This window comes from Bidens hawaiensis, unplaced genomic scaffold (genome assembly GCF_021521415.1).
Source record: "Bidens hawaiensis isolate Kalapana, Puna unplaced genomic scaffold, B.hawaiensis_p1.1 tig00015556_1, whole genome shotgun sequence".
Lineage (NCBI taxonomy): Eukaryota > Viridiplantae > Streptophyta > Magnoliopsida > Asterales > Asteraceae > Bidens > Bidens hawaiensis.
In genome coordinates, this window is record NW_027492394.1 from 307,317 (window position 1) to 451,495 (window position 144,179).

Consider the following 144,179-nt stretch of genomic DNA (forward strand, 5'->3'; position numbering starts at 1 on the left):
TGGTTCGGTTTATCCCTAAACAGTATTGGGTTTTCTGTATCAAAAATCAAAATCCGGTTTGGACTGAATAACAAATAAAGATTTCTTAAGTTTGTTATTTAGTTCAATCCAATAACAATTTCAGCATAATTATTATTTAGGCTAACTTAACCCACTAACAAATAAAGAGTATTTTAGTTTATTTGATTGAATCGAACGTAAACTAAACACAAATTCGACTTTTAGTTCCACCAAAAACCTAAACGATTAACACCCCTACTCTGATAATGTATTTTATAGCAAACTAGTTTTTATCCCCCGTATTACGGGGGCTGTTTTACATTATTAGTTTTTAATATTTATATATTTTTTTGGAGTTTAATTTTATTTATTATAAGAAAATTTATAATATAAAAAGTTTAATGATAAAAAGGTTTCACAAATAAATGAGATGTTATAACCCGTTTAAAAGTAATATGGGTTTGAGGAGACTCAATACCCGTTTATTTTTTTACTAAAAAATTGTATCTTAATTATAAATAATATCTTTTTTTATAAATAAATCAAATATTAATTTTTAGTATATCCTATTTTATAGGATTTTCACATCAATAATTTGGTGAGAGTAATTTTTAATTTAATGAGATGTTATAACCCGTTTAAAACATATCTGGGTTTGGTAAGACCCATACCCGTAAATTCGGGTCAAATGCATGAGAAGCCTTCATTTACAAATCAAGCAAATCTGATGACTCCAAAAAAAGGGGGAGCGACCACATCGCGACACATAGGATTTTTATGTCTTCATTTATATATATTATAGATAGATACTTTAGGAAAAGGAGCATTGTCTTTTAACATTTTCTAGAGGGTATATAAATATATAAATAACAACAATAAAAAGCTAAAAATTAACCTTACATATTTTTTTATTATTTCTTCATTGACTTCCATATTATAATTTTAAGAACACATGTTATTTTATTACAGTAAAACTTACATCCAAGCCTATTGAAAGAAAACTCAAAAATGACGGAGAAACGAGGAAGACATCCTCCGTGACACCTCACCTCGAATAATGTGCTGTGTTCTTTAACTCAAATGAACCCCTTTTGTCGGATTTATTTATTACGTTCTCAGTATTTATAGTTATACAGTCTATTTCCAAGTCAATGTTCAATATAATGGCTTTAGTTTTATTTCATTTTGTTTTACATTGAATTACTTAAAATTATGCTTATAAGTTTATTAAGAGTTACTAAAATATCTTTTAAGCATAAAGAATTTTAGTAAAACTGTTTAATTTATCCAAATAAAAAATTATATATTTTGCCGATCGACTTATCGTATCTAAACTTTGTTTAAGACTTTATATTTTATAATAATACTTTTAAAAATATTAATATATGACATTCACATTACCAGTTGACTAGATGATTTTTATACATAAAAGTTAGTTTAATACATGGGTATAAAGTAACTTATAATTGAACTTTTGATTTATGATCTTTTCAAATTTATATATACTTAAAAAAATCATTTTATTAATCGACAATCAAAAATTCAATATTATAAATATTTTTGGGAAACCAAATCTATAATATATATAAATGAAGACATAAAAATCCTACGTGTCGTGATGTGGTCGCTTCCCCTTTTTTTGAAGTCATCAGATTTGCTTGATTTTTAAATTGAGGCTTCTCATGCATTTGACCCGAATTCATAGGTATGGGTCTTACCAAACCCAGATATTCCTTAAACGGGTTATAACATCTCATTAAATTAAAAATTATTCTCACCAAATTATTTATGTAAAAATCATATAAAATAGAATATAATAAAAAATAATATCTTATTTATTTTAAAAAATATATACTCTTTAAATTAAAAAAACCAATTTGATAGTAAAAAAATAAACGGGTCTTAGGTCTCATCAAAACATAAGTATATTATTAACTTTCATAAATATTATTTATAATTAAAAAACCAATTTCATAGTAAAAAAAATAAACGGGTCTTGGGTCTCATCAAAACCATATAGCTTTTAAACCGTGTTATAACATCTCATTTATTTGTGAAACAATTTATCATCAAACCATAAGTATATTAATAAATTTCATACAATAAAAAAATACAAATTAAAAAAATAAATATTAGAACAAACAATATAAAACAACCCCGTAATACGGGAGATAAAAACTAGTTATATAATATTATAGGAAAATTGGATTTTAATAATCCCAACTTTACGCAGTTGGCCGATAGTAATCCCAACTTTGAAAATAGCCGTCACTGGTCCCCAACTTTCATGCTATTTGTTTTCATTGGACCACCTTTAAAAAAAATTTAACGACGTTAAGTTTTTTCCAAGTTTTAAATTGATGTTTTAGGGCTTTTGATCGGAATGAGAATACGAATCGATTTATGTAAAACTTAACTCGAAACAGCGCTTCAAACAGCTTGATTTTTGTTAATTAATAGTTTAAACACCGGAACTGAAGCATCCTCTAGTCGTTTGGACCACTGTTTGGAGGTAAGTTTTACATCAATCGACTCGTATACTAATTCCGATCAAAAGCCCTAAAATATCAGTTTGAAACTTGGAAAAAACTTAACGCTGTTAAGTTTTTTTTAACGGGGGTCCAATGAAAACAAATAGTGTGAAAGTTGAGACCAGTGAAAGCTATATTCAAAGTTGGGATTATTATCGGCCAACTGCGTAAAGTTGGGATTATTAAAATCCAATTTTCCTATATTATATAATTCAACAGGCAAAGGAACCCTCCCAATAACCTTTTGAGATATGTCATGGGGGTCATCTTCTCAATCATTTTATTGTTTTTGGAAAAGTTATTGTTCTCAATCATTTGGAGTTTTATTTTTTTTGTTATTTCTCAGGAAAAAAAAATGTTGGTGGAAAATGTATGACGCCGATATCAAAAAATAATCTTTCCAGAAATAATATATTTCTAACATTATAAGAAAATTCACATATTTTCTTCTGTCTCCAATCTTAAAATTACACTAAAAATCGTTACTTTTTATCTCCTTTCTAATTAAATACTACATGTATATACATTTATCATTACATTTTCTCTTTTTTTTACTCATAATCACATTTCAACATATATTAAAAAATTATCAAAACGTGAAAACTATATTTATAAAGATATAGAAATATCATTACATTTTCTCTTTCATTCAATTACAACACTATACTCCCTACATTATAAAATATCACTCTCAACAATGTAAGAGATTTGATGTGAATGCTCTGAATATAAATATAATGTATTACATAAGGCTGAGGGGTGCGGAGCGCGAGAAAGGGCGCAAGAGGCGAGACGCTCGCGCCCCGGGGCGCGAGGACCACACCACCGAGGAGCGAGAGGGGCGCGAAAGGGGCGCGAGCGCGGAAAAAGAGGCAGGCGCGGGTGGGGTAGCGGCTGGGGGGAGCGTGAAAGAGGTCTGGGAATGCGTGAAAAGAGCCGTTGGGCTCGTTTTTTGTTAAAAAAAAAATTTTTTTTACTCTATATAATACCATACATTGCAACCAATATCAAACCAAAATCAAACCCGATTTTTTCTCTCTATTCAACCTATATCAAACCCAAACCAACACCAATATCACATACCAATATCACATACCACACCCAAAACCCAAAATCACCCCATCTTCCAAACCTTTTTTTAAAAACATGGCTGGAAATTGGTACCCAAACCTAGATTCAGATTACAGTTAGGAGGATTTATGGTCGGCACCGGACCAAGCGATGTTTTATTCGGGGTCGCAACAACCATCCGGCTTTCAACCATCCAACATACAACCGTCTCATAACTTTGTAGTTCCGGAGACACAAGAACCAGAAGGTGAAGCTGCGGGACAAAGAAGACGCGTCCACCGGAAAAAACAAATTGCAACGGACGGGTCGGGTTCGGCTTCGACCGGAAGGACGAAACGGAAAATCACTCCGTGGTCATCGGATGAGAAGGAAGCCCTGTGTCGGGCTTGGATAGTCACTTCTGAGGATCGGCGTTGCGGTAATTGTTTTAACGTTATTAAAAATGATTTTTAATAAAAAAGTTAAATGACTTACAAATTTATTTATGCATTTTGCAGCGGACTACCAAAAGAGCAAGGTCTTTTGGACAAAGGTTAGGGAGACGTTCTATTCGCTCGTTGGGAGTACAGAGCGGAACGCCGATATGATTTCGGGTCGGTGGACCGAAATCAGAAAATTTGTCGGCTTGTTTACTAATCTGTTCAACAGGAACGCCGGTCGTATGAGACCAAGTGGCAGTGACGATTTGGCGGTTTATAATTTCACTGTCGAAGAGTGGAGGCAGGAGTGCCTGCGGAGGTATGGGACGGTGAAGACGTGGGACGATGTAAAGGTGTGGGAGAGGTTGAGAAGGTGTTCTAAGTGGGTTGAGCTGGTGGCGCCGGACGTTGATGCGGAAGTAGGGCCGAAACGGACTAAAACTAGTTCGTCTGGAGCGTACAGCACTTCCGCCGGGTCGGATTGCCGGGTCGGATTCGACCTAAACGTTGCGGGGGAGGAAACGTCTTCACCGCCGAGAAGGCGGCCATTGGGAAGGGACGCCAGGGGCAAAAAACCGGCTGAGGGGGAAGCCGTAAACATCAACGATCTTGTTGAATCCCTCAATAAATTCAACAAACCATGGAGGTGGTCTCTAATGACAAAAAGGAAAAAAAAAGAATGAGAGATTTGGAATTCCTTACAAGAGACTTCAGTAACCTAAATTCTGTCGACCAAATGCTGATGGAAAAACAAAAGGAACGTATCCGGAAGAGGTTGATCGAAGAAGACCAAGCCGAAGAATAAGAATAATGTTTTTTTTTAGTACTTTAATTTTTTTTTAGATATTAATGTGTTTTTTTAATTAATGTGTGTTTTTTTAAATAATTTATGAGTTTTTTTAATAATACGTTTTTTTAATACATTTATAAAAAAAAAAAAAAAAACCACTCGCGCCCCCTCTCGCGCCCCTCCACACCATGCCCCGGGGCGCGAGCACCACTACCAACACCCATCTTATCAAGTTTCTCTCTCTGCCACACGTCACAATATTATTGGCTGGCGCCCCCACTCGCGCCCCCTCTCGCGCCCCCCACACCCCTCAGCCTAACTTTATGTAATAACAGGTTGGATTACACTTTAAACGATAACAATTAATTAACATATTGTATTACACTTTAAAAGATAATGACTTTTTTATCAAAGATACTCAAATAACATACTGTATTGCACTTCTAAAAGATAATTAATCATTAATCAAATCATTAATGGTAAGAAAATGTTCTATTCTACCCAAAAAAAAGCACATAAATAATCATTTATTATTATGATAAATAACGATCACATAATTATTTAATTACGCCAAAAACGTATGCGTTTTTATAACTTTCTTTATTTTATCTAAATCTTTTATTTTTAAACCATTATTATTATTATTATTATTATTATTATTATTATTATTATTAAGCCCATAACGCCGCCCAATAAAACAAACACATTTCTCACACCATTGACACCTTGACATGTCCCCATTTTGGTGGAGGGAAAACCAACCACCACGGCACCAACAGCCACCACTACCAGCTGCCGTAACAGCCGCCGGTAACACAATTACATTCATTCTGATAACAAGTATAAACATAGCCAGAGGTACCTGGATAAGCTGCATCCAGTCGGTTGCCACCGGTATTTGAGATACAAGCGGTCAGGACGGCCATTGTTGACGCAATTGAACTCCTTTTCAAGGAACGGACACGTGGACTCGTTGTAGAGTGGATACGATGGATCCAGAAGCCATTTCCCCTGGAATATGTCACAGTCGGTTGCTGCTGCTGCTGCATTGGCCGTTGTTAATGGCAGTAGAATGGTGATAATTGTGAATAATGAAACGAAATTAGGGTTTATTAACGCCTTCATTTTCGACTTCCCTCCAGAAAATGGTGGAGGGAGAGAAATGGTGAGAAGAAGAATGAAAAACCCCTTTTAATATTATTGTTATTATTAATATTATTAATATTAATATTGTGGCTTATTATTCCGTGAGTGAATGTGGTGGGGAGAGGTATTTATAGGCTGAGGTGTTTATGTGATTATTATAATGGTATTTGCAATATATTGTAATCTCATTGCTAAAGTATAAAATGTACAGTATTTGAAATATTAAATGTAAAATAATAAATGTATATTGGTTGCTCATATTTTTTTTTTGAACGGTGACTTTATAGTTTTTTGCTCATAGTTCTTTTTAAGTTTTAGCCTTTTAAGGATTATTTATTATATATATCATAATATCGACGAGGTTTGAGATTGATTCGTTTTGACTAATGAGAGCTCCTTTCCTAAAGTTTGAGCTCAATCTAAGAGTTGTTTTTTAAGCTTGAGCTTGACTTGGGCTTGATTTTATTAATTAACTTTTATACATTAATTATTGTTTTTATATATTTTGAAAAAAATCTTAAGTGTGTGTCCGTTTCACAGAATTCATGAGAATTCAAATGAATTAGAATTAAAATCTCATGGCATGCCGTATTCGTTTAGTTGGAATTGAAATCTCATTTTGGTGTGTTTGGTTCAAAGAAGTGGAATTGTAATTGGAATTCAAATCCATTAAATTCATTTAATTAAAGGGATTCCAAATATTTCCAATATGTAGAGAAATTCAAGGAAATTCATTAGTATCTTTTTTTAACGAGGACAACGAATAAAATATTTTAGCTTTTTTACTTTTTTTGGTTTTTAATTTATATTATGTGTTATGAATTTTTTAATATTATTTTCGAATATTTTTTGAGGGTTTTTTTATCTTAATAGAAAACCCATAAAAATTCCAAAAAAAAAATAAAAAAATATAACGTAAAAATAAATTAAAAAAAATCTAAAAAAAAAAACTAAAATGTTTCCGCCGTTATCCTCAGTAAAAAAAAACGATTCCAATTCATTTGTAGGTTACAATTCATTTATCAAACAAACACATGAAAAACGAAATTGGATTTCAGTTCCAATTCCTATTGAAATATTCCGATTCCAAATCCAATTCCAAATTCTATGCAAATTTTAATTCCAATTTCATTCCATTTTGTGAAACGAACGCGCTCTAAGATTGCCAAAATAGTCAAATAAAAAATACAAGGTATGTTAAGGTTCAACGAGCCTAAATGTTCTTCTAATACAAAGTTCGAGATTGTGGTCGATAACTAAACTAGTTTTATCAGGCTCGGCTTGTAACACCCCGGCTAAAGCGGAATATGCCCGAATGTGACGTAAAAATTGCTCAAAACACATGTGACACTATTAAGTGACAATATTATCATTAATTAATGTAAACATCAAGTACACAAATTTATAACAAGAACTACAAAGAAAATACAAGAACAATTAACAACTAGTCCATTTATTAATATAACCTAGGTTCTAGTGTCTTCTCCGTTTCATCCTCTAATAATTGTACCTGTAACATATATATATATATATATATATATATATATATATATATATATATATATATATATATATATATATATATATATATAATGTCAACTAAATGAATAGCTGGTGAGTTCACACAAGTTTTGATATAAGTACATAAAAATCTACAATTCCATGGACAAGTGCAAATGAGCAAGTAAAGTCCTTTTCAGTTGGGATTGTGCACTAACGTACTCGGATAATAGCGCAAGTAAGTGTCTTTTTCGTTTGTAACCACCAACGTACTCGGATCGGGGGTCCCTATTCCACTCATAACATCGAGGTCCTGTGTAAGGCCCCGTCACCGGTAACCCTACTTTCGTGTTGGATTTACTCATAAACGCAGTTCTAAATATCAGAGTTAATTAAAACATTCGCGGAATTTAAAAACTTTCATAAAACATTTAATAACAAAACACGTCTTGTCTTAAAACATCATTTTGTCTTTCAAAATAAACGAAACATTAAACTTAAACGTCTTGAGTCTTTCGATGCCAGCCTCTTATTCAGTGCCACGTGTCTCCTCAAGCGAGCTGCCTCATCCTACTCACCTGCGTGCATACTAAAAGTCAGCTACGCTGAGTGAGTTCTAGTTAATCACATAATCATACAATACATTCTTACATTTCATACTTAACCTCTTAACTTTCTTTCGTACACACCTAAGTGCATATACTTTCATTCTTACCTTCGTACTTTCTTTACATACATAATCATACGTTTTAAAGAGCCTTTCGCCCTATAACCTCACAGATATTATAAGGGTCTGGTCCATAACATCACAGATATTATAAGGGTCTGGTCCCTAACATCACAGATATTATAAGGGTCTGGTCCCTAACATCACAGATATTATAAGGGTCTGGTCCCTAACATCACAGATATTATAAGGGTCTGGTCCCTAGTTATCGAATATTAGTAGGGTTCGATTCCCTCTTCGTTACCATACAACCATACATCATACCTCGAGTATTATTAGGGCTCGGTACCCTTTTCGTAACCATACAACCATACAACCGTCTTTTCCTTCTTTTATTAACTTTATTACATTCATACACATAAGCATACATATCATACTTACCTTATACATAGCGTTACAACCTGACGGTACGTGCAATATCCGAAGATCGTTCACGTACCATCAAGCAATCATTCATACATATCACATATATCACATATGGCATACACTTATCACTTAGGATAAATGTATTAACAACACATCGAGTATGCACACAGCCCCGAAAACATAACAAGGAATGGGGCTAGAAACTCACCTGAACACGGTTACGTTCACCGTTAATCGTAATCCCTTTCTTCAGTTGTGCACGGCTGACTGTATAACAAGTATACGTATCAATTAACTATCACTTCTCATATTGCATTTCTATCTTTATATGGCCCACAACGAACGGGGGTCCGGGGGAAGCGCCCCTGGCAGCGGGGTCTAGGGGCGGCAGCCCCTAGCAGGGTCCAAGGGGCAGAGCCCCTGGCTGGGGTCGAGCTGCCAGGTCAGCTTGGAAAAATTTTATTTCCATTAACTGTCTTAACACATTTTTCATTAGGTTTTTAATTTATTTCCTAATCGAACTTGACTTTAAGCGAAGTTAAACCTTAGGTGAACTTAGCTTTAAGCGAAGTTAAACCTAAAGCGAACTTAGCTTTAGGCGAAGTTATCAGTTAGGCGAACTTGGCCGTAAGCGAAGTTATCAATTAGGCGAACTTGGCCTCAGGCGAAGTTACCAGTTAGGCGAACTTGGCCGTAAGCGAAGTTATCAATTAGGCGAACTTGGCCTCAGGCGAAGTTACCAGTTAGGCGAACTTGGCCGTAAGCGAAGTTATCAATTAGGCGAACTTGGCCTCAGGCGAAGTTACCAGTTAGGCGAACTTGGCCGTAAGCGAAGTTATCAATTAGGCGAACTTGGCCTCAGGCGAAGTTATCGCTTTGAAGGCGAAGTTATCGCTTTGAAGGCGAAGTTGCCCAGTTCAGCCGCTGTTTGGTTTCTATCAAGCATTTTTGGCGATTTTAACACTCTTGTTATAGTTCGACATCACCCACTACGCTCCCCAACCGTTTTCGGTCGTATAAACACTATAAAGCTTGGATCTTTAAACTTCAAAGATCAAGAATCATACCTTTTTGTGCTTGTTTGGATCTCGTTTAACTTGTTTAATCACAACTAATCGCTCACGCTCTCTCGGATCACGCTCGTTCCTCTCCCTCGGCCGCCGGCGGTGTGTGTGGTGTGGGTGTGTTTTGGAGTGTTAGAGAATAAGATGGAATGAGTGATGTTTTAGGGTTTAAGGGATATTTATATCTCTTAAGCCCATGGACCTAAGGCCCATTCTCATTTAACCCATCTCAATTAATCTAAGTTCATGATCCGCTCCTTACTCGATATTAAATAATCAATAACACGAAATCACTAAACATAACTTTCTTTATTCAACCTTAAAATTTTAGGATGTTACATCCTGAGTGCATAAGGGGGGGGGGTATGATCATACTTAATGAGGAAACCATGAGCACGTAGTCTATGAACAAGTAAGCAAATAAACACACAAGTCCATGTAACGAATTGTAGTTTCTAAATAATGATTAAACGAAATTGAAATATTGATAGGATATATATGCTACCCCCCCCCCCATAGTAAAAAAGGTAAAAAGGAGGTGTGAGAAACTCACCTTGAAGTTGAAAGACGAACTTGAAATTAAACTGAAAGTGCGTAAATGAAGCCGAAGCAATTTAACGTCACGAAATTAAAAGCACAAAATTAATATTAACTAACGACTTATAAAAGTAGATAAATCGGGTTGTCAGGACTTTTATATATTTTTCATCATTTTATGAAGTTTGATGTTGTAATATTATTTTAACGAATTATTAAATCTAATATTTTTAAATTATGAGGTCAATGCTTAAGTTTGAATATTATAATGTTTACGGAGTTTTGATGTTAACGGTATATTTTATTTTGAACAACGAACATGTTAATGAATTTTAAAGTTTAACGAATGAAAATATGTATACATGTATATATAGATATATAAGTTAAACTAGTTTTAAACGAACTTGACGGGTTTGGGATCTATAACATTTATACATTATGGATCTTCACGAAATTTTAGTTTTGAAAAATAATTATATTTGCGTGATATAAAGTTTAACGAAATAATATTTATTAATTTAATATTATCCGGGTTTCTAACGAAAACTTAACGGAAACGAAAGTCAGGTTTATAGGTAAAAAGATATTATAACTATTTTTATTTAGCTTAACATAATTTTTATTGGTTTAATATAGTTTTTTATAAATTTTATTTAGTTTAATATATAAAAGAAAATGTTTATTAAAAAGAAAGAAAAAAAAGAAACGGGCAGCCCGGGTTCAAACTCAGGTCCTCTTGTCCATACATACATGCACTAACCAACTAATCTAGCTTATTTGTTGTTTAAAATACCAAATATATATATATATATATATATATAAACTATACTACATGTTCATCTTCTCCATTGCAAACCCTAGAAATTAAAAACGGTTAATTAGTTCAATTTTGCTAGATTATTGGTTTAATTGACGTTTGAGACGAGTTTAAGTGATGGTATATAGGCTATTTATAATGATAATTGGATCGTTTATCATTCAATAATCATCATTAGTGTTTTACATAAAATACGGCGAGTTTGCGGTTTAAATTTGATGATTCCAAGCCGTTATTGTAACATTCGTCATTTTCGATCTTTTTTGTATTTGTATTTGTATCAAAACCCGACCCGATTTGCAAACCAAATCTTTCACTAATATAAAATGTTGGATTTTTATGTTTCATAATCATCTCTTACCTTTTGGATTTGTTACTAGATTGTATTATTTAAACCTTTTTTAAAAAAAAAACACATGCAAGTATTGATATAAAACAAGGAAAACAATTTTGACTCCTTCCCTATATAAACAACCCCAACCTCTTCGTTATTCTTTGCTCATTCATCTTCTTTCTCTCCCAAATAAAGTTCATATCTCTAACCTCTAAGGTTCTTAATAATCAAGCAATAACCTTCTTTAATTCTTGTTTGTTACTTATTAATTCATATCTTGTGGCACAACATATATATAATATGCACCCCTTGTTTCCTTCGGCTTTCATCTTCTTCGGGAGGTGATATGCTACAAGGCAAGGCTACATGGAGAACTCTTTGTAGTTCTTGTTTATACTATTTTCCTTAAATGCTTTCCTAGTCTTGTTCATATTGTAAGTAGTTTAGCTGTTAATTAATGTTTAAAGAGTTTCATGGTATTGGTTATGAAGTCACTAGTCTCGGTTTTATCCCGAGATTAGACCCGAATCAAGACCGAACCAAGACCAAACTCTTGTTTACTAGTCTTGTTTATACTATTTCCCTTTAATGCTTTTGTTTATATTGTAAGTAGTTTAGTTTTAATTCATGTTTAAAGAGTTCCATGGTGTTGGGTATGAAGTCACTAGTCTCGGTTTCATCCCGAGATTAGACCCAAATCAAGACCGAACCAAGACCGAACTCTTGTTTACTAGCTTTTGTTTTAAATAGTTTTGTTTACTAGTTTTGTTTAAAATAGTTAAATAAACACGTTTATGAAAGATTTGAATCTTGTAACTTCTAAAACCATTTTGATAGTTCTATGGTATTTGGGTATGTGGCAACCATCCTCGGTATCATTCCGAGTCAAGGACCGAACTAAAACCGAACTAAACCGAGTTCACTTGCCTAAGACACACAAGTGTGTTTTTGGCCATCGAAACTCATATTTTCTTCAAGAATGTATTTTAAACTAATTTTAAGTATTTTATCAACTTACTTGGTGTGTCGGTATCCAACTTGATCTTATAACAAGCTTGGACCGGTGATACCAAATACACACTTAAAGGACGTTAAGGTTCTTCATAATAGAACTATATACTTGGTTAAGTCTTTCGATTTTATTGAGTTATCTCAAAACATTTTGGAAAGTTAAGTTTGAGTTTAGTTAATTATCTAGACCCAAGTTAACAAATCCGAACACCCGATTAAAACCTTGTTTTGGTGTTCATATACCCAAAGGGTCTTGCATTAGTGCATTATAACCCACATAAGTTACTTAACATAGGTTGAGTAATAATTATGAATGAAATACCAAGACCCGGTTTCGAGTAAACTTACTTTTTAGAACATGTCTTTAATTTCCCAAGTATTTACATTTTTAAACCATAAACTTCATTTATTTACTTTACTTGTCATATTTTATTTTAAACCCTTTCAAGACTACCTACTAACTTAAGACCCGTTTAATCTAGGTCTTGCTCGTTAAACCCGATCTCCGATTATTCATGAATCAATCTTTCAAGTTACTTAGTTAACGTGAGTACATTTCATCCCCCGTTTTCACTTTTATCTTTTGGGGGTAACATGCATACTTATTCAAACAAAAATGATTTATATTATACTCATTTCTCAAACCACAAACTTTAGGGTATATGATGCTAGAATACTTGCTCTATTGTGTGTTATATGTCTCATATGCTTTACGTGCGCGAGTGTTTATTTTTATGTTGTTGTTGAGCCTCATTAAGTATGATCATACGCTCCCCTAACTACTTAGCCTTGTGCTAGTAGAATAGGGCCTCATTATCCAAGTATGTCGGTATTCTTACCGATTAGAAAGGATCCTCATTTACATATGTTTTATATACCATGATTGATGCTTTTATTTATAGTATCATATACGTTTGTGGATTTCACTCATATTATATATACTCAAAACTATGAAATTGCTCACCAACATACGTGTTGACAAATGTTATTTTATGCATGTTACAGGTTTGATTATTACTTGAGTTGGAGTTTGAAGACGTCATTCTATTTTGATACCGCGAGGTTATTAGAAGAATGAACAATATCTATTTCTTATGTTTTGATGTTACTTGCATAAACAATATGTGTTATTTTGGTGATTGAATAAAATTAATGAGTTGATTAAATATTGTCACTTTAATAGTGTCTTGTGTATTTGTCCAATCACGTTGCACCTCGGCATGTTCCGCCTTTGGTCGGGGTGTGACAGTTATAACGTATTAATATTATTGATTACTGGTTTACGTTATGGTCTACGGGTTTTAAAAGCATTCAATCGCGTTATTAAACGAGTTCTGACAATAATTGGGGTTCGCCGGAGTTGATTGGGCCGCCGCCGGCGCGGCTGCCGAAAATACGGGAATCAGGGACCGGGGTTGGGTAATATTTATTTAATTAATATATTTTAAATCATATTTCCATTTCTGCCCCCTCAAGTTTCAAGTTCTATTAAATAGAAAATAAAGTATGATTTACAAAATGAACCTTGGACTTTAAAATGTTATATATACTTAATAAAAGTTATATGCTTTGATTTATTTTCATATAATACCCGGATAGTTCGGGACTCGTTTAAGTACGCATGTTTGACCTTGGAGTTTCGTTATTGAACAATACAAAATAGAAAAAAAAAGCGAATAGTGACTATAACACGTCGTAAATATTATTAAATAAATAAACGGTAATTATGTATATATAATAAACGAATGATACGAATGCATCGAAACATAAAAATGAATCGGTTAACGAACATAAAAAAAATACATAAAACGAAACTTGGATTATATTTATATTAATACATATGTTTATAGATAAGAACCGAAAATTTAAAATGGGTCGGATTTTCAGGTTTGAAAAGTAACGAATGTTACACGGCTCAGCTCGGGCGTGATAAGACTTGGCTCGTTTCGACCCTTTTAGTGATCCGATCTCAAGTAGTGAGGGAGCAACTCAACTCGTTTGCACCCTTAACTTGTAGGCTGTCTTTTCAAATGATAAGCGAGCCATCTCAGATTATAATCAAATAATTTGTTATACTCTTTTGGTATGTTATGATATTATTTGGATCTTTTAAATGCTTTACTTTTTGTTAACAGCAAGATAATTTTGACATGTAAGAACAACTAACCTAGTTACCTTCTGTCAACCATTGACCAGAAGGAAGAAAATCCATCGTTATACAATATATATAACAAAATACAGGACATGCATTATCTTAGATAATATTGTTTTTTATTTTTATTTCTTAATGCCTTTAATGCAAAAGTAGTTAACATTCATGTATGATTTTGAATCCATCCTTGGAACGTTTTGGGCTTCAGTTCCAAACACGATTAGAAACACGACATAAAATTATTATTTTTTGGGTCTAGTAAACAGTTTAAGTTGGTCGATTTAACTTGTTTAGTTGAACAGTTCAACTCTTCAAGGCGTCAAACTGTTTGACCCATTTATGACAACTCGTTCACGGTTCATGGTTCACAACTTCATTACAACCTGCTTAGATGTAGAAGAAAAGATTTTGTAAGGTATGTGGGTCTTTATGTTCGGGTTTGAAACACAATGATTTAGCTTGTTATGTATAACTCTTTTAATAAACGGTAGACAATATATTTAACTTATTTAATTTAATTTAATGAATTGTGATCCGTTGACATGTTTAACCTGCTAATTAAGCGCGCTGATAAAATGAAATATATTAAACAGTTATATTATGAGATTTATTGACTAGTAAAATAAATATCTAATAATTGGAATTTATAGTCGATGCCACCAACTAGTCAACTACAATTGCCAATCCTAGTCATCGTCCGCCCTTGGAGAGAGGTGACGAAGGCGTAACGACAAGAGTCAAACATTTGATTTCGTATATTGAAGTCCTTGACAACTTTGAATGAATGATTAATTCGATTATAGGAAGAAATTGAAGTATGTCTATTACAATTTCCTTCATTTCTCAAATCAAATATATTACTCTCTTTTGTTGGTAAAAATTTCTCCTATTGTGTATCGTTTTGGCGGCATGGCCGAGTGGTAAGGCGGGGGACTGCAAATCCTTTTTCCCCAGTTCAAATCCGGGTGCCGCCTCATCAGCAAACGAATCGGAATCTCTTATTCTGTTCTGCTGATATAACTCAACCTAATTTTACCCAGCCAGAACAGAATAAGGGGACTGTTAATACTTGGTTGATTCTAAACATCCGTTCTGGGGATTTTGTAAAAGATTGGAAATCGGAAATCTTTGAATCCAAAATGAAAAGAAAGATTTGACTTTAATGTTTGATTTTAATGGTCGAAGCAAGACTTCCCGATTTCTTTCTACTACTAATGTAATGTCTACGAGTTTCAATTCGAATAAACTTTGAAAATCAATTGAATTTTATTTAATTAGAAATATAATTTAGATTTCAGTTCAAATGAAGTTTAATAAACCAAACGCTATCCAAAAGTATTAAAGTGTTAAAAGGGTGCATGAAAGTTGAAATAATATGATACAAATAAGGGCTTTTTTTTTAAATGACGAAAATGTTACTCCATTCTATATCAATAGATCTAAACTATCTATTACCCAAATTTGAACAAAGGCGTCCCCTAGAAGACACGTGTAACATTATTATATTTTTTATTTATTTGGATGCAATAATATATGTAAGTTCTTAGCAACATGCACACTAAGTAATAGTTATAAAAATGTTGAAATGTTGGTTTTTAATTTATTTCTTTTGAATAATTTGTACGTCCTATTTTTGTTATATTGTTCCCTTATGTTATTAATACGTGTTTGTGTTGTATACTCAACACTAGTTTTTATTTTATTTTCTTTTGGTATTGTCGTTTTCGCCTCTTTAGTTCGTAACCTACTTACCTACTTAAGGATTGACAAAAATCAATTTGGCATCTCCGTTCCTAAACCAAATATTAACTTTCTAGTTTCGAATGATTTATTATCAGAATGAATTGTCCCGAGGGGTTTTTCCTTTTTTTACTAGAACGGCGACCCTTTTTTTTTATGTTTAGATCACTACACTCTCTAATTTTGAGAGTCTCGTTGCCCCATTCTGTTCAGGCTATGTTGTATTAATCGGGCTTACGTTGGCTTCAAAGTTTGACTTGGGTGTTCCCCGGGAAACCATACCGTCGGCTGCCACTTGACAGACGTGTCATCACAAGAGCAGAACTATCTGGTGTAACACACGGTGAGACGAAAAGTAAAGTGGGCTTGGAATCCGAACTGACAACCTCGCTAAGCCTAGCTTAAATCATTCATTGTTAGTATATATCCAAAGTGACACGAGTGAGGATCGAACTTGGGTCTCCACTGAAAAACCCAAACCTTCCTAAGAATTTATCTAAATCATCTTATTAAACAATTTTGTTGGCAAGTTATTACATCCATTCAGCTTGCGGCAGAACCGTTAATTGTGTTTTTATCACGGTCATTATTATTTAGTGTTGATACTGTTTTGAATGTTTACTAATTTTTTTTTTGTGTTTCGTGTCGGTATTGTATATACAACTGTATATGTTTTCATTGACATATTATTTTTTTAAATTTAGTGTCAGGATTGTAACAAACTTAATCCCTTGTCATTGGGGTTGTGGTCCAATGGTAGAGGCAAAACTTCTAATACACTAAGGTTTGGGGAGGTTGTGAGTTCAAAACCCATTTCCAACAAGGGATTAAGAAATTCACCTTTCAAAAAAAAAAACAACCGAACAGTTTAATGCATCGTCCCAACTCACAAGGGTTCGAATGGATAAACAATAACCAGAACGTTAAAGTGGATGTATCAAGTCCAATGGATTAAAACACCAAATATGGTCCAAATTGGGCTGTTGGGTTACTATGCGTCCTGCCACTCCAGGCCTTACCCTGGTGGGCCCTATCCTTTTAAGGTATTTATACTTTTACATAGAGGTGATAAAAACCTCCAACCACATAAAAAAAATCCGGAATTAGGTTTTTTTACCCGGGTTTTTACTATCGAACCCGTACACGACCCTACTTATAGGGTACGGACATGATATGCATTTCAGTATAAAAAAAACGAACCCGGAGTCGGACCCGATGTACTTGGTAATAACATAAAACCGGAACCGGTTCCATACTCGAAACCGGGTGTTTCCAATACCAGAAATCAGGTTTTCCAAATACTCGATCTATATCCGAAATTACTTGAAAAATATCCCAAAAAAGTCAAGCCTCTTAAAAAACCTAATTTATACCCGAAAATTGGGTATTTACATACCCGGTTTAAGATTACCCCATTGTATATACAACCCGAACCCGGTGCCTATGGTATGGTTATTAAAGACAATACCTGGACCAGAACCCAACCCGGGTATGGTAAATACCATATTTTTCAATACCTAGTCATACCATATCTTAAATATATTCAGATTTTTTACGATAGATGGTATCTTTATCTTTTCGGCTTTAAGACAATTAACCAGTCTATCTCTTCTTAGCAAAATCAACTTGTTAATTAATTAAACATATTCACTAGTTTAACGAATTGATCTGCTTAAAGGTTTTCATGTTTGTAAATATGTCTTGACTCTTATGAGACAATCACTGATTTGTCCCATAAGAGTACGCCCGTTAATAAGGGATAGCATATTCACCGTTCTGCTCTGATTGGTTGAACTAATGTTTGATTTGATGAGTTACCTCGGACTTATAGTATGGGATTATCTTTGTATAAATATCTAGGTTGAATGATTTAGCTTTAGCTCTTTAGTCTAATTTATATAGCTGTAAACCTTGATAGATTATTTGCATGAGTAAAATATCTAGACTAGCAGTCTACTGTTTCCTTATCAATTATGTGATACATTTCCTCTTCACGAAGAAAAGTCTATTTATAAATATCCTTATGTTTCTTCTTCAAGAATAAACATCAGTTTAATTATAACATTTGTATGTAAAATTAAACATTTCCTAGTCATAAATAAACGCTTATCTAATGAATTCCTCTTAATGAAAAGTTAAAATGAATATTTAACTTTTCAAGGTTTAGACAATACCCCCGACTAGGGTCTAAGTTATGTATTAAAATAACTTAAGCAGAACCACTACCATAACACGGGTATCTGGAGTATACATCTTAATTTGAGCAACACTTCTACTATAGTCGGGTGTAGGGAACAAACGTCAGAACTTTGGGGCTCGTGGACACGCACTACGAGGCTCGATGATTTGTCGGATTGTCGTAACGGGTTAGGCACGAAAACCAAGGATAAGTGTGTGAGTGTAAAGGTGTTCGGGATGAATGGTCGTCACCCTGACCCCCCCTTTTATAGGTTACCCACTTCGTCGCGTATCACGATGGAGGATAGGGCAAGCTGTCGCGTAGCGCGACACCTTCTTTAGCCGTCTCTGAATATTTTAATATGTAACATAGCGCAACGCCGCCCACTAAGGTTGATGTGTCAGTCCTATTCTTGTCACGTGTCGCCGAGTCATCGACATGTGGCGTGCCAGTTGTCCTGGTTACTTACTGGCTACGTCGCGGAGCGTGCTGGCCAAATGGGTTGGGTCTTTGCCTAGCGCGACGTGGCCCAAACTTTCAGATAATATCTTTGTCCTTCGCATATCGCGATGGACTTGAATAATACATCGGTAGAGCGACGTGCACCCGATTTATGTTTTTCTCGTTTTTTCGTGTTGGTTTTCGTTGTACGTATTTGGGGTCTTGGTTTTTAATTATTTTTTAGAATATTTTGGTCCTTCAAGTTTCAAAGTTTGACCCAAAATTTTTGGGATGTTACACCATTAAGTGCAAAGGCATGAAGGAGCTTGACTGCAAAACCCGCCCGCCAAGCAGAGACGAAAGTTGATGTGCTAAAAGTAGTTATATGAAAACCCGTTAATCTAGACACTAAGTAATAAATTATAGACTCTTAAACTTAACTAAAACTCTTAACCAACAAGTGTATCGGTCGAATCTAATACAATTTAGTAAGTCCGGATATCAAACCCACAGACTCTTTAAATTACGTAAATTAACTAAATTAGACTCAACTACAAACACGAATATATATTTATTATTACTAGAAGGTTTACTAAGAACTAAGATAAACTAAAATAAAAACTAATTAAATAAACCTCAAGACAACTCGACTTAGAACATGTACTTAATTCTGATGATAACAAACAACCACCTAGGCTAGTATCCATAATGCATCAAATAACAAATGGTTGGGAAAATGCTAAGTTATGAAACCGAGATCTTAAAGTATTCACTTAAGAGGAAACCAAACAACCCTTGACCCTTCTCAGGTAGACATCTATGAAATTCTAATAAGTTATTAAAAATATCGGTTTAATTAGACTCGCTTATGGTAGCTAATTTATTATATTATAAGTACCTTTATAAGAAAGCATACCTTACCGTGCAGAAATCAATGGTAGTTTAAAGAATTCACTTGACTAGATAGACAAGGCAACTAAATCAAACATAGACGGACTCCTTACAAAGAACTAAATATAGCAATTCTTAACCAAGACCTATCACATAATCTATCACCTTACATTTATTTAGATTAGCAGCACACTTAAGTCTACTTGATTAATTATGATTGTTTCTATAGTTTTAATGCATATAAACCACAAACTAGTCAAAAACACACAATAGATGACCTAACAGAATTCTATTATATGCCAGACAATCACCAAAGACTCAGTGAAACAATAAAACTCACCAAACAAACCTAAGCACATGTATACATCGAACGTATAACAAGAAACCTTTTACTTAATCATAAACCTTAAACAAAACACATAATCCAAATTAAAATCCAATGTCAACTAAAGTTTATTATAAGCCTAAGCAGTCTAAGGGTTTAGCCAACAATCATACTAAAGAACAAAAGAAAATAAATAAGTTCAAATAATGAATTCATGACGAAAACAATAAATTCGAACCAAATAATAATGTTGTTTGGATGAATATGTGTTAAACCCAGACATTCTCTGCTTAAACTAACTGCTTTTTCTTCAATATAATATTGTTTGATGTTGCTTCAAAAATCCTTTGGCTCTCTAATTAATTTTTGGCCTCCTGCTCTCCCAACCCTTCTGTCTCGTCACATCTATATATAGGTTGTTATCTTCTGTTTCAAGTTAAAACACCCAACCAATTGTTTACAATTCTAGAATAATAATAATTGAGGCCCATCTAATGTATCCTTAAACAAGGAAAGTTCATATTGGCTAAACATGCAAAAGGCCCATGTTCATAAATGTTAAACGAGCCCAACTCCTATTAGTTTTTGCCTTTATTCTAGTGCGCTTATTCAGTTAAATGATTTGTGGTGCAATTTGAGCTCAATCTCATGTGCATTTGTATTGTATAATCTTGCATTATTAAGTCAACTACATCACAAATTCAAACACATGAAATCAACATTTATATTAAAGGATTATATTTAGTGATGCTTTTATTATTACGAAGCATATTCAAAATTCTAATTTGTTAAACAACATTAACTCAAAAGAAAACCGATAGATATATAAAATGTTTAAAGTTTTACATGTTTGTCACAAGTTTAGTAAAAGTACTCTATTTCAATCCATTATCTTTTAGAATCTTAAAAACTCACATATGAACCAATTTAAATAATATTCAATAAAATCTAGCTCAAAAATATTTAAAAGTGTGAGAATATTTATATAATAATATGTATATTTTAGACCATATCAAAAGTCGACCTTAATGATCCGATGGTGCCGAGTGGAAGGACCGTCGCTCAACGAATAAAAGTTAACCCAGGGAAAACATAGTGATCTTCCCATATGCTCACATTGACGGGAGGGTTTAGCGCCTTGATATCGACTCTTCGCCACCTGGGGTTGTAGAATGTTCCAAGGGTTGACTTTTCACCCATTAAAGCGGTTCATGAGCTCGATTTCAAACATCGTAAAGTAGTTTAGTCCATGTCCGGTGTGGGTATTAGAGCATGAGAAGGCTTTTCCCTAGTACGAGAGGTTGGGTAGTATATACCTCCGGTGTACGAGTTATCGTGCCCAATGTAAATGTTGGATAGCCAAGTACAAAGCGAATAACTACTTAAAGTATATAAGTAACAAGCTCACCTCAAGATGATATGATGTTTCACTATGAATGACATAAAAAAAGAACATTATATACAAAATTAACATGAATAAAACACGTTTTTTGTATTATAGTTTCGTAAGAGATGGATGAAAACTCCATGAATCCATTGATGTTAAATGAATATGTGAGAATAAAATTGTTATTCATTGATAAATTCATTTTGTCTTTATCATCTTAGATCTATATATCGTTTATTGAATCTTACCACATTCATATCATATATTCAAAACATGTATATAAATTGATTTAATAAAAAAAGTAGTTATGATTTCATTAAATATATAAATATATATATTTAATTATATTAACATAAATACCTACATATTTTTAATCACTATAATTTAGGTAATTAGTTAATTGATTAAAAAATGATTAAACATGTGTTGACTACACTTACATAAATATTTTTCATTAAAAGTTGAAAAAAAGTTTGTGCGAAAAATTTATTTTATAAATGAACATACAAGAGATACGTGTCCATAATAATAAATTACTATTAGTAATAAGTTTTTAATCGGATAGAAATATTAGTAAAGGTAAAAGTAATTATAATAATCCAAGCATCTATCTATCAATCAATCCCTCTTGTCTTCCCTGTTAATCATCAAACCCTAGCTGGGCAGAGTACGTATCCATCCGGGAATCACCAAAATCTCCGGCCGGCAATTAATAATATTTTGCACTTTTCTCTTCTTTTCTTCACCAACAAACTCCACGCATTTATTCAGCACCCAGAACCCTAAATTGCAGGTTCCTTTCTTTCATTTCATTAACCATTACTTGTATCCACTATTCGATTCTTTAGTTATCTCATAAATTGAACTTTGATCTATCAATTCACATTTTGCTCAATCTGGTAGCTTGTGGTGATTACGGAAATCAGCTTTAATCAATTCATCACAATACAGTAAGCTTGGTAATCAAATTACTTGCTTGATTCATTATTCAACTCATGATTTATTTGTTTTAGTAATGTTTTTTTTTGCCTTTGTTTAGATAGATTAATTAATATTATAAATGCTATTGATTTCTACAGGGCATCCACTTTTATGTGATGAGCAGGTTGTTCCTTCTAACAGACCTTTATTAATCGATTAACATAAGGTACATTCTTTTTATTGCTCGAATTATTATTATGTTCTTTATCTATGTTAAGTGCTTATGTATTAAGCATTAGTCAAATATGTATATAACCTTCATTTTTGTGGCCTGTATAGTTCTCCTGAAATTACAATACAGTCGTTGAAGAATAATCCTTTGCCGTTGGTTTTATTTTACAGATTCGTGTTTGATTATTGCTATTTGTTGTTTTTTACTAGGCCATGCGTATCCTGAAGCTGCAATGTTGATACGATAGCTTACGATAATATGGTAAGACTAAGATACCTGAACCAAACGTCAATTAGGGCTCTTTTATCTCCTCTCAATGGCAGTAATACCCTCTTCAGTTATTCAACAATAACAGCATCTTCAACAGCCAATGGCGTTGTGTTAAACCCAATATTCTCATCATCCAACCCATTACCAGTCAATAAACTACACGCACAAGATGTCGTGGTCACGTTCCAAGAATGGTTCAAATCAAACGGGAACCCGTTCCTCGATCGCATACTCGAAATTCTACGATCTCACACCAACACTAACGAAAATGGAGATTTCGCGTCACAACGTGAAGCAGCTGACGTGGCGTTATCCCAACTCAACCTTTGTTTGACCGAATCACTCGTTCTCGACGTGTTGTATTACGATAAAGATGTGTTATCGTGCTTAAAGTTCTTCGATTGGGCGGGTCGACAACCTGGGTTTCATCACACGCGCGCCACGTTTAGTGCCATTTTCAAGATTCTTTCAAAAGCAAAGTTGATGTCTTTAATGTTGGATTATTTAGATAACTACGCTAAACATCGAGGCTCACATAAAACGAGTTATCACACGATTTTGGTTATGGGTTATGCGGTTGCGGGAAAACCCGAGATGGCACTTCACTTATTTGGGCGTATGCGTTATCAGGGTATTGATTTAGATGATTTTGCGTATCACGTGCTTTTAAACGGTCTAGTGGAAGAGAATTGTTTTGAAGGAGTTGAGTCGGTTGCAAAACAGATAAAGATGCGCGGTTTTGAATCCGAGGTGACTCATTCGATACTGATCAAGGGTTTTTGTAGGAAAAAAGAGTTTGATAAAGCTGAAACGTATCTTCGAACGGTTATGAATAGTGGGGTCAAGTTAAAAACTGGTGGTTACATTGTTGGTTCGCTCGTTGATGGTTTATGTAAAGACGATCAGTTTGATAAAGCCGGGAAATTAGTGGATGAATTTGGAGAGTTTCATGTGTATGATATATGGATTCGCGAGCTCATGCGGGCCCGGAAGCTAGACGGGGCGATGGAGTTTTTGCAAAAGACGAAAAACCCAGAGTTTGTCGTTAAATATGTTCCGGATGTTTTTCGTTACAACACGTTAATATTAAGGCTTTTGAGAGAAAACCGTCTCGAAGAAGTGTGCGATTTAATAATCGAGATGCGGGAAAATAATGTACCACCCGACGAGTTAACGATGAATATTGTTTTATGTTTTTTCTGCAAAGCGGGATTGGTTGATGTTGCTCTTAGGTTATATGATTCGCGAGGCGATATCGGGTTATCGTTAAGTAGTATGACTCTTAATTATTTAATGAACACGCTTTGTGGTGACGGAAGCGTTGTTGACGCGTATCGCGTGTTAAAGAACTCGCTTGAGCAAGGTTATTTCCCTGGGAAAATGACGTTTTCGATCCTTGCAGATGCGTTATGCAAATTGGAAAAACTTGACATGATGAATGAGTTGTTTCTTGTAGCATTAGAGAATAATATTATATTGAGTGATAGAATTCATGAAAGTTACATAAAAGCCCTTTGTAGGACCGGTAGAGTGGAAGACGGTTATTTCATACACGGGGAGCTTAGTCGTCTTAACAAAGTAACAACCATATATGCATACAACAGTTTGATAAACGGGTTTATTAAATCGAATCGTGGCGATATCGCCACGAAACTTTTGATTGAAATGCAAGAAAAGGGCCACGAACCGACGCGTAAGTTATTCACATCGGTTATTAGAAGCGTATGTGAAATGGAGAATCCCGAGAAACAGTTTCAAAAACTGTTGGAGACACAGTTATCGCGTCGCGAACTTGATTGTGAAATTTTTAATATTTTTATCGAAGGAGTCGGTCGCGCTAAGAAAGCTGACCTGGCACGGCAGATATATGAGATGATGAAGAGAAGTGGAATTAACCCTAATATGCGGTCAGACCTTTTATTGTTGAAAAGTTATTTAGCGAGTGAGCGAGTATCCGACGCGTTAAACTTATATTATGACATATTAGAGAAACGAAAAATAAGCCGGAAAGTGTTTAACGCGATGGTTACGGGCCTTTGCAAGTCAAACAAGCCTGGGCTTGCACTAGGAGTCTTTTCAGAAACTCGTGAGAAGGAGAAAAACCTGAGACCGAGTCTCGAATGTTATGAAGAACTTATATATGCTTTATGCAAACATAAAAAGTATGAAAAAATCGTACCTTTAATCAACGATTTACTCGGTGTGGGCCGACCCTTGTCATCATTTATCGGTAACAATTTGCTTTTATGCTCGTTAAAGGATCATGAGTTATATGAAACATGGGTCGACTCGACTCCCCCTACTGAGTCAACTGAGTTGACTCAGTCGTCTCCAGTTTGGAGACTCGGTGAGCTTATCGGTTTGTTTTCTGACCGTTTTAGAGAAGATTTGAATCCTGATGACTTGGAACAAGTGGTTAGAAGCTGTTTTTCACTCGATGTGTATTCGTATAATATGATTCTAAGGAAATTGTGTATTAAACAAGTGGATGATGCTTCTAAATTGTTTCAAAAGATTTGTAAAAACGGGTATGAACCGAATCAGTGGACTTATGAAACTATGGTGCATGGTTTTTATAGAAATGGTAGGAAAACCGATGCTGAAATTTGGGTTGAAGAGATGTTGCGAAGAGGGTATAATCCGAGCGAGTCGACTAAATTGTTGCTTTAAAGATGATTATAGTTGCAGAGATAGATAAAAGGTACAATAGTTTTGATTAATATCTAGAATTTATTCATGTCTTTGTGTACTATTATTTGGGATACAAAGTTAAATTTTTTAAAAGCTGACTTAAACAGAACATATATGAACTTCGGTTACTTTAGTGATTTTTTTTTAAGTTGGCTTATTTTAAACAAATATAAAACATGGTTACAGTTTAGTAAATTTTGTTTTTTCATGAACCTCCAATTTCAGGTTAAACTTCAAAAAATAATCTCTAAGTTGTAGTCAGGTTTCATATATCTTCCATTTAGGTTTATTTTGATTTCTTAACATTTTATAAAAACATCACTACATTGGAATACCAATGAAAGATGAGTGTTTTTTTCCCTACAAAAAAGGTTGGTCGACTTCAGCGAAACACTTGAAAAACTTGGCTACTCTTAGTTGAAATATTTCTTGGTCTTCATTTATAGATTAGTAGTTTTATAAAGTATTGGATATTAAATTAAATCACGTCTGTTTAAATTCGTATTTGTTTACAAAACTTATGAAGTTACTTTTTATTAATTTATTTCTTATTCAATAGAGTATGGAACCAATCTTGTTTTGTGCATATGAAGGGTTGATTCTTGATGTTGAACTCATTCTTGCTAAAGGTTAAGAAGAGTATTCTTATTGGCTATATACATTTAAAGGTATTATTGACATGTGTATGATTCTTATGTGTTAGTATTAGCTTCATAAGATAATCTCTTAATATTTGTTTCTTTTTTATTGCAGTTAACTGGGGGACCAAGAATCGACATCCATACGCATGAATACAAACGAGTACCCAGAACTAGACTAATGCCAATGCGAGAAGAGAATTTGACTAAGAAGTCAATAGTTTGACGAAAGGTCAACTGCCGTCGGTACATGAACATGTAAACCTTAAATTAAACCATAATTTTGTGTTTTCAGCGCCTGTTTGTCGTTCATATGCTCTCTAATTCTAGAGCTTGGAATCACTTTGTTTTATTCACATAAGTTTTGTTCCATTTAAAGTTCAGATTTTCTCTAGTTATCAATCTAATTACGTTATATTCTGCTGATTTCTTACTGCTGCATGCTTAACCATTTTTCTAATCAATTGATTCAAGAACTAGTTATGCTACCACTTGTTAGGATTTAATAATATGATTGTCAAATTGTTCAATGTGTATGGCGAAATCATAACAAGAACAATACATAACTGCAACAAACTTCTTTGTATTTATCAAGTGTTATTATACAAAATTTCAATGCTGTCACGTTTATTTTAACCCTAGAACATCTATTTATACAACGAATTTATTAGAAAATAAATATAAAATATAAACTATAAAAATTTCTACCATGATCTCCAAATGTTGGTATCTTGTGTAAAGAAACTTAATATTAGTTGTAATCAACTTTTGGTTCTACTTTAAGTTCAGTATCAGCTTAAGTTTAGTGCAAATACTTTCCATATACTTTTATATTAACAAAAGGTTTGAGTAACTATATTTAGAGATGCAAATATGAAGAAACAATAGTTTAACCTAGAGGTCAAACCTGAGTCTAGCCTAGAGGTCTAGCTTATGTCTCAACCAGGTTTAGGGTTAAGGGTTAAGTCTGATCTCCACTATTTGTTTCTAGTTAAGCTTGCAAAACATAACACCGTGAGCTCGTTAAGAAGGGGAATAGAGGGGGTCTTCTCGTAACCACCCTCATGTGTGTCAATAAGTACAAGTGCTTAGAGAGTAATTGCAAGAGTGAGAGAGTGAAGATCCTTGAATCGTTTGTTTGAGCGTGGTATTTATAGCCGGTGGAGATAGAGTAGGATTGACCAAGCTGTCACCATCAGTAGAATCTTCTATTCTTGTGGGGGAACGCGTACGATGTTTCTGATTGGACGTGACAGCTGGTTATGGGAGGAGCCGTTGGCGGGAGGTACAGTGTTGTCATTTTGTTATTGATCCATCGTGCAATTGCGGTTGTCCTGTGTCCTTGAGGAATCTTGGACTGTGATTGGCTATTGGACCTATAAGTATGTACTGCTTTTCTCCTCCGCAGGTGGTGCCCGCGAGCTTCTTGTAAGTTGATTAGGACGTATGCATGGGTAGTAAGGGCTATCCCATGGAAGATATCCAATACCATCTTATGGTGTATCTGAATTCGCTGAATTCGCAGGGTGGGCTTAAGACCATATCTCATTCTCTCTTCAAAATACAATTTTTTTTTGAAAGGCATTCAAAATACAAGTTAGTTAACAAGTTTTGGCAATATGGGTTAACAACCGAAACCAGTTTATCACACTTTAAAACTTAACCTAGGAGACCGATTGGGTTAATAACGAACCAATTAACCGAAATAACCAGTTTATAAAAATAAAAATCAAAATCAATTGAATACTAAAGATAACTCAATAAAGTTGTCTTTTCATTTATTTCAAAAATGTATACTTAACAAATAGTAACCTCATTACAAAAATCATACAACATCACGAATACATTAACAGAGCATAATCACAATTATCTTTGTTTAGTGTTTATTCATGAGTTTCGGGGAATTTGGTTGACATGATTGTAAGCCAAGTTAGTTTTCATCGTCTTGCATTGGTTTGCCAAATGGGCTCTCAATGTAGAGTTGGACGTGACTTTGAGAAAAACATGACAATTCTTGCATCAAGTCCTTTCAATACCTTTTGACGTTTGACATGAATTGAATTTTTTTTATAAAAAAAATGGGTTGCATCATTGTTGGTACTATCGTCATCGCGGGTAGTTCACTTCACTTAAGGAAGCACCAACACCATGGGCAGTTACAAACCGGTTTCTCAATTTTCAGCTGTGAATCAGTTTCGGTTACTAACCAGTTTGAATTTAATTAATTCGATTTGCACCTCTAACTATATCGGAAATGAACTTGACAACTAGTTTTGACATACTCTTGAATTTACGTTAAATGAAAATCCCAGGTATCTATTATTATTAAAATTAAAATGATAGTTAATTATTTTTTAGAGTTGGGCGTTTTCTAATTTTATTTATTTTGATGATTATTCACCGGTCGAAACACAAGAATGTTCTAAAGATAATTACAAATCAAGGGTCATGTATTTCATGATTTCTCATTCACTCTCAAATGTATTCATTTACTAAAATGCTGATTTATTAAGTAAAATTTTAAAAGAAAACATAAACGAAAGCCAATATATATAGAGATAGTTTTAAATATATATATATATATATATATATATATATATATATATATAAAGGAAAAAAAAGAGGTTAATTGAGGTCTGTCGTCATTTTTATATATATATATATACAAATATATATATATATTTGCAGCCAAATAACTAATAATTTGTGTATTTATTAGTTATAATTACTTTTATATATTTTAATAATATATAAAAGTAATTCTTTTATTTATCAAGAATGTTCTAAAGATAATTACAAATCAAGGGTCATGTATTTCATGATTTCTCATTCACTCTCAAATGTATTCATTTACTAAAATGCTGATTTATTAAGTAAAATTTTAAAAGAAAACATAAACGAAAGCCAATATATATAGAGATAGTTTTAAATATATATATATATATATATATATAAAGGAAAAAAAAGAGGTTAATTGAGGTCTGTCGTCCTATGACATACGTCACATACTTGATAGTTGATACTTCTCCTGAACCTTTTAATCTTCATAAATATGCACATTAAAGCTAATAACTTAAAATACACAATTCGACTCTAATAACTTAAAAAGTCAATTTTCCAATTTCATCACACTAGATACTTTAATTGTATCTATTTATATCTACTAAATACATTTTTAATGTTATTATATATATTCTTTTGGTAGAAAAGGTAATTCCTTGTTTGATTTTTACAGCACAAAGTAATATCTATTGAATAGCGATGATAATGAAACCGGTCACATGTCGGTCGAGTAATTATCTGATAATTAACCAAGACTATCTCTATAGCTTAAGCCAAGTGAGAGAGATGCATTAGACCTCCAATATAACGGGTGCTATTATTCATTTCCATGGCTTTAGGCTTCCAAACTTTAAAGCATTTTAAAAAAAGCCTCAATTTCAGTATTCGCTTGAAGCCTCAAAAAACGTTAAGCTGACCCGGTAATCAGTCGTTGAGTATAAGGAATATATACTAATGCCATTAGCTTACTATTTAGTTTTCATATAGTTTTAATGAATACATAAGGGAAACATACAAAACCTAAAAAAAATACTGTAGTATGTTAGGAGGTTACTCTATTACCCGCATATATGCTTTGGTTAACTAAACCATGTATCAAATAAGATCATACCCGTTTAGCTTTTTAGAACAAATTTCATACGTGGTTTATATTTGTCTAATACCCATGGTAGACGTTTTGCATTTGTCGCCGGGTTAGGGTTCTTGTCATATGTAATCATGGGTTCCTTTGTTCTTTAGGGGTCCTCCAATTTTCATCATATCTTTTTCTTTCAAAGCATTTAATCGTAGGTTTGATCTTTTTATTTTTTTCTCTCTAATAAAAAAGAGATACTACGTACAATACTTATTTATGAAGTTGAATAATGGGTGTGACAAGTAAGGCCACTCGTGGTGACATTCATATAAGCTAGGTGAGTTATTCTCTTTAAGCTTTAAATCCGTATTATTATCATTTGTACTACAAATACTTCTGTATATGACCTCCAGAAGTCACTCAACACATAACGAGTGCCTTTTGAAAATGGCGAAAGGCACATTTGTTTTGTGTACACTCCTGCTACTTTTTATTCTTGCTATCTCAGGTACATGCTTGCGGTGCGCACATATAATGTATATATGTGTGAACCCTTGGGTGGGCAAAAGTAAAATTGCACTAATTTTGACGTTATTTTACTAATCTCGTGAAAATAACGTTAAAAGTGGCGGAAGGTTAATCAGGCATCATGTGGTGGCGTTGATAGCCGAAAGACAAACGGTACATGCACCAATCAGCCGGTGTCCCGATGATTGTGTCTTATGTGTCTTATGTCCAAGGCTTGATGCAAAACTACTATCGAGCCGGGGGTCTCACCGGAAGCAGCCTCTCTGTCCCTATGGGGTTGAGGTAAGGTTGTCTACATCTTACCCTCCTCAGACCCTACCATAGCTTTGCTATTGGTGGGATATGCTGAGTATGATGATGATGATGATGATGATGATGATGATATCTCAGGTACATGCTTAATCACACTTAATTATACAAGCCCATATCATATGTTTATTATTAGTTATTAAAGAATACTATCTGGTCTTTATAATTTGTTTGGATTAAATTCGCATGCAGAAATCGAGGCTATCAGAGTTCTTGGTGTTCCGCTCCCGCCCCTCAGCCCCTTGCCTGGTGTCCCGCTCCCGCCCCTCAGCCCCTTGCCTGATGTTCCGCTCCCATTCGTGTCAACATTGAGAAACTGTTTAAAGAAAACGCACTTCCGCTGGACACCAGAAGCGGAAGCAGCTTTTCAGGAAATTCGGTCATGCTTGATCGAACTCCCAACGCTCACAGCACCAGAAGCGGGGGAGGAATTAATCCTATACCTTTCCGCCACAGATAGAGCAACCGGGGCCGTCCTGCTAGTAGAGCGAAAAGGCATCCAGATGCCAATCTACTATGTTAGCCGTGTCCTAACAGACGTAGAAACCCGGTACTCTACCCTGGAAAAATTAGTCTTAGCACTTGTACAGGCTTCAAGCAGGCTAAGACGATATTTCCAAGGTCACCCAATCAACATTCTCACCAACTTCAAACTCGCAAACGTTCTAGGCAAACCCGAATTGTCAGGACGCCTAGCCAAATGGGCAATAGAATTGGGAGAATACGCGATAAAGTACAAGCCGAGGCCAGCCATAAAAGGCCAGGTCTTGGCAGACTTTATTGCAGAAGTCCCCGCTTCGCGGGAGAAAGAGTGCCAGGAAGAGGCTCAACCCTCTCCAGCACAGGACATCGATGATGTCTGGCGACTCTACACTGATGGAGCAGTCAGCAACGAGGGCTCAGGCGCAGGGTTGAAGCTAACCAACCCAGCATGCCAAGAATACACTTACGCTATTCGACTGGATTTTCCAAGTACGAATAACGAAGCGGAGTATGAAGCATTCTTGGCCGGGCTGAGAATTGCGCGTAAGATGGGAGTGAAAAACTTGGAAGCCCACGTGGATTCCATGTTAGTAGCCAACCAAATAAACGGGACGTACACGGCCGTGAACGACACAATGGCCCTGTACCTCGCACAAGCAAAAACCCTTATGCGCGATTTTAACGATTGTAAAGTCATACACGTCAAGCGTAGCGAAAACAAATCTGCGGATGCGTTAAGCAAGCTTGAATCATTAGCCTTCACCCACTTGGGAAAGGACATCCGCATTGAACTCCTTGGAGCACCATCAGTCCCGCACAAGGAAATCTGTGTCATCCAAACCGGTACAGAAACGTGGATGACACCAATAATAAATTACCTTGCGGCGGGTATACTACCAGAGTCAAAAACACAGGCAAGAAAAATACGCTGTAAAGCACTGAACTATCAACTCATCGATGACATCCTTTACAGACGTAATTTTCTTGGCCCACTCCTAAGATGCGTGGACAACCAAGATGCTGGCTACCTCCTAAGGGAAGTGCACGAGGGCATCTGTGGAGTACACGCAGGTCCACGCGCTGTTGTAGCTAAGCTAAACAACGCGGGATACTTTTGGCCGGGGATGCATACGGATGCACTGGCATACATTAGAAAGTGTAGGTCTTGCCAACTCTACGCACCCAACACGCATCGCCCGAAGAATGAACTTGTTCCAGTCACCTCTTCATGGCCATTTCAGAGTGGGCCATCGATGTGACAGGCCCATTTCCCACAGCAGCAGGGAACGTTCAGTTTCTAGTGGTCGCCATCGACTACTTCACCAAGTGGATAGAAGCAAAACCCTTAGCCCAAACAACCGCAAAACATATCAAAAAATTTATTTGGGAATTTATTATTTGTCGTTTTGGACTTCCCCAGAATTTGGTGAGCGATAACGGCACCAACTTTGCTGACAAGAAGCTACAAAAGTGGCTGGAAGAACTTCAAATCACCCACACCTTTACCTCAGTGGCGCACCCGCAGGGTAATGGTGAGGTGGAAAGAGCAAATAAGAGCATCGTCGACGGCATAAAGAAAAGACTCTTGGAACACAGATCCGGCTGGGTAGACGAAGTTCCACACGTCCTTTGGGCAAACAGAACGCAGAAAAAGGCCAGTACGGGAGAAACCCCATTCAGCCTCACTTATGGCACTGAAGCCATGGTCCCGGTCGAAATTGGTTTACCCTCACCAAGGGTCTTGATTCAGCCAGAAGACAATAATGCGGAAAGACGGTTAGACCTTATGCTAACCGAGGAACGCAGAGACTTAGCCGCAGCGCGTGAAGAGAACTACAAGCGACAAATGCAAAAGTACTACAACACGCGGGTAAAACTCTGCAACTTCAATGTAGGAGACTACATACTGCGTAACAACGAGGCTTCGAACCAAGAACGCCCAGGAAAGCTGGCCCCGGTCTGGGAAGGGCCATACATTATCAAAGAAGTTTTGGGAAATGGCGCATACCGGCTCGAAAGGCTCGATGGCACCCCCATCCCAAGAACATGGAATGGAGCTCAATTACGCAAATTTTACATGTAGATCAATTCCAAACTTATAAAGAAAAGGCCTAGAGCCACTTCTAATGGAAATGATTCTCCTTTATCACATTGTGTTGATAGCCTTACCTTTATACTTATTCAAAACACTGATATGCCGGTATTCACCGCATAAATAAGTGGGGAAGTAAGTCGTTGCGTGTGGAAGGCGGCAAAACCCGCATAAACACAAAAAACGGTAAAAATCTCTAAGGAAAAGATGAGGAAAACCTTCACGCAGGTCAGTTATAGGTAAAGTTTGGTCATCCCACTAAATGAAAGTGACGGTCCTACCCGCACAATCATGATAGAGGAAACTGAACATCAACCTATTGACAACCGCGCGTCGAAAGGTTAACTTATTTAAAACACTTAGAAAATTTCTAAGGAAAAGATGAGGAAAACCTTCACGCAGGTCAGATATAGGTAAAGTTTAGCCATCCTACTAAGTGAAAGTGACGGTCTTACCTGCACAATCACGAAAGAGAGCAAAACTTTAACCTATCATCTGCCACGTTGAAAGGTTAACTCATCCAAACTACTCAAGAAATTGCTAAGTTAAACTAAAATATGCGTGAAACAAAGATTCAAAATAAGAGGGAATACACCCCCTTACCTTGGTAACCAAGAAACCGTAAGACAAGTGCGGGTACAGTGTCAAGGCGAAACCCTTCACATACTTAGCACCTGCAGGGAATTGAAGCCAAGAATACCTTGGTAACCAAGAAACCGTAAGACAAGTGCGGGTACAGTGTCAAGGCGAAACCCTTTCACATACTTAGCACCTGCAGGGAATTGAAGCCAAGAATACCTTGGAAGTCAAGTAACTATAAGACGAGTGCGGGTACAGTGTCAAGGCGAAACCCTTCACATACTTAGCACTTGCAGGGAATTAAAACCAAGAAGGATCTTCTGGGCCATGCTTGTGGAAAGGGAAATAACATCCCCGCATAGCGGGAACGTTGAGAACTAGATTGTTTGAAGCTCCAAGATGGAATTGGTTGTTTAACATAATTGATCACTATGTCTAAAACTACCAAAACCTCGTGGAGAATCTACACAAGTGAAACTCAACGCTCCTGACTTGCGAGGAGGTTACACACCTACCCGCATCATACCCAAATATCAAGCAGAAAAGTCGGGAATTTCTGCACGTGACATTAGGAAAACCGCGGGAAGAATCCCCACGGAAAACCTTAAAACTACAAACCCTTTTCAAAACCCCTTGCTTAAGTCCAAAAGTTCACCTCACTTATTAACAATTCATGAGAAGAACATTGGACTGGGGGGACTTGAAGAGGTAGGTCCCAGCAGAGCCCAGTTGGACCCGCAAGACTCACCTTGAAGAGGGACGTCTGCGCAAAGACCAACTGGTTCCGCAGGACCCACCATGCTCAGAGAGATGAAGACCTTACGCGCAGTACGCCAGCTGTTCCCACAGGAAAAGCCTCCCAATGGTGAAGTACCCCGCCTGTTCCCGCAGCTGCGGATACAAGCCATCAGGGAAGGCTACCCGCAGTAACAATAAGGCTACACGCACAAGGCACTAACTCTCAATAATTCAGTAATGTCATCTGAAGAAGGAATGAGCAAGGCGGGAATACTCCCGCCCAAATGAGCCAGTCCGTACGCTTCTGGAGGATCTTTTGTACTATACCTGCCAAGGTATGGACAAAATAGACAAGATCTGACCAAAGCAGCCCATCACAGGGTGACAGCTCACTGACAACAGTACGAGGAAGAGCACGCTCTAGCACAAAATGTCACTATCAGCCGCTGCCTACTCACCAACCCTCATCGTGGCACATACATAGCCTGCAGTTGGTGGAAAAGGAATAGTACACAGCCGGCCATGTCACTATCAGCCGCTGCCTATCCACCAACCACCAGCATGGCACGTGCGTAGCCCACAGTTGGTAGAAAAGGAATATTATACAGCTGGCTGTACCTGCTTGGAAACCTACCTTCGGCTATAAATACTCCAACACCTTGGAACGGTATAAACACATCTTATACCATCACATATCTTATATGCTCTAGCTATTTCTCTTAATATACACTTGTATTCAGAGCAATCTAGTCTGATTCTCACGCCGGAGGGTGGTCATAAGGAGGTACCCCCCTTTCTCAGTGACGAACTCACGGTGTCTGTTTTGCAGGTCATCAGAAGAATAACCATCTTTGCCGGACCTAACCCTCGTGGGAAACATCTACTTGACCCTAAGATTATCCGTAATCTGCCGGGGTAACTTTGTGTTTCTTCAGTTGCATGTTACAATAATATAATAAACTTTCTTTTCATACACATGAAATCCTATAACTAACTAGACGTTATGTTGAAAGATGTAAGTTGTTTATGTTGTGAAGTTCACGTACGTTGGTGTTTTCTAGAAATACAGGGGTTATACATGTATGTTTAAGAAGTTCTAAAAAGTTTTTGTCGCAACAATTCAATATAAACCAAATGGTACTTTGCCACTTTGGTCAAGGTTTTAAATAAGATTTTGTCTTTATAAAGAGTGATGGTTCAAATATGGTTCCAAAAAAAAGTTTAATAACTTGGGAGTAAAGTTAGATTTGCCTTAAAAAAAATCAATATGATACTTTTAGTCAACTCTTTTACCATAACACCCATGTTTAGTTGTTTATACCAAGTCTTTGTATTAGTATTTTAATATCATCGCGAAAATCGTTCCCAAAATTTCATTTTTAAAACTTAAAAGTATATACAGAAGCATCATTTTACAAGTTGTAAATGTAAAACTTGGAGCAATCCCAACTTGAATGACCCGAATGGTTAATACGAAAATTACAAGGGTGGTACGGAAGATCTCAAGAGGCGGTCTGGTGGAGATTCAAAGTTCATGGACCAAGTTGAATAGCTTGGTGTCATAGTTATCTTTTATTTATTATTAAATAAATTAGAAGTCTAGTTTAATTATGTTTCCTAGTTTGAGTAGGATTAGAATTGTGGGTGTTATATAAACCCATCAAAGGTTTTATTTATGCAGGGTAGAGAAGAGTAGAGAAAGAGTAGAAAGTATTTGTTCTTATTTCTTATTAATGAAAAGAGTCGCATAAACGTTTTATGCAATATCGTGTTTGGTGTTCTTGATTCACTTGTCTAAGGTTTAACAAGTGGTATCAGAGCCTAACGATCCAGGCTCGTGTTTTAGACCGGTGGCAAGTCTTGATTGAAGTAGTAGTTTCCAATCAAAACATAAGAAGCCAAGATACCGATCGCCGACAAGATACGGTTCAATATCGCTACGAGGAGAAGACTGGAGGCTACTTGAAGGTTAATTGAGAACCTGCATATCCGAAGCAAGAAAATAATTCGGAAGTTTTGAAAAGATCCAGTTTGTTACTTTTGTTGTTTGATTGAAACGTAAGTCGAAGAAAGTTTTGCTGCTATCTATTTGTGTGGTCCCCAGTGAAGAGAAAAAGAAAAGAAGGCAGGGGCAATATATTAATATTGTTTGTGGTTGCTGTCCATCGAATTACAAGAATAAAAAGAAAGGTTTTTTTTGTGGATTTTTATGTTCGTTGCTACCAGGAGGCTGAAAGCAATTTATTATTTGTTAATATAATATATTGGTTTCTTTTGATGAAGTTAATTCACTGACGTGAGCAGTTGCTCCTCAAGAATCAATATTATTACTCGAGAATTGTTTTTGTTCGTGCAAAGAGCACCACCGTCAACTAAGAAAGAAACATAATGATGGCAGAATTACAAGTGGTAGGAAGAATCAAGAAACTGAACCAGAGCAACTACAAACAATGGTTGGCATGTATCAAATCGTATCTTCAAGGTCAAGATCTTTGGCAGGTAACGAACGGTACCGAGACGAGACAACCCACGAACGATATTAACGGTAGTATCGGGAAGTGGCAGGTGAAAGCGGGTCGGGCTATGTTTATCATCAAGACGATGGTTGATGATGATGTTCTTGATCATATTCAAGATCTCGAATACTCAAAGCAAGCGTGGGATACGTTGGAGACCTTATTTACAAAGAAGAACGATGCTCGATTGCAATTAGTCGAAGGTGAGTTGATGATAGTTTCCCAAGGAGATCTTCCGATCGCACAATATTTTCGCAAGGTCAAGAATTTGTGTCGCGAGATTGGAGAACTCGATCCACAGTCTCGGGTTAGCGACGCTCGTATGAAGCGGATACTCATCCACGGTTTAAGGCCGGAGTATCGTAGCTTCGTTACCGCTATTCAAGGGTGGGCGACCCAACCAAGTATAACCGAGTTCGAGAATATTCTTGCAGGACAAGAAGCCTTAGCAAAACAGTTAGCCGGTGTGTCGATTAAAACCAAGAGCGAAGCCTTGTATGTCAGAAGAAAGGAGAAGCATCGGTCTAGTAAAAATCATAACCGTAATTGTGAGAAAGGCAAGGGTAAATATTGGGAGAATGAGAAACGTGACCGACCCAAGAAGAAAGAATGGAACCGGAAAGGCCGGGTTGACAACTATGAAGAAGATTCATCGGACGAAGAGAACCGAGACAAGGAATCAAGGTACCAACCAAAGCAGTTTCCTTTTAGGTGCCATAAATGTGGACAAAAAAGGCATATGGCAAAATACTGTCGAGAACCTAAGGAGGAAGGTAATTCAGCTGTTGTTAAAGAAGAAGAACCGTGGGATGTGGAGGCTAATATGGCCGAGGTTCAAGGAAAATACACAGTTGATACCGAATTCAAACCGAATCTGGTAGATGAATGGTTTGAAGAAGGCTCCTGTTGGTGGATAGATCAGGAAATAGTGCCAAAGTCGCCGTTAAAGGTAACAATAGAATCATCTTTTGTTATTTTGAATCTAGATGATGAGGAAATCATGGTTGAAGAAGAAAATACGGTTGATCAAGACGTAACTATGACTGGAACCGAACAAGACGAGAAAGAAATCGTGTTGAATGAAGTGCACGAGGAGGTAGTTCCGTCTCATGTTACGGGTTGTCATGGTGGAATAGAAAACGTTAAAAATCAACAAACCAACAAAGTTGATGTCGGAGTTTGCATGAGGTTCATGCAAAGTTCGGGTGATCCGAATGAACGAATGAATGAAGAAGTTGAGTTCGAGAAGGAGCATGCATCGAGTGAAGATGGAAGAATTGCTTTGAGTGCCATGATAGTTGGTCATGAAGTTGAGAAAGCAAAAGTTGTTTCCCATCTGAAAACGGGTGATGCAGTTATAAATAGTGGTAATCTCGAAACTAGCTTATTTGTCAACAGGAAAAAGAATACCGCGGGTAGTGTTATAAAGTAGAATCCAAGAATCAAGCTCAAGGAAGTGCGAGCGTTACAATGTGTGAAGGATCTTGGAGGAACAATGAAAGTTGGTATTGAGAGGGAGTGTAAAACTTGGAGCAATCCCAACTTGAATGACCCGAATGGTTAATACGAAAAGTACAAGAGTGGTACGGAAGATCTCAAGGGGCGGTCTGGTGGAGATTCAAAGTTCATGGACCAAGTTGAATAGCTTGGTGTCATAGTTATCTTTTATTTATTATTAAATAAATTAGAAGTCTAATTTAATTATGTTTCCTAGTTTGAGTAGGATTAGAATTGTGGGTGTTATATAAACCCATCAAAGGTTTTATTTATGCAGGGTAGAGAAGAGTAGAGAAAGAGTAGAAAGTATTTGTTCTTATTTCTTATTAATGAAAAGAGTCGCATAAACGTTTTATGCAATATCATGTTTGGTGTTCTTGATTCACTTGTCTAAGGTTTAACAATAAATAATTGCAACACGTAAGTTGGGTAAGTGTTTGGGATTAACACTAAAAGTAACCCGCTAAGGAAAGTGAGTTCGTATTTATACCTAGCACTGGTTTAAACACTAGCTAACGATAAGTGGCACACAATTTAGGGTTAAGTTATTATACAAAGGAGAACAAAAATGAGATTATGAGAAGGGTTTATAGCTACATCAAAAAACTTCTAAAAAAATAAAAAATAAATGAATAAAAAATCATAACTCAAAATTTAATAAAAAAATGAAAAAAGTAAAAACACAAAAACGTTTTCACCGTCTTTCTCGTTCTTATAAAAACACACACACACACACACATTGGTAAGTGAAAAAAAGTCGTTGGGGGGTTTTTGTTTATCGTTGTGTTTTGTGATTATTTTCGTCATTGATTGTGTCTTTTTTCCTTAACATTGTATCTTTTTTTCTTTATATTGTGTTATATTACTCAATATTATGCTATATTTTGTTCGGTATTGTGTCTTTTTTTAGTTATAGTTGTGTCTTTTGTTCATCTCGTCATTGTGTCTTTCATCTCGGCATTGTGTCTTTTCGTCAATTTTTTTTATTTTTTCGTTTTTTTATTGAATGAGGATGATGACAGAAACATTTTTAGTTTATTTATTTTTCTCGTTTTTATTTATATTTTGAGTTATGATTTTTTTATTATTTTTTAAAATTTATTTTTAAGTGGTTTTTTGTATGGTCACAAATCCTTTTCACACTTATCATTTTGTCTCCCTTTGTAATTTATCTTTACCGCACAATTTAAACACCTTATATTGTAATAACCAAAAATTTGTTTAATTTTTTTTTTAAATAAATTAGAAAATTTAAAATAATAATAGGATATTACTACAACATATAATTAAGAATTTTGGTGTCACAAGTGCCCTATTGGCAACATATTCATCTGTGAGTTTTTTTTGTTGTTTTTAGTTCGATTACCATAATGAACGTAAAGAAAACCGACCAAACGCCATTTTTTGTTTTAGTTCCGTTAGCATAACAAACCCCCATGTAAACCAACCAAGTTCACGCAGACTGGCTGTCTCAATGACCGTGATCGACATCGCTCGGGTTTTACCAAAGCGCAAGTTTACTGACCGACCCTCCCCCCCAATGCCATTGGTCCACCTCAATATATACATATACATACTAATTTTTATCCCCCGTATTACGAGGGTTGTTTTATATTATTTGTTTTTAATATTTATTTATTTTTTGAATTTTTATTTTTTTATTGTATGAAAGTTAATAATATACTTATGGTATGATGATAAATTGTTTCAAAAAAATTGAGATGTAATAACCCGGTTTAAAAGCTAAATGAGTTTGATGAGTCCCAAGACCCGTTTATTTTTTTACTATAAAATTAGTTTTTTAATTATAAATAATGTATATCTTTTTTAAATAAATCATATATTAATTTTTAGTATACCCCTACTTTATAGGATTTTTATATCAAATATTTGGTGAGATTAGTTTTTAATTTAATGAGATGTTTTAACCCGTTAAAGAAATATATGGGTCTGATGCGACCCATACCCGTGAATTCGGGTCAAATGCATGAGAAGCCTCCATTTAAAAATCAAGCAAATCTGGTGACTCCAAAAAAATAGGGAGCGACCACATCGCGACACATAAGATTTTTTTGTTTTCGCTTACATATATTATAGATATATTTCCTAAAAAAGTGTAGAAAGTGCGTTTTCACCATTAATATAATAAAACACACCACACTATAAACGCATTTTCCATATCCACCATCATATCAACATATCTAACGCACCATACTACTTCTTAGACACACTTCACCTTTTATTTTAACCCCACCACACACACACACACACATTTTTTAGCTCCGGTACCGTAACACACGTAATCAAAACCGACCAAAATCGTGTTGAGTTACTGTCTCAATGATCGGGAGCAACAACGCTTGGAAACCGTCCGGGTTTGCCGACCAAATAAATATCATTTTAAATATTTTGTTTTTTATACGTTATTTTGACTTTTTTTTTGTTTTAACGCTCAAATTTTACCAATGGTGTATATACAGTAACAAATGTAGCGGATACCGACCAAATTCACATCAACCCACCGTAGTAACACTTGGGTTTTACCGACGCTCGGATTTCAAAGTTGTTGCCGGCGCATTGCGCTGGGTAAAAAGAACTAGTTTGATAATATAAAATACATTATCATACACGTACATATAGAGATAAGTAGCGATTACCTTTTTGTTGCGCAACGTATTCGGTTGATAAATCATGGGTGATGTAGCGGTGACGCCGGTGAGTCAATACAAATACCATTGGTATTGGATACATTCGATATGGTACATAAACTAAACTTAAAAAGAAAATTCGTCAAACTAACATATATAAAATAAGAAAATAGCGGCACTCGTATAACTTGTGATCGGTAAAACCCGAGCGTTGCGGCGACAAGCCGACGCGTATTGATTGATGGTCGCGAACGTTGAGACGGTGATGTTACATGAATTCGGTCGGTTTTCGTTACGTTTATTGCGGTTTGATGGTTGTAGAATGCATAGTCGACCATTTTAATTACTGAGAGCGTAAATGGGTAATTGCACAAGACAATGAAAATTATGAATTGATTTTAAGGACTGGTGGTATATGTAAAAAAATTGTAATACATACATACATACATACTAGTATTGGTTCATTTAAAAATGTAATACATTATTTCATATACTGTTTTGGGAAAATTGATTATCATATGATCAATAATAATCTATACTACACCTTGACGAATGATAATGTTAACTTTTGCTAACAAGATTGTACTTGACAACTAAAATGAAAGTTATGATTATCATTGAAGTATATGCATGAATTATACTATCCTATCACTAATCAATAATAAATAACTTAAATCATTATACTCCGTTATTTTTATTTATTATTATTTCTTTTATATTTAAGTGTTTCAAATTAAGTTCTAAATAATAATATAACAAAACAAATCCTCATTAATCCTTTAATTAAATAATTAAAAACAACAAAAGAACATGTTTCAATATTCGTTTAGACGTATTATGACTTTATACGGCTGAATATCCATTTAGACGTATTATGACTTTATATTTTCCGGAAGTTTATCTTTTAGTCGCCATAACAAGTTCCGATATCATACCGACACCTTAGCATCCAAACAGTAACCAAAAAAATTCGCGAGTCACCGTCATAACGCACGGGTTTCACACTTGAACACTCCACTTAATATTAATAAAATGATTTGGCCTTCTTTATAAACCAACAAGCACACCAAACCAAAACTGGGCCATAAACATGCCACACATGACCTCTTATAACTGGTCTACTCATACAAGACAGATAAGTTTTTAATATATATAATTTTTTAAAATTCACAAATATTTTTTTTCTTCTAAAACTAGAATAAAAATATATTACCATAACCAAAGTTGCATTCTCCTTCTCCCGGTGTTGCATCCGTCACCGGCACCGGCGGTTACCTCCTCCGCCGTGGATCAAATCACCGGCGACGTATTCAATTATGTGGAAACACATATGGATTCACATATTAATATCTCTACAAACTATCTTCACTAAAGCCGAGTCAACGATCTACTTGCCTACTGATTCTGTATCTTCTGCGATGACTTCCACGTGTCCGGCGCCGGACGCTAGCCTCAACTACCGTCCGATTATCGGAATCGTTAGCCATCCCGGCGATGGTGCTTCCGGCAGACTTAGTAATGCTACTAATGCTTCGTATATTGCTGCTTCGTATGTCAAGTTCGTTGAATCGGCCGGTGCTAGGGTTATTCCGCTTATCTACAATGAACCGCTTAGTAATCTACAAGCTGTAATAATTAAATCCTTATATTTTAATCGGTTGATCTGAAATTTAATCGTCAATATTATTTGATTTAATTAGTTTGAGCATATGTTAACCATAAGTCATAACCTAGTTTTGGTCATTTAGGATTACTGAACAGTGATCGAATGGTGTTAACCGTCGGTTTTGGTTAAGTTCGGTTAATTGTCTAATGTATATTTTAATTATTTTTTTCCTTTGTTCCGTTGGAAATATGTCGGTTCCAAGCTTGGTTACACATTGTTGCAGCATAAATTTAAATGTTTGAATCTATAAAATAGAGGTATAAAATATGGAAAGTGGGGTATAAAATTTGGAAAAACACAAACATACAAGGTTCGGTTTGGTTTTGGTTAATGTCGGTTAACAAAGATACATTAACTATAACCATAACCGAATGGTTGATTTGTTTCATTAATTTAACCATAACCGATAGGTTTTGTCGGCTATGGTTAGTTTTTTCGGTTAACAGTTCAGTTCTTGCTCACCCCTATCTGTTAGTGTAATCTATGGATAGTATATGGATGCACGGCTTTTATGGTTACGGCTACCTTACAAAATCATCTGAAGTTGTCAATTTTGAATGTTACCACAAATATTGGTGGTTCTGATTAAAGATCATTACTAGAAGTATATGCTCATTCAATTGAATCAAATAATAAGTGTGATTCATTTTTGCACAAATTCTATTCCATTTGTACACTTTAATCTTGCTTTGAATGTGTTCGAGTTAATTAACTTCTACAATTGCATTGCAGAAGCTCAATTTGGTCAATGGAGTGCTTTTTACAGGTGGATGGTCTAAAACTGGCCTCTACTTTGATGTTATTGAGGGAATTTTTAAGGTATATACAATTTCATTCCCAAATACATTTAACATATTCATGCACGTTTAACATTATTGTCTTCTTTTATACTCCACTTTTTGCAGCAAGTCTTGAAGAAGAATGATGCAGGTGAACATTTCCCATTGCTTGCAATATGCTTAGGATTTGAACTCTTAACGATGATTATTAGCAAAGTAAGCAGCTGTCCACCATTATTACTTATTTTAAAGGAATATAAGCACTAGTCTTTAGTAATCCTTATCGTTTTGGACATAGTTTATTCACATGCAATTATCATTTCTTTTTCATATGTAGTGTTTGATGTCTATACTTGTTTGATACGAAAGTATTATTCACCATCTAATAATAAATTTGATTTAAACTAATAATATCCTTTTTCTGTTCATTCTGTGTTTCCTTGTTTTGAGTATAACTTTTTATTTTGTTCTTTTATGTCACTAGAACAATAACATCCTTGAAGCCTTTAGTGCATCAGATCAAGCTTCTACACTTCAATTCATGAACAACATTAATATTGAAGAAACATTGTTTCAAAGGTATTAATAAAGCTATAAGTTAACAAACAAAACTTATCGGGCTACCAAAAAGAATATAATAAAGCTATAAGTTAATGTTTGTTTTTCTTCAGATTTCCTCCTCAGTTGATTTCAAAGTTGAGTACAGAATGCCTTGTGATGCAAAACCATAAAGTGAGTACAAACATTATGTTTCATATTATGTTAAACATATACTAAAATGAGCTTAATCCCAATTAACATATTTGCATACGGGCTAATGAACCTATGGATTTGTAACTGTAACAGTATGGCATATCACCAGAAACATTTCAAGGTAACACAGAACTGTGCAACTTCTTCAAGATCTTAACTACTAGTACCGACCAAGACAACAAGGTGCATATCTTTCTCACCGATTACTATTTTCTTAAGTCTCAAAGATTTGGATTTTAAAAAGGAAAATGAATTGGTCAGGTATATGTATCAACAGTTCAATCAGAAAGCTATCCTGTGACTGCTCTCCAGTGGCACCCAGAGGTATTAAGTAATATAATAATGATATCTATTATTAATTATGCACCACAATTAGCGGGTCGGTTTTAATAAAAATGCGACAATGCAGAAAAATGCTTTTGAGTGGGGCTCTTCGATGATTCCACATTCAGATGATGCAATCCAAGTGACTCAACATGTTGCCAACTTTTTCGTAAGGTATATTCTGGATAATTCAAATGTTCTATTGTGTTTTGGAATATATTATATATGTAATGAGAGATTGTTTCTATATTTACAGTGAGGCTAGAAAATCATTGAACAGACCACCTACTGAAGAAGTGCTTGCTAACCTTATTTACAATTATAGCCCCACTTATTGTGGGACTGCTGGGTAAGTTTTCTGTTTTGCTCAAAATATGCATAATGTGTAATGGGTTGTTGTGTACAACCCGACAATATATGTAAGCAAAATGTGGGATATATATGAAATTGGACATGATATCCGAAATTTTTTTATCTTTTTTTTTATGGGTGTAGGAAAGGATATGATGAGGTTTACATCTTCTCAGAGAGTGAAAAAGTCGCAAGACTTTGATTTGTTGCGATATTGTGCTACAGGGATTGTAATTGGTTATTTCAAGATTGTAATTTGTATTTGGTATTGATGTGTCGAGTAAATCATGCATATGTTTGCACTCGATCATTGTAAAGAAATGTTAGTACCTTTATACCTGTGTTAAAATTAAAAACAATGTATATATGTTATTATCGTTAGTAGTGTTTCTTTTACCAGTTGATGTGCATCAACATATTTTGTATATCTTATCAAAGTATGAAATTGTCTACATTGATTGTAAATATTTTGTTTTAGAAGGTTATAAGAAATGAGGAATATGTTGCATTAAATAACTATAAGGTGCATAAAACTTAAAAGTGATTGGTATGAATCCACAAGTTTAGATGTGTTACGCTATAATCTTATTTGTTTTGATTAATTTAACAAGCACTATTGAAGAATGAAATTAAATGCTAACATTAAAGTCAGCTCGTTCTTGTGGCTTAAACAACGGGCCAAGTTGGAAATGTTTGAGTGGTCTAGTTAGTGTCTGACTGTCTGTTCAATTGTTCCTGGTCTAGATGATTGTTATGTATTATTTTATGTATTGTCGGATGAGTTTAGTGTTGTTTGCTGTTTGTCATGTACTTTTAGTTTGGGTCTAGCCACTTGCTAGAGCCCAATTAATAATATTGTTGTTCAAAAAAAAAATCTTGATCCTTATGATTATGGATCTAGATAGGCTATGATTAACAAGTAATGTAAGTGATATTTGAGAGGTATAAGAGTTTATAGAAAACACATAGTTAAAGGTGAAATGATATCTTTGATATTCATATATTCTGAGCATTGTTACATATATTTAGAATATATATACAAGACAATATCACATCTACAATTGTACTATTATTTCTTGTGGTCATGCACGATAGCACGTTTCTAATGGCTTAGCATGATGGACCTGTCATTTTCCAGCTGTCATCTGTTGTACGCTCATTTTTGTCTTTTACCGAGCCCTTATGTTATCTTAATCTCCTCTTGTAACAATGCTCTGAGCATGGCTCTTACGGTCGCATTTGTACCAATGCTTCTTTTAGGGTGTTACCCTTACACTAACCATGATCTTAAACGCTTCTTCTATGGACATACACAATAATTAATGCCCCTTCAGTCATATCACTTCAGGCCATATAGGACTATATGGTAAAAACTTCCATGCCCCTATATCATTATGATGCTCTAAGGCTATGTGTAATGGGAAATGGGGTTAGGAAAGGAAACAACCCCCACCTTCTTTCTGATTGGCTGGACAAAGTTGCGGCCCCATCTTTTTTATTTAACGTTTTGTACACAACTTTGGGAGACTTTTGAAGAACCCCCACCCCACCCCCACACACACAACAAATATGTTCAAATTGGAGCGAGTAATAACATTTTCTTTAGATTTAATTGGTCCGGGTCTGTTTCTGAGGTAGCCTATCTTGAACCGGTCCAGAGAAGTCACATGAGCTTGTCTAGTCCCTGTGGATGGCATACGTACATACATACATACGATCTAATCCTAGACGAGGGAAAATAATAGAAAGCGTTAAAAGGAATTGGCGGGAAATCGAAGGAACCCTAAAGCAATTAATTGCCACCAATTTCTAGATCAGTGATTGATTGTTCAGAGCCATGGCTGACCTCGAAACCCTAGGTATACTCGAAGAGATTCAAGCACTCGTCTCCGATAACCTTCAAGTGGTACGTCTTTCTTTTATATTATACCAATTGAGGCAACGGTTTGGTTTATGCTCATTTCAACAATTAATATTATTCCTTGTTAATTAATATGTCTTGTAGACTAAATAATATTATTTATTTAGGTTTTTTTGATTGTTTACAGTAACAAACCCTAAAACCACTCAGTATTGGTATTAAATTATTAATTAATATGGTGCTTATTTGTAGGTTTCTTACAAATGGTTGAGTAGGAATTTTTCAGTGCCATCTGATACTGCTAAGAGGTGAGTTTATAATTGCAGAATCATTATATTAGCTTATTATTCAAGACAATTTATTTCATCTAAAAGGCTATACTTTAAGTTATAATCTTTATTATGGATTTATTATTATGCATAGACTGCTTCAAGAGTTTGTGGAAAAGAATGGAAGTCAACTGGAAGTTATATATTCTTTATCTGGTTGGTTGAAAAATAACCCGGAAGCTTACCATGTTAAGCTTGTTTTGGGCTCTAAACTTTCAGGTTAGACTCTATAGCTATAGACTATGCAGTTGTATGTGTATGTTCAGTTTATATGTGATTTGGTTCAACCTGTCTTTTGGTTGCTTTATAAATGTTTTTAAATTTTATATCTTTGTATGCAGAAATCAAACAAGAATTTGGTGATGGTTGTTCAGTTCAAGTTTACAGTGTCCAGTCTTGTGTTCCTAAAGATCCAGCAGTTATTTGGAATGCTGAGTATGTGCAATCAGAAGAGCTATTCAAGGAGCCTGCAAATGCTGTTAACTGCTTGCGTGATAATCGGTGAGTTATTTATTTATTTATTTATACTATGTTACCATATATTTAGTTTTTGATTGTTTTTTCAGGTTTTGTGGTGTTTCAAATTCATTTGTAAAACGCAACACAGAGGGGGCACCTGTTATAAACAGCGCAGGTCCACAGTTAAAAAGTGTAGGAGTCCACGGACAGTCAAAAACAAGTTCTATTAATCAAACTCCCAACATTTTAATTGGAAAAGAAAAAGAGCAATCAAACCCTAAACCCAATCAAGCCATAAATGTTCAAAGTGGAACTCATAAAGAGCAAGTTCCTCAAAACAAAAAGAAATTACAAAATGATAAAACCTCCTCTGGGACTTCAAGCTCATTAGCTAGCATGTGGGGCCGTGCATCTGCAAAACCAAAAGGCGAGCCTGCTTCAGTCAAAACCGAAACTATTGTTCCTATTTCTAATGGTTTGTTTATTTTTAGTCAACTTTAAAATGTGGAAAGTTTGTTTTTCTGATGAAGTTGAAACATGGCAGATGCGCAGGTGCGTGCTAACGAGTCTGTAGAGGATGAAAGCAGTGATGATGGTGATGATAATCAACAAATGAACTTCAAACGAGCGTCTAATGGTGAAGGAAATAATAATAATAGAAAAAGACGGGTTGTGATGGATTACTCTGATGAAGATGATAATGTTGAAGATGCAGTGAATCTTGCATCACCAGATCCACCAAAAAAGCAAGTTTCGGTTCTTGATTCCAAGAAAAGTTCCACAATTTCAGGTCTTGAAAGTAAAAATTTGGATTTTGATGAAGAAAAAGAAGTTAAGAATGAAAAGGTGAACAAGATTGACCACAAGTCTGTAAACGAGAATAAACGTTCTCACGAAAACGAAGTTAAACAGGAAGATAAAACGAGCGATGTGGTTAAAAACGAGAGTAAAAAGAGAAAAGTTTTGAAGACACGAATCGATGATCGTGGGAGAGAAGGTACGGTTTCTCTAAAATTTTTAAGCCATGTTTATAATAGAAAAATATAAATTATTTGATGTTACTTGAAAAGTAGGCATGTAAATGAACCGAACAAACATGAACGCTGCAAGTTCGTGTTTGTTTGTTTCACTTTAACTGAACAAGCGATCGAGCACGGACACATAAACAAACGAGGTTTTCTTGTTTGTGTTCGTTCATTAAAAAAATGGGCATGCTGGCGTTCGTTTATTTTTGTTAGTTAATAGTATAAAGTATAAACGAATGGTTCACGAATGTAAACGAACAAACACAGTTGATCATAGATGAATGAGCATATGTATCCAAACGAACACCGGTAAAAAGTAAACGTGAACATCAACATATTACATACCGGCCTTAAAAACTAAATAAAACTACTGAACTAAATTGTAAGAGATGATATTTTGCTTTCATAAAACTAAACTTAATTGTAATGGGCCTGATATTTCAAATTAATATACAAACGAACGTAAAGTAACAAACATAAATGAATGTAATCGAACAAGCATAAGCGAGCATAAATGTAAAAATGTTCACAAACATAAATGAATGAATGAGACATGTGTTTAAGCTTGTTTGTATAACTAAACGAGCAAAATTTTTTGTTAATGTTCGTTCCTTTATTAAATAAATGAACTTCCCACCGAACGGTTCACTGAATGTTCAGTTCGTTTACAAGCTTGTGAAAAGCCTTAAAACTACCCTTGAAAAAGTAAAAAAAAATTATATAGCTTTACAAAATTTTAATCTATTTATCAGATGTTTGTTTTTATTTTGACAACAATGTGTATGTTTCAATTTATCAATTGTTTATTAGTAACCGAGGTGGTTTGGGAGGATGATGAGAAAGAAACAAAACATGATGACAATACAAGAAAGGATAAAGGTGACAATAATACCACAAACAATGTTGTTGTCAACAGGTAATAAATACTACCTTAGTATTTTTTGCTATTTAACTGATTTTGTCACATCTAGTATTCTTATGGTTGGATTTTTTTTAAACTCAGGCCCGTTGCAGCAGCTCCTAAGAAGTCACCTGCGGTGTCACATGCGACAGGCAAAGCAGGAAACAAGAAAACTAATGCGAAGGATCCTAAACAAGGGAATATCATGTCATTTTTCAAAAAGAAGGTTTAATGGTTTTTACCAAACTACAACTTGGTTATATGTATCTCTGGTTTTATGCTGATTAAATTATTAAATGCTAGATACAAGTTGCTTTCTGTTTTCATGTTGTACATTTATTGAAGCTAGTAGCTGAGGGTTTAATGGTTGCATAAATACACAAAGAGGGTAGATTTAAAGTTGTAATTGGAATTTTAGGAAAACATTACAAAATTATGGCTAAAAATTAATCAGAATAATTCTGAACAAGTGAAATCAACAAAAGTGAACTATCTTGAAGAAACTGATGTAACTGAGCTTCATGTTCTTTCAGCTTAGTCGTATCAAGTTTGTTGGCTCGCTTAGCACATATCGAGGTATTTCGTATTTTGTACCTGAAAATATGAAGAAAGTTTATAATCCCATAAAGTCAAGTACAGTACAACCCGTTTGATTACCTGTTTCATCATAACAATTGTCATGTCAGGTTTATGAACAATTACTCCTGCACTATCTAGAGTTGTTTGAGCGAGCTCGGCATCAGACTCAGCTGCTGCGTGTATCGCGTCCCATATTTCTTTTTTCATAGTTCAAAAAAATATTATCAGAAAAAAAATGAGGCAAAACAAAAGTTATATATATTTTCTCTAACAAATAATCATAATATAACGTTTGTTACAAGTGAGGGTATACATCAGTTTTGTTTTGAATTGTTATATCTCTGAATTTGATTAACCTGACATGGCTGGCTCTGCCTTTTTATTCTACTGGAGAAGTTACAAATAATTAATATGATTAAGAAAATATAATAACAAAATAGCCATCTAAACTTGTTTTCAATAAAAGTTACATGCTTAAACTTTTAAGACAAGTACTGATAACCTTTTAACTTGTGTGACTCCATTTATTCATAAATTTGTTGAAGCTAGTGTCTAATGCCATACATTGAGTATGCTTTTTCACCATATAAAGTTTTACCTTTCTTGCCACCGTGGTGAGGAGCCGTATCCCAAAACTCATCGCGCATCTGCACCAACTGATTCCACGTAACGGGCCGTGGGAATTCCCACGGCTTTGGCTTTCTTATACTCTTCACCGTACCTGCCATATAAACGAGAACCTGGTGGTGAAGGTTTGCCAACACCATGAATCAAGAAAAAGAACAAAGACTTACTGTCTTGTTTATTTAGTGATAATACGAAACAACCCATAACTTTACAGTTAACCGGCTATTTTATTGTTGTATTCAAAACAAATGAAATAATTACCAGAAATATATAAATAGGACTGAGTAGTTGGGCAGCTTCATTACTCTTTCTCGTGATAAAAAGTCACTTTTAAGCATTCAGATTCATGTGATTATCCACTAGTTTTGATTAGATACTTGTCTTGGATAAAATCTATTTCATGAAAATTATTGACTGCAAACTCCACCCATAGCCCACTGTACGAATTTACCATCGATCCAGACTAGGTGTATAAATCATGTCGCGTTGATGAGTCGAAGGTTTTCGAGTTGGCAGGTTGAATAACCGAATAAGTTAAGGCAAACACGACCCATAAAGTTATTCGTGTTAAGTACGTCACCCTAACCCGGACACACTTAAAATTGTGTCATGTTTTAGGTAGACTCGTAATGTTCACTTAAGAATACGATTTAATAACAACTTAAACGAACAATGATTAATCTCGAGAGAACTTTTTCCTATAAAATGTGTCTTTCTAATTGTTTGTGTTCATTATATTTCATTCCCGGTTATTAACTTATGTTAATTTGTTTAGCTCGAGATTAGAGGAATGAGATGGAAAGAATTGAAGAATAGGGAGCAGGTCCGCTCAACCTTTTTGGGGCCTAAAATGAACCCCTAAGCGGGGCTTTTTCTTAAAAAGAAAAAAAAGATACTAACCTGTTTATTTGCAAACTTGCAGGCAAATCTCGACAGACTCTTACGTGGACCAACTAAACAGAGAAATATAATAGAAAAAACAAAACTTACAAAAGAGCATAACTTTGGTTACAAGTGAAGTTAATTGGCCATTAGCAGGGCCAGTGAAGTTAAATGGCCATTAGCAGGGCCGGAAATGTTTCAACGAGTTGGGTCATGTGACAAATTGCCATAGACAGTTTGACTCAATTGTAGCCCCGAATACCATCAATTATGCCTCTGATTTATGATAAAGATAATCATTCTAAAATAAAAAGTTTTGCTTTCTTAATAAACTCAAAACGATATGTTCTCATATCTCATGTTAAATCAAAATCAATGAAAACGTTGAAACTAAAACAAGTCATCTTAGAGTTGCTAATTACTTTAGAAACCCAACACTTCTAATGTGCTTTTATAAAAGTTTAACACTATATTTAGAAATGTAACAACCCGGATTATAGAAACATATCTCGAGCTTAGGTAAAGGTTAAGTCCCTGACTGGCAATATAGAGTATGCAAAATACAAGCAGTACAAATCTTAAACACCGTTTTAACTATAACGAATCGAATCACCAAACTTGTTTCTCATATAACTAAACTTATGTTCATCGTAGTTGACCCGTTTTAAGTCAACAGGCTTTTGTTCTCCAAACACAGCTTCACCTCCTTTATCTTTAACCCGATGCTTTGTTCTTTCTTTTTGGGTTTTAACCCGAACACGTTTAACCTCACCATTCGCTCCATAAATCTCAGCATACTCTTCTCTTTTTGAAACTCTATGCTTGTTTGGATCTTTTACACTAGAAGATGATCTAACCTTAACGGGCTTTATTTTTTCCGGGTGTTTTTCATTTGGGCTATGGGCCTGATGGGCTTCTGAAAGTGGGATTGGAGTTCTATGCTTTTGAACTAACGGGGGCTGATTAACGGACCCGTCTTCAGGCATTATGAGATGATCTTTTAATGGCGTGAGGCCCGTTTTAGAATTTTTGATAGATCTGAAACGAGTTGACCCAAAAGACGGCCATACTGCTTCTTGTTCTTCTTTAACCGTTTCCATGAACTGACTTTTGGTCAACTTTTCCTTGTTTGGTTGCTTGGTATCACTCTCCACCTTATCCTACAATTCACATGATGGATTAGCTGATAACAACCAAAATATTTTTCTAAAGTAAACACGGAAATTAGGCCCGTAAACGAACCAAACATTTGAACAATTCATGAACCATTTTGTTTATGTTTGTTTATTTAGTAAACAGCAAACATTAACAAAAGTTGTTCATTTAGACGGACATGGACTGCCATGTCTAGTTCGTTTCACTTAAATTCGCTTTATGTTCGCTCATTTATGTTTGTTAATTTGGGTTTTTTTAAGTTCGTTAGTTTGTGTTTGTTAATATATTCATTTAATTGTTTATGGTCCAAATTTTTCTGGTTTTAAAAACCTTTTAGGCCCAACACATTGTTCTTCACATTACTTTTAACTAATTTTAGCTCAGTTATGTTTTTTCGTTTACGTTCGTGAACCGTTCGTGTGTATAGTTAACGAATGAACATAAACGAACATGAACATGTTCATTTTTTTAACGAACAAACACATACATGTTCATTTGTGGTCGATTATTTGTACGGTTGAAGTTAAACGAACGAACGAACACAAATTGACAAATATGCTCCCTTCAGCTCATTTACAAGCCTAATGAAAATTGCATTGGGTAAATAATAATCAGTTGAAAAAAGGATTAATCACTCTTACCACCTTCGTGAGATATGATGAACCGTATCCTTGTTGAAGTATGCATACGATATAACCTATCAAGATGGCACCTATTACCAAAACAAGATCTGCCAAATGCATAAAATAAAAGTTTAGAATATTGTACAACATATTTTATGTTAAATTATATCTAATCATATTAAACATGGTGAAACCTGTAGAAGAAACAGAGGTGTCATGAAAATCACAATCCTCTTGATTTAGAGAAATTTGTCGAAGGGCCGCATTTCCTCGATCAACAACTAACAAAGAACATGTTGGTCTCACATAGACAACATCAAAATCAGTTGAAAACTGTGCATTCTCACTCGGCCCGTCTCTGTACCCTGCCACACTTGATTTTCCTCCAGCAATTGTTGTCACACCTACACATATATTTGCTCTTCAACAATCTTTTATCATATGATCAATATATTAAGTGAAAGTGATGGCAAACCTGCTTCACTAATCTTTCTAATAGCAAGATTAAATGTATCAGCAACATAAACGTTTCCTTTATCATCCATAGTAACACCTTTCGGGTGATCAAAACGGGCATCGTTTGGTTTTCCATCTGCATGTCCCGTATAACCCTGGAACGACCCCGCGATTAATCTTGCTCTACTATCTATATCAACAAACTATTAATAACAATTAACACTTTCAATACAAATATCGTGACAACGATAAAAAGAAGCTTACATTGGGACAACGGAGGAGTAATTCTAACAATGTTGCTGTTGACCGAATCAACGGCATAAAGTTCACTGTCATGTGATACTTGGATGGAATAAGGTACAACACCTAGCTGGTTGCCTTGAGCAACTGTTTCTACTAAATAACCGTCTTCAAATTGAAGAATGTTATTTACATTCCCATCTGTACCAAATTAAGATGTGAAAAGGGAGGCCACATTAGAGGTGCAAATCGTAAACATAATCAAAACCAGTTAAACGAACATAGATTTAGTACACTCAATGTTGTAAAAGTAGGTCTACAAGGCCGAGTACTCACCGAGTACTCGCTACAAGGTATGATGCCGAGGGGGGTTTCTTTAACTCTGCATAATTATTAAGGAGCGATCAAAAGTGGTCAACTTCAGCCAAAATCACATCTAGTTGGTCAACTTGGACCGAATTTGATTTAGAAAGTAAAACATAATTCATATTTCTATAATATTAAGAAAATAATATCACTGTTTTTTAGCTAATGAATAGCAATTTTTTGAATAAATTAGTAATTAAAATGTATAATTATTAAATGTATATTGATATTTACTTATTTTGTTATAAATTAATAGTGAACTTTTGATATATGGCATATATATCTAAAAATTAATTTTCTTTATAGTTACCAATTCCATGTACTCCCCAAGTACTCCGAGTAAACCCAACTCCTCAGTCGCCCCCCTAGGGTCCGCCTAGCGACTTTTGCAACCATGAGTACAGTTAGCGCGGTTGTTAATAAGGTTAATTTCGATAGGTTCTTATTATCTGTTAATAACCGAACGAAGGCGGTTATTAGGTAGGTTAGGGATATTTCATTCCATTCAGAAACAGTTTAGGGTTTAGTAACGGATATTCGGAAAACTGATTGTTATCTGTTAATAACCAGTCCACAGAGTTATTGAAGTAGAAGCATCTGGCATCGTAAAGTATTATAAAATAATGAAAAGGTAGACGTACCTGATGATATTGGTGGAGGTTTATTGGAAGATGATAATTGTTTGATGACCGGAGCTGATGATTAATTAAACACATGAATACATACACGTAATGTAATGTAATGTAAAGAACTGAATCATATATACAAAACTAGAGTACCGGCGGTGTGAGGTTGAATCTGGAAGATGCAAATGGAGAGTATCAGAGAAACAAGTGAAGCACCGGTTCCCCTCATCTCATACATACCGGACTGGACTTTACTTCTCTGATCACCAACAATGGAGGCTTTGTGTTCAATCCAGGTTACCTACTGACTTCACACTTCACACACATTACATTACAAGTTAAAAGACTGGTTAATAATAGCATATGTAGATTTTTAATTTAAAAATATAATAAATGTACAGTCCTAAAATCCTAAATCTAAAGTCATACTTGTATACGATATTTCACTCATGTCCATCGGAACTTGCTATTATATTTTTAATGGATGTTATGATTTGCTTCGATGGTTTTGTGTTTCAAGTATGTTATGGATTTGTGTTTTTTTTGTTTCATATATGTTAATGATTGTAGTTTTTGTTTCAAATATGTTACGGATTATATATTAATTAAGACTTCTAAAAGTTTTGTTTCATTGCACATGTATTATTCATTGTATGTTTAAACAAGTCCCTTTACAGGTTAATCTGTTACTAGACAGCTCTATGTTCGTGTTTGAAAAAAATGACACGATTAGTTATCGTGTCGTGTTCGAGTTTAATACCACAGGTCATCGTGTCTTATTGTATTGTGTCCGACAGCTCTATGTTCGTGTTTGAAAAAAATGACACGATTAGCACTACTTTTCTTTTATCTTTGTTGTCATTCCATATTTCATTTGAATCTTGATAATGATCACCATATGATGTATGGAAGACAAACACAAACTAATGCCACGTACAAACCCGATTAACCAAAGTACCAAACACAATCTTCTACTAATTTCCAATCACACGACAACATCTTACAAATTACAATCTTATACGCCTGTACCTTGTCCAAAATTATGTAATATCAACCAGACGTCTGTTTGGGTCAGTGAATCAAAAACGAAATTTTGGTTTAAATCGTTGATTAGTTTCAGATTTAAGTTATACATATGGGTTTGATTTGGTTGCGGAACACTTTGGTTTTACACTTGGGTGATAGCGTCATAGCACATTCGCTCTAGCGATCATGGACGACCTGGTCAACTTTTCTTTGGACAAGCACCGTTGTAAACCAAAATTTAAGATCTTTAAAAAGTGTCTTTGACTATTATACAAACATGTATGAGTTTATATGAAAATTATATAATTTCCTTTTGTGTTTTGTAAAGATTATTTGATGTTTTCCTCGGATTTATGAATTTAATTCTAGAACTGGACCCAACTCTAATCTCTCTTTGGTTATTAGGTTTTAAGTTTTACCGGGTTTTTCAAATATTTGGTCTATATAACTAAAAAATAAATATAATGCTAAATTATATGGGCTAGAGCTTTCATAATTGTTTTTTACCAAATCTCCAAGAGGTGATTTTATTTTCAACCCCAAATGCAATTTGTGTTTGCCCATCATCTTGTTTAGATACAGAATCACACGTGTACACATTGTTAAAATGTGTACATCTTGTTATTAGAACACCATCTTTGTATCGGTAGAATTAAGGCGATAGCGAAACAGTAATCGATGGAATAGTAATGTACAAGGTTATCTGGAATCGAGCATCTAACACTATTAATATGGGTATATTTGGTTTGACGGGTTTTTCGAGTTTACCCGAATCCTTAAAATAGTAATTAGTATGATTGGTAAGTGTATATAGTATATGATCATCTTTAATATAAGAAAACCAAAAAATTAATAATAGTAAATTCACAAATAATTTTTTTAGTTATAACTAATACCAAGTATTTGATTACATATGCGTGTGTTGCTGATGTAAGTAATGTAATAAAGATATATGTAACATATAACTTAATAAACATATATGTAATAAACTAATAAACATATAATAGAGGTACGAGGCTCTAATTTAATGGCCAACACCAGGACTAGGTGTAGACTGCAATATCCGATCAATCTGAGCAAGATGAAGAACAAAGAGCTTTTCGCTTAAAGCATGCGCATACGGGGGCGCAGTGGTGCCCTCCTTAACGGCACTACTGACCTCCACAACGGTTCCCTTCTTCTCAGTCAACGCCTTCCTTGCATCTAAACGTGGCGCACCATATACCAAGATCACAATCATAAAAAGCGTGATTATATCTAAACGAGCCATGATATGATCACCGAATTATGATCGTTCTAATATGCTCCTTTGAATGGATAATATTAAGAACTTGTTATATGACTAGCTTAGTAGCATCTATGCTTGTTTGAATGAAATAATGCATTGCATGCTTAGATATATATACTACGTATATACACAGTGGGTGGTTGTAATAAGAAATAGTTTAATGTAAGGTGGGTAGGTCCATATGAACTAAGCAGCCGGCAAGATGCTGCTGCTGTTTTGAGTTTTACTTTTTCTTACGACTTTTGTTTCCAACACTTCAGGAACTAGTGGCATAAAAGTAGGGATGGGCCGGATGGCATATCGTGTATACCCGTGCACGATAAGACACGAACACGAAATGTGTATACTTGTACACGACACGAAAACTTACGTGTACCTGTATCCTAAACACGAACATGTTACTACCTGGTATACACGATAAAACACAATAATACACGATAAAAGTTGTTTAGAAACACATATTTGACAACATGTTTAGTGAAACAAAAGACGGAGAAGGAATGTTCGTGAGTGGTGGCGGCTGAGAAACAGAGAGTGAAAATGTTATAAAAATCTAACCAGGTACTTAACATGTACTTAACAAGTAAACATGTATTTTACATGTTTAAACACAAAAATTAACAGGTAAATTTGTGTCTACCTGTCTAGTACACGAAACTTGTTAAGGCCTTACATGTTATATGTTAAAGTCGTGTAGGTACGTGTCGTGTATTCGTGTCTTGTGTATAAATTGTTAGCCCTACATAAAAGTAAATACATGACGTACAAGTGTAGGATGCCAATGCATGGGTAAAGATGAATGGATGAAACAAACTGCCAAAGTTAAATCATCTACAGTTACTTAAGTAGTTGACTTGTTGTATACGAAAAACAATGTAGACTTAATTGTTAGTGTTTATGTAATGTCGATCACTACATGAGGTGGGGAACTCTTTAAGTGGCACCAATTATGATGAAATACAACCTAAAAAGGTTATGTCTTGGTGATATGAACTCTTTTCTTTCTCTAATAAGATTGAATATTACCAAACTCGATCATTTATCATTGCTTAAAATAACCTTAATCAAGATAGAGTTCGAATCTATATCAAGACATTTACTAGACAACGGTAAATTCTTTTATATGTTATTTGTAGCATATACAACTTACCTACGGTATGGTCAAGTGATATATACTTACCGGACACTTTAAAAATGTGAAAGAAATATTGAGTCAGAAGCCGGTTTAGGGCATTATTGAATTCTGAATATGGTAATTAGTGTGATGAGGATATTATTATGTAAAATTTAAAAGTTGACCTAGGCTAATGCTAATGCTAATGGAATTGAAGAATATCAAAAGGAATAATTTTTTTGTAGTGTTATGGAGGTTTAGTGATACACGACAACCTAATTAGACAAAAGTAGGCAATGAAGTTAAATTAGTCAACTATTAAAATGAGTTTAGTTACTTGTTAATTTGTTATAAGAAATTTATAATGGTCGGCTTGTATTTGAGATAACCTCAGGACTCCAGTCCTTCAAGGATATTTAAATAAAAGTATAAACAAATGCAATGTACTTTATGCCGGATATTTTCTATATTGAATCATGGATAGTTTTTTTGAATTGTTATTATTATTATTATTATTTTTTACATTTTGTTAATTATCTGTTTAGGTTATATGAATTCAAATTTGTGATAATTCAAGAAACACTATATATCCGGGAAATTCTTGTCTAATTTCTTTTATTTAAATAACACATAATTTGTCACTTCTTCGTTGCAAGGAGATTTTATTTTTTTGTGAAATAATTTTTTAAAAAACTCTGTAACGTTTTTTTTACACATGACCTTCTATTTGACATCTTAACTACCTTACCATCACAATATCATATCAAAGTTGGTAACATTTTATTTCACCTCATGTAATTGGATTTATTAATTGTAGTAAGTTTGTGTCAAACGTCAAAGTTGGACTTAGCATGCTTCATTTCCGAAAAGCTCAGTAACACGTTACGTCATGAGGGATAAAACTATACCTTACTTCAAATACGAGCACACCAATGTAAATGAAAGGCTTGTTTCAACCATCAAAATCTTGCATCCTTCTTTAAATTATCAATGTTGGCTGGAAGTTCTGTGACATCTGCCCCGATCCGACCCGACCCAGGTACCCGTTTCTCTGACCCGATCTCTCTTTTATTATTTAATATTTATACTTATATTTTACTTTTAATAATAATATATATTTTCCTTCCCGCCTCTTTCTCTCTCTTTCTTTCCGCCGTCCCGTCCCTCTTCCTTCTCTCTTTCCGCCTTCTTTTCCCTCTTGTCGCCGTCCCGCCCTTACGCCTTGTTTCCCTCCTCTTTGCTTGTCCTTTGGTTCTTCCCGCCTAAGGATGTCTGCAGCTCCACGCGCCAGACTCCTTACATGGAAGCCTGCGTGAAGACATCTTGTTCCTGCGATGCGTGAAGAGAACTCTTCTCGCAGCGCGCTAAGAATGCATGTTCTTCCCGCAATGCGCTAAGAATGTATGTTCTTCCCGCGATGCGCTTAGAATTCTTGTTCTTCACGCAGCACGCTAAGGGTTTGTGATTCTTCCCGCAGTGCGCTAAGGATTGTTGTGCCAGCCTTCGCGCTCGCGCACTCAGCCTTCCCGCGCTTAACCCTTGTATCTTCTGTTTAAATCTAGCCGTTTGCTTTTGTGTTGTCTTATCTTCTGTGCTGTTGACCTAACCTATCTAATGTCTGAATAGTTACTTTCGGCGCAGCATGCGTACCAACCCCCATTGGTTGGTAGAAAAAGTGACTGACATTATCTTTTGAGATCTGCTTTTGCCATGCTTGACCAGTACCTTTATCTGAACCGCCCATGCCTGTTACTGTGCCCTGTCAGCTTTATCTTGCCCCCTGCAGCTGCCATATCTTTTGATATCTTTTGCTTTTGGATTCTTATGCTTTTTGATATCTTTTGCTTTTTGAGATCTTTTCCCCTTTTCTAGGGATTATATCTCCTAGGGTTTCTCTATAAATAATAGTATTATTTTTCCTAACACATCACACACAAAACACTTAATCTCTCCTGTTCTCTTGCTCCTTGCTCTCTCTGCCGTCTTCCTCTCTGCCTCCGTCTTCCTCCTTGTTCTTCCTGCTTTTCCGGTAATATATATTATAATTTACTTATTAATTATGCTAACTTATAATCAAGACTTAAAACAAATCATTAAAACAATAATCTTTAATTATAGGTTAACCTTGCTTGTTTAAAAGTTGGTTCTTGCTTTATCTATCACCGCATCGTTTATCATGTGAGTTATCTCGTATCTAATCCCTTTTTATTTTAAATGCTTTGGGATGTTCATGTGTTCATACAAAACTTGAGTCTTAAACTTGTTTATGAACTTTAGTCGCGCAGTATCCCATGTGTTGAGGACGTTTACTTGGCTGTTTATTTGTATGTGTGTATCATTAACCGCTTTGTTCGGCCTATTCCGCAGTTCCGTTGGTACCATTAGATGAACACGGGAGACCTATCGTTTACGGTTTTCTTTGTTTACACTTGCACAGATGTTTTCTCGTTTTTATGCTCAATTGGGAGCATGGATTGAACTATGATCTATGAACTATCTTAGGCTTGATCACAATCTGATTACACCCTTGTTAGACTCTAGACATACACGTGTTGCGCGCAGATTTACTGTGATTATCTATGATTATCTATTAAACTTGATTTCTCACCAACACGCAAGTGTTTGACGTTTATTTTAACACATGTTCAGGTTTGCAGTAGCTGTTTTGGAGCTTGTGGACACGTAGGACGTTTTTACTTTTGGACCTAGAATTAAAATGTATCAAGACAAGTTAATGTTGTTTGAATGTTATAATTTATAATATATTGATTTATGTTTGATTTATGTATTTTATTTTCCCCGCTGCGCGTGCGCGATAAAATGTGTATTAATAAATATTGACACCAATAGTGTCGCGAGTAATGAAGCAATATGTGGCGCCCCGATGTATAATCCGCCTTTGGTCGGGGTGTTACAGATTGGTATCAGAGCTCGTTGACTTTAGGATAGGTGGTTAGACGTAACGGCCTAGAATACCTAAGAGTCCCTTCTCGCGCATGAGAGAAATCTCATGTTTGCGCGCTTATTGTTAATTACTCGTTATTTATGAATATGCTCGCGCTTGCGCAGTATATGATTTTATGTTTTATTTCGCGATATTTCGATTTTTGTTGAATTTCGATTTTTATTGATTTTACTTACATATTCGTTTGTTGAATTTGAAAATCCGAAAAGTCATGGTGATACATGAATAGTTGATTTTCAATTTCCATTTACGATTATGTTCTGAGGTTGGAGACTTGAAAAGTCATGGTGATACATGAATTGTCAACCTCCAATACTCATTTTCTTGTATATTTTATATTGAAGATTGGAAAGTCATGGTGATACATGAATCGTCAATCTCCAATACTCGTTTACTAGCTATTTTAAATTGAGAACTCGGAAAGTCACGGTGATACGTGAATTGTCGGTTCTTGATTCGAATTTGTTACCCTTATTAAGTCTGCATTTAAAGTCATTTATTTTACTTTAACTTTTGATAGTATCTAACTCTGCGAAACCAAGCTTTATAAGATTAAAACTTTGCGCTAAAACCAAGATATTAACTAAAATTTAAAACTTTTATAGAATGCCTCCGCTATCTCGCCGATTTCAGAGAAGAGAAGCCTCGCGCATGCGTAGACAGCAACGTTCCCAGGAAATGGCCGCCGCGATAGCCCAAGCCTTGAGCCAAAACAATACCTCCAGTTATAACATTAAGTCCTTTAACGCGGGTAACCCTCCAAAGTTCACAGGTCTTGAAGGAGCCACCGTGATGCTCCAATGGCTCGAAAAGATTGAAAACACTTTCCTCCATACCCAATGCCCTCATGACAGACGAACCCTATATGCCTCCAGTGTCCTGGAATCCAGAGCGCTTACATGGTGGAATGGAGTAGCCCATGCGCGTGGCGCAGAAGCTGCTTCCAGCATACTCTGGGAGGAATTTAAGGATCTCTTGACGCGAGAATTCTGCCCTCCCAACGAAGTAAAGCGCCTGGAGGAAGAATTTTGGAACCTGAAGCAATACAGTGGAGAAGCGCGCGAGTACGCGACGCGCTTCCACGAGCTAAGCTTACTGGTCCCTCACCTTGTTACCCCTTCCCGCCGAGCCATCGAGAAATTCCTTGGGGGTCTCCCCATGGAAATTCAAGATTCTGTATGGGCCAGAAACCCAGTTACCCTCTCTGACGCCATCGAATTGGCCGCTGTGCTCAGCGACAACCATGTCAGAGCAGGAACCCTGTTCCTGCGGGGAACTGAGAAGACCAAACCCACCAAAACTGCCCCTGAACCCGCAGAAACCAAACCTGAACCCTCAAACCATAACCAGAAACGTAGGCGCAGACAAGCTTACGCGCTTACCAACCCGCCCATAGTCCAGCAACCCGCTTACCAGCCTCTAGCATACGCCCCTCAACCTCTGTCAGCCTACCCAACACCTCCTATAGGCCACAACTATGCCATAACCAATCCCGCACTCCCTGCCCCGCCAACTAAGAAACCTTACACAGGAAACCAACCCTTTTGCCCAACCTGTAGACTTCATCACCCACCTCAAGTCCCGTGTCGACAATGTAACCGATGTGGCCGCGTAGGTCACTCCGTTGAGTACTGTAGAACCCCTCCCTCCAATCCGATTGCGCCAACACCACCAGCTTACCCGCAGAACCCACAGCCAACTTACCAAAACCCACGACCCAGATCGTGCTTTAACTGCGGTGATCCAAGTCATTTCCGGAACGCGTGCCCAAGGCTACAAGTTCAGATTACTCAAGCGAGTCCGGTGAACCAAATTTCGAACCAAGTGACGCGTGGCCGAGCTTTTAACATAACCGCGCACCAAGCGCAAGCGAATAACGACGTAGTTAATGGTACATTTTTGCTTAACGGATTTTATGCATCTATGCTTTTTGATACTGGCGCCGATCGAAGTTTTATCTCTCGCGCCTTTGAGCGGAAGCTTGCGCGACCGCGCGATAACTTAAAAGAAGATTTTTCAGTTGAATTGGCTAATGGCGAAACTGTTTTAATAAACTCGGTAATTAAAGATTGCACGCTTAACCTTAACGAAAACGATTTTCTGATCGACCTCATCCCTATGCCTCTTGGAAGCTTTGATGTTATCATTGGTATGGACTGGCTCTCGAAGAATCGCGCCGAAGTTATTTGCGCCAAGAAATTGATTCGCATACCTCGAGAAAATGGTGATCTTCATATCTACGGCGAAAAACCCTCCAGTGGTCTTAAACTTATGTCTTGCGCCGAAGCCCAAAGACTCATGCGGAAGAAGTGTATTGCATTTCTAGCCCATGTGGTTAAACCTGCTGAAGAGAAGAAGCTTCGCGATATCCCTGTTGTGCGTGATTTTCCTGAAGTTTTTCCTGATGATCTTCCTGGTATCCCTCCCGCTCGTGAAGTCGAGTTCCGTATTGATCTTGTCCCTGGTGCTTCCCCCGTAGCTAAATCTCCTTACCGTCTTGCACCCGCTGAGATGCAAGAATTGGCCAGCCAACTTCAAGAGTTGACTGCTAAAGGATTCATTCGCCCTAGCTCTTCGCCCTGGGGTGCTCCGGTGTTGTTCGTTAAAAAGAAAGATGGATCGTTTCGCATGTGTATTGATTACCGCGAGTTGAACAAACTCACCATTAAGAACCGGTATCCCTTACCGCGTATTGACGACCTCTTTGATCAACTCCAAGGTGCCTCTTGTTTCTCGAAGATTGATCTCCGCTCTGGCTATCACCAGTTGCGTATCCGCGATGAAGATGTTCCGAAGACTGCTTTTCGAACTCGTTATGGCCATTTTGAATTCTTGGTCATGTCCTTCGGTCTAACCAACGCACCCGCCGTTTTCATGGATCTTATGAATCGGGTGTGTAGGCCTTTCTTGGATAAATTCGTGATCGTGTTTATCGATGATGTTCTGGTGTATTCTAAGACCAAGGCCGAGCATGAGCAACATCTCCGATTGGTATTGCAAAAGCTTAGAGCCGAGCAACTCTATGCTAAGCTTTCCAAGTGTGAATTTTGGTCGGATGAAGTACAGTTTCTTGGTCATGTTGTAAACAAGATGGGTATTCATGTCGACCCATCCAAGATTGAAGCAATCAAGAACTGGATTACGCCATCCTCTCCTTCTGAGATCCGTTCCTTTCTGGGCTTAGCTGGTTATTACCGGCGTTTCATTTCGAACTTCTCAAAGATCGCTTTGCCTTTAACAGCTCTAACGCACAAAGGTAAACCATATATTTGGGGCTCGAAGCAAGAAGAAGCCTTTCTGACGCTCAAGCGTTTGTTGTGTGAAGCTCCTGTTCTTGCGCTACCTGAGGGTAATGATGATTTTGTCGTGTATTGCGATGCATCCAACCAAGGTCTCGGTTGTGTTCTTATGCAACGAGGCAAGGTTATCGCTTATGCATCGAGGCAACTTAAGGTTCATGAAAAGAATTATACAACTCACGACCTCGAGCTTGGTGCAGTTGTTTTTGCCTTGAAGATCTGGAGACACTACCTTTATGGTACTAAGTGTATCCTCTACACTGACCATAAAAGCCTTCAGCATATCTTTGATCAAAAGGAACTTAACATGAGGCAACGCCGATGGAACGAACTCATCAGCGATTACGATTGTGAGATCCGGTATCATCCTGGTAAGGCTAATGTGGTAGCCGATGCGCTCAGCCGAAAACCCTGCCAACTTAACTGTATCTTGCCGCGCACCCAGCTTCACTTCGCGCCGATTCAAAGCAACCTTGAATCGCGTATTCGTGACGCGCAGCGCGCATCCATCAGTAATGGTAACCTTCGCGCCGAGTTAGCGTGTGGCGCGGAAGCACTTTTTGTCCCTAATCTGAGTGGAATTCTCTGCTATCTCAATCGCATCTGGATCCCTTGTGATGAGAATCTTCGCGCTGATATCCTGAGTGAAGCGCACAAATCTCGGTATTCTATTCATCCCGGCGCTGATAAGATGTACAAGGATTTGCGCATAACTTATTGGTGGCCCGGTATGAAAAAGGATATTGCTGTGTTCGTAGCTAAGTGCCTGACTTGTTCTAAAGTTAAAGCTGAACACCAGCGCCCATCTGGTTTGCTCGAACAACCAGAAATTCCTACGTGGAAATGGGAAGGTATAGCGATGGACTTTATTACCAAGTTACCTTTGACAGCAAGCAAACATGATAGCATCTGGGTAATAGTGGATCGATTGACTAAATCTGCTCACTTTCTGCCCATTCGTGAAAACTACCGTGTTGAGCATCTCGCGCAGCTTTATGTCAAGGAAATTGTCTGCCGCCATGGTACTCCTTTGAGCATCATATCCGATCGCGATGGCCGTTTTATATCTCGCTTTTGGAAATCTCTCCAATCTGCGCTAGGAACTCGCTTGGACATGAGTACGGCATATCATCCTCAGACTGACGGTCAGTCTGAGCGAACTATTCAAACTCTTGAGGATATGCTCCGATCTTGTGTTCTTGATTTTGGAGGTAATTGGGATTCACACCTGCCTTTGATCGAGTTTTCTTATAACAACAGCTATCATTCCAGTATCGGTATGGCCCCATTTGAAGCACTTTACGGTCGTAAGTGCCGCTCCCCGATTTGTTGGAGCGAAGTGGGTGAAACTCAAATCACAGGACCCGAACTTGTTCAAGAGACAACCGATAAAATCGCCAAGATCCGTGATCATTTGCTGACTGCCAGAAGCCGACAGAAGAGTTACGCAGATCGTAGGCGAAAGCCTCTCGAATTTCAAGTTGGTGATCTTGTTCTCCTCAAAGTGTCGCCTTGGAAAGGTGTTGTCCGCTTTGGGAAGAAGGGTAAGCTTGCTCCTCGTTATGTTGGTCCATTCAAGATTCTCGCGCGTGTGGGAAAAGTTGCCTACAGACTTGACCTGCCGCTCGCGCTCAGTAATGTGCATCCAACGTTCCATGTTTCCAATCTCAAGAAGTGTTTAGCTGACGAGAACCTTCACATTCCACTTGATGAAGTTCAAGTTGATGAATCCATGCATTTCATTGAGAAGCCTGTTGAGATTATGGATCGCGAGGTTAAGCAAACCAAGCGCAGTCGTATCCCTATCGTGAAAGTTCGCTGGGAGTCCAAGCGCGGAGCCGAGTTTACATGGGAAAGGGAAGATCAAATGAAGATCAAGTACCCGCACCTGTTCTCTGCGCAACCTACTTCGAGATAAATTTCGGGACGAAATTTCTTAAAGTAGGGGAGACTGTGACATCTGCCCCGATCCGACCCGACCCAGGTACCCGTTTCTCTGACCCGATCTCTCTTTTATTATTTAATATTTATACTTATATTTTACTTTTAATAATAATATATATTTTCCTTCCCGCCTCTTTCTCTCTCTTTCTTTCCGCCGTCCCGTCCCTCTTCCTTCTCTCTTTCCGCCTTCTTTTCCCTCTTGTCGCCGTCCCGCCCTTACGCCTTGTTTCCCTCCTCTTTGCTTGTCCTTTGGTTCTTCCCGCCTAAGGATGTCTGCAGCTCCACGCGCCAGACTCCTTACATGGAAGCCTGCGTGAAGACATCTTGTTCCTGCGATGCGTGAAGAGAACTCTTCTCGCAGCGCGCTAAGAATGCATGTTCTTCCCGCAATGCGCTAAGAATGTATGTTCTTCCCGCGATGCGCTTAGAATTCTTGTTCTTCACGCAGCACGCTAAGGGTTTGTGATTCTTCCCGCAGTGCGCTAAGGATTGTTGTGCCAGCCTTCGCGCTCGCGCACTCAGCCTTCCCGCGCTTAACCCTTGTATCTTCTGTTTAAATCTAGCCGTTTGCTTTTGTGTTGTCTTATCTTCTGTGCTGTTGACCTAACCTATCTAATGTCTGAATAGTTACTTTCGGCGCAGCATGCGTACCAACCCCCATTGGTTGGTAGAAAAAGTGACTGACATTATCTTTTGAGATCTGCTTTTGCCATGCTTGACCAGTACCTTTATCTGAACCGCCCATGCCTGTTACTGTGCCCTGTCAGCTTTATCTTGCCCCCTGCAGCTGCCATATCTTTTGATATCTTTTGCTTTTGGATTCTTATGCTTTTTGATATCTTTTGCTTTTTGAGATCTTTTCCCCTTTTCTAGGGATTATATCTCCTAGGGTTTCTCTATAAATAATAGTATTATTTTTCCTAACACATCACACACAAAACACTTAATCTCTCCTGTTCTCTTGCTCCTTGCTCTCTCTGCCGTCTTCCTCTCTGCCTCCGTCTTCCTCCTTGTTCTTCCTGCTTTTCCGGTAATATATATTATAATTTACTTATTAATTATGCTAACTTATAATCAAGACTTAAAACAAATCATTAAAACAATAATCTTTAATTATAGGTTAACCTTGCTTGTTTAAAAGTTGGTTCTTGCTTTATCTATCACCGCATCGTTTATCATGTGAGTTATCTCGTATCTAATCCCTTTTTATTTTAAATGCTTTGGGATGTTCATGTGTTCATACAAAACTTGAGTCTTAAACTTGTTTATGAACTTTAGTCGCGCAGTATCCCATGTGTTGAGGACGTTTACTTGGCTGTTTATTTGTATGTGTGTATCATTAACCGCTTTGTTCGGCCTATTCCGCAGTTCCGTTGGTACCATTAGATGAACACGGGAGACCTATCGTTTACGGTTTTCTTTGTTTACACTTGCACAGATGTTTTCTCGTTTTTATGCTCAATTGGGAGCATGGATTGAACTATGATCTATGAACTATCTTAGGCTTGATCACAATCTGATTACACCCTTGTTAGACTCTAGACATACACGTGTTGCGCGCAGATTTACTGTGATTATCTATGATTATCTATTAAACTTGATTTCTCACCAACACGCAAGTGTTTGACGTTTATTTTAACACATGTTCAGGTTTGCAGTAGCTGTTTTGGAGCTTGTGGACACGTAGGACGTTTTTACTTTTGGACCTAGAATTAAAATGTATCAAGACAAGTTAATGTTGTTTGAATGTTATAATTTATAATATATTGATTTATGTTTGATTTATGTATTTTATTTTCCCCGCTGCGCGTGCGCGATAAAATGTGTATTAATAAATATTGACACCAATAGTGTCGCGAGTAATGAAGCAATATGTGGCGCCCCGATGTATAATCCGCCTTTGGTCGGGGTGTTACAAGTTCAATTTTCAGTATGCTTTTATCATCGTCATCAAAATCATATTGACATACCTCGGCTAATCACAATATATTTAATATACCAAACCCACCAAATTCATCACAAGGACTCAAACTACTTACACAAAATAAGCAACTTGGATGTTAAAACTGATAAATCAATTTTCAAACTCTTGAATTCGTAAATTTAACCAAACCATTGGTTATTAGTCTGGGACGATTATTTCGATACCCTTTTATCAGTTAATTTGATAACAGACTTAACAAACCAACTTTTTCCTCACTAGTCCCGGTTTTGTCTAAGCTACTACAGGTTTACATATTGGTAAAAAACGGTTTCGGTTATTAACGGGTTAGTAGGGCTGGCAGTTCGTGTCTTAACAGGTAAAAAGCGACGCGCGTAACACAAATATCAAACATGAATACGACTTATTTAACAACTTTATATGTCATGACTATATAACAGTTTTAAGTTTTGTGATCAATAAGGGAAAATGATGGAGTCTAGCCTACTAATTTCATTTATTTAAGAAAATAGAAAAATCACGTACCGCACTTTTTTGATTAACAGGTCTTATCGTGTCTCAAACAGGTACCCAATTGCCAGCCCTACGGGTTAGTATAGAGTTGCATAAAAAACCGCTTCCAGACCTGACTCTACCCTACCTGCGGGTACAAACCAGGATTTGGGTTTCTCCCCGAAACTGTACTCGGAACTGGAATCCACCCGGACCCGCTGGAACAGGTTCCACAAATACCCAGTCAAAACCCGACCATACCCGAAAAAACCCAGAATACCCAGTCAAATACCCCCACTATACCCGAGACCGGGTCTTAGCCAAGCTGGTTTTGACTGTTGTTGACCATACCCAGAACCAGTTCCTACCCGGTCCCGGTTCCCGAAAATACCTAGTTTTTTCACCTCCAGGGTTGGTATTTTTGCTGGACCCAATAGCTAATATTTTCCTTTTCCCCAACAGGCCCAATAGTTAAAAAAGACCTACCAAGTCGCAACTCCACCACCTCAAAACGAATCTATCATATCAATCAGACCTCCCGCTCTTTTCCACACTGCACACCCAAACCCTCACTCAACCTCTCAATTCAAATTTTCAAAATCAAAATGATGGAAGACGAGATCGAGAAGCTGAGAGGAGTAGTCAGAGACTGCGTCAGCAAGCACCTGTACTCGTCTGCAATCTTCTTCGCCGATAAGGTTGCCGCCTTCACTTCCGATCCGGCAGATATTTACATGCAAGCACAAGCTCTATTTCTCGGCCGCCATTACCGCCGTGCTTTCCACCTGCTTAATGCTTCTCAGATTGTCCTCCGTGATCTCCGGTTTCGTTATCTCGCAGCTAAATGCCTCGTTAGTATCGTATTCGTGCCCTAATTTGTTGTTACTTGGAAATTTGTATTCGATTAGTGATTATGTTTTGTGCACTTCACTGGAATTAGTAATCTTTTCTTACTAGGAGTGTTTTTATATTATTTCAGGTGATACCAAGTTGTTTTGCTTTGATTGTTGTTTTTGGTACTCAAATTGAAGGCGTGATTTATTATTATTATTATTATTATTATTATTATTATTATTATTATTATTATTATTATTATTATTATTATTATTATTATCTTGATATGTTTTAAAATTAGATGCCAGTTTTTTAATTATTTCACTAGAATTCGTAATATTTTTTTTACTAGGAGTAGTGTGTAACTGTTTTTGGATAATATAAAGTTGTTTTGCTTGGTTTTTTTGCTTTATTTGTTGTTTTTCGAACTCAAAATTGAAGGTGTGATTTATTATTAATTATTATTATCTTGTTATGTTGCAAAATTGGAGGCTGGTATGTTAATTATTTCACTAGAATTCGTAATATGTTTTTATTAGGAGTAGCTCTAACTATTTTTTGGATATTATCAATTGTTTTGCTTAGATTTTTTTGCTTTATTTGTTGTTTTCACACTCAAAATTGAAGGTGTGTTTTTATTATTATTATTATTATTTTTATTTTGTTATGTTGTAAAACTGGATGCCAGTATTTTAATTATTTCACTAGAATTCTTAATATTTTTTTATTAGGTTAGTTTCTAATCATTTTTGGATAATAACAAGCTGTTTTGCTTTATATGTTGTTTTTGGAGATTAAAAGTGAAGGTGTGATGTGCTTCTGGTTATTATATTGTTATGTTGCAATTGGATGCTGATGTTTTAATTATTTAGATGTTTTTGATTAGATAGTGTTTGAGTGAGTGTTGATGGTAATTTGCAATGTGGTTGTTTAGGAAGAACTAAAGGAGTGGGATCAGTGTTTGCAAATGCTCGGAGAAGCGAATGAGGATGAACATGGGAATTTTAGGGATGCTAAGGATTCTGATGTCATGTACTTGGATAAAGATACGGAAGATCGTGAAATTAATGTGAGTTACCCTTTTGCAGTTTATTCTATTTTTGGTATCATATCTTGCTGTATTTTTTTTATGGTTTGGGAAGCCATTTATTGTTAATAGATAATGAAGCATACATATTACATATTGGTATGACCGTATGAGAGATGAGAGTGGGAAGGGGACACAATTGATTAGCGAGTGTTCTTGCTATAATATTATATTTGTGGTGATAGTTTGATTTTTTTAATTGTAGTTCCTTTTTAGCACAAAATGGTCGTATTTCTTTTTTATACTCTTTTTATCAACAAAACAAACTCTAAAGTCTAAATATCTTATACATACCTTTCCTTTATCTATTACAGATATCATCAGCAATATGTTTTCTTAGAGGCAAGGCATATGAAGCTCTAGAGAATCGTTCTCAGGCTCGAAAGTGGTTAGTTTTAAAAAATAAGCAATGTGAATGCATGTTTAGTGCTAAATATCAAAATTCTTTTTTTGACATGGATTTAGTTATAGTTCAATAAATCACTTCATGAGAATAAAATGTAGAGAAGCTCATGTGCTCACTTTCCTTTATTAGTTCCACTTTAACGTCTGTTATGATTATAAGATATTCTTATATTTCTAACCCTACATAATATCTGATATAACTACTTTTTGCACCACAATCATACATAAACTTCCAAAATGCTGAAAGTCCAAATTTTGGCGTATCGTTGGTTTTTAAACGCACGTTACTCTCTGTTGCATTTTGATCCAAAACACCGATGCGTGCTTCTAACATATTATTTATAGATAATATTTTAGTTTGTTAACTTTTAAGCAATAAAAAATAAGAGATTAAAATAAGTAAATTTAAAAGAAAGCTGTGGTACCACCAAAGAAGTTTTATATATAACCAAAATAAGTTTTTAACTCTATGTGTACAAGTAGTTTATGCATAAGATACAAGTAATCTATGCATGAACTCACTTTAACTCGGAAATGCGCACATCAGACGGCATTTTTTAGCATTTTGCGATTGCACATTGTGCAATTTAGAGCGCATCATTCCCACATCAGGGAATCACATCACTACATCTGATGCGATCTCATCGGTGCGTCGCGCATTATGCGCTCCTGCTGTGTGCATTTTAAAACCAAGGACGTATCAACATTTTGTCTCTCTATGGTGCCCTTTATCCCTTTGGATTGTAACAGTCTCATCTAGAATATAATACTCTACTTATGATTTCTTAGGTATACAGCTGCAATTAGAGCTGACCCTTTATGCTATGAGGTACAAACAATCATGTGCAGTTGCAACCATATGTAATTGTTTGCACCTGTTCTTCATCATCTTTCTTGTTTTATGATTACAATTCTTCATCATCACTAATAGTTTAATTTTTCGCGCATCCTCTTTTATTTCAGGCCCTAGAATGTCTTATTGAGAACCACATGCTAACATGTGAAGAAGGTAGCTCATCTTCACTCAAAGTTTAAAAGATATTGTTGTGTCTGTACATTCGTTATATTGTTTATATCACATAGATCACCATGTCATTGTTTGATTTGTTATTCAATTTCAGAGAAAAGTCTTCTTTCATCTCTGCAGTTTGCACAGGAAGATAGCTAGCTTTCTTCATTCTATTCATGTTTAATAAAAAAGGTAAACATATATCAGAACACTCGTGTCATATTCTAGTGACGTCTTCTTTTGCGATTTCACTCACCTGTTTTAATTTCTGCTCAGTACGAAAAAGCAAGTGCTGTAGAAGAGAAATTTAACAAACTTGAGAATGAAGATATCAGCTCAAAACCATCAAACGAGTCTATGATTTGTACGCTGAAAAACAACACAGATCTTTTGGCTTGCAAAGCTGAATACTACCATCAATGTGGTGAATATCAGAAATGCTTTGAATTGACTTCACTGTAAGTCAATCACCATCTGACATAAAATATCTAATTGATTTTACTTGATATTTTAATAAAACTGTTTTTTAATATTCAGATTGCTCGAGAAGGATCCTTTCCATCTTAAAAGTACCATAGTTCACATAGCAGCAGCTATGGAACTTGGACACTCAAATGAGCTTTATCTTATGGCTTGCAACTTAGTCAAGGACTATCCTCAAAAGTAAGAAAATATTTATATAAAAGTTAACATTATTTTGCTTTTTTGTCTTAAATGCTGTTAATTTATTATATGCTTTCTTTAAGGGCGATATCTTGGTTTGCTGTTGGTTGCTATTGCTATTGTATCAAGAAGTACGACCAGTCACGTCGTTATTTCAGGTAATATACATTATATAGCTGTCATATTATTTGTTATGCATTATATTGTTATTGACACAAGTATCTTTTTATTTGACAGCAAAGCGACTAGTTTAGATGGAACATTTGCTCCTGGTTGGATAGGGTTCGGTAATGCTTATGCAGCCAAAGAAGAAGGTGATCAAGCTATGTCAGCTTATCGTACTGCCGCTCGTTTATTTCCTGGGTAATGCTACTTTCTTTTTTAATATATTTGATTGTGTTTTTCTTAACTTTAAAACCATGTGACACAGGGAACTAGGTTTTAAATGATCTCATGTCTTGAAGAAACCGTTAATGTGATACCCTAAATTTTAGATTGTGTGATATTATGTACTTTATGCTAAAGCCTTTATATTGATGTTTTTTGGAGACAGGTGCCACTTACCTACTCTATATATTGGGATGGAGTACATGCGGACCCACAGCTTCAAACTCGCTGATCAGGTGCTTAATGGCTATTTTGTCCTCTTCAACGGCTTTACCTTGATATTTTGAGCCTAATTTCATTTTTCGTGTTGTATCTGTTACAGTTTTTCATGCAGGCGAAGGCCATATGCCCTTCGGATCCACTTGTATACAATGAACTTGGAGTTGTTGCTTATAACATGAATGAGTAAGTCTTGTTTTTTTTTATTTTCTTGTTTTAATATCTAATACTGGTAAGTCTGGTATGGAAATTTTAATAAAATAAATGTGAAATATTTTTAGGTATAGTAAAGCAGTATGGTGGTTTGAAAAGACTTTGGTTCACATACCATCACCATTAAGTGAGATGTGGGAATCAACAGTGGTTAATCTTGCTCATGCGTTAAGAAAGTTGAAGTATGTCTACTCTTTTATTCTTTTCTAAACTCAGGATTCAATGGTTTTTGACTGTTTTAACACTTCCTATTGTTTCAATTTTGTATAACTCTGTATCAGGAGGTACAGTGAAGCAATTATATATTATGAAAAAGCCCTTGCACTTTCAACAAGAAGCTTAAGCACATATGCTGGTTTAGCTTACATGTATCACCTGCAGGTAACATTGCTTTTCTACATTGCACCCTTCCTAAATATTAAAAATATAATACTTTAAACATTTTAAAATCTAAATTGATCATTTGGATGTATGATATTTATTAATATGCTAAGGGTATATATATGTTATCATGAAGGTCGGTCGAGTAAATATGATATAATTTAATAACATGAATAATGAATGTGATATATAAAACCTTCCAAGTCTCTTTATTGAAAGAAGTTGAGAGTTTTATTATAGAATATTGCTATGTGATGCAGCACATAATTTTTCATATTATAAATAAAGAACACATAAGTGTGTGGGTCCGCCCAACCTGAGCCGTGCTAAGATATTGATGTTCCATTTTGTTTATGGTTTTTATTTTTAACAGGATAATTATACCGATGCGATCACATACTATCACAAGGTAATTTGGTCCAACTTAATTTCCAAGAATACATGTGATTGTATTGTTAGTTTAGTATTTGCAATTGCAACTAACTGGTTTTGTATGAGCAGGCGTTATGGATTAATCCTGATGACCAGTTCTGCACAGAAATGCTGACATTGGCCCTTGAGGATGAAGGTCGCCAAGGTATTTGATGTTAAGTTATTTATATATTTAGAGGAATGTGTATTGTAGTCATTTTTTTAATTAGATTGGATTTTTCTATAGTTCAAAAGAAACAAAAACTATCTCACAATATCAGACTCGTTTTCACTGTTGTAAAAGTAATCCTGATAATCATTATTCAAAATAATGTTTAGGTTGCTAGTTCTTTGTTTCTAAAGCAGTGGTGTTAGTATCTTATTGTTCGTTCAAAATGGGCGATACTTGTCCTCCAAATGTGATCATAATGGGGTTGCCATTTTTGTTTGGCAAAAAATATAAACATGCGAACTGGTGTATATGTTAGAAGCTAAGGACCAGATAACCAGTTAACAAAACCACCAAAAGCTAGCTACTTATTTATTTTAGGGTTACCCCTTAAACCCATGAACGAGATAATGTAAGATCAATCAATCATAACCAAATAAAAGTCCCACAGATATAAAGATACACATAACAAAAAAATTATACTTGCAAAACTAAACACTATAATCCAGATTCTGAGAAAGTGATAGTTACTTGAGTCTTGAGTAATGTTTTAAAAAGTTACAAATTAGATGGATCAACAAGCTTCTAAAGTTATGTCACAACCAAATTTCAAACAGTCAATTGTATAATCAGTCCACAACCTAACAACATCATCTTCTTCATTCTGCTTTCAACCGTCTATCTTGTCCCGCTACCTCCATAACATATTGATTCAATTGGTTACCAAAAGTTTTGGTAGAAAACGATGTGGCAACATGGGCTCGGGCTTTTGAGCCCAATTCTTCTGCCAACGAGGGGTCCTTAAACAACTTGGCCATAGCCACCGAGAAGCTTTGTGGGGTTGGCTCACACAAAAACCCCGTCTCTCCATCTTTCACCGTCTCCACCGGGCCACCACTATTGCATGCTATCACAGGCTTATGGGCCGCCATTGCCTCAAGTGGAACTATCCCAAAATGTTCATCCTGATAATTATATTCACACCAATCCTTAGTTACATACAAAGTATAAACAGAAAATAAAATATTCATTTCATGTATTTGATAATATGGACGTTTGTAAGGTACCTTTGGTGTATATATAACACATAGACACTCGGACAAAAGCGTGTTTCTTTCAGCAGTCGAACAAGATGTGACGAATTTAACTTGTTTAGACACGCCTTTAATTTCTGCCAGTAATTTTAATTGCTCCAAATAATCAACATTTTCCCTCAATCGCTGATCAAATCCACCTAAATAAAAAAAAGAGTAAATTTCATTTTCATCCTTAAACTAAGAAAATAACAGCAATCATTCTTTATGTTTACATTTTGTCACAGTTGACGTCCTTCCACCCAACATACATTAATTTCTCCTGTTACTGTTTAGTCTAGTCATATGCACTAAACATGAGGGTATTTCTGTCTTTTTAACCTTTTGATGAACTAAATTATGTATTTAATTCAAATATATACATAAGAATAGCCTATAACTAAAATAAATAGCACCAGAAAGATATTGACTACCTATGTTAATTTTTTACCTTCATGTTAAAGACTATTGGAGCACATAACACTACAGCATATATTTTGCAAGTGGAATTACTTATATTTATACATATAACAAGTGCAACTTTTTAACTTAAAGATTCAAATAAAATTGCCTGCAATCGTTAATGTCACGTCACGAGAGTAGAGCATCGCGAATGCTGATATTGCTAAGTCAATATTCTTTTTCCTTTCAAAACGGTTGATTGAAAGAAAATTCAACCTGCAAAAACAAAAAAAACTAAGCTAAGACCCTAAGAAAGTCAAACTTTTGGTCAACCTCAAACTAAAAGGATACCGAGAGAATAAAAGAGTGTGTGTGTGTATGCTTACGTATAACCATTCGGTTGACTGAACTGGTCAACATTGACTGCAGGGTACAACACAGCCGGTTTTATCCCTCGAGAATCAAGATGCTTAAACGTTGCAGCAAAAGTGGATGCTGTAAATTTGCTGTTAACGAGTATCAAATCCGCCATACCGGTTGTTATTTGTTCCAAATAGTTTATGGGCGCCCGGTAAATCCTTCTAAGAAGTGTTGTGTGTTTAGCAAGTAACAAATCGGGGAAATGACAATAGAATATAACCTAAATTAAAAAAACAAAAAAATTCAATTAATAAACCCTAAATAACACTTATAATGTAACACCACTTTCTTAATATTCAAAATACCTTAGAAGACTTTTTAATCTTTAAAATAGGAATAACAACCGATACTTGATCAGCAAGTACAACATCAAAAGACGGATAATTAAACAACACACAGAGAGCAACGAATATGCAACGTATATACGCGCATACTGCGTGAAACCGATAAAATACGTGTCTGGGAAGGAAAGATCCATATACTGTAACTGCAAATGAGCCTGGATATTCAAATAAACACACAAATGTAAGCTACTGAAGGTGTTTAAATATGATAAAAATTTATTAACCTGCAAGTGTCTCCTCGAAACAACGGTTCGTGTCGTGGTGAGATGTGAAAATGTGAACATTATGACCATGAGATGCAAGCTCTACTGCTGCGTCAACTATTAGCCTCTCAGCTCCTCCTGATAATATTATTAAAAACATATTATGGATAAATAACATAGATCATAGAAATAGATATGATAATCACCAAAAAAAACCTAAACTGATTAACAGCAGAATAATATATGATCCTAAATCGATTATGCAAAAGGAATTGAACGATTGGTATGGAAATTACAAAGAACAATTGGATCGAATGACAGGTTGAAATTGAGAGTAGTATTAATATTATTATACCGATTCCGAGATCAGGATGAATGATGGCGATGTTCTTCTTGGGGCCGTCTTTTTTCTCCATGGCTGCTGCTGCTACTGCTACTGTTACAAACTTGCTTTACTCGATTACTCTTGGTGGTGGTGGGTGATATTTTCATAATCATTTCACCTCTAACAACCTATAAACTTTAATTACTTTTTAATATAATTTAAATTGTCTTTTTTCCTTTTCATTTTACTTTAGTTTATTCTTGGGTTGTTTATTATTTCTTTTAAAAATAATACAATTTTTTATTTTTAAAAAATTAATTATTTTCAATTTCAACTTTATTATAACCAAACTTTAAGCTTTTTGAGCTAGATAGAGATTAGGGTTTTTTTTAGTATAACGAGAGTGCATGTGATTATCACGTATAAAGCTATAGTGTTTGATTTTCAATACATCAGAAAATTAAAATAACCTAAATCCTTTCAGGTGTTATCTCACTCTCCATTTGCATGTGATCGATCCACCATCACATGCCAATCATTGTCATTGGTCCGCCACAATTCAGTACTACTATATTGCCACATTACGTGTCGATTTAGGTCAAGGGTTGGCCAAGTTTGCAAGATTGAACTAAGACTGAAACGAACCGGGTACGGGCTATGTTTGGAGTGTTTCATGAGTGAATACTAGCACCCTGTCGTTGCTACATTGTGAATCACATGCAATTAATTCATCCACTATGATCAACCATGTTTAAGGTAAACATTTGAAACACGTATGGTTTGAACTATGATTTCTATATCTTGTAACTAGACTCCTAGTGGGAGGTCTTGATTTGATCAAGATCGGTCCATGTATAGTCGTATACTCTTCTGATGCTTTACAATTTAAAAACCCATCCAAGAAACCCCAACAATTTTCACAACTTCAATTGTCGGATGATTATTTTGTTGATTTTCTCATTTCACGACCCAACATGACATCCCAACAATGCTTACATTTGTTGGACGTAATTTCCAACTTAACAGGTCCGTCACGTGTAGATGATCGGGTTGGACATGTTGGGCCCGTGAGATTCTTTAATATATAATGGGTTTATTAGTTGCAATTAGGGTTTTAATTATATTTGGTAATGTTTTGACTAGCAAGTTAGGTTAGCCTATATAAATCGAGTTATGGTTAAACGTTACAGAGAGTGAACATGATGTAACCGAGTTAGGGTTCATCAAAAGTCAAACCGAGTTAGGGTTTGAGAGTTGTAATCAGCTTTTTTAGTTATATTTCTTTATTAATATAAACGAGAGTTATTCGTTTAGTTCATGTTTGATTATCAATCGAGGACTTGAACATTTTCATCTTCAAAACTAGACACCACTTGGTTATCTCTACTATCATACTTCTCACAGTAAACCTCATCATATATACACATGCCTTTTCAAACTACCATTAACAATCATTTCGACTTTTTTCATAAATAAATCTCGATGTCATTTCTAAAAAAAAAAAAATACTAGAAACAATAACCAATGTTAAACCAAACATATTTACTTCTTTTAACCATGTTCCATCCAATTTTGTCATGATGTTTTCCTTAACTTACAAAATGAGCCATACCACACCACACCATAAGTTGGTGAAGATATCATTATGCTTTATGAATATCCACCAAGTCCATTAAGAGAACAACAAGTTCAAATCCCCTCCTCAACAAGAATTCCATCTAATGTTTGGAGTTTGGACTTATGATGATACACAATTACCCAATTACCTAAGTCTATTTAGGTAGTATAAGTAGTCTCTGAGTTATGTCTATATGGTGACACATGTTTCTACAAACCCTCACAATTCAATTACTTGTAGATAAGTTGTCATCAAATTTCATGCAACAAAGAAAGCCGATAAGGCTGGTGGAAACCCACAACATCAAACAAAGAGACAATGAAGACTTAAAAAAAATCATGAGCAAACATATTTAACACGAAATACTCCAAAAATTAATAATAAAATTTTACATAAAACCCAAGAGACTGGTTCTTTTGAGAGATCTCACAACTAAAAATAATCACACAATAATCATCATTTATTTATTTAATTTTATCAACCACGCCTTCCCAAAAACAATCCATAACTTAATTTATTCATACAAATAGTATTGTAAAAATCGCTAGTCGCTAATCATGCGGTTAGTAGCTACTATCGATTAATCGGATCAAACATTAATATATAATTTTCAGTTTTATATAAACACACATTCTTATATGTAATTTTCAGTTTTATACATACACAAACACAGTTGGCCGGAAATTGTCTGGAATCTCGCTGAAACCGCTGATTTTGGCTGGAATATCGCTTGAAACCGTCGATTTTGGCTAGAACCCCATCTGGAAAAGGCTAATTAAGTCTAATTAATCTTGATTTTAATCGAATTTGACCATTAACTGATTAATAAGTCAATTATCTTAAAACTAATCAGTGAAAAAGAAACTAAATTAATAAAAAATTAATCGATATTTAGTCGAGATTTTTTCAACCACACTATATGCATTATTAAATAGAAGTAGTTTTAAAGATACTTAACAACCCATACACTGACACCATTCTTTCTTTTTTGGACACGTTGTAATGTAACGTGACGATATAATTTAGTAAGTAAGTATATTATAATCCATCCGTCCGTCAAACTCCATCTGCTGACGGACACGTAAGCACACGCTTCACCACACCACAACCCCTTCATTTCATTCACCATTTCCTCTCTCTCTCTCTCTCTCTAAACGATGTCGTTACGCAGGTCGTTCTTATCCCGTCGAATCACCAGCCGGTCCAATTCGGTCAACGAATCACGAACCGTTTCAAAATCGCCGGAAATCGACATTGCTGGTGGCTGCGAACCGGACGCCGGAGGAGGATATTGGGCAATTATGTTGCCGGAGCTGTTAGGTGAGATTATTAAGCGAGTTGAAGCGAGTGATGACAGGTGGCCGTTACGGCGGAACGTGGTGGTGTGTGGATGTGTGTGTAAACGGTGGAGAGAGGTTAGTCGAGAGGTCGTTAAGCCTCCACTTCACGCCGGGAAGATTACGTTTCCTTCGTGTCTTAAGCAGGTACGGTTAGGTTAGGTTTGTGATTAATTGGTTAATTGGAGTGTGATTTGTTTTGATTAGTGTGAGAATGATTTAGATTTGTTAATTAGTTAAAAGGCTAGTGGTTATGTAAGGTATTCTTTTCATACACACAACTGAAACCTAGCGGAAGTCAAACTGTAAACAGCATTGAATATATATTGTAGCTGTAAATTACAGGTTTATGATCGGTTTTGGTTCAGGTTGAAACCGCTTTCTTACCATGTTATTATCGGTTTCGGTTTGGTTAACCGGTTTTGGTGGAGAAAATTACAAACCAGTTCCGAATCTACAGTTTCAACAGGTTTCTACATAATCGGTTTCAAACTGGTTTGATTTTTGGGTCGGTTTGTTTAACCGGTTTATTTGCCCACCTCTAGCTGTAATAAAAATGATGCAGATAATATGCTTATGTGGTTTCCGTTTTATCATCTGATTATATGGTTTTTTGAAACTTCAAACAGCGTAAGTACATCCAACCACGATGACTTGCATCTAATTTTGTTACAGTTGATTATCTGATTATTCTGATATTCCATTTCACATAATTACTTTCAGACATGATGTCAAACTCGTGTTTATCAAAGTTTGTGTGTTGTGACTATTGTTTTTTTTATAGCAAACTCTTATGCCTGTTAGGTTTCCAGACCAGTAGGTTTTTGGTGTCATTTTTGAAGTTTGTTTTAATGAATGAATAACTTTAATGTCTTTGCAGCCTGGTCCTCGTGATTCTCCGATTCAGTGTATAATTAAAAGAAACAAGAAGAATTCAGTATTTTACCTTTATCTTGCTGCTAGCCCATGTAAGTATGCATGTTACTTATAAGCTCTAAAAGCTCAAAGTTCCATTTAATATATTTCCACAGTTCAGATTCCATAGTAAAATAAGATGAAATCATTTACATATAACTGTCTGTTTCTTTTAATAAACAAGTGGGAAACAAGTTACCAAGAATCATCTTAATGCGTAAGGTTCTCTTTGTTTATTTTGTAAAACAAGTTGTTAAAGGTAAGTTATCTGTTTTAATTACCATGGGTAAATATGATACTTTTAAGAGTTTAAGTGTGACATTATGAAATTTTAACTTTTGAAGTTGGGTATTCCGTATTCTTCCATTTTCGGTTATACTTTCTGGTTCCTGTTTCAATAATGTTGTTGAATAGTGTTATTTATAGTAATTCTCTTATTAGCTTGAATTCTTTTTTTGGCAGCATTTACAAACAAGGGTAAGTTTTTGTTGGCAGCACGGAGATATAGAAACGGTGCTCACACAGAGTACATAATATCACTCGATCCCGATGATTCAGCTCAAGGAAGCAACGCCTATGTTGGTAAATTGCGGTTAGTCATTTTCTTAAACAAGAAAATACAATATTTTTAGTGTTTTAGAAAGCTAAAATACAGTAATATAAAATCTAGAGGGATATAAATAATGATGTATAATTCCATCTCTTATGGTGCAAAGATGCACACCCCTCCCAGGCATGTAAATGAACGGAACGAATACGAACGAAGTATGTTCATATTCGTTACTTTAAGGGAACAAACGATCGAACACGAACAATTGAATAAATGAGATTTTCTTGCTCATGTTTGTACATTAAGAAAATGAATGTGCTAGTTTATGTTTGTTCTTTAACAATATAAACGGACGGTTCACAGATGTAAACAAGTGAGCATAACTAAACATAGATGAACAAACATAACTGAGCTAGTTAAAAGTAAATGTGAAAAATGTGTTAGGACTAAATTTTTTTTTATAAGTAGACTAAATTATAAAGGGTGTAAAAAATCTAAATGAACATATTAACGAACTTAAATGAACAAATTTTAACAAACATAAACAACTGAACATAAATGAATGTAAACGAATTTAAATGAACCAACAAGACTTGTTCATGTTTGTTTGTTTGTTAAATAAATGAACATGAACGAACTTCCTGCCAAACGGTTAACTGAACTTTCGATTCGTTTACAGGCACCACCCCTTCCTGCGATCTGCGTCTTTTTTTTACGATTCTAATTTATTTGCATAATATAAATACACAGCTCAGATTTCCTTGGCACAAAATTTACAATATACGACACACAACCGCCACACAGCGGCGCAAAACCGTCAAGCAGCAGATCGGGGAGGCGGTTCACAAGCAAACAAATAAGCCCGCAAGTTCCCGCAGGCAACTTTGAAATCGGTGAAGTATCATACAAGTTCAATCTCTTAAAATCAAGGGGTCCAAGAAGAATGATATGTTCACTAAAATGCACACCATCTCCACCCGAACCCAACAAACCTGAAGATGGGCGTGTGTTGACCAGGTCAAAGTCGGTTGCATCTTGTCAAAGTCAAACCCTTTTGAGAAACAAAGCTCCAAGATGGCATGAACACTTGCAATGCTGGTGCTTGAATTTTCATGGCCGGGTCACGGTTGCATCTGTTAAGAACTTTCAGTTGGTAGCTACATTGGATCAAAGCCAGCCCGGTGGAGAAGGTGACGGTGAGACAGTCTTGCTTCAGTTTGGGAAAGTCGGTGATGATGTGTTCACCATGGATTATCGGCAGCCGTTGTCTGCTTTTCACGCGTTTGCGGTTTGTCTTACTAGTTTTGGGACAAAGCTTGCATGTGAGTGATGCTGTTCTGTTGTGTTTAAGGTAATGTTGTTTTCATGTATGAATTTAAAAGCATTTTTTTATGAGGTGTGTGTATATATGAATGAATTAATCACGACTCTTTACAAGTGTTTATGCTGTTTTTATGCGTTCAGTTTCAGCTCGTATATTGATTTTCAACTGTAACTGGTTTTATCTATATGTACTAGATTAGAAACGCATGCGTTACACGGGTTGCATAAATGCAATATTGTATAGTTAGTAGTTACTAGTGAAAAGCTAGGGATTGCTTAGTTGAATTACTTTATATAATTGATTACTGATTACTACTACTATTATTAATATTAATATTAATATTAATATTATGATAAATAAATAAATAGCTATAACCAAAAAAAAAGCCGGAAAAGTAGAGTTGGAGTCGTAGAATTGTGCCATATGCTCGTCCGATTGCTTGTTTGACTTGTTTATGTTAAGCTGTAATTGTAATGTCAATTCTATTTGGATAAGCACAAAAATGGTTCATAAGTCTACCCTTAATATGACCATATCATTTTTGACTTTAGTATTAAAACTATTATTAAGTATCAGATTTAATTTAAATTAGTTGACTTGAACTTTTTGCGAGCTGGGGTCTAGCTCAAATTGCAGCTAGTTAAGAGAAAACAAGTTGGGCCAATCTAGCTCGTTTAGCTTTGAGCCCGAGCTAAAAGTGGTTCTTTCAGCTTATTTTTTAAACAACCCTATTTTAAGATATGCTAGATCTATACACACTTCAAATTATCCGGAAAAGCTTGATTCATCCAATTTAATTCGTTATCTAGAATCAGATGAATTAAATCGATAAATAACGAATTTGATGATCAGTGTACCGGATATGGGTGACAGTGTGACACTTTTGAGACTGAATTATAAGTTATATATTTTTTCTGTAAAATCAAAAGTTTTATATATTTGTCGGTTTCACCCTCTTGACACAAGCGTAAACTAATAAATATTAACTCAATTTTGAACAGATGATAAGTAAATGTATTTTGCCTATTGCTCCACTCGATCGGTATCAATGTGACAATGTCTCATATCTAAATCAATTATCACCGGCTTCAAGTCTCCAGATGACAATAATCATGACATCATGACCCCATACTACCAACTCTAACTGGGCCAAATTATGCTGGCCCATATTGATAACTATTGTGGTGCAAAAGCGGTTTAAACTGCAAGGATTATCCTTAACTTGTGGTGAAAAAGTTGGCACGTGCATCAAGTAAATATGGAATGTGTAATCAAAATCAAGATCTCACGTCCTTACATTTATGTTTTTAGTTGTCTCATCAAGTCATGTATTTTCAATCTCTTTTTAATTTAAAAGACAAATTTCAACCGAACTAGTAAAAATAACTTTCTCATTCTCTTGTAACTAACACCTTGTCTAAAAAGGTAGAAAAGATGTTAATGAAATCACCATCTACATAGGGCAGGCAAGACGCCAACGACAATCTCTACATGGTCTCCTAAAGTGCCATCAAACGACGAAACTCGAGAAAAAAGAGAACATACCCTACGATGAGGATGAATGTCCTAACATATGTAGTAGGGAGTGTAGGTGAATAGTACTTGCATCCTTACCAAAACACTAAGGTCAATATTAATTTATTAATGAGATAAGGAGTTATGCAATTTTAAATTAGGTGAGAAGACATGCCTCTTATTATGATAATTTAGAGTAACTTTGCATCCAATAATTTATAGCTTATCACGCTTGCCCTTGCCTTTCTTATTATGTGGTCAACCATTGCAAACGAATCACGCCTGGTTAATTTAATCAAGCAATGATCAGATCATCAAATATTATTTATTTATTAAATATATTTTAATATGTTTTTCTTTTAATTATACAAAAAAAATTACGAATAGTTAAAATTTTGCTTTAAAGGGAGAAAACCCGATCTACTTTCTATATACAAACTAGTGTATCATATGCATTGACATTTGTCTTGAATTTAGTAGATAAAAATCAAATGGGTTATAGATAATTTTTGATGAATTATTTATTGAGTCTTTTATATAGAAATTAGGGTAGATTATTAGTTTGAATTAAAAAGGTTTACCTAGGATTTTATTTAATTATTAAAATATAGTTTGAGTTGGGTTAGGATTATCATAAGTTTAGTATAATTGTATAAATATATGGTTGAGCTACTATAATTTGTGTGTTTTATTTATAATAATAAAAAGAGTCGAACAAGTTGTTCGGTCTCATGCTTGTGTGTTCAATTAAATGCTTTATTTTCAACATAAATATACTTATTCAATATCGTCTCTAAATATAATGTCTAACTTCGAGCGGGTTAGCTTCTATCATTAGTTGTGAAAACACACGTCACGTTTAATCGGTAAGTTTTAACTATCAGTTATTTTAAATAATCATGAAGAAAAGGTTGTTAGCAATAGACATATAGACATATCGTTAAAATTTTTCATTCTATGATAACTGAATAATTAATAATTGAAAAGGGTATAAAGCAAAGCGTTTGATATCTAACTAAAAAGAATGATCAATGATGTTCATCAATCAATAATTCAATATAATGAATAAAAAAACTATTTTTATAAAATATGAGAATATAATAATTCATATATAAATTAACTTTAAGTCATATTATTCTATTTTATCTAAAAAGAAAATATTCTCAACTTAATAGAGTTACAAAGTCAATCAAATGACTTTATTTCCACCACACATCCTTAATATAATAAGACTGTTAACATATTTCTTTTTCATAAGCGTCACATTTTCAAGCGTCGCACAAAAATTCATGCAACATGTCCTTGAATAAACTATGGTTTTACTGGTTTGGTTCTAGAAGTTGCAAGCCATGTGAAATGATTTAAGGCATGTCATGTATATGAATCATGATATCTATTATTGATAATGATATGTATATGGTGTTGGAGCCAACTTGATTAATACGAAATTGATATTACCTATTGTAATCATTAAGTAAAAAATTAAGTTACATGTAGTTTTATTGTAAGTTTAGTGGCTTAATTTGTAATTCACCATTTCGTGAGAGTTGACCATTGAGTTCAGCTTTTAACTATAAAATCATGGGTTTGTCACGCTATGGATGAAACGGTTGGGTTGTTTCCATAATCTCGTTTCTAGATTATACTGCAAATTTTAAGGAAAATGTATTACATTATTGTTGGCCCAGACGAATCAAACAATCAGATCAAACAAACGAACACACGATATTGGGTAACAACCCTCGACTCTTTTCATATAATCAAACGAATATAACTTCACGAACATACAAGGAGAAAATACTTCTCTTGACTATCTTTAATAAAACTAATAATCTAGACCATATTTATAGACCTACTAAATTTGTTATCAAAGACAAACTTAACTTGAAAAACAAGACAAATTTATTTTAGAATAATCCATAATATATTCTTACCATACTAAAACAAATATTAATACAAAACGTAACAAAACAAACCTAGAATTTTAATCACTTAACAAATCAAGATTAAGTCTTCAATTAAGTTATTATGACCCAACTTTTTGTGATTTTTGTGTTATGATGTCATTTTAGTCGATCAAAATCAACTAGAAAGAGATTCTTTAACTAGAAAGAATTCGGTTCAGATGTAGGATACCTATCCAGAAGTTTTCGCAACTCAATCATAGATGATGGAATCATCAAAGATTTGACATTTTCAAACTCTGTCTGTAACTCACTAGAGGCCCCGGAAACAAAGAGAAGATGTGTACAAACGAGATATGCAGCAACAAGAAGGAAAAGGATTGCATAGAGGAACTCCCGAACATTTGTCAGATGTGTCGATATCAATGGTGACTCGGGGGGGGGGGGGGGGTTGTTAAATAAATATTAATATGGGTTAGGTATTATCTTCTAAGATACGCTACTTAGCATCAAGGTTATCATCTCTAATATCCTATATTGTTATAGTTTAGAAGTTCATCCTACAAATGTATTTGAACAACTTTTAACTACACTTGAATCGTTTACACACCAAAATAATATTAAAGATACCAATAGTTTGCCAAAGTTACATGTTTGTTTTATATATACAGATTTGTCGTATGCATATACGTATACTGTAAACACTCTTAATCATAACCTACCTCCAAAGTTTATGGAGGATCAAAAATGCCATTTTTGTAATAAAATACAATTGTTTATTGACTCTTCACAAATAAAATACAATCATGTATTGACTCTTCACAAATTTGTATCATTATATGATTCAACCTACCACATGATATTCCGGACCTTCCAACTTAACTATCATCATCATCATCATCATCATTCAATAAGACATAGTTTTTTTTTTTTTTAATCGAAAGACTTAATGTTCTTACGAATGACACCCCTTAAATTACCGGTTATACAAAACATACCCTTAAGATTTCATTGACATGTCATTGTAGAACTAGCATCTAAAACTGATCACACATACGCCCTATTAATCAAAGGTGTGCGCAGTGCAGTTTTTGTTTTTGCAAAACCGTTCGATTTCGGTTTATTTGGTTTTGGGATTTTGGTTTTCGGGTTTAATTCGGTTTTGGATTCAGTTTTTTCAGGTTTGCTAATCATGCTAGTAATTTCCGGGCCAAAGAAACTTGACTCATGAGATTTTGAGATTGGGCTGAATATTTAAAAAATATTAATTAATAGAGCATTGTACATTTTGGCGTAAAATATTAAGAGCTAATCAAATACATTTACATTTAAAATGATTTAGTCTCATTCAAATCGACAAAACGTAACATAGTAACATAAAAAATAAAGCAAATATTTAGGTTTATAAATTATAATCGATTCAATGAAAAAGTAACTCAACAAATCGGTTATTTCAGTTTTTCACATAACACCAAACCAAACCAAACCAAAACCGATATTTAGTCTTTACTAAAACTCAAAACGAAATCATTGGTTTCTAATTCGGTTTGGTTTTTGCTGTTTGTTTATTTTTTTTTTTATATATTTTTTTGTTTTGGTTTCGTACACACCTCTACTATATACAAATAGTAAGCTTGTACATTCTTGAATACACTTCTGACTTGGTAAATAACAACAAAGCATGATAACAAAGTTGAAGGGATGAAATTTAATACATTGAAGTTGAGATGCAGATGTGCACTTCCTCGTATATAAATTAGAGTTTGCATAAAAGACCTTTAATTATTCACAGTTTTTTGTTGTTTGACTTAAGAGTGAATGAATAATTGATACAACAGTTTGGTTAGCACGTAGCAGGCGTGACTAATGACCTCATGACTCATGCGACTTCATTTATGATTTCTCACATTTTTCTTATTTGCTCTTGATAAGTTAAAATAACCATGGCCGACATTGGCGTATGTACATGGCAGTCTTCTAGAATCTCTAAAAGTTGAGCCTAGGGCGAGTTAAAAAATATGTACGCTAAAATATAAACTCAATAACTCATATATAATTTATATAATTGTGATAACAATAAACAAAATAAAAGCATTTTAACAAAAAGATATAATTTAAATACTTAAACGAATCTTGAACATCTCCAAGCATTATTGGAAACAATTGTTTTGATCAACCTTTTGTAATCCATACTCTCTAATATATCGTTCTCATAGCAGTATTGATTTAAATGTGTTAATGGTAATGGTAAAATTATGATTTAAACGGATTAAGTAGTATGAGAGCTAAATTTGATATTATGTGGCCACTTTGAGTTTATTACAACTTTACTTTTATAAACTTTGAATTTCTAGTCATTGTATTAAAAAAAAGGGTATGAAATATTGGCAGCGTTGTAAAAGTCGTTAGTCGCTAGTCGGGCGGTAGGTGGGGACTAGCGATTAATGTATAATTTTTAGTTTTATATATATAAACACACACATTCTAATATGTAATTTTCAGCTTTATACATACACAAACATATTTTTGCCTGAATCTCATTGAAAACCAATAGTTTTTACTAAAATCTTGCCGGAAACCGATGCTTTTGGTCGGAATCTCACCGAAAACCGTCGTTTTGGCCGGATTTGACCATTGACTGATTAATTAGCCGACTAGCTCAAAATTAATCAGTGAAGTGAGAACTAGCGATTAATCAGAGATTAATTGGTACCTATTAAAGATTTTTGCAACACTGAATATTGGCATGGGTGGAGACTTGAACCTACATAGAATAGGAACAAACAATCATGCTTTCCCAGTCCATTATTTACATTCTATTGACATTTTTTTTATCAAAGGCTAAATTATATACATAAATGTATAAAATATATATTTTTTTCAAACAAAAATTGGCCCTATAGATAATCGGGCCTTGGCTCATAACCCTCCCGGCCCCACCCTTGGGTCGTGCCTGAGTACATGTGCCTTAGATAAACTGGATAAATATATCCAAACACAACTCTTATATTTATTTGTGTCAAATATATTAATCATAAATCGAGCATATTTAAAATAGTGTAACTTGAAACACTACTTTTGTATTCCGTTTATTTACATGAATCAAATGGAATTTCGGGTTGATGACTTGATGGTTTGTATACATGTTAGCGGGTTGTAAATGAGTTGTAATAAGTTGTGAACAGATTAAGTAACTTGTTTGTTTTTTATTAGGCCCTTTTTATTATGAAGATTTGGATCATTAATATTTTAAGTTTAAACTTATTTATATTTCTTGATTACTTTTTGAAGTAATTTAAGGGTTTGAAATTTTGTTATGTTAATTTAATTTATAGTTTTTAAAATGAGCTAAATCAGCAAACCACTAGATTGATAAGACGACTAAACCTAATTATCATTATTGATTGGTTGGATTCTAATACTTGGGTGAAAAAGAGAAAAGATGTCGTCGAGATGATTATTTTTACAGCTTGGTGGATTATTTGGAGTGTCCGGAACGAAATGATTTTTGGCTCGAGTATCAAGTATAGAGAAAGCCTCTTTGATTCCATTGTTTCGGTTTCTTTTTTGTGGTATTCGTCTCATAACTTTAAATACCGTATGAACTGAGTGATGTGCCTTTCATAAAAAAAAATTACCATTAGGTTGTTTACGCATTGGTTGTTTTCCTCAATCTAAATATACAAGGTAAAAGAAGTATTTAACTATTGATTGCCTGTTGGTCTAGTAATATCAGGTGTCTATTCCTATTAAAATGATTCCGGTTTGAGTAATAAGGCATTCAAACTATAGATCAATGCATTGAAATATAAATGTCAACATTATTGAGTTTTCTTTCAAAATTACAAATTCAACTTTTATTTCTGTGACAAATTTGTGATTCAATGAACCTCTATGATACATTTTTTCCACATAAATTTGTCATTGTCGTTTATTTCTAAGTTGTTAAACTCCAGCGTGCAAACACGCGTGCCCTATTTTTCTATCAATTTTTTTTATCGATTTATAAATCACCCAAAAGTTAGGGAAAATATACACTAGACATAAGACTATCAACACTCATAGGTTTTAAAAGCACCCACATGCCACAAATACGCTCTGTCTAAAAAAAATAAATTATATTTTCACTAATTACACGAACACACTTATTTTTGTCTCCTTTAGTAAAATTTTCCAACATTTCACATCACAACCATTATTTATTTTATCTTTCATAACAATATTATTTTTATACCAAATAAGTTTATTATGAAAATTTTAATTAAAACTTTGAATAAAAGAAATAAAAATGGTGTAATACATGTATAAATGAATGTTCGTATCAAAAATGAGTAACCGGGCTGTAGGAACTTCTAATCAGTAGCGAACCATGAGGCATCAACATAAAAGATGGCAAGCGAACCCAAAGGTGAATGTCAAACGCAAACGTAGTGTCAGGAGGAGTTTTCGGATTTTAACTATTTTTCCATAACTATTAACAATTTTTAAGTGTTGTTTGATAAATAACATTACTCTTACCTTTTATATGTTTCTGTTATTTTTTTTTATATTTGAGTTTTAAACACGAGATGGACACACCAGGACACGAGCATCTGATTTTTATTCGAATCTTCCTTTTAGTTTAATAAAAAAAACCCGAAAATAACACATTTATATGAGGACCACATTGAATTTTGTGGATGGAGATTTTAGTGAAGAAACAAAATCAGGAAAGAAATTGAGTTGGAAAGCAAAATTGGATCTTTGATGTCACGAAAAGGCATGCGTTCTTGCCACTTGACCGAGGACTCTTCGTAGAGCCGTACTTACACACTAAACCAAACAAAATCATCATCAATCCAACACTTTTTTCTTTTTTGCCATTTTATCTAAATCTTTTTTTATACACGTAACTATACGTTTAAATGGTGAAAAATAAGTAGATCAATTACTATACAAACACATGAACTCAAATACGATGGCGCGAACACGGCTCTATTAAAAAAGTTTTCTTGTTTATCTAAGTTACTTCTAAAATTTATAAGATTAATTATGCCAGCTCGTAAACATGTCAAGTTGAAGCTAGATAGGCCGATGTAGCTAAATATGTTCATGGCTTGGCATGTAATAAACATGAACCTATTTAGTTTGAACCCAGTTACTAATTTTATCGAATGGTTAAATGTCGGAAATTTTTACACTCCGTTGTTTGTATAGAAAATTACCAAGCCTTTAATGATTGTTTCTATTTAAAAATTTAGATCATATGAGTATACATATATATAAGGGTAAGACCCGGTAAAAACCTACAAATAAAATTAACATACTAATGTACAAATAACTATAATAATAATTATAATTATTATTATATAATTTTAAACTAGAGTAATTAGGCTAAAAATAAAGTTAGGTAATAATAATAACTCTAGATTAAAAGTTTAAAACAGTAGATAATAATTAGCTCAGTGAATATCAGGTTATGTATACTTTTCACTCGTTGATTATTATACAACATATACAATATAGTATATAAGTTTCCTCAACTTATGTATAAGATAAATCTTCATAGGTTGGTACCATAAATACATTCTTTTTTTTAATAGTTTTTATTTAGTTTTGCTTTAAATATGTTTTCTTCTTTAATAAAAAAACAAGTTAATTTGACGAAATTATTTTTTGGTTTTAGTTTTAGAATCGTATCAAACTTAACTAATGTTAATTGAATTCGTGTCGCCGCAATGAAAACCTTTGTTATACAAACGAAAGCGGATAATGATGAAGAAGTGAAATAACATTCCGTATTTCAGTTTTCAGCCAATCATTTCCCGTTTTTATTAAAAGACATCAAAAGATTTAAAAAAAAAATATAGAACGAAAAGAAAACGACTTGACTAATAATCAATAAATAATATATAAAATATAATCCAATAATAATAATCTAAGCCGGTGATTTGCCATTTGTGGAGGAGTTTATGTATTGTTGCCTCGTTGGTACGCAACTCAGCTCATCTATAAATACCCAACCACCACTCAAATTTGTTTACCTTTCAACACTCAACAAACTCATACATCATTTCATTATCAGGTTATTTAATTACTTCCAAAAGATCATAAACATTTACTCAATTCATTGCTCATATTGTTTAATTTTGCAGGATTTGAAGTGAGGTGTGTGTAATGGCTAGTCGGAATTTGGAGAAATTAGCGTCGATTGATGCTCAATTGAGGCTTTTAGTTCCCGGGAAGGTTTCGGAGGATGATAAGCTGATTGAGTATGATGCTTTGCTTTTGGATAAGTTTCTAGACATTCTTCAGGATTTACACGGTGAAGATCTTAAGGAAGCGGTATGGTTTTCAACTTTTGATTGATCACCAAGTGTTTGATCAAATGTCTCACTGAGATTATTCATTTGTTTTGTTTACACACTCACTCTCTCATAAACTGTAGTCCTTTTAGAATAATGACTTCCTGTGTATTATTGATCAACTATTTATAAGAGTAGAATGAGGATAATTACAATGAAAACTTGGATCAAATCAAATCTTATAATTATGATAGCAATAATAAACCTTAAATAATATATTATCTTTAATATGAAGGTTCAAGAATGCTATGAGCTTTCTGCCGAATATGAAGGAAAACGTGACCCAAAGAAGCTGGAGGAGCTTGGAAGTTTGTTGACAAGTTTGGATCCCGGGGACTCGATTGTTATTGCAAAAGCTTTCTCTCACATGCTTAACTTAGCCAATCTGGCTGAAGAAGTGCAGATCGCTTACCGTCGAAGAATCAAATTAAAGAAAGGTGATTTTGCTGACGAGGCGAATGCAACAACCGAATCTGACATTGAAGAAACTCTCAAGAAGCTTGTGCATAAGCTTAACAAGTCCCCTGAAGAGGTTTTTGATGCACTCAAGAATCAAACAGTTGACTTGGTGTTGACCGCTCATCCAACTCAATCCGTCCGTCGATCTTTGCTTCAAAAGCATGGAAGGTATACCCTTTGATCCAATGTACATGAGTTTGACCAAATGGTCAACATCAACATTGACCCTTTTTATATTTTCAGGATTCGTGACTGTCTGGCTCAGTTATATGCCAAAGACATCACTCCTGATGATAAGCAAGAACTAGATGAGGCTTTACATAGAGAAGTAAGTATTGATGTTCAAAATCATTGTGTATGCAATAACATTGTTAAATATATATTAATGGCGTTTATGTAATTTGTAGATTCAAGCTGCTTTCCGTACGGATGAAATCAGGCGGACCCCACCAACACCACAAGATGAAATGAGAGCGGGAATGAGTTACTTTCATGAAACGATTTGGAAGGGTGTTCCTAAATTCTTACGTCGCGTTGACACTGCTTTAAAGAATATTGGGATTAACGAACGTGTTCCGTATAATGCGCCTCTTATTCAATTCTCATCATGGATGGGTGGTGACCGTGATGGCAAGTTTACGATATTATATACATTTAATTGAGAGAAAAAACCTATAATGTCATTTACATTAATATATTTTACTTCTGGTATATAATTCAGGTAATCCAAGGGTGACTCCTGAGGTAACAAGGGATGTTTGTTTACTAGCCAGAATGATGGCTGCAAATATGTACTTTTCTCAGATAGAGGAACTAATGTTTGAGGTATGTGATTATAGGCCTATAAACGAACCGAACAAACACGAACGGAGCATATTTGTGTTCATTCATTCAACTTATACGAGCAAGCCATTGAACATGAATAATTAAGCGAACAGGGTTTTCTTGTTTGTCTTCACTCATTAAGAAAATCAACGTGCTCGTTTATTTTCATTCGTTAACAATATAAATGAACGGTGAACATAACTGAACATAGTTGAACAAAGATAACGAGCTAAAAAACCAATTAAAAGTAAATGTGAACAAAATTGTATTGGGCCTAAAAATTTATTAAATTAGACTAAATTGTAACGAGCCTAAAAAATTAAGTGATTATATTAACGAACAAACTTAAGTGAAGGTAAACTGACGTAAGTATATGAAAGAACGTAAACGAACATAAATGGATGAACGAGACACATGTGCATGTTCCTGCATTAACTACATGAACATAAACTTTTGTTCATGTTCGTGTGTTTATATATACACGAATTTCCCGCTGAACGTTTCACTGAAATTACAGGCCTATGTGAAAGTACTTTTATGTAGTGATTATGGATCTTAACAAACGTTTCAATTTTTAGATGTCCATGTGGCGTTGTAACGATGAACTACGCATTCGAGCGGAAGAAATATATAGAACAGCAAGGAGTGATGTGAAGCACTACATAGGTATTTATAATTGTTATTGTTATTGTTAATGTTAATAATGTTTTTGATTACTACCAAGATTACAAAAGACTAAAATCCTAAATAACAACGTATGTTATTTTTTCTTCAGAGTTTTGGAAACGGGTTCCTCCCACTGAACCTTACCGTGTAATTCTTAGTGATGTAAGGGACAAATTGTATAATACGCGTGAACGAGCTCGCCATTTGTTAGCTCATGGGATTTCTGACATCCCAGAGGAAGATGTTTATACCAATGTGGAACAGGTATTAACCATTTCAAGATCACCAATTATTAAATTTTTTGGTAAATCCTAAATGGCAATTTCGACCTTTTATAAATGGGTCAATTCGGGCTATCTTTTATCTCTAGCCAGTCAAACTGATAAAATTATAGATTAGCTTTAAAGGAAATGGGTTAAAATCGCCCAAAACATATTCCTGAATTCTTAATTCATTTAATTGAAAGTAGTAAATTTGATTGAAATAAGATAACTTTTATAATCATATATATATGACATACTGTTTATTATAAAAACTTGTAAATTTTTGCACAAAAACAAGATTTGACCAGAACCAAAGTTTTAGCACATTCCTGCTACATAAACCTCCATACCCTGGTGAACCCATCTATCAATGGGTCAACTCGGGTTATGTTTTTATCTCAACTGATTAAATGAGTTAAATAATATAGAATAGCTAGAAATGAACTGGTCAAATGGGTCTAAAGTTGACCAAAAATGTATCATTAATCATATAAGGAAGCATCTAGTGATTGAAAAAATATAATGTTGTTAATGAGTTAATCTCATTTGACATAACCCATTTTGACCTGTTACCCAACACATTACCTCTAATGATATATTAATTATGTCTTTTATAAAATTTCACAGTTCTTGGAACCATTGGAGCTCTGCTACCGATCACTATGCATGTGTGGCGACCGTGTGATTGCTGATGGAAGCCTTCTTGACTTTCTAAGACAAGTGTCAACATTTGGGCTCTCACTAGTCAAACTTGACATAAGACAAGAATCCGAGCGCCACACGGATGTCCTCGATGCAATCACTCAACATCTAGAAATCGGATCTTATCGAGAATGGTCTGAAGAAAAACGCCAAGAATGGCTTCTATCTGAACTCAGTGGAAAACGTCCTCTTTTCGGCGCCGACCTTCCAAAAACCGAGGAAGTTAAGGATGTTTTAGACACGTTTAACGTTTTAGCCGAACTCCCATCCGACTGTTTTGGCGCTTACATCATCTCCATGGCCACGTCACCATCCGATGTCCTCGCTGTCGAGCTTCTTCAACGTGAATGCCACGTCAAACACCCATTACGTGTGGTCCCACTTTTTGAAAAACTTGCTGACCTGGAGGCAGCCCCTGCCGCCATGGCGCGCCTCTTCTCAGTTGAGTGGTACAAAAACCGAATCGACGGGAAACAAGAAGTCATGATCGGATACTCAGATTCGGGAAAAGACGCTGGTCGGTTTTCAGCTGCATGGCAGCTTTTTAAAGCTCAAGAAGAGATTATTAAAGTGGCTAAAGAGTTTGGAGTCAAACTGGTTATGTTTCACGGGCGTGGTGGCACCGTGGGTCGAGGTGGCGGGCCCACACATCTGGCTATATTGTCTCAACCGCCAGACACGATTCACGGGTCGTTAAGAGTCACGGTTCAGGGTGAGGTTATAGAGCAGTCTTTTGGTGAGGAACATTTGTGTTTTAGAACACTTCAGAGGTTTTGTGCAGCCACACTTGAGCATGGGATGAACCCGCCAATCTCACCGAAGCCCGAGTGGCGTGAACTTATGGACCAGATGGCGGTTGTTGCAACCGAGCAGTATCGGTCTATTGTGTTCAAGGAACCGCGCTTTGTCGAGTATTTCCGCCTGGTGAGTATTCTTATAATTGCTGATGGTTATAGATAGTGGTGGCAAAATGTGTGGGTCGGGTGGTTGTGGTCTCGTATTAAATTGGGATTGGGTCAACACGGTAATATTTGGTACATGTCGGCCCAGAGCATGTACATGTTCGTTTGTTTAACTTTGGCTGAACAAGCGATCTATCATGAACAACTAAATGAACGGGTTTTCTTGTTCGTGTTCGTTTGTTAAGAAAATGAACATGTTTGTTTTCGTTTAACAATATAAACGAACGGTTCATGAACGTAAACGAATGAACATAACTAAGCTAAAACTAGTTAAAAGTAATGTGAAGGACAATATGTTGGGACTTAAACGTTATTAAAACTATACTAAGTTGTAATGAGCTGAAAAAATTATTAACGAACTTAAACAAACGTAAACAAAGAACATAAACGAATCCAAATAAGCAAACGTTCAGCAACATAAATGAATGAATGAGACGTGCTTATGTTCGTTCGTTTAACTAAATGAACAAAATTTTGTTCATGTTCATTCATTTATTAAATAAACGGTCATAAACGAACCTCCCGCACTAACTGTTCACTGAACGTTCTGTTCGTTTACAAGCCTAGTCCGGTTTGTAACCTTTTTCTTTGGACTATGGATCCTACCGGATAACATATATTTGGGTAATATAGGATCGGTTAGTCGGGTTTAACGGGAACGCACATCCGTGCTCGTAACTTGCCTTTCTATATATCTGCAGGCAACACCTGAGCTAGAATACGGGCGTATGAACATTGGAAGCCGCCCGTCAAAACGAAAACCGAGTGGCGGTATTGAGTCACTCAGAGCCATTCCATGGATCTTTGCATGGACTCAAACCCGATTCCATCTCCCGGTTTGGCTCGGGTTCGGGGCAGCATTCAAACATGTGATTCAAAAGGACAGCAAGAATCTTCAAATGCTTCATGAAATGTACAAAACATGGCCATTTTTTCGGGTCACAATTGATTTAGTTGAAATGGTGTTTGCTAAAGGTGACCCAGGGATTGCGGCCCTTAATGACAAACTACTTGTTTCCGAAGATTTATGGTCGTTTGGTGAATCTTTGAGAGAAAACTATGAAGAAACCAAAGATTATCTGCTCAAGGTACACTTTTATCACATTTATAAATCTTGCATAAAATCAACAGACTTTGTCTTTCTTTTATAAAAGTTAAGGCCTTTTGCATAAAACTAATGGTACTTGTTCAATTGTTACGTTGCAATAATAAAAAATGAGATTATATATAAACCTCCCATTTTTATCATAAATTTAATATTTCTATAAATTTTTTATCATTTTTGCTAGCTTGTTTCTTGCACATATAAAATGACCTAGAGTGGTCTTTATACAAAAATGCAATAGTAATGAATTGATGATTACAAAAATAATAATAATTCCAAGGTTTAATATCATAAAAAAACAATATACTTTCTTATTTTTCACGAAAAGGCTACTTACCATAATTTTGATATATAAAAAAGCCCTGCACACGTCAAAAAACATGAAAAATTCCATCAACCAAATTTTGGTATACTAAAGACCCTACAGTTGTATAGAATGTTTCTACTTGTGGGAAAACATTTGCTTCTTAAATTCGTTAAAATAAGATTATATAAATTTTTTGTGCAAAATCGTTGTACCTTTAACGAGTCATTATTTTATATATTTTTCACCAGCACAAGAATTATAAACAAATGTATACACTTTAATGTTAGCTAAATTTGGCCGAGCGACATTTTTTGTGTTTTTTAATATTTTTTGACATGTGCAGAGACTTTTATATGTCAAAATTATGCTAAGAGACTTTTTCCGTTAATGAGAAAATAGGTTGTGTCACACACATAAAAAATAGACATTCAGTGAGTGTCAACTCATTTGACCTCCCATGCTCATCTCAAGATAAAATACAACCCAAATCAACAAATTCGTACATACACGAGTTGAAACTGCAACCTCGATATTATTATGCTAACAATATTGTCTTGTCATGGTTTTAGATTGCGGGACATAAGGATCTTCTTGAAGGTGATCCTTACCTGAAACAACGAATTAGGTTGCGTGATTCATACATCACAACCTTAAATGTTTGTCAAGCTTATACCCTCAAACGGATCCGAGACCCGAACTATCATGTGACATTAAGGCCTCATATTTCCAAGGAATATGCCGAGTCAAGTAAATCGGCTGATGAGCTTGTTAACCTGAACCCGACTAGTGAGTATGCACCTGGTTTGGAGGACACACTCATCTTGACAATGAAGGGGATTGCTGCTGGAATGCAGAACACCGGTTAGGTTAACCGTTATTTGAGTATATAGTTTTTGTTCATGGTTTCGGATATTGTCACGGCCTTGTTTACTATCATATGTATGGTTGATGGTGGTTTGATTATCCAAGAAATTAATGGCTTATTGTACACTTGATTACAAGTGATTATATGAATTGCTTTGCTTTCTACTTATTTACCCTATTGGTAAATTCATTGATACCCTTTTTTTTGTTTTGGTTTTTTCATATCATCGAGAAATATCAAGATTTCCGTCAGTTCCAAAGCATATAATCATCCAGAGCATAAAGTTTAGATTTATGGATGATTATGTTAAAAAATAAAATATTAAAATCCTTTGGTTGTGTGAGAATTCAATGGAGTTTTCAAAGGGTGTGGTTATTGCATCTAGACGTGCACAAAAAAACCGGTTCCGGAACCGAACCGGTGGAACCGGCCCGGAACCGGTTCCAGTTCCTACCCGATGGAGCAAATACCCGGTTTGGGTATTATTGTACCCGAATATCATACCCGGTTCCCCTATTTGTATTTCCCAGTCGGTTCCAACCTGGTTCCTACCCGGTTCCTAAGTGTACCCGGTCCGGTTCCTACCCGAAATACCCAGTTCCAGCTGGTTTTTCTTAAAAAGGTCAAACACTGGTCAAAGTAGCCGTTGGAACCGGTTCCAACGGTAATATAGACGTTGGAACCGGTTTTTGAGAAACAAAAGAGCCGTTGTAACCGGTTCCAACGGTAATATAGCCGTTGGAACCGGTTTTTGAGAAACAAAAGAACTGTTGTAACCGGTTCCAACGGTAATATAGCCGTTGGAACCGGTTCTTGTAGCCCAAACCCTATATATAAGTTGTTTTCCATTACTTGTTTCACCACCAAACTCAAAAACAAACAAAAAAACTTCTCATTTAGCAAACCCGACCATCCAACTAAATATTATTATGGCACTCATAAAAAAAAACTAACAAGAAGGCTAAGAAGAATGTTTTTATTGAACCCGTTCGTGCTATGGAGGACCCAAATGTTCTTGCGGTCGTCACCCATACCCGAAACCAAGACGTATGGAAGAATTGGGATTTGGTTGTCAATGCCGAAGGTGATCAAAAGGCTCGTTGCAAACTATGTGGAAAACAATTAAAACACGATTCCAACTCGACTTTGAGAAAGCACATCGAGAATTCATATTGCTCGGCCTTGAAAGGGATTGGCGCGACCGATCAAGTTGACTTGGGTAAAGATGGTACGCTATTCCGTTACAACACGACTCATGTTCAAGATAGAATGGCAAAGTTCGTTATTCAACGAGGTTTGCCGTTTAACCACTTTGATGACCCGGATTTGACGTCGTTGATTCGAGAAACTCTACAACCGCGATACACACATGTAAGTCGTACTACCTTAAGACGTCATTGTATCAAGTTGTGGGAGTGTGCTAAAAAAAGTTAATCGAGTTTTTTCATTCTTTACTAGCGATGGTTTGTTTAACTACCGATGTTTGGTCGGCACCACACGGGTTGCCCGAATCATACATATGTGTCACCGCTCATTGGGTTGATCCGGTGACATGGCAATTGATGAAACGAACCATAGCTTTTGAAAACTTCCCGTACCCACATACCGCCGAAAAATTGTTTGACTTGCTTGATGAAGTTATAACGACTTACAATTTGAGAAATAAAATATTTTCGATTTCGTTTGACAACGCATCAAACAATACTAAGGCGGCCGAAAAATTTATCATTAAATATTCACCACCTTGTTTCGGGGATTTTTTTCATGTTCGATGTGTTGCACGTATCATCAACTTGGTTGTTCAAAAAGGTCTCGAAAATGAAAACATTTGTGACGATTTAAAATTTTTTAGACTTATGTTACAAGATGTCTTCAAAAGTGGTAAAAGAAGACATCTTGAATATAAGAATTATTGCAAGTCGGTTGAAAGAAAGTATTTAGGGCCGAATTGGGATGTTCCAACCCGTTGGAACTCAACTTGTCATATGCTCAAGTGTGCTTTCGCCCAACGGCAAACTCTACAAAGTTTTCATAACAATCTTGTTGACGTACGAGAGGTCGATATGCTTCCGGAAAGTGTTTGGGTCAATGTCGGTTATTTGTTGGGGTATCTTGACGTGTTCAAAAACTCAACAACAAAGTTATCGGGGGTCTATTACCCTACTAGTTGTTGGGTTTTGCAAGAATTATACTACATGTCTTGTACTTTTAAAGAGTTTGAGGAGAAGAACACACTATGCAAGAATATTGTTGGGTGTATGAAGGAAAAGTTCTTAAAATATTTTGAAAACATACCGCCGGTCTTCACTTGTGCCGCCGCTTTAAACCCATATTGGAATGTTAATGGGATTGAGAGAACGATCGAAGAAATATTCGACAACATGGGTATGCACGAGATCGACCCGAAGTTGTCGACGGAAGCGTGTGAAAAGTTTAACAAAACCCTTCAAGACCTTTATGACCATTATTTTCAACTATATGATCCAAGCACGAGATTGTCTTTTATTAAAAAAACAACGACTAGTAGGCCGAGCAAGGACCTACTTATAAACTTGATGAATGGGATTCGTGAATCGGCATCTAAGAGGCAAAGAGGAAACACATCAACTAGCGAACTTGGTCGATATAGTGGAGCAAACTATGTTGAGGGTGCAACGGTCGACGATGTTCGCAATATTGATTTGTTGGCTTGGTGGAAAGGAAAACAAAACGAATTTTCTATTATATCCGCCATGGCTCGTGATTTGCTTGTCGTACAAGCCTCAACGGTTGCTTCCGAATCGGTTTTTTCTCTTAGTGTGAGAGTATTATCAATGCGAAGAACAAAATTAACTCCCGAGTCTTTAGAGGTTTGCATTTGCCTAAAGGACCATTTGGATGCGGTGGATCGGGTACAACACAAGGCAAACTTTGAAGACGAAATACCAATAGAGCGTCCTATTCATGATGAGGAGGCGGAGGACGGCCTTTCTTCCGATAACGAAGACGAGGGTGAAGACGAAGAAGAGTAGTAATTTGTGTTTGGTATTTGTTTTAGTAAATTATTTGTAACAAGTTCAACTAATATTTAGTTATGATTTGTTTAATAATAACTACTTTTGTTAGTCATGATTAATTTTTTTGTTACTTTTTTAATAACGACGAACATTTTATTTATTCAAACAATAACTACTACAAACATTATTAAAACATAAACGATACTAAACATAACAACTTAAACTAAAAAAAAGTCCGTCGTTTTAATCCGGCGTTCTACAACGATTAAGCGTTGTCACCGGCGGTAGATGCTTGGGTTGTAGAGCTGGAGGACTCTCCCACTTCCGCTTTTTTAGCATCCAAACTTCTTTTCTCTCGACAATACTTATTCGTATGTTTTCGTAATGTCGAGTTGGACACGGCTTTAAGAAACTTCGAGCAATATTTGCAACGAGCCATCTCTTGTGAGTCGGTCATGAGACACAAATCGTAATGAACCCAAACATCGGGGCATCGTGTTGTTTCGATCACCATAACAACGTCGTCGTTAGTTGCCATTTGTTGTCGGTTTAAGCTTAATTGTGTTTTGGAGTGTGTTTTATAGTTTTGGAAGTGGTTTAACAAGCACACACCATACCTTGCTATTTATAGAAGGTAAATAACCTATTTTTAGTAAAAAAAAAACCGGTTCCAACGGTCAAAAATGGCTATATAGCCGTTGGAACCGGTTTGTAACGGCTATATTATTTGAAATTAAAAAAAAACCGGTGGAACCGGTTTTTACGTAATAACCAGTCCCGGTTCCTACCCTACCCGGTTCCTAAAAGTTGGCATTTCGGGGCATCAGTTCGGGTCGGGAACCGAACCGGTTCCTGACTGGAACCGGTGCCATTTCCTACCCGGTGAGAAAAAAACCGGTTCCGAACTGGTTCGGGTTTTCCAAGTGTACCCGATTTGTGCACGTCTAATTGCATCCAATGAAACATAAAAATTTGAAAATTTTTATTATGTTGATGACTTTTATATACTTCGATATTTATTTTAAAAAGAAGTATACCATAAAATCAAGCTTTAATTCTTCTTGAGTTCATGTTCAACAAACGAAAAAAAAAATCACCCTTTAAAAAAAAGATGAAACTTTGAAATAAATAGTATAATAATGATTTTAAATTTTTAATACTCAAAATATCATTATTTGCAAGACACATAGGTCTTTGTCTGTAAAAAGTAAACAGACATTAGTGCTAGATCTCGTAACATAAGTGTCACAAAAATTAACTAGAAATCCTAAATTTGTTACTTCTCAAATTTAGATCTAAACCTGATACTAGTTATGACAAACCTTATGGACCATTCGTTTAACTAAAAAATTTGATTTAATACATTAAAAGTAGAAAGTGAAAGCATATGTGGAGAATGAGTAAAGTAAACCGGGGATTACACATGAGAATCGAGACAATATCACTTTCGGTTAAGTCATGGAGTGGCGTGACTTTAGGAAGTTTGGCCCTCTTTTGACCTTTCCACCTTTACTAATTAACTAGGATTTTATCAGGCGTGTTGTGCTGGGGCAGGTCGGTAAAATATGATTGGTGGTAATACTCAAGCGTTGTCGGTCTCGGGGGCGTCGAGACGATAAGTCAACACGAATCCAGTCGGTTTCGTTAAGGTACCGGAACTAAAACAAAATTGGCAGTCGGTCGTTTTTTGTTACGGTGGTATTGGAACTAAAACAAAACGCAGTGACTCTACGCGAATTTTTGAGAGATGTTTTTATAACTTAGAGAGTGATTTAAAGTGTTGTGAGTGAACACTTTTTATATTTTAGAAAAAATATAATGTTTTTAGTGTAGTTTTGAATTTAAAGATAGTGAATAAGATGGGAATGCTCTTAGCGGCAATTTGTTTACATCTGAATGAAACCATTCAGATGTAAACATCTGATTCATTCAGACTTCAGAATGTTTGGTTCCAAACAGAAAAACATCTGAATGGCTAAAATTAGGTCTGAATCATTCAGACTTATTGTTGTTGTTGAATAAAACAGAGACTTATTCAGATATGACTCATTCAGATTTGAATGAACTAAACAACCTTTTAATATAAAAGGAAAAACAATCAAGTGTTTTTTATATGCCGTATTAAATAAATAGAGAATTATTAAAATAAGAAAAAGTTTCGGATTAAAGTTGTAAATTGACGCATCAAAGTGTCAGTAGTATAGGGACCAAAATGCTATTATAAAAAATAGCACGTTCTGAGAGTGTCCAACGTGGCGCACTATGAGTGGTGGCCATACCTTAACGTCAACACCTGTAGGTCCTTGTTGTCGTTTTCCATTGCATCATTAATCCTCTTAAATAGCGTTTGGAGTCCCTGAGCTTCTTCATCTTTGCATATTATTTTTACAATCCATTTACAACTTATCAATTTGTTTTACTTGTGTCTTGTTAGAGTCGAGTCGATGTATTTTACACAAAGAAGTATATAAATCATAATCAGGCCTACAACTTCACTTTGACAGCCAATCTTACTAGTTCAAAAAATTTGTCACCGATTGCTAACTTCATACCTAGTCTCCTAAATAATATAACTTATTTTGTATTTGTCACATACATAAGCGATCTAGTTAATCATCACATTAAATCTAATGCGAACCTAGTCGTCCATATCTATTCACTTCACTGGCCTCATTGGTTTATAAAACAATAACGATCTTGCCTTTACCAAGGAACTTTAACTTGAGTATTTACAATAAAATTACAAGAAAAATTATCGGCATAATCAAATGATGTATGTAGGTAATTTTTTTTTTGAAATTATATAAAAACTACCTGTATAACCATGAAACCTGATATATTATTATATCAAATTTCCCTCGAATATTATTTTCAATTAGTGCGTTCTGGTCATTTGTCATCTTAGTTCTAACAGGCACCAAGGCATGTGATGCGTTTAAAAAACGCATCAAAGCCTTCAGACAGAAAACTCATGTACTTCTGGATCAACTGGGCAAACCGGCAAAATCAGGATTTAAAAAATATTCGCATGTAATGTTATGTCGAGTTCAACGAGTTATGTGTAGACTATAGTAATATTATGACTCCAAGATCAACATTATACTAATATTAAAATAGATAAGCAAAGCGAAACTTCTATTTACAGGTAAAACTCTTTTAGGGGATGTTTATTTACATCTGAATGGAACAATTCAGATGTAAACATCTGATTCATTCAGACTTTAGACCGTTTGATTCCAAACAGAAAAAATCTGAATGATTAAAATTAGGTCTAAATCATTCAGACTTATTGTTGTTGATGAATGAGACAGAGGCTTAGATCTGAATGAACCAAACAAGCTCTTAGTCGTATATCGAGCCATGTCTCGCGCATCTGACTTACGTACGCGCTTCACGCCTCGACGTGCGAGACCTAAACGAACATTAGTGCCCAAAACGAAAAAACTCAAACTTCGGTGCCCAAAACAAACATTCATTTCAATATAAACTACAACATCATCAGTCGCATCTTCCGCGTTTCTTAATATTTTACAAAAAAAACTAATAATAATAGAGAGAGAAAGTAGCAGCAGCTGAGCTTTAAGATCGGCATCAATGGCGGCTTCTACTGAACGCGAAAATTTCATCTATGTCGCTAAGCTTGCCGAGCAAGCCGAACGCTATGAAGGTTAGCCTATTTCATCTTAGATCCGTTCTTTACACTTCATTTCATTAATTTTAATTTCAATTTTGGTGCCCTAATTTGTGCTATATGTAGACTTGGTTGACTTATGGATATTAATTGTTATAATTGAAGATTAAGTTGTTTGAAAAGTTAATTGGAGATTTAGTGGACATGCTGTGGCTAGATTTAGGGTTTTTTAGATCCTATTGCCTATATGCTATGTAATACTAAAATCGAGGTCAAATTATTATTCTAGCTGTGTTAGGATATTCAAATCGGTATTGACCTTTTGAAATTGTGTAGAATAATACGAGTATCAGTTACTGTAATTAACTAGTTAAAAAGTACTGAATTTAGAATCTCAACTTAGTTATCATTATCAAACGTTGACTGTTTACATAGTTATTGAGCTGTGTAAATACACACTAATCTAGCTAGATTTGTGGCCTTGTGGGCACTTGGCAGTATTGACAAAATCGTGATTAATCGGTGATTCATGATTTCACCTGATCGGACACATTAATGGGTGGTCGGTCAAACTTGGTCAAATCAGTCAAAAATGGCCCAAATCGGACTTTTTTTTTTAATTTTATTTTTATTCATTGTTTTGTAAGGCAATCAGACCATGGGTTACTCATTGTTTTGTTATGTTTACATTTAGTTGTTTATGTTTAATGTATTTATGTATAATTTTCAAAAATTACATGTGAAAATTTGAATGTATGACTAACTGGTACCTCACCGCCTGAGTGGTGCCTGGCGAGTTCTACAACACTTCCTGTGGGTTACATTTCATATATGATTTGGAAAATGAATTAAGTTTATAGCATGCAATATGTTAATATTCAGAAATCAGAACTATATAAGCTGTTTTCACAAGCTGTACTGTAGTAGTCTTTATGATCTTATGGTGATTTGTTCTTTGTTTCAGAGATGGTGGAAGCCATGAAGAAAGTAGCGATGTTGGACATTGAGCTGACTGTTGAGGAGCGAAATTTGCTCTCGGTTGGATACAAGAATGTGGTGGGCTCGCGTAGGGCATCATGGAGGATATTGTCCTCCATTGAGCAAAAAGAGGAGTCAAGAGGCAATGAAGTTAACGTCAAGCGGATCAAGGAATATAGGCAGAAAGTGGAAACAGAGCTGTCAAACATTTGCAAAGATATCATGGCTGTGATTGATGAGCATCTGATTCCATCTTCCTCTGCTGGAGAATCCACTGTTTTCTACTACAAAATGTGAGTTTTAGTTGCACATAGGTCCAAAAGAACATTTTTGTGCCGTATTTTTTATTCTTTTGTGGTCATTGGTTCTTATTACTTTATTCTGTTTTGTGGGCTTTGTGTTTTTCTAGCAGCAACTTGTTCTAAGAATAATAGAATGTAATCTTTACATAATTTGATTCTGAAAGAGAGAGAAAGGTTTTAAAGATTTGGTTATGGGTTTTGATGGAATGTAGGAAAGGAGACTATTTTAGGTATCTTGCAGAGTTTAAGTCTGGTAATGACAAGAAAGAAGCAGCTGATCAGTCTCTTAAGGCTTACCAAGTAAGTAGCGTTTTCTATTTAGCTGTTTAGTAGATAGGCCTGTAGGTGAACCGAATGTTCAGTGAATCAGTCGTGAATTGCTCGTTCATAAAATAAGCTAATGAATCATGAACGTTTGTTTATGTATCTGTGTTCATTTATGTTTATTCATTTACATTTGTTTCTATTCGTTTAGGTATGTTCTTTCGTTTAAATATCCATTCAAATCTATTTATTACTAATAATAAATTAAAATCAATTTTAATTACTTATTAAAAACATTATATTATATATTTTTGTTTACTTTTTAAGTGTTAGATTTAATGATTGGAATACGTTTACTTTTAGAAGGTGTCTGTTCATTTATGTTAGTTTGTGTTTGGTTGTGTTCTATTGTGTTTGCTTATGTCAGTGAACCATTCGTTTAGATTTTAGAATATTTAAAAACGAACATGAACACATTATTTGTTATAATGAACATGATCAAGAAAATTTGTTCGTTCAAGTGTTTGTGTCTGTCTGTTTGTTTGGTTAAAGTTAAACGGATGTAGATGAACAAACTTTGTTCGTGTTCATTTAGTCGCTTTACAAGTCTATTGGCAGATGCCAATTTCTTTATGCTTTTATATTTCTTCCAGTTGGCTTCTACTGCTGCAGAGGATCTATCTCCTACTCATCCCATTAGATTGGGTTTAGCTTTGAACTTCTCGGTTTTCTATTACGAGATCATGAACTCTCCCGAAAGGTAACAAATTTTAGAAAAGGATATTGTTGGTATTCTTCAATCTTGATTTTTGATATGAAAACTTTATTCTAAATTGTGTTTTTTTAAACATTGGTTTTATCAGAGCTTGCCACCTGGCAAAACAAGCTTTTGATGAAGCGATCTCAGAACTTGATTCATTGAGTGAAGAATCATACAAAGATAGCACTTTAATCATGCAGCTCCTTAGGGACAATCTCACTTTGTGGACTTCTGACATTCCAGAGGATGGAGGTTAAACATTTGTTATTGTTATTGTTATTGTTATTGTTATTGTTATCAAGGGCAAATACTATAAGAAAACCAACATACTTTCTTTGTTTTCTAAAAAAGCCCCTTGACAATTTTTTACATATTAAAGTCCCTCCACTTGTTATTTTTTTTACTACATAAGGAAAGAATTGAGAATTAATGTTTTACATTGACAGGTTGCGATAACAATCATTTGTCTAAATTTATTATGCATACCATTCTATATGTCTTTAGTTTATTTTTTATTTTTTTAATTTAAATTACGTCTTGTCGTCTACCACACTCATGTATTTTAGTATATTGTTTTTGAAAGATTGTTTGTTATAATTAACTTATTGAATTAAAAAATGGAAAAGGAATGACAAAACATTGAACACCCTTTGCTCAACTAGTATAAATAAGTAAAAAAAACTAAATTTAGACAGCTTTTACGAGAAAAAACATTAAGTTATGTTGATTGTTATGGTATTTTTCCCTTTATTTAATAGCAATATCTTGTCTTTTTTGTTTTAAATTATTAACACGGTATTTTCTTTACAGAAGACCAAAAGATGGAGATCACAAAAGGTGATGATGCAGAGGTTAGTCTCAACATATGAATTTGAAATAATAAATAAAATGTTGGTTTGTATCTGTTTTGTTAGTTGTGCTTTAATTCGATATAATTTTTTTATGCAGTAAAATATGGAGGGTAAGTTTACATCGTTGGAGGGAGTGGATGTGACTTTGTTATTGTATTTGTAAGCCTAAATTTGAAAGCAGTAATATGAGAATCGCATGCGTTAGTTGTTTTCGTTTGTTAAATTGTTGTAAAATGCCCAGAAATGGGACGTTTATGGCATGGCCGACATGTTTTATGATCCAGGCTTGTTTCTGCTATTTGAGATCTCATCTGTTTGTCTATTTGAATTAGGTAGCCACTTTGTGTTTCAGATATTATGCATTGTAACAAATCATGCTTGTTTGTTATTGAATAACAAATTACATTCAGAATAATCTTGGCTCCAAATTGTAAAAGACGGCACAGATCTACACACTTGCGTGAATTGTGTTGCGATCATGGATTGTGTCTAAAGATATGATTCGTTCAGAACTGAAGACAAGAACCAATGCTGACGATGGACGACTACAAGTATTTCTTCACTTAGTGGGTGATAAGTTGATGATGGAATTAGGTAGCCTCTTTGTGTTTCAGATTTTATGCATCTTGATGTGAAGTTCAGTCAAACAAAGGACTAACCCCGCATGAAAGTGAAAACAAGATGAACCAATGAACACAGAATTAAACCGCGTGATGGTATAAACGAACACGATAAAGATGTTATGAACTTATGATGCATCTTGATGTGAAGTTCAGTCAAACCGATGGACCAACACCGCATTGCTTTTGTGATGACATGAAACTATGGAGTGAAAACAAGATGGACCAACAAACACAGAATTAAACTGCATGATGATATAAACGAGAACGATAAAGATGCTAAGACGACGATGAACATTTATGATTTTATGATGGGAGATAACTTTAGGTGATTCATATCAAGATAGTTACATGATCTTTATGAAAACGCTATTTTAAAAATGAAATGGTGTTTATAAAAACATGTGACGTATAAGACTTGTCTAAGATATTTATATGTAATTTATGCTCTTTATATGGCCGCTACCAAGGGTGGTTTGTCTGTGACAAAAAAATAAGTTGATTCTAAGGTTAATTACGTTAAATTATAATATCGTCTTATGATTGGTTCTTCCTCTCCGATCACACACTCTCGACTCTCATTGTTGGTCAATAATAATGGCAGATGACCATCAATGTTGGTTAATAATTTCGTCATAGAACCGCAACACAAAACATATGTTTCTTCAATTGGGCATACTTGAAGCAACCTCTCAGTCTCTTGGTATATAAGTATGGTTTGCCTACCTATCATCATTCCAGACCCTACAAGGCTACAAGTAGCTTTGCTATGAATGAGATTTTATTGTGTATAATTGTTGTTTTGATTGTAAATTATAGTAGTTACTGAGGTTTGTTTTAATAGTTGATTATATTTTTAACTTTTAACTAAAAACTCGTTTCAACACTAATACGTGTGACGGTGCTAATGTGCTATCATATTTCCGCTTGTTAGAATCCTAAACTTCTTTTTTTATTCTTTATGAAAATTGCCCCAATTTTAAAATCCATTTAAAATCAAACTCCATGGACAACCTAAACAGACCATAGTCGGCCACTCGATCATAACGCATACTTCCTGCCACTTCCTTCCTTGTTTACCAAACCGGTTATAATTAAGGGAAATTCCCAAAATGTTTCATTAATGGAGAGAAATTCCATTTTTGTCCTTATAAATAAATGTTTTCAAAAATATCCCCTACAAACACGTCTTTGACGACGTGTTAGGCCTCAACGCATCTTTCACGACCTGTTCGGCCATCAAACGCGTCTTTAACGACCTGGTAGCCTCCAACGCGCAAAGTCCAATAAAACCTCTTAAATAACAATGAAGACTAAAAATGTAGTTTATACTTCCTCAGTCCCATTATAAGTGTCATAGTTTGATTTTTCAAGTCTTTCTTGTTTAACTTTGACCGTCAATATTTTCGTTTGTGTTATATAATACTTGATGTAAAATATATGAATGGATTGAGTTTTAAATGTATTTTACATTGATATAATTTTCGTCAAGTATTATATGACACGAACAAAAATATTTACGGTCAAGGTTGCAAAACAAAGACTTGAAAAGTCAAACCAGGACACTTATAATGAGACGGAGGGAGTAATGCATTAATACCTATGGATCAAGTCCAATAAAACAGATAAACCATAAGACCATCATGTAATTAACTCTTTAACTTTTTATAATTGTTTAAACAAAACTTTCTGAGGATTTTTAGTTTGATCTGTTTTCTGTTGTGTGCAACACTTGTTTGTTTGTATGTATGTGGCTCCTAACACATAATACGTTATCAAGACCAGAAAAAAAAAGGTAACAGATTTTGATGTATCATTTATTTTCAAGATATTAGTGATGACAAATCAGTAAAGCATATTTCAACTTAAATAACTTTTTTCTTCATTATTTATCGGGACCAATCAATAATTGCATTTATACGAGAATAGACAATTTGATTAATATGCACATGATTAATTTTTAATTCAGAGTTATGATATTACTACGGAGTATTATTTACATAACTACCATATCATTTCTAGATCTTCTATTTTATAATAATTTAGTAACATACTTTAAAAGAACCCCATATTGAAAAAATATAGTTACATAGTCTTAGTATTGTTGGTGCAAGAGAACAAAATAGTGTGTTATAAAGTATACGTGCTTTCAAAATTTTATAAATCTTAAACATATTAATTTATATAGAAACAAAAAATTACTATTTTAAACATAATGTAAAATTATAAACTAGATAATATATAATTTATATACATCAATGTATGATGCTTTAATTTAAACGAGCCAAACAAATGAAATAGCATAACCTCGCCACCTTGGGCTCGGCTCATTTACAAACAAGCCGATTGTAACCAAACTTTGTACGAGCTTTCTTATCTCAAAACGAATTTTGAGCCCTCAAGTTACCAGATTATTGAACAACCGTGACTTATTTGTACAATAAACAATACTTTTTGTCAATTTTATTGTGACGTTTTGGGCCTTTCAAGTTTCACTGTCGGGATGTAGCACACCTAAAATGAGCCGACACCTCATCATGGTTCATAGTTAACTAAATATGCAATTTTTATATGCCCTTAAAGTCTGCCCAAGTGTCATTATAGCTCCTTCAAGTTTGTACAGTAGTACCTCTAATCAATCATTTATGTATCTGACAAGTGTCAATTGAGTCCCACTTAAAAAAGTATAACATGTGGTGCCCCACCTTTGACTTCTATTGTGTAATCCATTCAACTGCTTTAGTTCATCATGTTACACTGTCTAATTAAATTCATTTGCTTCTTATCCAAACTACAAACTACTATGTTTTCTGTTAGTTTCAGTTTTAAAAGAATAAAAACATATATCAGTATAATTTTGATGTGTGTATGAGTTGGTTTGGATCGGTTTTGTGTTTGTGAAACATGTTCGGTTTTGGCTTGGGTTCGATTTTTTCGGAAAGATTATGTTTTTTCCTGGTGGATCCGGATGATCAACGGTAAAGCGAATTGTCAATTGTCGTAAGATTTGGAATTTCTAAACAAACCAACTAGAAAAAGAATCATAAACCAACAAAAGCAAAAGGATGATAGTTTGGAAGGTTTTACTATTTCAAACCAGACAATGTCCACGTTTGATGCTTGAATTTCATAAAGGGTCCATCATTGATTTAACAAATCAGGAAAAGTGCATTCACTTTTAATGACCAAAATGGAATCGAGGTTATACTTTTAGTGAATAGATTGAAACAATAACATAAGTCTATAAGTCTATGGCGCGACAAGTTTTTGGGTAATTTTGGGCTACAACACCGCCCCCGACGATACGTGGTTTTTTTTTGGAGTGGGGGGCATAGATTTGTCGCCGGTTGGGTTAAAAGAAAATTAGTATTTTATTAAATAAACCAATGACAACCGTTTGGGGGGGGGGGGGGGGCGCTTTTTGATGTGGAACACCACTACCTACCCCGTAAAATGAAAATAGCTTATCTGCTAACATGGCGTCACGTGTTAAAAATCCTCCTCATTTTATAGCCCTTCACTACATATAGCCTAACTAAAGTGTAGTTAACAAAATTATATAATAATGATTTAACAAGTCAAGAGGTCTATTGACTCTAGGGTCAATTTCATCCATCCTCTATATAATAAATACTATTTTTGATGAAACAAATATTAATTAAATTATGAGAGACCCCTAGAAAGTTGAAAACAAAACCATGAAACTGGGGACCAATGCTCATCAAGAATCTTGAAATAAAAAGGCAATATTTAATGCTAATGGATGGTGTAAATGGTGGAGGCCATGGTTTTGTGTAAGCGGTTTTCACCATTCATTGTATTCACATGTATTTCACTCCCTTCACATGTCTTGTTTTCTCAAGATGAAACCAAGTCAGCATACCCTTTGACTTTTAACCCAAATCCCTTAAATTTAGCATAATATTTTTACCTTTTTACCCTGAGGGGTGTGGGGCTTCAACGGGGGCGCTAGAGCCCCTCCGCTTGTGCCCCCAGGCGCTAACACCACACCACCAGGGGCGCTAGCGGGGCGCTAGCGGGAGGATAGAGGCAGGCGTGAGCTGGTTAGCGGGAGAAGAGAGAGAGAAAGTTACCTAGATTTTAGCAAAAAGAGCCGTTGGGCTCATATTAAATTAAAAAAAAAATATTTTCTTAAACTTTTAATATATACCTTTATAAAATATACTCAATTTCACAATTATACACCTTTCCTCCTAAAATCCTCTCAAAATTAACACAAAAAAAATGTCGTGGTACTCGTCTGATTCCGACTCCTCCGAAGAGGATGATTTGCTTCTTCATGTATGGGAGTTTTGACCGCAACCGTGGTGGATCTTTTGCAAAATCAAGCTCAGCAACCTCGAGTCCCGAGAGTTGGAGCACCACCTCGTGATCGTGATCGATTGGGTGCTAACGATACTTTGATTAGGCATTATTTTAGCCCTCAACCGGTATACGAGGAGTCGGATTTTCGAACTCGTTTCCGAATGAGCAGACAATTGTTCATGCGTATAGCAAGTGATTTAGAGGCACGGTATCCCTTTTTTCAACAAATGGAGGATGCTAGGGGTCTCCCCGGTTTTACCTCTCTTCAAAAATGCACGACTGCCATCCGTCAATTAGCGTACGGCATTTCGTCGGACGCTTTGGATGAGTATTTACAGATGTCGAAAAGGGTTGCACGTGAATCCCTTCATTTTTAGTATGTTTTTTTTTGTAATTTGAATTTTAGATATTAATGTGTTTTTTTATTAATGTGTGTTTTTTTTAATATTTTATGTGTTTTTTTAATAATATGTTGTTTGAATATATTTATAAAAAAATTAAAAAAAAATTCGCTGAAGCCCCTCCACACCAGGGGCCAGGGGCTCCAACACCCCCTTATCCAGTTTCTCTCTCTGCCACACGTCATAATATTATTGGTTCTTGGCTCTACTGGAGCCCCCACTGAAGCCCCCACACCCATTAGTCTTACACAAGCCCCTCAAATTTAGCAATTAGCACAATCACTTTGCCATGAAAGTCTATATAATACTTCCAAACATCACATACACAAAAGCCATCATATAACAATGAAATAACATTTAGAAAAAAAAATAGAAAGATAAATATTTTATTGATGAAAAGTTTTAACAAAAAGAAAACCCCTAAGTATCAACTAAATCAAGTACAACTAAGGCCTATCCATCCAAATTCTTCCTTCAATTTTTTTTTTCTTTTTTCATTTTGTATATATCATCCTCATCTTCACATATATACACATAACACAAAGGGTAGATCTATATCCAGAAAGAAGCCAATGAAGCCCACTAGTAATTTACAACAGAACTGGGAATGATATAGGCTTATGATAATGGGGGGTAAAATGGGAATTCTAAAAAAGCTAACATCTTGACAAGAAAAGAATGAGGGGTTTTGAAAACGCTTTCTAAAGATCCATAAGAGCCAAGGTAAGGGATTTGGGTAATTAAATGAAATATTTTCATATTTTAACAACTGCAATGATTAAGGTAAATTACTAATCTAACCCTCTCTAGTTCCCATAGGCTTAGAAAGATTGGCTCTTTATGGTAAAAGATTATTGGGTTTTTTTATGTAGTTTTGATACAGGAGGTTGAAGATCGGAATTTCGCAAAATTACCATTATGCCCTCCGTAGACGTGAAATTACAATTTTGCCCTTCACTCACCGGTAACCGTTGGATTCCTTTAGAAGCTGTAATGACGGACAGAGGCTTCCAACACTTCTCGACACGGGCATACCATTTCCTTCATTCGATTACTCTTTTTGTAAATCTTGATTGTTGGCACAATTCTTACATTCTCAGCATTTGCAATTGCAGGGCTCTCTTCAATATCAACCTTTGCATTGAAAAGATAATTAAAAAAAAATCGTTAAACAAGTGAATGCGAGCATCACATTTCTACATGTGCATACAATTCCAGCTTCTTGTTCATAAAATCAAAACTTTAAAATAAATTTTCAGCTTTATAAACTTAAACAAGTGAATGCACGAATCACATTTTCAACATGTGCATATAGTTCCAGCATGTATACACACGTTTCTTGATTATAAAAATCAAAACATAACAATATTTCCTAACCTTTCAAACCAAAAATATATGCAGGCATAAATAATAATACCTTGAGAAAGTTTATAGATGGATATCGAGTGCATAACGTGTCAAGAAACGGGGATATCTGCTTGCATTGAAGATCGGATGTTGTTATGAAAAGAACAACAGATGCTCCTGCATTTCAAACATAAAAAATTCAACGCTTTTTCTCAAGAAATATAACTTTATTACGTGATGATGAAATCACAAACCAGTTGAAGCAACTGCAGCTTTGAACTGTTCAAGATTATTAATCACTTCAACTTCACCCCCAAATTTCAAATTATACACTTCTTCCCCACGCGATTTCTTTAGCGCCACTTGGGCGTGAAATAAAGCTTCGGCTATCTCATTGTTATCGGGAAGCTCTCTCCTCAAAACCTCATAATCTCTCACTGATTCAGCCCACCTTTCAAGCTGTAACATAAAAAGCTTTAATTCATTAACAAATTTTTTTTTTATTTTTAAAACAACCAATTTTCTTGAACTTTTATACCTTGACGTATGTGGCAGCTCTTCGAAGAAGGGCTTTTGTGTAATTTGGATGAAAATTAAGTGCTTGATTACAGTCATCAAGAGATCTTTCAAACTGCCCGAGTTTAAACCAACAAGCTGCTCGATTGCAGTACAAAATTGAATTTGGGGGATCAAATTTAAGCCCTTCACCATAAGCTGAACAAGCTTCGGTGAATCGTTCTGATTTAAACAAATCATTGCCCCGGGCCCGGGACCTACAAAATGACCTTATGTTTTGAAGCAAAACCGCCACCTCAACGTTTCTTGGGTCAATTTGTCCTGATTTCTCAATAGTAGCAACCGCACTCTCAAATCTTTAAAATGATATTAAAAAAATGTTAATTTTAAATCGTTTCGTTTCAAAACATAATGATAAACTAAACATCTTATTACACAAACTCACCTTCCGAGTGACATGTCAATTTGAGCGCGTGTAAACAAAACATATGCTTCAGATTGCATCCCGAAAATCTTCACTTGATAACAAGACAAGCTAGTAGACGAGTCAAATTTAGGCATGCTTGAAAGAACCGAATCTGCATCGTCTAATCGATGGAGCTTCAATAATGCTTCGGCTTTGCACGCAAATAGCTATAAGTTTATATAATATAAAAATATAAGTTTTCATCATAACAAATAATGAGTGAACGAGTCATTACAAAAACTACTTTTTGTGTTACCTGAGGACAAGCGTCTGCTCCCGACGAAATAGCAGCTTCGGCTTCCCTTAACATACCACCCCAATCGCGTACCCGTCTGGAGTACGTGCACGCGTTTAAATGCTTTTCTACTAATTGCAACTTTTGAGCCTCGTTCGGGTCGGGTTGGTACTCGTTAAAATAAAGGTGTTTCCTTGCATTTTCAACCTGTCCTAAACTGTCATTGCTTACATGAATTAGATTCAACTTTTGAACCTCATTTTTCATCTTCGATTACGATCAAGAACAGCATCATATGTTCATAACAATACCATAATGTAATTACAAAACAATTAAGATCTAAATCAACATCACAAGTTCAATACTTCAATATTCATCTAAAAATCCAATAACAGCATAAAAGACACAAGAATCAGATCTGAGAAAATTGGATTTTTATTATCGAGATTCAAACTTTATCTTTAGCATTTTCAAGATTTCTTGAAACTTACCTAATAAGCAGAGATCCTAAACGATGGTGAGCTCTGACATATCCAGAATCCAACTTAATAGCTTCATCACACTCTTTGACTGCTTCAGTCAACCGTTTCAATCCCATCAATGCGGCTGCACGGTTACAATGGTAGGCTGCATTCGCAGGCGATAACGCAATTGCTCGATCATAATAACTCAATGCCTCCACAAAATGCCCTCTTTTATACTCATCATTCCCTAATCTCTTCAATTCTTCCGGATCCGGTAACACCCTTTTCGGATTCGGATTCGGATTCAAACCCGCCGGAGTTAGGGTTTCACCTTTCCCACCGCCGCCATTGCCGCCGGAGCTTCCACGCATTATGCTGCCGTGACCGTAATTATGCTGCCGTAAACTCAACACATCGGGTTTGGAGCTCCGATTCGCCATCATACCCGTCTTGAGAACCCTCCCGGACGGGCAAATATTACCCGACGGAAGCACGTTAATCGCCGGAGAAGTAACGGAAACCGAAAATGCCGGCGAGCTATCGACTGTCAACTCGCCGGAGTGGGTGTTGGTGGGCCGCCGGAGCCTGTCGAAAACCGACCCGGATGAGCTGGAGCTGGTGCTAATTGTGGGTCCGACTCTTAAGGGCGAAATGGGTGAACCCGGACCCAGATTGAGCTCCCGGAAGTCTGGTTTATTGGTGTTATCGCCGTCGTGAGTGAGTTTATTAAACCCTATGTCCGACATTTGGATGGGTAATAATAATAATAATAATAATAATAATAATAAAGATTGAAACTTGGAGTAAGGGATGTGGTTGTAATTAAAATACAACCACCGACGGATTATTATTATTATTATTATTATTATTATTATTATTATTATTATTATTATTATAAATATTATTAGTTTATTACAGCATAGAAAAAGAAAGAAAGAAAGAGAAAGAGAAAGAGAAGAGAAGAGAAGAGATGAGATGGGGATCTCGTGATTTAAAGGAGGAAGCAAAGAATGTGAGAGTGTGTGTTTTACAGAGAGGAAAGAGATGATGATGATGTTGATGATGGATTATTATTATTATTATTATTATTATTATTATTATTATTTTGGTATATTTTTCTTGATTTTTATTTGATTTTATATCCTTTGATTTCTTGATCAATACTATACCATCTTTTATTCTAGGGGAAATTCCTAAAATAAGCATTTATGAAAACATTTTTCAGGTTTTATGTGTCATTTGCAAGAAATTCTCAAAATAGGTAACTAGTCGTGACGAGTAGTTTATGATTACACACGAGTAGTTTGTAGAACTAGTGTCACGTGCTCTTAAACTAACCGTAACGAGCAGGTTAACTAATCATTTACTCGTCACGACTAAATAAGTTTCATGCCTCGTAATCAACGCCCACGAGTAATTCATAAGTCCTTTAGTCACAATGACTAATTTACCTGGTTTACATTCCCTACACCAGTAGTTTATTAGTAATTAACTCGCCACGACTATTTTAACCTTACAATCTACTCGTCGCGACAAAAGAACTTATGAACTACTCGTGAGCATTGATTACGAGGCATAAAACTTATTTAGTCGTGACGAGTAATGGTTAATAAATCTGTCATTACGGTTAGTTTAAAGACACGTGTCAAGTTTTAACTGGTTATACAAACTACTTGTCACGACTAGATTATAATACCTATTTTGAAAATTTCTTGCAAATGACACCTAAAACCTGAAAAACGTTTTCATAAACGCTTATTTTGGAATTTTCCCTTATTCTATTTATATTATAAGGTAGTGCCATTCTAAGGTTGTTTTGAATTTGATGTATATAACTTTTTAAAGGTCTGTACATGATGAGTTTATTAACATGTTAAGTCACATGACATGATATGTTCCATGAAGTAATGTGTTCATGAAATGTAGAAACAAAATGTTACAGACTTAAGGTGTTGAAGTTATGATAAAAAATGAACATTAATTTGGATAGAGGTGGAGTATTATACAAATAGAACTGGGTAACAAAACTTTGTCGTATTGTGTCGGCGCGATATGAATTTGGTCAGTTAAGTTAGCTACGACACCGATACTAAATCCAAAATGTAAATATGTGAATGCCCAAAACGATACCTTATAATAGAAGTGACACATATTCGGATGGTATTGGTTAGGTTCGTATTGGTATTGGCATTAAACCCTAAAAATATGTGAACGCCCATAAAGTAGTTTTACTCGTATAAATTATGACACAAAAATATAACATATTTAAAATGTTGTTTATTCGGTCGCTGAAACATGGGCGATACAATAGCGAGTCGATGCGAATTCGATCGATATCGGCTAAGTTCGTTACGAATGAAAACTAAACCTAAAGAATAAATTCGTCAATTTAGCCTATGTAATGAGATTGTGAACAGTGTTTTCGGGGACAACCTCTAGAATGTGACATCCTATAAAATTTTGAATTATGTCATTTCTACACTTCTACATGTTATGCATGAATTTTTAGGCGAGCTAAATACTAGTGTATATGTGGATGTTAGTATATCGATGATTTATCTCAAGGTTGGGATATTTGACAAATTGATGTTAACAACGCCTTTTGCATACATATAAATTTGATTTAAGTTTTCGTATATAAAACAACCACCGGGTATTAATGACATGACTCCACTCAAATCATATTTGCTTGTTAAAAACGACGTTTTATGGCCTTAAGGATGCATTGTATCTAGTTTCACTATGTCTCCAAAACATTACCATTCATTTATCACTAAAATTTTGTTACCTTCTATGTACTTGTATATGCGACATTATTATTAGCGGAATATATGAGTATATATTATTGGTTTGATATGCTAATTACATTCTTAGTTTGCATGAAAAGAATTAGGGGTGCTAGTTTTTTTTTTCCTTTGGTAGACATTTTTTTTTCTTTGATAGACATGCTATATTTATTAATGATCTGTGTCGTCTTTTTTAATTGTGTTACCAACATGATCATTTACATCACCATAGTCAAAGTCAATTCAAGCTATGTCCACTCATGTTTCACACTAACGACATATCTTGTAGCATATTGATATACCTTTGGAGGATATTTAGCGACATCAGAGTGATTTATATTCGTCCAAAGAGTCTCTATATAGTCAGTAAGGCGTATAAATTTCTCCAACTGCGGAAATGCATACCAACCCTCACTGGATTAATGGTAAGTGTATCACTTGGTATCTTAAGGGTATTGTGACTCGTGAGTTAACTATTCATAGACGTATGATATTTCTAAGTTTTATTTAATGAAGGAAAGAGAAGGAACATGAGTGACTGAAAAAATGGTTATGTTCTCGAGTTTCATTTAAAAAGAAAATGGAAGGAAAAAAAAGACCGTTCCTGAGTTTCATTATAGGAAAGAAAATGAGAGAAAGAAAGAATAAAATGAGAAGATTTGTTTTCTTACAAATTAAAAAAATTTGAAAGGATAGAAAATTAGAAAGAAAGATGAGAAGACAAAGTTCAAGTTTCGTCACCGTCGTTGCTATTCCACCCTCTCTACGGTAGTTTATTGACTCTTCATTAGGAAGGGTCCATTTAGCTACCATTCATTTTATAATGATTTTGTTGATTGTATGGTGTTGAACATATACGATACATAAAACAATTATAGATCTTTACTGTTCTTTTCAAACAATCCATTGTGTCTTCCTCTTGTCTTTAAGTATCAATAAATAAACAACAATAAATACACAAAATAGTACCATTATTAAATTGGATAAAACAAAGGCCATTACACTTACAATTAACTGAAATTACACAGTATATACATACCACACAAAAATTACAACCCTTCGCAATATACACAACCATAAATAGGCACATACGATTAATCTATGTTACACACATTTTTTGAACTTTGATGTCAACGTGTTAGAATTTTTGAATCGCTATTTTACCCCAAATTCGGTTTAGAAATCCTAAGCTGGTCCAAGATGAAGACTATAATTGACCAACATATTATAGCCAGTGTTTTAAAAACCGATTCAAACCGGATTTCGCCCAACAAGCCGGTATTTTGAGTCTGGTATTTTTGTTCGGTTTGCTAGAACATCGTACCGGCGGTTTTTGTCTAAAATACCGGTTTTTACCGGCAAACCGGTTTTAGGTCCGATAAATTTTTGATATTTGTAGCCCATATTTTTTCAAAACTACTTTTAACCCAACAATTAACATTCAAACGTGTAAACTTTAGAACTATTTTTTAAATATTGAATGCTTTTACATTATTTTTTATAATATCGATTAACTTTTGGATTACTTTTTGTTATAAAATCATTTAGTTTTAGGTTATTTTTGGATTAAAGTTACATTTATAGAAAATTACAAGGTAAATTATTCAACCGGTTGAACCTCCCGGTATAATCCGGTTCAACCGGTTATACCATTTTATAACTCAATCCGGTACAAGTAAAATACCGGTTTTTAAAACATTGATTATAGCAATAATACAAGTTGTTTCGTCTTTCTTTACTTTTTTTTTAATATATATTTTTACACATTACACCCTTTGGATCATGATTTACTAAACCATTAGATATCTAACTATTAGCATTGTGAATCCATAACATGTGTCAAACCCGACTTTAGTACTTTTGCTGGGGTTTCATTGTGTTAAATCAAATCTGATTGCAAACACAACTAAACTAAATCTGTTAAAACTAACAATATATACGTGATAAAATATTAAAATACTATGAGATTAATTTTAGAACTCCAAATAATTTAGAGATAAATCAGACGGGAAGGAACTAAGAATATATTATATATTGTATATACTTAATGTAAATAAATAAGTAAAAAAGGAATATTACATCGATTATATAATCATGTATAAATTATCCTTACTCTGGTTAGATAAACGGACATATCACCAAATTTCAAAGGTAATCACATACCTCATGAATCATGACCGCGTCCTAGATGTTTCGGGTATTTTCATTGAATTTAAGTTTTATCGTCATTCATAACATTGGCATGCTAGCTTGTTTCGATCTTTAGTTTGTTTATCAAACAAACACATACAATCATACATTACGACCCAGGGCCGGCTCTGAGAAAGCACAAAAAAATTTGGGTTGAAGGCTAAAGAGGTAGGTCCCAGCAGAGCCCAGTTGGACCCGCAAGACTCACCTTGAACAGGAACGTCTGCGCGGTTGGACCCGCAAGACTCACCTCGAAGAGGGACGTCTGCGCAAAGACCAACTGGATCCGCAGGACCAACCATGCTCAGAGACGCGACGTCCTTATGTAAGGCCCCGTTACCGGTAGCCCTACTTTAACGTCGGATTTACTCATAAACACAGTTCTTCAAATCAGAGTTTATTAAAACTTTTCGCGGAATATAAAACATCAATCATTTGTTACAAAACATTAAATCTTTTCTTTGATACCATAACACAAAACTTTATATTTAAAACATCTTTACTTCTTTCTTCAGATGCCAGCCGTTCAATCCATGCCGTGTGTCATCCTTATGCTAACTCTATAATCAGCTCACCTGCGTGCATACTAAAAGTCAGCTACGCTGAGTGAGTTCTAGTTAATCGAACGCCATACAATACATACACATACGTACATATCCGTAGATACATATCCATACTTCACTAGTTACCCTTCTGTTCTACATACATACTTGCTACCATACATACATACATATCTACAATCACTATCCTCAGTCTACCGAGAGTACGTTCATAGTTCACCGTCTATACCTGTACTCAAGGTCGTGAACACGTACAAGGTTCGCAGTCCTTACCTATGTTCACCATTTATGGTACGTACAAGGATCGCGGTCCTTTCCTATACCATAGTACATCCACAACACGTACAAGGTTCACAGTCCTTCCCTATGTTGCAACCTAATTCATAGCACGTACGAGGTTCGCAGTCCTCCCCTATGCTACAAAATCAGCACGTATAAGGTTCACAGTCCTTTCCTATGCTGAAATACATCCACAACACGTACAAGGTTCGCAGTCCTTCCCTATGTTGCAACCTAATTCATAGCACGTACGAGGTTCGCAGTCCTCCCCTATGCTACAAATACAGCACGTATAAGGTTCACAGTCCTTTCCTATGCTGACGCCTATCTACATTACGTATAAGGTTCGCAGTCCTTATCTACGTTTACATGTATCATCTACTTCACGTATAAGGCTCGCAGTCCTTAACTATGCCATTACCAGCCGAGTCTATATCCGACAGAAGCTAGAGGGATTTGCCATCCTAACTTACTATGTCGAACGTAGAACTCACATGCCATTCATGTACCTATATACACATACTTACATTATAACATAAGAACACTCTAGGCATTCTTTACCTCATTCATTTAACAACCATACCCCTTGTCGTTACGTGCAATATCCGAAGATCGTTCACGCCCCGACAAGTATTCATTTGAAATATTCATACATCTTCGATATATAATATTCGTACCTTTATTTTTAACCTGACAGTACGCGCAATATCCGAAGATCGTTCGCGTACCGACAAACAATCATTCATATCTATCACACATATCACATATGACATACACTTATCACTTAGGATAAATGTATTAACAACACATCGAGTATGCACACAGCCCCGAAAACATAACAAGGAATGGGGCTAGAAACTCACCTGAACACGGTTACGTTCACCGTTAATCGTAATCCCTTTCTTCAGCTGTGCACGGCTGACTGTATAACAAGTACACGTATCAAACAACTATCACTACTCATATCATCTTTCCAGTCTTAACTACTACCCACTTCGAACGGGGGTCCGGGGGCAGCGCCCCTGGCAGCGGGGTCTAGGGGCGGCAGCCCCTAGCAGGGTCCAAGGGGCAGAGCCCCTGGCTGGGGTCGAGCTGCCAGGTCAGCTTGGAAAAATTTTATTTACATTAACTGTCTTAACACATTTTCCATTAGGTTTTTAATTTATTTTCTAAGCGAACTTAACTTTAGGCGAACTTAGCTTTAGGCGAAGTTAATCCTCAGGCGAACTTGGCTTTAGGCGAAGTTAAACCTTAGGCGAACTTGGCTTCAGGCGAAGTTAAACCTTAGGCGAACTTAACTTTACAGCGAAGTTGCCATCAGGCGAACTTAGCTTGCAGGCGAAGTTCATCAGGCGAACTTAACTTGCAGGCGAAGTTCGTCGCGTTGAAGGCGAAGTTGCCCAGATGAAGGCGAAGTTGTCGTCTGCAGGTTCTGTTCGCTCTTAGATCCTTCGTTTCTTAACCAAATAACTCGATTTAGGTACCCATGGAATCGTCTGACCAGCGCCTACAAACCCCAACTATCAAATCGACCTAACATCGATGTTTAGAGGGTGCGATTTAGGCATAAAGGTACGGGTTCTTTTTTATCAATCGATTAACCCATCAAATCATAACCATTTTCAGTAAGATTAGCTTTGTTGAATTCGTTTTTACCATACAAACTCAGATCTATCATTTCTCAAATCAAATCGAACCTATACGAATGATTTCTAACTATAAACGTACCTTGAATGAGTCGAACTACGAACCCGGTTAAGCCTTGATGTTGTTTTGGTCCGTCACGACGTTCCAGCACCAACAAGCTCGGGTTTTCGCCTTCGGATCTTGGTTCGGGTTGTGTGTGTTTTGGGTGTGTGTATGGAATATGTGAGAAATGGTGGTTAAGGGTATTTATATTAGGGATCATGAGCTTAAGCCCATGGACTCTCCTTCCTTCGTTCATAACCCAAGTCCATAACCCATATCCATTACCCAACACTAGCCCGACCCATACCAACTCCTACTCTATTTATATCCCGATAACCCGAGTAAACTTCCCTCTATTATTAAGTAATATAATTAATATCATTTTTGGAAATTTCGGGATGTTACACCTTACGCGCAGTAGGCAAGCTGTTCCCGCAGGAAAAGCCTCCCAATGGTGACGTACTCCGCCTGTTCCCGCAGCTACAGATACTAGCCATCAGGGAAGGCTACCCGCACAGCAAGGCTACACGCACAAGGCACTAACTCTCAAATAATTCAGTAATGTCACCTGAAGAAGGAATGAGCAAGCCGGGAATACTCCCGCCCAAAGCCGGGAAAACTCCCGCCCAAATGAGCCAGTCCGTACGCTACTGGAGGATCTTTTGTACTATACCTGCCAAGGTATGGACAAAAGATCTGACCAAAGCTGCGACAGCTCACTGACAACAGTACGACGAACAGCACGCTCTAGTACTTAATGTCACTATCAGCCGCTGCCTACTCACCAATCCCTGTCGTGGCACGTGCATAGCCTGCAGTTGGTGGAAAAGGAATAGTACACAGCCGGCCATGTCACTATCAGCCGCTGCCTACTCACCAACCACTAGCATGGCATGTGCGTAGCCCACAGTTGGTCGAAAAGGAATGCTATTCAGCCGGCTGTACCTGCTTGGAAACCTACCTTCGGCTATAAATACTCCAACACCTTGGAACGGTATCATTATCTTATATCTTCATATATTATCTGATATCTTCTCTCTAGCTATTTCTCTTAATATACACTTATATTCAAGAGCAATATAGTCTGATTCTCACGCCGGAGGGTGGTCACAAGGAGGTACCCCCCCCCTTCTCAGTGACGAGCTCACGGTGTCTGTTTTGCAGGTCATCAGAAGAACAACCATCTTTGCCGGAACTAACCCTCGTGGGAAACATCTATTTAACCCCCAGATTATCCGTAATCTGCCCGGGGTCGATTAGTGTTTCTTCAAAGGCGAAATTTTTTTTGGGTCTTAAGTAAAATGAGTACTTTGTTGGGTTTAAACAATTTAACTTTTATATGGGTTTACTTGGTTATAATTGTGTTATGTAAAAAACTTTTGTATGAAAATATTATTAAATTGCCTCAAATGAGAATAGAACCCACACACCTTTGGGTTGGGAGTAATACCCTTTGCCACTAGACCAAACTAATGGTTATGTAATTGAATTTAAACACTAAACATACATAATCTTTTAATAAAAATACATATAATCTACAAAAAAAATAAAAATTCGGGCCTACGGGGTGTCGGGCATGTGGCCGTCGACCACCCGGCCACACCTTATGGCCGGCCCTGTTACGACCATTTATAGTATTAGTCATTCCATCTTGTACAACAAATAAGTATAACCTAATCACTAATGCATGTGTAACAATACCATATGATAATTTGAACGTGACATGCTTATTGTACTTTTAAGGTGTAACCACATAAACTCATATAACCTTGACAATAAAGTTGGTGTGTGAGATTTTAGCACGTTATCATACATTTATAGTTGAGAAATTAAATGTACATGTAACATTTAGCAACAAGTATTTAAATAATAAGTTGTTTTCTCATTTCGTGTGCTCTCTTACCATTTATTAGAATGTATCTAGCCTACTTTCTTCACAAGTCATAATAAAGCGAATTCTCGGACTTTGACCTAATAGCATATTTGACCTGATAGCATATCTGTCATGTTAACGTAAACATATACCTTTTACGCTCGATCATTGTTAGTTGTTGACGTGACACCCCCACCCTCCCTCGTTTACATCTAAGCATCTTTCAGTGCCACCCGATCGCACATGGCGAAACATGACAAGTTTTTGTGCTTGGCAGTGATCAATCCAAAACATGAGGAAAGTAAGAAGATGAGGTTTCTGGTTTTAGGGCAGATGCCCTCGGTGGACTAAGTATGGTGTACCATCCAATAACATGAATCAATTTGTGGGTTTGTGTGACATGAGTCAGGGTTGGACCTACGTACACATTTCAACATATTATTCTATTTATATGTACCATTTTTCAATTTTTCTCTCATTTTATTGATGATCTCAGGTATCACGTGTCAATCCAGCTCTTTCCATGATAAGAAAGTTATTTGTCTTCATATGATTTGATCAAGCATATGCACATATTTAAAATCATAATTTGTAACAAAACATGTTCTACTTTTTAATGGTTAAATCTATAGTTAATATGTTATAAAACATTTGAGAATTTGATACGTATAGTACTAGCTTTTGAATCCGTATATTACACGGGATTTGTCAAAAGATAAAAATAAATAAAATCCGTTATTTCAGTTGTGATTATCAAAATACTTATAAATTAATTTAATGTATATATAATGGAAAAACAAATGGTGTTAACGAAAAGTATTAAAATAGAATGATTTTAATGGAAATGTCAGGTGTTGATTTGCAAGAAATTTAAAAAGTACTAAAGTTGCGTAGTTGGTCAAACCTTAGGTATGAAAATGACACTTGATATCCAAACTATGTTATAGCCCACTTGACAAAATGACCCAAGACCCATGGATAACAGGGGCGGCCCTATAGTAATATCTGGTGAAGCTAGAGCTTGAGGCTCTTCGAAAAAAATAAGGCCCCCGTTTAAGCCTAATATTTATATTTTTGTAGAAAATCATATTTAAACCATATAAGTGAAAGTAAAACAAAACCTATATATTGGCCTAGTGGTTTTAGTATGAGGCCTCCGACTCTGAAGTCTTCCTACTCAAGTTCGATTCTCCATATTAATATTATATTATGTGTCTTATTTTATTGGATTATTGGACTAAAATAATCTCATCTTTAATGAGTTGGCAAATAATCCCACCTGAGTTATATCCCTCTGGCATTTTCACCTTTTAATTGTTTTTTGTTTTATGATCATTCGTTAAAAATAATTAACGGGGTTAACTTTTTGCTGATGTGGCTAGATGAGTTGGCATTTTAAAAATCCTACATGGCTTTTCTTTCTTTCTTTCTTTGATTTTATTAACCCACAATTCGAAACCGCTGGTTTCTCGACTTCTACGGCGTTGGAAGCTGACGCAACCACAACGGGGGCGGTGTATTGATGACCGAAGAGAGGTAGGTGAGCGGCTGGTGAAGGTCATGATAGAGGTTGAAGACGGTATATTTTAAACCCTAATTCGAAGAAGACGATCAACAAATTGATGTCATCTGAACCTTAATTCGAAGAAGACGATCTGATGTAATCTGAACCCTAATTCGAAACTGCCGGTTTCTCAACTTCTGCGGCATTGGAAGCTGCTGCAACCAACGTCAGACGGTGTATTGATAACCGGAGAGAGGTAGGTGAGTGGCTGGTGAAGGTCATAGGATAGAGGGTGAAGATGGTAGAGTTGTCTGGTGGTGGTTAGAGGATATTCCGGTGTGAAACGGTGAGTTGCAAAATAACGTCGTAGCAGGCATGTGTTTTGGGGTGTGTGTGTGCGATATGAAAAGCCATGTAGGACTTTTGGGGCGTGTGGGTGCCAACTCATCTAGCCACATTAGCAAAAAGTTAACTCCGTTAAATATTTTTAACGGGGGATTATAAAACAAAAAACATGAAAAATGTGAGACTACCGGAGTGAAATAACTTATGTTAGATTATTATTTGCCAACTTAATAAATGTGAGATATTTTAATCCAATAATCCTATTTTATTTGTTACTTTATTTTTTATTCACTCAGTTACTATTTTTTTTCCCAATCTCCGTATTACTTTCCACTGGGAAATATGTTTTTCCTAGATTTTTCTAAATCAAACTCCTTTTCTAAAACAAAAACTGAAAATATATATATGGATTATTAAAATATCATGTAATAAGAATTATTAAAATTCAGTAAACCTATATGAATCAAACTCCTTTTCGAAAACAAAAACGGAAAACTTTTTAGTTCATAAACGAAACATGACAATCACTCGATAAATTCTACAAATTAAGCTTATAAATTGTGTAATTTCACTTATTTGACGTTTGATAAAGGCCTCGATTTTTCCTATGCTTTAGGCTTCCAAAATGGTTGGGCCGCCACTGATGGATAATTAGAATGAATGAGATAAGAGATTAAGAATTATGATAAATATAGGTTTAACACCTAAGCTTCAACTTTTTCTTTTATTTTTATAGTAAGATAACACTTAATTCACATTAAAAAATAAAAAAACTTTTTTAAGAGATAAAATGATCTTTTCAAAACACTAATAATTAATTAATATGCATTATTATTAATAATACATATTTAATTTATTACATTAAGTGTATATAATAATGAAAAGTTAATAATAAAAATTATTACAACCACTAGTTTTATCTAGTGGCAAATATGTATGGTCTTCAACCAAAAGTTTATGATTTCTAATTTCGTTTGAGACATAATAAAAATATTAGATGTTAAAAATAGTTATTATTATTATTTAAATGATAATACCCAAAATTAATTAGTGTTTAAGGCAAGTCGGGGTAGAGGTCGGGTCACATTTAACTCTTACAAACTTGTCGCGAAGTGAAATATTAAATTAATATGACGGATCTTAAGTTTAACAATCAGTAAAAAGAGTAAAACTTAATCTATCAAGCTAAATACGTATATACGCCTTATTGTAAATACTTTAAATCTATTGATGTAAAATAAAGTATAAGTAACATTTGTCATTAAAAAAGTGTGAAAGCTTGACCATTGATAGAAAGATGATCTAAGAGCACACAAAACTTCGTCGCCTTCTATACACACCACCATCAAACCTCCATGATGTCACCAAACATTATCTTCAACCAGCACCTTACCTGTGAAAGCTCAAGCTTTGGGAAGTCGTGTAAGCTCCGGCCACTGCTGTGACAATTAAAGGAGTCTGATAAAAGCTCTGACCATTCGTTTCTATATCTTGTAATTTTGTATATAAATTATGTAATGTTTGTTTAAAGCTCCGGCCACTTGTTTGCATCTCGTGTTTGTTGTAAAACTAATTTTAATGAGAAATTAATCGTGTTTTGTTTTATTTTCGAGTGCAATTTAAATAGTAAAGTCTCCAGCAAATCAGTAATGTTTTTTGAAATCAATTTAAATATATTTCAATTTCAAAAATAAATTTTTCGGGTACCACTTATTTGGATAAGAACTCGTTAAGAGTTTTCTAAAACTCTTTATATGGTTAGTCCCATGTATACTTTCTAAAAATATAACATTAAATCAAGTTGTTTGCGATTCTTTGCTGTGTTATTTGGAGTAGGTGTAGAAGATGGTGAGATCGATATCCAAGCCGGTTTCATGGGTTGTAAGCCGGGTAGAATCCCGTTTTCTTATCTAGGGATTATGGTTGGCGCTAACATGAATAGGGTGGTTAATTGGGAACCGGTTGTGTCCAAGTTCAAGAAGAGGCTATCTAAATGGAAAGTTAATTCGTTATCTATGGCTGGTCGGTTAACCCTTATTAAATCGGTGCTGGATAGTCTTCCCACTTATTATTTTTCGCTTTTTAAGGCACCCAAGAAGGTTACCAATGATTTAGAAGCTTTGATGAGAAGGTTCTTATGGGGTGGTTCGGATGAAGTGAGGAAGATGTCATGGGTGGCTTGGGAGGTAGTCACCAAACCTATAAAAGAAGGGGGTTTAGGTATCGCTCGTTTAGAGGTTAATAATCAAGCGCTGATTACTAAATGGCTTGGGAGATTTCTAAATGATCAGCACGCGATGTGGAGAAGAGTAGTGTTGTCTATTCACGGGTCCTCGCGCTGTTGGGGGCTTGCTCCGGTTAATAATGGAGTTCCCGGGGTTTGGAAGAATTGTGTTATGTTCTGGAACAAATTTAAGGTTGATGGTGTGGGTTTTAATAGAGTGATCCGGGCCACAGTTGGGAATGGTCGCCAAGTTCGGTTTTGGACGGATTTGTGGTTGGGTTCGGCGCCGGTTATGGACAAGTATCCGTCCTTATATGCGGTAGAAAAACATAAAAATGTCTTGTTAGCTGATCGGTTGGTGGTCACTGGATCTTCTAGTCGCATTGTGTGGGATTGGCTTAGAGCTCCTTGCTCCCAAGAGGAGGTGTTCGAGAAGCAGGAGTTGGAAGATCTCCTTCAAGAGGTGGTGATGGTTGACCGTGAAGATTCATGGTCTTGGGCGGTTGGTAGCTGCAAAGAGTTCGAGGTTTCGGCGATTAAAAGATGGATGGTGCGGTCCGTTGAGGATGCTGGGAGTTCCAGTTTCCAATGGAGCAATTGGGTCCCGAAAAAATGTAATATTTTTATGTGGAGGGCCGTTCTGGATAGCCTTCCAACCAAGCAGGCTTTAGCTAGACGTCATTTGTATTGTGATGATCATAGTTGCGCTTTATGTGAAAGTAATGAGGAATCGCTCGAGCACTTGTTAACCGGGTGTTTCATTTCTATGGCCGTTTGGAATGCGATTGGTTCATGGTGCAACATCCCTAGATCTTTTGTTTTTCATGTCAATGATTTGGTGGAAGTGCATAAGGTTTGTGGTGCGACGGGGAATAAAAGATTGATTATTCATGGAATTGTCATCATTACTTGTTGGAGGATTTGGCGGGCTAGGAATGAAAAGATTTTTTCGGGCAAGAACACTAAGGTGGCAGAAATGGTTGCGGACATAAAATCTTTGGGTTTTCTTTGGTACAAAAATAGATCTAAGATAGGGGTAGTGGATTGGAAAAGTTGGTGTTTATTTGATGTAACGTGATCGTTGGTTTTGGTTTTTGGTTTTCAGCGTCTTTCTCCGTCTTGGTGATAGTCGTTGGTTGTGTCTGTTTTTAATGAAAGTCAATTTTCAAAAAAAAAAAAAAAAAAAATGAAAATAAAAAAAAAACATATGAAAAACATGAGGTGGGTTTTGGCCACATGATTATTGGGTCTACAAATTAATTAAAACATCAGTTCATATCCGTCTTCCAGTTTTAAACAAGCTTCTTCCATACCCTGTTTCCTTTCATTTTGCTCACAATTTGAAGACACCTTAAGACCATATTGATTAGTGTCATTCTGCCTCAAAAAAGTATGATTTAGCTTTCCAACTGATAGTTTTGATTAAAATAATTCACTTGCTTATATCCAAATTGTTTTATAAACAAAGGAATTTTGTTAAAGTTGTGAGTTTTTATTTTATTATTAAGTTTATTTAATAATTTGGATGTGTATATAATAAATATATATGCTTTAGATTTAATGCTCATAAAATGATCGGTCTCATTTTGGTATTAATTGGACCAAACTCGCATTGGTGTTGGGTTGAACCGTTCGGCTTGGCTTATATTAGTCATCCTGGTTATTAAATGACCAAAGTCAGGCTATATGACTTCTTACGTGTACTCTATTCGGGTTATAGTTCATGGAGAATAGTAAATAATATTTAGTATTGATTATAAATACTAAATTAAAATAGACTAACATGGAAGCCACCTTTCTATCCCATTGGAGTGCCTACATCTTATCCTCCACATACCCTACTTATAGCTTTGTTATTTGTGGGATTCCACTTGGTATGATTGATTGATATAAAGAAAATTTTTAGACCTAAATTTTGGAATTTTACATTAATTTTGTAACCTTGTAAATCAGAACTTTGTAAGGACTTACATAAAGAAAGTCCATTAAAAATACCAAACATTGTCTTTGCATCTAGATTCTAGGCTTCCATGATAAAGTCCATTAATTTTGCAACCGTATGGTCTCTTTGTTTGAGGCCCCCTTTTTAATTTGGAACTCCTTTAAGGAGACTTATTTATTGGCATTACCGCTAACAAGAAATTTCAATTTGACATACCATAGTCCTTTCAAAATCAACCGTGAAAATAATTATTCTTATAAATTAACGATTGATGCCATTATGACATTATGTCCAATCACTTTTATAAGTTCACTAATTTTCAGAAAAGGGGATGCGATATAAGTCAATTATATGAAAAGAATAAAAGTTTAGGTAATTAGGTATGGGATATAAATCAATTATTATGTGAAATTAAATGGAGATTGGTGCAAACTTCCATCCTTTCCTAGATGCCAATCAACTCGGATGTTTTTGACAAAAATAATAAATCCATTATTTTAAGAAAAAAAAAATCTACCACCTTTGCTTCACCTTCACCGCGGAGCCGGTATGGAAGCCTCCCCCATTATTATGTGAAATTAATCTAGGTCTTGTCAGTTGAACTTACCTCCCCATTTTATCGCAAATTATTCTTTAAGTTACTTATTTCATGTGAGTACATTTTATCCACCGTTTTCATTTTTATACTTTGAGGGTAACATGCATACTTATTCAAAACAAGAATGATTTGTAATACTCGATCCACAAACCACAAACATTAGGGTGTATGATACTAGAATACTTGCTCTATTGTGTGTTATATGCTTCATATGCTTTACGTGCACGGGTGTTTATTTTTATGTTGTTGTTGAGCCTCAATAAGTATGATCATATGCTCCCCTAACTACTTAGCCTTGTGATAGTAGAATAGGGTCTTATTATCCGAGTATGTTGGTTGTTACCGATTAGAAAGGATCCTCATTTACTTTTGATTTATATACCGCAATTGTTGCTTTTATTTATAGTTTCATATACGATTTGTGGATTTTGCCTCATATTATATATATTCAAAACTATGAAATTGCTCACCAACATACGTGTTTACAAATATTATTTTATGCATTGTTACATGTTTGATTATTACTTGATTTGAAGTTTGAAGACATCATTTATTTGATACCGCTAGGTTATTAGAAGAATTAACAATATTTATTCTTATATTTGGTGTTGTTATGTATGAACAAGATGTATTGCTTTTGTGATTGAATGAAATTAATGAGTTGTTTAAATATTGTCACTTTAATAGTGTCTTGTGTTCATGGGCAATCCGTTACACCCCGACATGTTCCGCTGCCTTTGATTGAGGTGTGACATTTTAGAATATAACCCAACATGTCATGGTCAAAATCATATAAAAATAATGTGTTTGCTATTGGTAACTTGTAAATGTTCAATGAATAAAGGAATATCAAACAATAAGGGGGTGTTTGGTACAGAGAATGGAAAAGGAGAGAAAATAGAAATGGAAATGGAATTGTAGAGAAAGAGAATTGGTATGGAGAATGAGAATCATTTCTCTTGTTTGGTACACGAGAAAATAAACAGAGAACTCTTCCATACCCAACCCCACCTCCACCCAACCTGACACCACTCACCACCGCAGCCCCACCACCACAGCACCACCACCACAGCCCCACCACCACCACAGCACCACCACCACCAGCACCACCACCACTGTGACAACTGCCCGAATCCGACCCGACCCAGGTACCCGTTTTCGAATCCGATTCTTTTTATGATTTAAAATTTGATTATTAATCTTTGTAAATTTAACATTTAATAAGTTATATATATATATTTTTATATTACTTACTAATATTAATAGTAAATCCTTCCCGCTCTTTTGTCTTTCTTGTCGCCGTCCCGCTCTTTTTCTCTCTTGTCGCCGTCCCGCCCCTTTGCTTAAACCTTAAGCCTTGAACCCCCTTTTCTCTTAACTCTTTGCTTGTCCTTTGGTTCTTCCCGCCTAAGGATGTCTGCGCAGCTCCACGCGCCAGACTCCTTACAAGGAAGCCTGCGTGAAGACCAGTTGTTCCTGCTACGCGAGGCGAACTGTTCTCGCAGCGCGCTAAGAATTGTAGTTCTTCCCGCGACGCGCTAAGAATGGTAGTTCTTCCCGCGACGCGCTAAGGATTTATAGTTCTTCCCGCGGCGCGCTAAGGATTTGTAGTTCTTCCCGCGGTGCGCTAAGGTTGGTTCTGTCTGCCTTCGCGCTCACGCACTCTTGACCTTCTGTGTCTGCCTTCGCGCGCTCGAGCCTTCTCGCGCTAAACCCTTTGTCTTCTTCTGTTTAATCCAGCCGTTTACTTTTGTGATGTCTTATCTTCTGAGCTTTTGACCTGACCTATCTTATGTCTGAAAAGCCACTTTTGGCGCAGCATGCGCACCAACCCCATTGGTTGACAGAAAAAGTGACTGACATTATCTTTTGAGATCTGCTTTTCCCATGCTTGACCAGTACCTTTATCTGACCCTCCCATGCCTGTTTACTGTTACCTGTCAGCTTTTCCTTGTCCCCTGCAGCTGCCATATCTTTTGATATCTTTTGCTTTTGGAACCTTTTTGCTTTTGTTATCTTTTGCTTGATCCTGTTGAAGATCTTTTCCCCTTTTCTAGGGATTGTGTTCCCTAGGGTTTCCCTATAAATAATAATGCTATTTTCTTAACACTACACACACAAATACTTATTATCTTTCTCTTCCTTTGCTCTCTGCCGTTGTCCTCAGTCGCCTCCTCTCTCTGCCTTCGTCTTCTCTCCTGTTCTGCCCTGTTTTCCGGTAATCTATAATATATAATAATTTGTTTAAGTTACTTATTAATTATGCTAACTTATAATCAAGACTTAAAACCAATCGTTAAAACAATAATCTTTAATTATAGGTTAACTTGTGCTTGTTTAAAGTTGGTTCTTGCTTTATCTTTCACCGCACCGTTTATCAAGTGAGCAATCTCGTACCTAATCCCTTTTTATTTTTTAATGTTTTGGGATGTTCATGTGTTCATACAAACTTAGAGTCTTAAACTTGTTTATGAACTTTAGTCGCGCAGTATCCCATGTGTTGAGGACGTAGACTTGGCTGTTTATTTGTATGTGTGGATCATTAACCGTCTTGTCGGTCTATTCCGCAGTTCTCATGGTACCATTAGATGAACACGGGAGAACTATCGTTTATGATTTTCTCTTTTGTTTACACTTGCACAGTTTTCTCGTTTTTGTGCTCAATTGGGAGCACGGATTGACTATGAGCTATGAATCTTAGACTTGGTCCCGATCTGATTACACCCTTGTTGAAAACTAGACATACACATGTTGCGCGCAGATTTATTGTTATCTATGTATGGTATTAAACTTGATTTCTCACCAACACGCAAGTGTTTGACGTTTTATTTTAACACATGTTCAGGTTTGCTGTAGCTACATTTGGAGCTTGTGGACACGTAGGACGTTTTTACTTTTGGACCTAGATTAAAATGTATCAAGACAAGTTATTATTGTTCGAATATTTTGTCTTATAATATATTGATTTATGTTGATTTATGTTATCTTGTGTTTACGTTGCGCGTGCGCGAATGAATATATTTATTAAATATTGACACCCAATAGTGTCACGAGTAATGAAACAATATGTGGCGCCCCGATGTATAATCCGCCTTTGGTCGGGGTGTTACAGATTGGTAACAGAGCTCCGTGACTTTAGGATAGGTGGTTAGACGTAACGACCTAGAATACCTAAGAGTCCCTTTTCGCGCATGAGAAATATCTCATGTTTGCGCGCTTATTGTTATTTACTCGATATTTATAAAATATGCTTGCGCATACGCAGCACTTGATTTCATGTTTTATTCGCGATCTTTCGATTTTTATTAAATTTCAATTTATTTCCTTACATATTCGTTTGTTGTGGGGATTGAAAATCCGAGAAGTCATGGTGGTACATGAATAGTTGATTTTCAATTACCATTAACCTTATGTTTTAAATTGAAGATTTGAAAAGTCATGGTGATACATGAATTTTCAATCTCCAATATTCATTTACTCGATATTTTAAATTGAAGATTTGAAAAGTCATGGTGATACATGAATTGTCAACCTTCAATGCTCATTTACTTGTATATTTTAAATTGAGAATTCGGAAAGTCATGGTGATGCATGAATTGTCGATTTCCAATTCGAATTCATTACCTGTATTAAGTTTGCATTTAAATTCATATTTTACTTCAAAATTTGATAGCATTTAACTTCACGAGACAAGCTTTACGACGGTATACTATGCGCTAAAACGATTTCCTATACCAAGATATTAACAAAAATTAAAACTTTTATAGAATGCCTCCGCTATCAGCTCGTTATCAAAGGAGAGAAGCCTCGCGCAGGCGTAGACACCAACGTTCCCAGGAAATGGCCGCCGCGATAGCCCAAGCCTTAAACCAAAATAATCCCAACCCCTCCGGATACAATATTAAATCCTTCAATGCGGGTAACCCTCCGAAATTCACCGGACTTGAAGGAGCCACCGTAATGCTCCAGTGGCTCGAGAAAATTGAAAACACTTTCCTCCATACCCAATGCCCTCCAGACCGACGAACCTTATACGCCTCAAGTGTCCTAGGATCAAGGGCGCTTACTTGGTGGAACGGAGTAGCTCATGCGCGTGGCGCAGAGGCTGCTTCTAGCATGCTTTGGGAGGAATTCAAGGAAATCTTGACGCGAGAATTCTGCCCTCCCAACGAAGTAAAGCGCCTGGAGGAAGAGTTTTGGAACCTGAAACAGTACAGTGGCGAAGCGCGCGAGTACGCGACGCGCTTCCATGAATTAAGCTTGCTGGTCCCACACTTAGTTACCCCTTCCCGCCGAGCCATCGAGAAGTTCCTTGGGGGTCTCCCCATGGAAATTCAAGATTCTGTATGGGCCAGGAACCCAGTAACCCTCTCTGACGCCATCGAGTTGGCCGCTGTGCTCAGCGACAACCATGTCAGGGCAGGAACCCTGTTCCTGCGGGGAGCTGAGAAGACCAAACCCACCAAGACTGTCCCAGAACCAATAGAAACCAAACCAGAACCCTCAAACCGTAACAACCTCAAGCGCAGGCGCAAAGCCTATGCGCTTACCAACCCGCCCATTGTCCAGCAACCCACCTACCAACCTCCAGTTTACGCGCCTAACCCACTGTCAGCCTACCCAACACCTCCTGTAGTCCACAACTATGCCTTAACCAATCCCGCACTCCCTGCCCCGCCAACTAAGAAACCCTACACAGGAAACCACCCCTTCTGCCCAACCTGTAGATTTCACCACCCACCTCAAGCCCCATGTCGACTTTGTCACCGATGTGGCCGCGCTGGTCACATGGCGGAAAACTGTAGAGTTCTTCCCGCCAACCCAATCGCACAAACACCACCAACCTACCCGCAAAACCCTCAACCAACATACCCTAATCCACGACCCAGGTCGTGCTATAACTGCGGTGATCCCAGTCATTTCCGGAACGCGTGCCCGAGACTACAAGTACAAATTACGCAAGCAAATCCGGTTAACCAAATCTCGAACCAAGTAACGCGCGGACGAGCTTTTAATATAACCGCGCACCAAGCGCAAGCGAATAATGACGTAGTTAATGGTACATTTTTACTTAACGGACAATATACATCCATACTTTTTGATACTGGCGCCGATAGAAGTTTTATTTCTCGCGCATTTGAGCAGAAACTTGCGCGACCGCGCATAAACTTAAACGAAAACTTTTCAGTTGAATTGGCTAATGGTGAAACTATTTTAATAAACTCCGTGATCAAAGATTGTACGCTTAACCTTAACGAAAACGATTTTCTAATCGACCTCATTCCCATGCCGCTTGGAAGCTTTGATGTTATTATCGGTATGGACTGGCTCTCGCAAAATCGCGCCGAAGTTATTTGCGCCAAAAAGATGATTCGCATTCCTCGAGGAAATGGTGATCTTCATATCTACGGCGAGAAACCATCTAACGGTCTTAAACTAATGTCATGCACTGAAGCCCGAAGACTTTTGCGGAAGAAATGTGTTGCATTCTTAGCCCATGTGGTCAAACCCGATGAAGGAAAGAAGAAACTTTCTGAAATCCCCATCGTGCGTGACTTTCCTGAAGTCTTTCCCGATGATCTTTCTGGTTTACCTCCCGCTCGGGAAGTTGAGTTTCGTGTTGATCTTGTCCCTAATGCTTCCCCCGTAGCCAAATCTCCTTATCGTCTTGCACCCGCTGAAATGCAAGAATTAGCAAGTCAACTTCAAGAGTTGACCGCTAAAGGATTCATTCGCCCTAGCTTTTCGCCCTGGGGTGCTCCGGTGTTGTTCGTTAAAAAGAAAGATGGTACGTTTCGCATATGTATCGATTACCGCGAGTTGAACAAACTCACCATTAAGAACCGGTATCCCTTACCGCGTATTGACGACCTCTTTGATCAACTCCAAGGTGCCTCTTGTTTCTCCAAGATCGATCTCCGTTCTGGCTATCACCAGTTGCGCATCCGCGATGAAGATATTCCCAAGACTGCTTTTCGAACTCGTTATGGACACTTTGAATTCTTGGTCATGTCCTTCGGTTTAACCAACGCACCCGCCGTTTTCATGGATCTAATGAATCGGGTGTGTAGGCCTTTCTTGGATAAATTCGTGATTGTGTTTATAGATGACGTTCTGATTTATTCTAAAACCAAGGCCGAGCATGAGCAACATCTTCGGTTGGTGTTGCAAAAGCTTCGAACCGAGCAACTCTTTGCCAAACTCTCCAAGTGTGAATTCTGGTCTGATGAAGTACAGTTCCTTGGCCATATTGTGAACAAGATGGGTATTCATGTCGACCCATCCAAAATTGAAGCAATCAAGAACTGGATTACACCGACCACTCCTACCGAAATCCGTTCCTTCTTGGGCTTAGCTGGTTACTACCGGCGATTTATTTCGAACTTCTCAAAGATCGCATTGCCTTTAACAGCTCTGACGCACAAAGGTAAACCGTATATTTGGGGCTCGAAGCAAGAAGAAGCCTTTCTGACGCTCAAGCGTTTGTTGTGTGAAGCTCCTGTCCTTGCGCTACCTGAGGGTAATGAAGATTTTGTCGTGTATTGCGATGCATCCAACCAAGGTCTCGGTTGTGTTCTTATGCAACGAGGCAAGGTTATCGCTTACGCATCAAGGCAACTCAAGATTCATGAAAAGAATTATACAACTCACGACCTCGAACTAGGCGCAGTGGTATTTGCCTTGAAGATCTGGAGACACTACCTTTATGGTACTAAGTGTATCCTCTACACTGACCATAAAAGCCTTCAGCATATCTTTGATCAAAAGGAACTCAACATGAGGCAACGCCGATGGAACGAACTCATCAGCGATTACGATTGTGAGATCCGGTATCATCCTGGTAAGGCTAATGTGGTAGCCGATGCTCTCAGCCGCAAACCCTGCCAGCTTAACTGTATCTTGCCGCGCACGCAGCTTCACTTCGCGCCGATCCAAAGCAACCTTGAATCGCGCATTCGTGACGCGCAGCGCGCATCCATCAGTAATGGTAACCTTCGCGCCGAGTTAGCGTGTGGCGCGGAAGCTCACTTTGTCCCTAATCTGAGTGGAATTCTCTGCTATCTCAATCGCATCTGGATTCCCTTTGATGAGAATCTTCGCGCTGATATCCTGAGTGAAGCGCATAAATCTCGGTATTCTATTCATCCCGGCGCTGATAAAATGTACAAAGATTTGCGCCTTTCTTTTTGGTGGCCTGGTATGAAAAAGGATATTGCTGTGTTCGTATCTAAATGCCTAACTTGTTCTAAGGTAAAAGCTGAACATCAACGCCCATCTGGTTTGCTCGAACAACCTGAAATTCCTACGTGGAAATGGGAAGGTATAGCAATGGACTTTATCACCAAGTTACCCTTGACCGCAAGCAAACATGATAGCATTTGGGTAATTGTGGATCGATTGACCAAGTCTGCCCACTTTCTGCCCATTCGTGAAACCTACCGTGTCGAACAACTTGCGCATCTTTACGTCAAGGAAATTGTCTGCCGTCATGGTACTCCTTTGAGCATCATATCTGATCGCGATGGCCGTTTTATATCCCGCTTTTGGAAATCTCTCCAATCTGCGCTAGGAACCCGTCTGGACATGAGTACTGCATATCATCCTCAGACTGGCGGACAGTCTGAGCGAACTATTCAAACCCTTGAGGATATGCTTCGATCTTGTGTTCTTGATTTTGGAGGTAATTGGGATTCACACCTACCTCTGGTCGAGTTCTCTTATAATAACAGCTATCATTCCAGCATCGGTATGGCACCATTTGAAGCACTTTACGGTCGAAAGTGCCGTTCCCCGATTTGTTGGAACGAAGTGGGTGAAGTTCAAATCACAGGACCCGAACTAGTTCAAGAGACAACCGATAAAATCGCCAAGATCCGTGATCATCTGCTGACTGCCAGAAGCCGACAGAAGAGTTACGCAGATCGCAGGCGAAAGCCTCTCGAATTTCAAGTTGGTGATCTTGTTCTCCTCAAAGTGTCGCCCTGGAAAGGTGTTGTCCGCTTTGGGAAGAAAGGTAAGCTTGCTCCTCGTTATGTTGGTCCATTCAAGATTCTCGTGCGTGTGGGAAAAGTTGCCTACAAACTAGACCTGCCGCCCGCGCTCAGCAATGTGCATCCAACGTTCCATGTATCCAATCTCAAGAAGTGTTTAGCCGACGAGAACCTTCACATTCCACTTGATGAAGTTCAAGTTGACGAATCCATGCATTTCGTTGAGAAGCCTGTTGAGATTATGGATCGCGAGGTTAAGCAAACCAAGCGCAGTCGCATCCATATTGTTAAAGTTCGTTGGCAGTCCAAGCGCGGAGCCGAGTTCACTTGGGAAAGGGAAGATCAGATGAAGATCAAGTACCCGCACCTTTTCTCTGCGCAACCTACTTCGAGATAAATTTTGGGACGAAATTTCTTAAAGTAGGGGAGACTGTGACAACTGCCCGAATCCGACCCGACCCAGGTACCCGTTTTCGAATCCGATTCTTTTTATGATTTAAAATTTGATTATTAATCTTTGTAAATTTAACATTTAATAAGTTATATATATATATTTTTATATTACTTACTAATATTAATAGTAAATCCTTCCCGCTCTTTTGTCTTTCTTGTCGCCGTCCCGCTCTTTTTCTCTCTTGTCGCCGTCCCGCCCCTTTGCTTAAACCTTAAGCCTTGAACCCCCTTTTCTCTTAACTCTTTGCTTGTCCTTTGGTTCTTCCCGCCTAAGGATGTCTGCGCAGCTCCACGCGCCAGACTCCTTACAAGGAAGCCTGCGTGAAGACCAGTTGTTCCTGCTACGCGAGGCGAACTGTTCTCGCAGCGCGCTAAGAATTGTAGTTCTTCCCGCGACGCGCTAAGAATGGTAGTTCTTCCCGCGACGCGCTAAGGATTTATAGTTCTTCCCGCGGCGCGCTAAGGATTTGTAGTTCTTCCCGCGGTGCGCTAAGGTTGGTTCTGTCTGCCTTCGCGCTCACGCACTCTTGACCTTCTGTGTCTGCCTTCGCGCGCTCGAGCCTTCTCGCGCTAAACCCTTTGTCTTCTTCTGTTTAATCCAGCCGTTTACTTTTGTGATGTCTTATCTTCTGAGCTTTTGACCTGACCTATCTTATGTCTGAAAAGCCACTTTTGGCGCAGCATGCGCACCAACCCCATTGGTTGACAGAAAAAGTGACTGACATTATCTTTTGAGATCTGCTTTTCCCATGCTTGACCAGTACCTTTATCTGACCCTCCCATGCCTGTTTACTGTTACCTGTCAGCTTTTCCTTGTCCCCTGCAGCTGCCATATCTTTTGATATCTTTTGCTTTTGGAACCTTTTTGCTTTTGTTATCTTTTGCTTGATCCTGTTGAAGATCTTTTCCCCTTTTCTAGGGATTGTGTTCCCTAGGGTTTCCCTATAAATAATAATGCTATTTTCTTAACACTACACACACAAATACTTATTATCTTTCTCTTCCTTTGCTCTCTGCCGTTGTCCTCAGTCGCCTCCTCTCTCTGCCTTCGTCTTCTCTCCTGTTCTGCCCTGTTTTCCGGTAATCTATAATATATAATAATTTGTTTAAGTTACTTATTAATTATGCTAACTTATAATCAAGACTTAAAACCAATCGTTAAAACAATAATCTTTAATTATAGGTTAACTTGTGCTTGTTTAAAGTTGGTTCTTGCTTTATCTTTCACCGCACCGTTTATCAAGTGAGCAATCTCGTACCTAATCCCTTTTTATTTTTTAATGTTTTGGGATGTTCATGTGTTCATACAAACTTAGAGTCTTAAACTTGTTTATGAACTTTAGTCGCGCAGTATCCCATGTGTTGAGGACGTAGACTTGGCTGTTTATTTGTATGTGTGGATCATTAACCGTCTTGTCGGTCTATTCCGCAGTTCTCATGGTACCATTAGATGAACACGGGAGAACTATCGTTTATGATTTTCTCTTTTGTTTACACTTGCACAGTTTTCTCGTTTTTGTGCTCAATTGGGAGCACGGATTGACTATGAGCTATGAATCTTAGACTTGGTCCCGATCTGATTACACCCTTGTTGAAAACCAGACATACACATGTTGCGCGCAGATTTATTGTTATCTATGTATGGTATTAAACTTGATTTCTCACCAACACGCAAGTGTTTGACGTTTTATTTTAACACATGTTCAGGTTTGCTGTAGCTACATTTGGAGCTTGTGGACACGTAGGACGTTTTTACTTTTGGACCTAGATTAAAATGTATCAAGACAAGTTATTATTGTTCGAATATTTTGTCTTATAATATATTGATTTATGTTGATTTATGTTATCTTGTGTTTACGTTGCGCGTGCGCGAATGAATATATTTATTAAATATTGACACCCAATAGTGTCACGAGTAATGAAACAATATGTGGCGCCCCGATGTATAATCCGCCTTTGGTCGGGGTGTTACAACCACAGCCCACCACCACCGGCTGCCGCCACCAAATCCCCTTCTTCAACCACAGTACACAGGAAATTAAAAAGATTCAAATTTTTGGAACATAAGATATAGAAAAAGGAGGCTCAGATCTGTCATCACTG

At 35.9% G+C, this 144,179-nt stretch overlaps 10 protein-coding genes, 1 non-coding gene and 1 pseudogene across 13 annotated transcripts in view; 8 read left to right on the forward strand and 4 right to left on the reverse strand.

The window, feature by feature from the left end:
* LOC143549400 (protein trichome birefringence-like 41) overlaps positions 1-6,120 on the reverse strand; it is an 18,272-nt gene extending 12,152 nt beyond the window's left edge. Inside the window, exon 1 of the mRNA XM_077040299.1 lies at positions 5,674-6,120. Coding sequence (XP_076896414.1) covers positions 5,674-5,936 — 263 coding nt within the window. The 5' untranslated portion in view covers positions 5,937-6,120. The remainder of the gene's footprint in view (positions 1-5,673) is intronic.
* A 9,248-nt stretch (positions 6,121-15,368) lies between these two features.
* Positions 15,369-15,439, forward strand: TRNAC-GCA (transfer RNA cysteine (anticodon GCA)). Its single transcript has one exon. It is a non-coding gene; the product is annotated as a tRNA-Cys (tRNA).
* A 7,067-nt stretch (positions 15,440-22,506) lies between these two features.
* LOC143549417 (pentatricopeptide repeat-containing protein At1g71210, mitochondrial-like) lies at positions 22,507-26,548 on the forward strand. Of its 2 annotated transcripts, XR_013138136.1 has the most exons (4): positions 22,507-22,575; positions 22,791-25,552; positions 26,136-26,210; positions 26,296-26,548. XR_013138136.1 is itself a non-coding variant. In XM_077040317.1 (2 exons), exon 1 carries the CDS (start codon positions 22,840-22,842, stop codon positions 25,519-25,521), a length of 2,682 nt encoding a protein of 893 aa, XP_076896432.1. In that variant the 5' UTR covers positions 22,692-22,839; the 3' UTR covers positions 25,522-25,552; positions 25,768-25,784. The 2 variants fall into 2 exon arrangements, 1 of the variants encoding a protein (XP_076896432.1); XM_077040317.1 differs by lacking the exons at positions 22,507-22,575; positions 26,136-26,210; positions 26,296-26,548 and adding an exon at positions 25,768-25,784 and having other exon boundaries at positions 22,692-25,552.
* A 15,843-nt stretch (positions 26,549-42,391) lies between these two features.
* LOC143549418 (gamma-glutamyl hydrolase 2-like) lies at positions 42,392-45,479 on the forward strand. The gene is made up of 10 exons (XM_077040318.1): positions 42,392-42,835; positions 43,606-43,692; positions 43,779-43,868; positions 44,137-44,231; positions 44,324-44,384; positions 44,499-44,588; positions 44,667-44,729; positions 44,815-44,903; positions 44,986-45,078; positions 45,225-45,479. The coding sequence occupies exons 1-10, from the start codon at positions 42,524-42,526 to the stop codon at positions 45,280-45,282; spliced, it is 1,038 nt and encodes a 345-aa protein (XP_076896433.1). The 5' UTR covers positions 42,392-42,523; the 3' UTR covers positions 45,283-45,479.
* Positions 45,480-46,823: 1,344 nt separating this feature from the next.
* Positions 46,824-50,278, forward strand: LOC143549401 (uncharacterized). Its single transcript, XM_077040300.1, has 8 exons — positions 46,824-46,986; positions 47,194-47,249; positions 47,365-47,489; positions 47,612-47,771; positions 47,837-48,204; positions 48,274-48,726; positions 49,565-49,670; positions 49,758-50,278. Exons 1-8 carry the CDS (start codon positions 46,918-46,920, stop codon positions 49,885-49,887), a joined length of 1,467 nt encoding a protein of 488 aa, XP_076896415.1. The 5' UTR covers positions 46,824-46,917; the 3' UTR covers positions 49,888-50,278.
* Positions 50,279-52,134: 1,856 nt separating this feature from the next.
* On the reverse strand, positions 52,135-57,505 carry LOC143549390 (uncharacterized). The gene is made up of 6 exons (XM_077040290.1): positions 57,274-57,505; positions 54,242-54,418; positions 53,997-54,167; positions 53,716-53,925; positions 53,540-53,628; positions 52,135-52,903 (listed from the first exon to the last, which is right to left on the reverse strand). The coding sequence occupies exons 1-6, from the start codon at positions 57,503-57,505 to the stop codon at positions 52,334-52,336; spliced, it is 1,449 nt and encodes a 482-aa protein (XP_076896405.1). The 3' UTR covers positions 52,135-52,333.
* Positions 57,506-69,815: 12,310 nt separating this feature from the next.
* LOC143549419 (anaphase-promoting complex subunit 6-like) lies at positions 69,816-75,195 on the forward strand (annotated as a pseudogene). Its single transcript, XR_013138137.1, has 16 exons — positions 69,816-70,130; positions 71,048-71,182; positions 71,515-71,588; positions 72,395-72,434; positions 72,569-72,614; positions 72,727-72,806; positions 72,891-73,072; positions 73,152-73,277; positions 73,361-73,435; positions 73,515-73,640; positions 73,831-73,900; positions 73,987-74,069; positions 74,165-74,278; positions 74,378-74,477; positions 74,851-74,886; positions 74,979-75,195. The product of XR_013138137.1 is annotated as an anaphase-promoting complex subunit 6-like (transcript).
* A 429-nt stretch (positions 75,196-75,624) lies between these two features.
* LOC143549403 (uncharacterized) lies at positions 75,625-77,922 on the reverse strand. The gene is made up of 7 exons (XM_077040301.1): positions 77,855-77,922; positions 77,521-77,637; positions 77,258-77,451; positions 76,919-77,172; positions 76,702-76,808; positions 76,125-76,291; positions 75,625-76,022 (listed from the first exon to the last, which is right to left on the reverse strand). The coding sequence occupies exons 1-7, from the start codon at positions 77,913-77,915 to the stop codon at positions 75,717-75,719; spliced, it is 1,206 nt and encodes a 401-aa protein (XP_076896416.1). The 5' UTR covers positions 77,916-77,922; the 3' UTR covers positions 75,625-75,716.
* A 2,568-nt stretch (positions 77,923-80,490) lies between these two features.
* LOC143549404 (tubby-like F-box protein 7) lies at positions 80,491-83,677 on the forward strand. The gene is made up of 4 exons (XM_077040302.1): positions 80,491-80,926; positions 81,660-81,747; positions 82,157-82,286; positions 82,995-83,677. The coding sequence occupies exons 1-4, from the start codon at positions 80,600-80,602 to the stop codon at positions 83,572-83,574; spliced, it is 1,125 nt and encodes a 374-aa protein (XP_076896417.1). The 5' UTR covers positions 80,491-80,599; the 3' UTR covers positions 83,575-83,677.
* A 9,286-nt stretch (positions 83,678-92,963) lies between these two features.
* On the forward strand, positions 92,964-99,653 carry LOC143549420 (phosphoenolpyruvate carboxylase). Its single transcript, XM_077040319.1, has 11 exons — positions 92,964-93,051; positions 93,122-93,311; positions 93,567-93,958; positions 94,034-94,118; positions 94,198-94,426; positions 94,515-94,615; positions 95,194-95,281; positions 95,391-95,545; positions 96,172-97,170; positions 97,910-98,296; positions 99,190-99,653. Exons 2-11 carry the CDS (start codon positions 93,144-93,146, stop codon positions 99,484-99,486), a joined length of 2,901 nt encoding a protein of 966 aa, XP_076896434.1. The 5' UTR covers positions 92,964-93,051; positions 93,122-93,143; the 3' UTR covers positions 99,487-99,653.
* A 6,348-nt stretch (positions 99,654-106,001) lies between these two features.
* Positions 106,002-109,548, forward strand: LOC143549421 (14-3-3-like protein D). The gene is made up of 7 exons (XM_077040320.1): positions 106,002-106,148; positions 107,077-107,383; positions 107,605-107,692; positions 108,310-108,416; positions 108,520-108,668; positions 109,227-109,267; positions 109,365-109,548. Exons 1-7 carry the CDS (start codon positions 106,076-106,078, stop codon positions 109,365-109,367), a joined length of 768 nt encoding a protein of 255 aa, XP_076896435.1. The 5' UTR covers positions 106,002-106,075; the 3' UTR covers positions 109,368-109,548.
* Positions 109,549-115,012: 5,464 nt separating this feature from the next.
* Positions 115,013-118,404, reverse strand: LOC143549422 (TPR repeat-containing thioredoxin TTL1-like). The gene is made up of 7 exons (XM_077040321.1): positions 117,670-118,404; positions 117,200-117,395; positions 116,923-117,110; positions 116,500-116,833; positions 116,216-116,420; positions 116,032-116,138; positions 115,013-115,748 (listed from the first exon to the last, which is right to left on the reverse strand). Exons 1-7 carry the CDS (start codon positions 118,386-118,388, stop codon positions 115,596-115,598), a joined length of 1,902 nt encoding a protein of 633 aa, XP_076896436.1. The 5' UTR covers positions 118,389-118,404; the 3' UTR covers positions 115,013-115,595.
* Between the last annotated feature and the right edge of the window lie 25,775 nt (positions 118,405-144,179).

Bases quoted from the DNA above. Each gene is read 5' to 3' on its own strand.
- LOC143549418 (XM_077040318.1), top strand. From the start codon at position 42,524: ATGTGGAAACACATATGGATTCACATATTAATATCTCTACAAACTATC. The intron at 44,232-44,323 runs GTATTAATAAAG...GTTTTTCTTCAG, and splicing joins GAAGAAACATTGTTTCAAAG to ATTTCCTCCTCAGTTGATTT. The intron at 44,730-44,814 runs GTATTAAGTAAT...GCGACAATGCAG, and splicing joins CTCTCCAGTGGCACCCAGAG to AAAAATGCTTTTGAGTGGGG.
- LOC143549417 (XM_077040317.1), top strand. From the start codon at position 22,840: ATGGTAAGACTAAGATACCTGAACCAAACGTCAATTAGGGCTCTTTTA.
- LOC143549420 (XM_077040319.1), top strand. From the start codon at position 93,144: ATGGCTAGTCGGAATTTGGAGAAATTAGCGTCGATTGATGCTCAATTG. The intron at 93,312-93,566 runs GTATGGTTTTCA...TTTAATATGAAG, and splicing joins GTGAAGATCTTAAGGAAGCG to GTTCAAGAATGCTATGAGCT. The intron at 95,282-95,390 runs GTATTTATAATT...TTTTTTCTTCAG, and splicing joins TGATGTGAAGCACTACATAG to AGTTTTGGAAACGGGTTCCT.
- LOC143549404 (XM_077040302.1), top strand. From the start codon at position 80,600: ATGTCGTTACGCAGGTCGTTCTTATCCCGTCGAATCACCAGCCGGTCC. The intron at 81,748-82,156 runs GTAAGTATGCAT...TTTTTTTGGCAG, and splicing joins TTATCTTGCTGCTAGCCCAT to CATTTACAAACAAGGGTAAG. The intron at 82,287-82,994 runs GTTAGTCATTTT...ATAAATACACAG, and splicing joins GCCTATGTTGGTAAATTGCG to CTCAGATTTCCTTGGCACAA.
- LOC143549403 (XM_077040301.1), bottom strand. From the start codon at position 77,915: ATGGAGAAAAAAGACGGCCCCAAGAAGAACATCGCCATCATTCATCCT. The intron at 76,292-76,701 runs GCAATTTTATTT...TTTTTTATTTAG, and splicing joins CGTGACATTAACGATTGCAG to GTGGATTTGATCAGCGATTG. The intron at 76,023-76,124 runs GTACCTTACAAA...TATAATTATCAG, and splicing joins GTGTTATATATACACCAAAG to GATGAACATTTTGGGATAGT.
- LOC143549421 (XM_077040320.1), top strand. From the start codon at position 106,076: ATGGCGGCTTCTACTGAACGCGAAAATTTCATCTATGTCGCTAAGCTT. The intron at 107,384-107,604 runs GTGAGTTTTAGT...GATGGAATGTAG, and splicing joins ACTGTTTTCTACTACAAAAT to GAAAGGAGACTATTTTAGGT. The intron at 107,693-108,309 runs GTAAGTAGCGTT...TATTTCTTCCAG, and splicing joins AGTCTCTTAAGGCTTACCAA to TTGGCTTCTACTGCTGCAGA.
- LOC143549390 (XM_077040290.1), bottom strand. From the start codon at position 57,505: ATGGCTCGTTTAGATATAATCACGCTTTTTATGATTGTGATCTTGGTA. The intron at 54,419-57,273 runs GTGTTGGCCATT...AATTTGGTACAG, and splicing joins GCAGTCTACACCTAGTCCTG to ATGGGAATGTAAATAACATT. The intron at 53,629-53,715 runs GTTTCACCATGT...TGCATTTGGCAG, and splicing joins CACCTCTGTTTCTTCTACAG to ATCTTGTTTTGGTAATAGGT.
- LOC143549422 (XM_077040321.1), bottom strand. From the start codon at position 118,388: ATGTCGGACATAGGGTTTAATAAACTCACTCACGACGGCGATAACACC. The intron at 116,834-116,922 runs GTGAGTTTGTGT...ATCATTTTAAAG, and splicing joins ATTGACATGTCACTCGGAAG to ATTTGAGAGTGCGGTTGCTA. The intron at 115,749-116,031 runs GTATTATTATTT...TTCAATGCAAAG, and splicing joins CATCTATAAACTTTCTCAAG to GTTGATATTGAAGAGAGCCC.
- LOC143549401 (XM_077040300.1), top strand. From the start codon at position 46,918: ATGGCTGACCTCGAAACCCTAGGTATACTCGAAGAGATTCAAGCACTC. The intron at 46,987-47,193 runs GTACGTCTTTCT...GCTTATTTGTAG, and splicing joins TCTCCGATAACCTTCAAGTG to GTTTCTTACAAATGGTTGAG. The intron at 48,205-48,273 runs GTTTGTTTATTT...GAAACATGGCAG, and splicing joins TATTGTTCCTATTTCTAATG to ATGCGCAGGTGCGTGCTAAC.